This window comes from Tachysurus fulvidraco, chromosome 6, assembly GCF_022655615.1.
Source record: "Tachysurus fulvidraco isolate hzauxx_2018 chromosome 6, HZAU_PFXX_2.0, whole genome shotgun sequence".
Classification (NCBI taxonomy): domain Eukaryota; kingdom Metazoa; phylum Chordata; class Actinopteri; order Siluriformes; family Bagridae; genus Tachysurus; species Tachysurus fulvidraco.
The window spans coordinates 13,961,322-14,105,500 of NC_062523.1; the positions used below are offsets into that span (position 1 = coordinate 13,961,322).

General features: G+C 37.1%; 6 protein-coding genes across 23 annotated transcripts in view; 3 read left to right on the forward strand and 3 right to left on the reverse strand.

Annotated features, from left to right (window-relative positions):
• Positions 1-7,068: 7,068 nt before the first annotated feature.
• Positions 7,069-35,622, forward strand: csrnp3 (cysteine-serine-rich nuclear protein 3). 4 transcript variants are annotated; one of them, XM_047815479.1, is made up of 6 exons: positions 7,069-7,269; positions 8,422-8,453; positions 26,671-26,842; positions 30,450-30,709; positions 30,820-31,116; positions 32,426-35,622. In XM_047815479.1, exons 3-6 carry the CDS (start codon positions 26,695-26,697, stop codon positions 33,584-33,586), a joined length of 1,866 nt encoding a protein of 621 aa, XP_047671435.1. In that variant the 5' UTR covers positions 7,069-7,269; positions 8,422-8,453; positions 26,671-26,694; the 3' UTR covers positions 33,587-35,622. The 4 variants fall into 4 exon arrangements, with proteins under 4 accessions (XP_047671435.1, XP_027019872.1, XP_047671437.1 ...); XM_027164071.2 differs by having other exon boundaries at positions 26,676-26,842; XM_047815481.1 differs by lacking the exons at positions 7,069-7,269; positions 8,422-8,453 and adding an exon at positions 22,396-22,638.
• Positions 35,623-38,043: 2,421 nt separating this feature from the next.
• On the reverse strand, positions 38,044-50,904 carry galnt3 (UDP-N-acetyl-alpha-D-galactosamine:polypeptide N-acetylgalactosaminyltransferase 3 (GalNAc-T3)). Of its 5 annotated transcripts, none has more exons than XM_027164610.2 (12): positions 50,745-50,904; positions 50,536-50,650; positions 47,928-48,527; positions 47,002-47,174; positions 44,968-45,117; positions 44,321-44,555; positions 44,048-44,165; positions 43,055-43,255; positions 41,711-41,842; positions 40,894-40,995; positions 40,560-40,712; positions 39,698-40,112 (listed from the first exon to the last, which is right to left on the reverse strand). In XM_027164610.2, exons 3-12 carry the CDS (start codon positions 48,422-48,424, stop codon positions 39,999-40,001), a joined length of 1,875 nt encoding a protein of 624 aa, XP_027020411.1. In that variant the 5' UTR covers positions 48,425-48,527; positions 50,536-50,650; positions 50,745-50,904; the 3' UTR covers positions 39,698-39,998. The 5 variants fall into 5 exon arrangements, with proteins under 5 accessions (XP_027020413.1, XP_027020411.1, XP_047671440.1 ...); XM_047815484.1 differs by lacking the exons at positions 50,536-50,650; positions 50,745-50,904 and adding an exon at positions 49,375-49,794 and having other exon boundaries at positions 47,002-47,064; positions 47,113-47,174; XM_027164612.2 differs by lacking the exons at positions 39,698-40,112; positions 50,536-50,650; positions 50,745-50,904 and adding exons at positions 38,044-38,602; positions 49,375-49,793.
• A 448-nt stretch (positions 50,905-51,352) lies between these two features.
• Positions 51,353-67,950, reverse strand: ttc21b (tetratricopeptide repeat domain 21B). 2 transcript variants are annotated; one of them, XM_047815415.1, is made up of 30 exons: positions 67,756-67,950; positions 67,099-67,228; positions 65,693-65,803; positions 65,369-65,535; positions 64,841-64,963; positions 64,401-64,558; positions 63,352-63,436; positions 63,165-63,263; positions 62,590-62,782; positions 60,844-60,941; positions 60,152-60,352; positions 58,851-58,980; positions 58,596-58,753; positions 57,938-58,162; positions 57,577-57,815; positions 57,189-57,261; positions 56,843-56,953; positions 55,938-56,076; positions 55,688-55,794; positions 55,353-55,541; positions 54,966-55,076; positions 54,798-54,879; positions 54,480-54,630; positions 53,741-53,902; positions 53,221-53,416; positions 52,603-52,827; positions 52,005-52,125; positions 51,857-51,924; positions 51,684-51,772; positions 51,353-51,633 (listed from the first exon to the last, which is right to left on the reverse strand). In XM_047815415.1, exons 1-29 carry the CDS (start codon positions 67,786-67,788, stop codon positions 51,695-51,697), a joined length of 3,963 nt encoding a protein of 1,320 aa, XP_047671371.1. In that variant the 5' UTR covers positions 67,789-67,950; the 3' UTR covers positions 51,353-51,633; positions 51,684-51,694. The 2 variants fall into 2 exon arrangements, with proteins under 2 accessions (XP_047671371.1, XP_027020409.2); XM_027164608.2 differs by having other exon boundaries at positions 51,353-51,772.
• A 5,860-nt stretch (positions 67,951-73,810) lies between these two features.
• On the reverse strand, positions 73,811-112,380 carry scn1laa (sodium channel, voltage-gated, type I-like, alpha). Its single transcript, XM_047815433.1, has 27 exons — positions 112,121-112,380; positions 107,400-107,722; positions 104,188-104,306; positions 103,862-103,960; positions 103,605-103,733; positions 102,622-102,716; positions 102,091-102,285; positions 101,159-101,222; positions 100,399-100,540; positions 98,032-98,238; positions 96,275-96,511; positions 95,279-95,641; positions 94,880-95,003; positions 92,469-92,707; positions 90,783-90,956; positions 90,316-90,669; positions 89,739-90,173; positions 86,623-86,752; positions 83,608-83,762; positions 83,295-83,468; positions 82,797-82,919; positions 80,292-80,564; positions 80,127-80,180; positions 79,611-79,748; positions 78,496-78,600; positions 77,482-77,752; positions 73,811-77,386 (listed from the first exon to the last, which is right to left on the reverse strand). The coding sequence occupies exons 2-27, from the start codon at positions 107,667-107,669 to the stop codon at positions 76,227-76,229; spliced, it is 5,829 nt and encodes a 1,942-aa protein (XP_047671389.1). The 5' UTR covers positions 107,670-107,722; positions 112,121-112,380; the 3' UTR covers positions 73,811-76,226.
• Positions 112,381-114,840: 2,460 nt separating this feature from the next.
• On the forward strand, positions 114,841-119,271 carry slc38a11 (solute carrier family 38 member 11). The gene is made up of 12 exons (XM_027164776.2): positions 114,841-114,930; positions 115,014-115,131; positions 116,218-116,292; positions 116,403-116,537; positions 117,007-117,072; positions 117,175-117,281; positions 117,419-117,498; positions 117,755-117,825; positions 117,965-118,126; positions 118,249-118,361; positions 118,637-118,768; positions 118,871-119,271. Exons 1-12 carry the CDS (start codon positions 114,889-114,891, stop codon positions 119,162-119,164), a joined length of 1,395 nt encoding a protein of 464 aa, XP_027020577.2. The 5' UTR covers positions 114,841-114,888; the 3' UTR covers positions 119,165-119,271.
• Positions 119,272-121,596: 2,325 nt separating this feature from the next.
• mbnl2 (muscleblind-like splicing regulator 2) overlaps positions 121,597-144,179 on the forward strand; it is a 27,324-nt gene continuing 4,741 nt past the window's right edge. Inside the window, exons 1-9 of one of the 10 annotated variants that reach the window (XM_027164376.2) lie at positions 121,597-121,992; positions 127,556-128,108; positions 138,372-138,536; positions 139,203-139,412; positions 139,604-139,840; positions 140,554-140,646; positions 140,980-141,133; positions 141,450-141,485; positions 143,384-143,472. In XM_027164376.2, the coding sequence (XP_027020177.2) occupies positions 127,935-128,108; positions 138,372-138,536; positions 139,203-139,412; positions 139,604-139,840; positions 140,554-140,646; positions 140,980-141,133; positions 141,450-141,485; positions 143,384-143,472 (1,158 nt within the window). In that variant the 5' untranslated portion in view covers positions 121,597-121,992; positions 127,556-127,934. Of the gene's footprint in view, positions 121,993-127,555; positions 128,109-138,371; positions 138,537-139,202; positions 139,413-139,603; positions 139,841-140,553; positions 140,647-140,979; positions 141,134-141,449; positions 141,486-141,843; positions 142,016-143,383; positions 143,473-144,179 lie in introns of those variants that run through there. The other 9 variants (XM_027164379.2, XM_027164386.2, XM_027164387.2 and 6 more) reach the window with 9 other exon arrangements.

Here is a 144,179-nt window from a genome sequence, read left to right on the forward strand (position 1 = left end):
CACAGTTTTTCCAGAAGAATCTAAATTAGTTCTCATATTAATTTAAGATCCACATGGGAAAAAAGAATCCATGGATTCTAGTGTTAGCAGTAAACATACTCACTGTTCATGAGTTTTCAGGGATTGTTTCTTCCAGTCTCTGAATAGGCCTTTCAGATTTCTAGCAATATCCCTGAATTTCAGACTGTGACCCTGTGTGTGTAAGTGAGAGAGAGTGAGAGCAAGAGAGAGAGAGAGAGAGAGAGAGAGAGAGAGAGAGAGAGAGAGAGAGAGAGAGAGAGCGTGAGAGAGAAAAAGAGAGCAAGAGAGATAGAGATAGAGTGAGAGCAAGATAGAGAGTATTCTGCTATCTAGAGATCGTATATATAGATCTCTCTACTACACTATATATCTTTCTCATATCCTCTCTCTTCTCCGAGAAGAGCGAGAGAGAGATAGAATAAAGAGTTGATTTGGGGCTATTGCAGCTACTCCATTTCTTGATTGAATTTCCATTGTTGGGGAAACTGAATCGCTGTCCCACAGGACACGGCATGAACTATGGAGACATGGTTAAGTATAAAATGGGAAATGTAGATATTGAGAAGGAAGAGATTTACAAAATCTCCTAAATGCATCACATCAATGCATTAAAATTATCATTGTTATATACTTATAAAGCAGAGAAAAATCATTTCATTGCATAATTTTAATTCATTTACTTTCTTGTGCAGTCCCAAATAAGGGCCATAAGATAGCCTTGTCTACCTGACATCTATGCATAATTCAACATCACCTGTGAAATGTGAGGATCGCCTGGTTGTCTCATATTTCTATGTTCTATTCAGGAAAAGCTACAGCTTTTACAGCTAACTGACTCCTAAAAGGACCGAATGAAGCAACTCTACATTCACAGTCAGCCAATGAAAGTAAAGGTGAAAAGACCTCGAATTTGCAGCTGCATAGAGGATGGCTTTCTTATCGGCTGACATGTTATATGTAATACATTTGACGCTTCAGGTTTTCTGAAATGCAAATAGGGTCTGTTGTGTTGCTTCGAGATCGAGCCTGACACCATCATCAGCATACTACAAGCTTCACCTGACAGAGCAAGGACAAACAAGGTCACTTGTATCATAACCATAAATTCCACTCGCACCTAATTACCATAAAGAAAAAAGGCACACAGAGTGGCTTATCTAATGAAAACATGAAATATCTTTCTCACAAATCCTCCGCTATCCCTCACACACACACATACACACACAAATCTTCCTTGCTAAATAAAAAGTCACACAGGTAAATATGTTTAATGCATGCCATTAATACAAATTGCTGCACCCCTGTGGCTGTAAAAAGCAAGCACCGCTCCTGTGAGACACCAATATCATATAATGATTTAAAGTTTTAATGAGCTCCGGGCTTCAGCGATAACACACATTTCCATTTCCATGTCATGCTCTGTGTGCAAATGAGTCATCTAAAAACCAGTTACAGTTCCAAACAGGTATGAGGAGTCATGAAAGCAGCAAGACCCACCCTAGAGAGCTGCCATTTCAGACAGAACAGAGTTCACACTGCTCATTTAGCCAGAATGAGATACAGCTGTGCATGATTAGTGCAGACAGTTTAATGAGTGTGAGGCTGCTATCTGTAGATCAAAAAATGGATCATTTATTTACAAACACACGACTATAAAGTAGGACAGCAGGGTGGCACTGTGGGTACAGATGCCTCCTTCAAACTTAAGGACACTGTTTGAGCGGAGTTTTGTGGGTTTCCATCCATGTAGGTTTTCTTTGTGTTCTGCAGTTTTCTCCCACCTCTATGAGGGCCTTACACCTGTATGAGTAAGAGGGTAAATGTGATTACATGCATAGTGCCCATCTAGGGTTTATTCCCACCTCGTGTCCTGGTTTAATTGTTGTTGTGTTCTTCCGGCTGCTCCCTGTTCAGTGTCACCACAGTGGATCCTGTGGTCCACATATTAGATTTGGTGCATCTTTTTAGCACGGATATGCATTCTAATGCAACCCTTACATTTTATTAGGCTTGGGCTCTTTAGTGGGTAAGCCCCATGCCCAGGAATCAAACTCAGGCCATGGCAATGAGAGTGCAGGATCCTGCCACTGGACCACCATGTCCTGGCTTATTAAAGGAGTCTGACACAATCATAATAATAATAATAAAAACATTTTTAAGGCACACTAGTTCTCCTAATTAATGACTTAGACATTAATTTATTTCAAAACGTTCTTTGAATAGTTCTAGTTCTTAGTTTCCTAATAAGAACATTTTCTAATAGAGAAATCCTCTGGTACACAGGAGCTTTAATGGTTCCCTCAGAGAGACAACTTGAGAATCATTCAGGACTTTTTATTCCCTGCATTTCATTTGTCTTAATCAGACAATAAGGATTATTATCTTTTTTAAGCCACACTATATACACTACAACGACTAAATAAAGCCTATGGTGATTAAATTAAATTGCTGGGCCAGTTATCACGTATTGTACTGTTGTTGCTTTTATAGAAGCCTGTAAATGTATGTATAAACCAGTTTGCAGGAATTGTTGCCAGGCATTATCATGATTACAGGAAGATGGACACAGGTGCAGTTATTTTTCATTGGAATTATTTTTAGCTCCCCTAGTATCAAAGAAAAGAGAGTTACTCGTGCTCGAGTGCTGTAGTAGATTAAGTATGCCAGCTGAATCTCAATGTAAAATGTTTGGAAAATGATATGCTATTCTGTAGTCATTATGTGTTCAGTGGCTTCTTGTTTATGAGACACAGAATGCAAACGTAAATCAAATTGCAACATGCCATCTATCTAGCACTTTGTTTTTGGGACCACAGATGTAGCTGTCTACTAACACTATTAACAGCGGTGTATAGATACAAGTGGTTTTATTACATTCGAGAACACTATTGTATAAAATGCTCAAGAGCCTTTTGTGCTCAAATGTGCACCGTGATGCTGAAATAAATATAATTTTAGTTAAGCAAAAAATCTCTACAAATAATGACTAAATATTTAGACTGGATACAGATTGTGGTGCTTACAGATGAGTTAGAACCAAGGACATTAAAAGGGGTTAACAGTCTCTAATATGTCAGATATGACTGTTAGCCTCACATTAAATGAAGTAACCTAAATTAAAATATAGTTGACTCACTTTTTTTTTTTACATATTAGATGAAATGGCACATCCTTTACATGCGTCTTTATTGGTTCAATTGATTCCAAAAATCCACATAATCTGGTACACATTGATTATCTTTGCTAGATCATAACTTTTAATTATAAATAGCAAAGCCTCAGTGCATGTTTTCATAGGGAAGTGATGCTATTCACATTTAAAATAAAACCAAATTACTGAGTTTATTTATATTTTACAACTAAACAGTGCTGTTACCGACACCCAGTGTTCAGTGGCAGATATTCCACTCAAAGGGATTTCATTTAAATGTTTCCACACACACACACACACACACACACACACACACACACACACACACACACACACACACACACACACACACACACACACACACACACACACACACATTACATTTTTGCGTTCAAACCAGATGAATGAATGAACTTTGACACAGCCATGTATTATTATTCTTGTAATATTCACAACTGAATGACTTATAAAAACAGACAAAATGCTATAAGTAAATCAACAAACCTGCAAGTGTATAAAAACCCAACAACAACCAATAAGCACAAGTGTCATGAAGTATACATGCAAATCTGATACTGTCAAAATGAAATAATCCATCAACACTAAACACATATACTGTACGGAAGCTTGTTTTCGCCTAGATATTAAAAATAATAAAAGATAATTGTGACCTTATATCTTAGAATTGTGACCTTATTTCTCAGAATTTTGACTTTATATTTCAGAATTGCATTATATCTCAGATGTCTGTCTGACTTTAGATCTCAGAATTGCGACTTTATTTCTCAGAATTCTGACATTCTTCCTTGCAATTCTTGTATTTTTCATCAGAAATAAACCATATATTTCATTATTCCGGGGTAATTTCTCAGAGTTACTCATTTTGATCTTGCTGTGTGGCCATGCATAACATTATAGAATATTATTTTAATTATTATTTTATTATTTTTTTATATTTATTTCTCAGATTTAAAGTCAGAATTATCTTTTAAGCATTTACACATTTTAGATGTAATTCTCAGACATTCCATTAAAAAAAATAATTAAATGCTGTGACCAAAAATGTTAACGCACTATAAAATGGGTAAAAAAAAAACAAAAACAAATAAAAATAAATAAATAAAAAACAATGGAAACAACACATGGCTACAAATAAAACGTCCACTGCCTTTGTGTATAGTGTCATTTTTAGCTGTCGCCAGCAGAGGGCAGCATTTAACAGTTTAGCCAAAAGCACAATTTCAATGCTATATTTAGAAATGTAGAAATATGTTTAAAAAATTCAGTACTAATTTTATAGATTTGTCTATATGCAAAACCACAAAGATGAGACAACTTAGGAACGCTACAGCAGTTTTATTGTATGGGGACTAATATACTTTCAGTTGACAATATGTACACACATATATATATATATAAATGCCAGTGGAAATCAACAGAATTGGGGCCCAGGGACTGTTTCATATCCCAGCAGACTTCTCACACTCCCTCTTTCTGACTACAGATTAATATCTGTATTGTACCTGGCCAATGTAAACAGCTTGCAATGTAGATCAGTGTCCAAAAGAGGGCGCACTACACAACTCACTATTTCAGTGGCTAGTGTGCACACTCCATGAACAAACACCACTGTAAAAGACACAGAAGAAGAATGTAATACAGCCAATTACAATGAGTAAATTTTATAAATTAAAAGCAAACACAAGTGCAGTAAGTGATATTCAACATCAGTAAGTGATATTCAACATACAGTTAGATTATCATATATAGAGACTAAACATTTTAACATTATTAATACACAGGTTTTTGAAAAGTTTTTTTTAATATATACAAAGATTAAATATTTTGTATCACTGAAAAGAATAATACTAAGTCTCTTGCTGTTATTTATCAGTACAACCTTCCTTGAAAAAAATCAGACTCAGAATCAGGTTTATTGGCCAAGTGTGTTGACACACACAAGGAATTATGTACACAATGTTGTTATTTGCACTACCATGCACTTCTCACACTTTATGTAATATTTTGTTTTGTGCCATATACAGCAGTGTGATGATGTGATGACTGACAGTTCTGATAATGCAGAACTGTCTTAATAATGCATAAAATTTAATTTCTTTTAAATTCTTAGGTTTGTGCATCACTGATTTTGTGGCTCTTGAAACACTTCTGCATGTTTGGCTCATCCTCTTGTCCAGCATTATGGCCAATTCTAAATCTCCAAGCAGATTTTGGGCTGAAATATCCTGGTATTGTGAATTCCTGGCAGTATTCAGGAAGCTTTGCAAAACGGCAAAACTGATCTACCTTCCAGCAAACTGCCGCAGGACATTAATGATCATTTTTTACAGTGGGTATCAGCTATTTTTACCTTCTAAACAGCTCCTTTGTGACCAGACATGCTGATCGTGTTCATGACCAGAAAGTTTAATAGTTCTGTATGAACACAACACATAATGCCTATTTGTGAATTTTTCTGACCACAAAATTAATTATTATTATAAATGTTATATTATTATTATTATTATTATTATTATTATTATTATTATTATTAGTATTATGTTAAATGTATTCATTTGCATTTATTCAAAACTGTTTATACAGCACATGTTGCAGGGAGACTAAAGCCTATTGTCTGACACCCAATCCCACAATAGCACATTGCACACACATGGGATTTAAACCACCTTCTTTGATAAAATCATTTTTATTTTAAGTAGTTCTACTGTGAATTATTTTACTAGAAACAAATAGTTTTTCCTATTGTATGAATAGGATTTCCTAATGTGTAAACATTATAATTATTACACTCAATAACACACACTCATATTTTGATCGTTTTTCTGAAGTGTGGAAATAATTCTGAAAGGAATTTCTGTTTAAAGGTCCACATTATATAGACCACATAAACCATGTTGTTGAGTTAAAAACCAAAAATGTATAAGCAGAGACAGAAAAACTATTGCATGTTCCCCAAGAATCTTAGAGAAACCTACAAGCCAGTTGCCTTAGAAAAACCTTTAAAAAGTGTAACTAAGCAATTCTATTCCATTTAACTGCAAAGGGGATTTATCTGTAATTATTGTTTACATAATTCTATAATCATAATGTAATATTTAGAAACTTATTTAGGTGTGCATGATGGGCATAATTTGATCCTGAGCTCAAGACTGTCTGCTTGGAATTTTGCATATCCTCACTATGTCCACATCCTCACCATGTCCACATCCTCACCATGACCACATAAGTGTCCTCTGGGTTTTCCAGTTTCCTCCCAGCACCAAGGAACATGTCAGTAGTAGAATGAGCTAAATTTTCCAATTCATGTGAATGAGTGTGTCAATGTGTGTACAGTATGGATCCCTATGATGGGCTAGCATTCCATCTAGCTTGTATTTCCACACTGTTCCCAGTTTTCCAAGGACTCCATCACAACCCCAGGGAATATAAAGTGGTGTATGCTAGAGAATGAAAATAAATAAATAAATAAATGAACATAAGAAATACAAACTTTTCATATTTTTATACATATCTTCCGACAGAACGATGCAACCTCACTCACTCACTCATTTTCTACCGCTTATCCGAACTTCTCGGGTCTCAGGCGTCATCGGGCAGCGAGGCAGGATACACCCTGGACGGAGTGCCAACCCATCACAGGGCACACACACACACACACACACACACTCATTACGATGCAACCTGTAACGAATAAATACCACCCCCAGGGTAAAAAAAAAATTCACCCCAGCTGAGTTGCCAGTTTCGTAACATGTGGGATGGAACTGCAGCAATCTGGCAACATCTCCAGTTCGCTGTTCCAAGCAGGCGACCCCCTAATCCGTGTTGTGATTGGTGGAGCGTGGTCACGTGGCCGGCAGAGCTGTCAGTGCTGCCCTGCCTGCACCATTGTTTCCCCATCAGCCAGAACAGCGCTTGTGTTCCTCAATGCGTCTGTGACCAGGCGCTGAATGCCGGCTGAGTAAAAGCCTCACTGTCACTGAGATCCTTAAACAGCACTCGACACACTTGAAACACGAAGCTTTCTTCATCCGTCGCTGCTGTCAGGTTTATTAAGGATCTGGTCAAAATGAATGGTAAGTGCACGCGCTGGTTTTTATTGTCATGATCATCAATAAATTATGCAATATTGGCCTATTGAGTCTACAAGAAGACTTCATCATCAGCATGTTATCTTGAGATGTAATATCTTGTTAAAGGTGTGTTCTGTATCCATCCCTGCAGCCAGCTATTGTGCATAACTGATGCAATGAACTCTCCAACCCAATGCAGCAAGCTATGGGAAGAAGGTTTAATAGCCCATAGACGTTATTAATTAGACTAGAGGGGTACAGTAATCTTATATAGGTCTGGATTATATTCAAACAATTAAATATAGCATTATGCATGTGCTTCTAAGAAATATATTCTATTTTTATATGCACTAATGACAATTCTGTATATTCTGTTCTTGGGAAGAATACATGTAAGTGTGTGTGTGTGTGTGTGTGTGTGTGTGTGTGTGTGTGTGTGTGTGAGAGAGAGAGAGAGAGAGAGAGAGAGAGAGAGAGAGAGAGAGAGAGAGCTACACTAATCTAAAAATTAAGGAAACACAGACAATAGGTTGATTTAATACATAATAGTGAGTGAATCTCATTGTGAGAACAGGCAGCTGTGTCAGGCAAAGCTCTGCCTCTTTGCCCAATCCCATGGGAATTGCTCTCTCCTGTAATGAGGGAGCATTCACAAGGCCCACGCAGGGTCTCAGGCTGAGACTCTACACATTGCTTTTACCCATCATAGCAGCCCTTAATCATAAATATGTTCTGCTGAGATAATAAAAGATAGTCTGCATTAGATGGTACTGTATGTGCTGACTTTATAAACATGACTATATGAATTGCACCTGGTAGAGAAAACGAAGAAGGAACCAAACTAAAATTAAAAGGATACTATTTTAATATAGATAAAGGGCTTAAATAAATAAATAAATAAATAAATAAATAAATAAATAAAGTATTGAAGAAGGGGACAGTCCCTGAATATTTCCATCCTTGCTGTCATGTTAAACATTATTGAGTGTCTTTCTTTTAAATTGGAGAAGGGTTTGACAGATAGCACAGTGTGTCAAAAACTGTGATGTTGCGCCGGATGTGCATTCATCATGTCATGCGTCATACCTTTTCACTTGCCTTCCAACCTTCATGTTTTATATTTAATAAGCAATTTGTTTCTGTTTGTTTTAACAGAAATTTGAAGTTACTCATATTCTTCTTTTAAGGTAAGTCAAAATCATATTTAATGCATTATCATAATTTGAAATCAATTTGCTCTTGTTCGAGACTGATTTTTGCCTTCACTTTCTGATTAAACTATTCACAACTGTTACAGCTGTAATTAAAGGCCCCCTGGGGTTTCTCAGTGGTGTTTAGTCTTTGAAAAAACGTTTGAAATTTAGTATCTGTTGTTTCACAAATAATATCTCTTTAACTCGTGTTCATCACTCAGCTAAGTGGATTCTCATCTGTCAATACAGATAATTGGCCAGCATCTGAAACCGATGCCTCTTATAGCTGATCATTCTTTTACCAGTCGTTCAGCTTGATACCATGTTTGTCATTAAGAGGAAAGCTGATCTGATGGGTATTAGTGCTTCAGCAGATTGGTTTAGATCCTTAGTGGCTTTCCTTAATGATGGATTGCCATTAATAGGTTTAAAGGGCAGTCCTGGGTATGATACTAGCTTCTGTCATTAGGCTGTCATGCTTTATTTTGAAGTATGTAATGAAGAAGCTTTAGACATTATTTCTATTTAGTCTTTAGGTTTTAACCAGTTCTGTTTTTAACTGCACTTTTTCTCAACATCTTAATTCATCATTTTCTTGTGTGCTATAGTCAAATGTCTTTGAGCACCATCAGATCTGCTCTGTTTGTTTTCCCAAGTGTTTGTACAATGGAACAACTAATACAAATCTATGCTGATGTTGATATAATTATTTTTCTTGCATAATGCTTTAGACATTGTACCTAGACTGTGATTTAATTTACTATCTAATCTACTATCTAACTTTTAGGTTTAATATTATTAGTAATTATATACACTATTACTTATACTCATATATAGCATAGTTGTTTTTTTTTGCAATTCATCAAAGTACATGGTGAAGAATATCATTCTTGAAGAAATTGCATTTTTACTCATTTCAGGTTATAACAATCTACATAATTCAATTCAATTCAAGTTTATTTGTATAGTGCTTTTTACAATTGACATTGTTTCAAAGCAGCTTTACAGAAAATAAACATAGAACAAAAGGTTATTATAAAGAATATTATTTAAAAAAAATCAGTATTAACTGTTTAGTGGTTTAAATATTAGAGTGCAAGAGACATGATCATTCTCAGTGGGCAAAAGGTGTTATACAGTCATGTGGGATTTTGTTGTAGTCCATATTCTGAGGAGAAGTTTTTTGTTTTTTTCTTTGCACTGGTCAGATCAGCATATGATATTTTATGTTACCTAATGTTCTAATATGTTTTGTGGTCAGCCAGAACAGAGCATCTGTAATATATAACTGACAGCAAAATGTGAAATTCTGCTTATTGTGACCATAATTAAATCAAATTCAGAGTAAATGGTTTAACATGGTGCCAGTTGTCTGTAGGAGCGAGGTGAAGTGAGAGGGAGACAGTGGGTCTGAATGTGGCACTGTGCCTCATTATCTGCTTCCATTGTTACTCCTCCGCCAATCCCTTTTTCCCTTCAGCAAGGAATCAGCTGAGTGCGGCAATGCTTCCCAGCATGTACACACATATTCACACACATACACAAATGCTCACACTGTGCAGGAAAAAGGCAGGGATACTAATGCAGAGGTACACATATATTTATCTACAGAGACCCATACTGTACACACTCATGAATAGGTTTATTTCGAAACCTCATATCAATCTTCTGATTTGTATCCTGGACAATATTTCTGTCTCTTTCTTTCTCTTCTTATGACTATATTTATGTGCCATCTGTAAACATGATATAATGTAATTAATAAACCTATATAGTAAAGGTTAATTATAAGTATAAGTAAATTTCATTAACACTGATATATACAGTATGTATGTATATATATATATATATCTTTTTCTTTTGATATGTATTCTTAATTCTAATTCTAAATTCTTCTTCTAAATGCTCCTTTCACATAATGTAAGATGTGCTGTCTTAAGTAAAGTCAGAGAAAGAGATCACTGACTGCTTCTTTGGCAGAAACAGGCAGCTTGCTTTGGAAAAATGCCCTGTGCTGTGCCATACATACAAGCCTTTAGGGGAAAGGGGGTGGGCAAAAACAAAGGATGCAATAATCTGTTTTTAATTTAAGGAACAAAAGACTCTTCTGGGATTAAAAAAAATCTTTTTCCAACCTGACAAGTTCACCATTGTTTTTATGATTGTGATAGCAGCAGGCCAAGAGTGTGTCAATTATATGGACATATTCTTGCTTCATTTTAAGGGAATGCAATATTAATATTGCAGTAACAATTGACTGTATTCACTTGTTTAGAAACATTTGATGTGGTTTCTTTGCAGACTTGTGGTTCAGCATTTTATTTCAGTAACACATCTTCCTTTGTGTAAGTCATTCATATGAAGACGGAAACCTGCTTACCTATGCATATACAGTAGTACAGTGAATAATCGGAGTGGAGTCTTTGTTAATATGATACTGCAGTCAAATCTAGTCTTGATGAAGAAACCCAGGCATTCATTCGTCCTATTTGGTGTGGAACAAAAGGACTCTTAGAGCTCAATTAGAGACTATGGGGGGTTTGATGTGCCCTGTTGGCTTCCTTTCACTGTCTCTGTGTCAGCTCCATATCTCAGAGATTTTCAGCATCTTGCCGGTGGAAGTGGTTGCCATGACGCTTGTTCGGCATGTTTATATGTGCTGCAAGGAGAGCACATGTTATTCAAAGATTCCTGTCTCTAATCCTTTCCCTCTCATATTATTGTAATGTGATTTACATGGTACTACTTTTATGGCATTGTACAATTTAATACCATGTGTTCAGTTGAGTCTTTAGAGCTGTGGTTGCAGTATTAAATACAGGCCGGTTGTTGCATTGAATTACTTTTGCAGTGTTTTGTTATAAAGTGTCGTGCATTTAGTATTTCAGTATAGATGTGACCAAATCACTTCTGCATGGCCCACTGCTCCCCCCCCCACTTCTAATAAGTAACAGAAATCCTCTTTTTTAATTTTCACTGAAATGAGTATAGCAGTAAGTGATTTACTACTGAACAGATGTTTTCATAAACAGGAAACATCTCAGTGCCTCGTCACCTCTCACCCTGTCTGCAGTTAATTACACTACTCTAAATCAACGCATTGAAATTCAATGTTGCTTTGCAGAAGGCCATCATCATTAAAGGTGTGAGAATATGTCTTTAGAAAGCTGGATAATATACCATCACAGAAGCTGTCATAACATAGTCAGGCTTTAGTTTTGAGAAGAACAGTTTCTATTCCTGTAAAGATTACAGAAATGATTACAATGTCAATATATATTGTTCCTTGATATCAGGCCTAGCAGCCCATACAAGAATAGCTTATTTACATTATACACACAAGACTACAATGTTCAGATGTATTCATGCTATTTAATTTGATTTTTTACTTCATTTAATTAATTATAGCCGCATTACTTCCAAGCATACATTAGGTTTATATGACTTATCTGACTTATGTGTTTGCATCTGACATGTCAATATTTGTTGTTCTTTAATGTTTTTCATTGCTCCTCATATTACCATAAACTTTAACTTTAAATTTTAATTTTAATGGTGAAGAATTCTTACATTTTACATTTCAATAGTTTTTCCTTTTAATTAAGATGACGTTTTTATTTAATGGGAGCCATTTTAACATTTAATATTTTACACATGGCTACCAGAAATAAAACACATGCATCTTAACATCTCTCATTTTCAGAACTAGGTATCGTTAATATTAATTTTTTTATTTCTTTAATTTCTTTCTTTCTTTATATGAATAAAGTGGATACTAGGTGTTTAAATGATCAGTTAAGTATATTAGAATATGTAAATATTAAGTGAAATCATGTTGTGAAAGCATACCTACTACATAAATGCTACAGATCAGTGATGTAATACATGACACTATAATAATCAACTGTACTATTTCTGGATACACTTTTATTCCACATTCATATTTTTCAACACAAAACGAACAGAAAGAGAACCACGGGAAGGACATTTCATTCAGCATTGCCTTTCAATATCAGGTTTAAACATGAAGATGAGCAGACGTGTGAACAAAAGGCAACGTGACTTAGGCTTTGAGTATTTTGATCAGGCCACATTTGTACGCAGACATGTTCTTTGAATTTTATGTTTACAAATGAGGGATTTTATACAAAGTCATTACACAAATGGGGACAATTTTCTTAAAATAATGTTGGTCTGTATTGTTCTTTTCAGATTATTCAGCCTGCTTTCTCTCCCTCACTATCTCTTCTCTCTCATATTGCTATGGCAACCAATTTTAATGTGGTTAAAATAACTGCATGGGGAGACAGTTGCCGTATGTTTATATATTCCAGACCACATCAAGATAGACAACCTGAAGTAATATGGTTGTTAGTCATTCGTGAATTACTATGTATCTAATTGGTGCAATCTAGCATAACTCTTCTGATGTGTCACTAATATTAATCTGACAGATCATTTGTTGAATTTCCTAATTGGATGTTCTGCCTTGTTTAATATTAACAATCAAATCAGTATATGAATTACATTCACAATATTTGTTTTTTTTGTGTGTGTGTTTTGCACGAGTGAGTGTATGCAGTGCCAGTAACTGTGTGGGTCTGTCGCTGTGTAGCTGCAGCTCTTAAGTGTTGAGGGTAACTAAAGTTAACTCAGGAATCTAGGGAACATTGGAATACAGAGTTGTGTGTTTTTTTTAATGCAGACATTTCTGTAACAGATAAATGCTAAGGACTTGTTTCAGAATATATATTACGACACTAAAGCACCAATGACCGAACAATAGCAAAGCAGGCTACCAATTAGTAATGCTAACAGAGCTTGCCTGTGAGCTTGCCTGTATGGAAAATATGCTGAATCTAAACAGATTTTAGAAAAGGCATCCTGTGCACAGCTGGAAATGTGTCCTCTCAGCTGGGAAGCCGGCTAATTAATACACCATCATATCAATCGTAAATATATGTCAGATCCTACTATTGTGCCAGCAAACAATACAGCAGTAATCTGATTCTGTCATCATACAACTTGACACAAGGCGTCTGTATAGGAACAATATGTCAGTTACTGTTAGAGATGAGAACTGGGTATTTCTACTCAGACAATAGCATCACTATTAAGTCTACTTAATTAGATTAACATTAGGTGGTTCACATCAAGGTAAATAAAAAGAATATTTTATGCTGTTGAAATTTTCTGCACTGGAAACATGTACTTGTATAATTCTTCTGTCCCACAGTGATTGTTTGGCATGGATGGCAGTTTAGTCATCTTTTGGTGACACACACTCAGTGTCTCAGCCTACACATGCACTCATCTAATTTTAGACTGCACACACACCCTGGCTGTCAGGTAGCTGCCAATCAGTAACGGGTACCACACCTGGCACTGCTTCAGGCATTTACAGCCTTACTCAGCTCCAAATTACAACCACATCATTAGACTCACTTAGACTGCCGCAGTTGATTCAGATGTGATGTTAAGGATTTTAAGATAATTGTCACTTTCAGGATCAGACAAAAAATGAAAAACATCTTTGTCTGATCCTGAAAGTGACAATTTTGAGGCATATGTGGAACAAGTCCTTTCAGAAGTGAAGTATGAAGGATTTTTGTGTGTGTGTGAATATTTGATCCAGTTTACACAATATGTTATTGAATCCAATCCAAAGAGAGGTGTTTAAATAATTGCAATTATTATTTTTACAATTAACACAAACAAGATTAGCTTCATAACTCTTCTCTGACAAAAACTGTCTGCAGTTTAAATATGAAAATGTTATCAGATCTCAGTTAGAAAGTGAATTAATAATGTGTGTGTGCGTGCGTGCACGTGTGTGTGCCTGTGTGTGTGCGCGTGTGTGTGCGCGCGTGTGTGTGTGTGTGTGTGTGTGTGTGTGTGTGTGTGTGTGTGTGTGTGTGTGTGTGTGTGTGTGTAGACCCAGACAATCCCAGCCTCCCAGTGCTTGGATTAAAGATGAAAGCATTGTTCACTATGTGAGATGTTGTGCATCTCTGTCTACCCAAGCTTCAGCTTCTCCTAAGTTTATTTTTTTACTCTTGGCATGGGAAAAATGCCGACATAAATAAAAAATATTTTTATGAATTATTCAGGGGTGTCTTATGATTGACATGAGGGTGAAAGTACCTGATTATGCCATGACGTACGTGAGAGGAATGTCATTTGGAGTGGAATTAATACAGTTGGGATTTACAACTTTGGGAAGAATCTGCAGTTGCTGAGTGTAGGTATGCTATGGGGTTTTTTCTTGCAGTTTAATTTGTGCCCATTGACCTTGGACTTGGTCAGTGCTGAACACAAAGATACATTCAAAATTCTGATCATGTTATACAAAAAAGGCATTTCCTCTTAGCCATTATCTTAAAACAATAAGGATATATTGAATTGTCCAGGTAATAATCCATTTCTCTAGAACATTCCAGTAGTATTGAATCAATATGACATGATGCTTACTCAAATAAGCTGTAAAGAGACTTTCATTTATCAAATGGCAATTTTCTTAATGCTTTATTCCAGTCAAGTCATTAGCATACTAGGACCTGATAACACTCAATGTTTGTGTTTCACTAACGGTGCATATTTTAATGTCCTTCTTAATTTATGCGTTAACACAAGCCATAATGAGAGGAGCAGCCTGGCATTTATTTCTATTAAGAGTTCAAGACTCTGTGTAACACAAGGGAATATAGTCCGCCTTAATAAACACTACCACGAGACGACAGAGTTCAGATTCTGTGTGTCACTGTAAAGCTTAACCTGTGCCCATGCACAAGGCTGGTGGAGGAATGGAGCTTTTTCCCCCCTCCATTGTTCTGGGTGGAGGATGTGAAGATCAATGCTGGGCACTAGCTGCAGCAGTCTGCTCCGTGTGCAGGATACTGAACAGCAGCCAGCTCTGTCTCGCTCTTTTCATGTATGTGTGTTCGTCTGTGTCTGTGTGTCTGTGTGTTGATGACTAATGCCTTGCCTTGGGCAACAGCAAGTTAACAAATGTACAGAGCTGGAATGAAGCCTCATTTCCATAAAGCACTGAATGTAGTACATTTGCTTAAATGGGCTTCTTTGTCTTTAATTGGCTGATATATTTTTGCTTGTTGGTCCGAAAAAGACAAGTTTTGTATAGTCTCCCAGTTTGTGTGTTTTTTTCTTTTGTTTGTTTGTTTTTTGTATTCTAAGTGATTCATTTTGTTTAATGAAGGCAGTGATTAAGAAAAATTTAATGTAGTTTCAGCAGTGTGTGGGCTGTTGTCTTTTTGAACAATGAGTAATAGCATGCACTTTTTGTTTAAATTGGGATGGGTATTGATTTACAGGCCCACAAATTATAGATTGATTTTGCATTCATGGCAAATCTGATAGACTAGAGACTCTGGAGTAATCTGTCATCCTTTATGGCGTCAGTTTATATCACCTGCTTTTTAGACTTTTTATGCTTTAATATTTATTTTATATAAATTTGAGAAAAATAGAACGTGATACATTTTTATAAAATAAATGGTGCAATATGTTTACTTCTCTGGTTAAATAATTTAATACTAATACCTAGTACACGGTCAAATCACTAACCTTAAAGTAAAAAAAAAAACACGATTATTAATACATGCTGAATTCTGGTAAGTTATTTCTACACTGAGAACACTCAGTACTTTACTGATTTTCTGGAGTGTTATGTATTCGCTATTAGTAAAATTGCTCAGTTGTATAAATGAGATAAATATAAGTTGCTCTGGATAAAAAATGTTCTGCCAAAATGCTAGAAACGTAACATAAAGCATTACTTGATCTTATTGGGTAGTTAGCTAATGGGCTGGCTAATTGATCTGTTAAAAAACAGATAGATATACTGTAGATGTACTTTTTTGATTTCTGAGCTAGCTAGCTAGTGATATGAATACATGGGAACATTTCCAAATTTCATTTTTTCAGGATCTGCCGGATTTTAAAAATGACTGATATGTTCCTATACGATTTGAAGTAGTTTTTAACAAAATCTATTTACCCATACTAGTTGTCTCTCACAGAATACAGCACCTGAATACACACTGTACTGAAAGAGTAAGCCATGACCTTTAATAAATTTCCTGCCTTGGTATTTTTCATGAAGCAGGTCCCATGTACAGTACAGTCAACAAATCTAATGTCAAGCATGCCATGTATCAGCAATGCATTTATGCCTTTTGGAGCCCTTTAGTACTGTAAGTTGCAGAAATCACCAGAGATCTTTAGATTTATAATCATTATAGTGTACGTTTTTGTAGGTTGCATAGATCTACACAGAGACATCCCTTTTCCCCGGAAATCTTCAAAGGAGACCTGGATCTCACAAGTTTGCAGTTTAGGGCTGTTTCTGGTGTGTGTGTGTGTGTGTGTGTGTGTGTGTGTGTGTGTGTGTGTGTGTGTGTGTGTGTGTGTGTGTGTGTGTGTGTGTGTGTGTGAGAGAGAGAGAGAGACACAGAGAGAGAGAGAGTGTGTGTGTGTGTGTGTGTGTGTGTGTGTGTGTTACTGTAGTTATGAGGTTAAACTCTTACCACACTTCTCTTGAGGTGTTAGTGGCCTTTTACACTTAAAGCTCCACTTTTCCTGCCTGTCTCTGCTGCATCTACAGTAGGCCAAGACAGCCGCTCCATTGACGTTTGACGCTTCAAAAAAAGTCTTGCACAGCCATATGGGGAGAATAATGTTTGTGTTGTGCCATACAACAGTAAAACACTAACATTGTAGAGATGAGGTGGGCCATATTGAGCTTTAGCTAAAGCTGGCAGTCCAAATGTTCTTCTACTGAGTTCCTTTTTTGCCTGCTGTCTCTGTTCCCTCTGTTGCTCTCTCTCTCTCTCTCTCTCTCTCTCTCTCTCTCTCTCTCTCTCTCTCTCTCTCTCTCTCTCTCTCTCTCTCTCTCTCTCTCTCTCTTTTTGTCTGTCTGGATGCAGTGTGCCTGTGTGCCTGCTGTACTGTGCAGTTGCCTTGGCTTTGCTAGTTTATCAAACCTATTTTAAACTCTCTTCTGCTGTCTGTGACAGAGGTTCTCAAACATTTTACCATCACCCCTTTAATTCTAAAATGAGTTTGATGTATTCTGTTTAAACAATCAAACTTTTCAAATATTAGACTCATTATTTAACTGTGTACTGCATTACATTGGTTATTTATTGCATCCTAAATATTCTTAAATCATCAAATTTCTATATTACAAATATAATAACTCTGATAATTGTGGGTTGTGATTTCTTTATTATATTTCTTTATTATTTTACTATTTTGCTGCAGCTATTTGTCACCAATTTTTAATACATTAATGACTGCCTCACCATGGTTTGCATGGTTTGTATACCGACTACTGTCAGCAATTCTGTTATGGAAAATTAATCAACACTTTCTGAGAATTCAGCAGTGCTGTGATATAAAGACATCATTTCTAAGCATTTGCTTTAGCTACAGCACAGACTGCCTCAAAACTCCATTTACATTTACATTTCTCAGGAAAGAAAATGTCTATGTTCTTGTTATTTTAAAAAAAACATATGTCTAAATCTTTCTGCTAATAGAATAAAATGTTCCAGCTTGAACAGAAAAATGACTTCAATGTACAACTTTAGCAAGTGTAACTTCAGCAACACTGCATTGCATGTGGGCCTCAGCTTGATTCAGTTAATCACAATCATATGACAATATTTTTTGCTGATTGCAAGTAATTTTAAGATCCAAGACTAATATGTTTTCATTTAGCTGTACTGTACTCTAGTCAATAAACACAGCATTAATTGTCTGTTTGTTCATGTCTGGATGTTCCTTAAACACAATCGTATTTTGAACAATGAACTTGTATCTATGTTTTAACACTGAACAACTTGACTTAAAAGGTTTTGTCAATTAAAGATTTATTACATGAATACACAGTTCAATAATTTGGCATTTTGTAAGCTCAATGTTATAGGAATTCTTTTTTTCCCAGTAGCTTACTTGTCTGCTTTAGTAATATTTATTTTTTATATTTTAAGGATCATATCTGCAACGTATTTCGCATATATTTCTTCTTTCATTTCTTTTCGCGGCAGAACTATTTTTAAATTCACTGTTTATAAATTCCTCTGTGTGTGTGTGTGTGTGTGTGTGTGTGTGTGTGTGTGTGTGTGTGTGTGTGTGTGTGTGTGTGTGTGTGTGTGCGCGCAATGGCTGTCTATTATAAAAATAGTATAGTCAGCAGAAAGTAAAATGTTAATTTCAGTTTTGATGACAGTTACTCATCTTTACAGCCAAAATTTCATAATTGTGACAGGGCTGTGTATAACAGAATATGCTTCTCCCACAGAGGGATCCTCTGGTATCTCCAGGTGAATAGAATAATATTAGTCTAGTAGAAGTGGCACGGGAATCTGATTTTAATTTGCACTGTTATTTGAAACAGTGGTCATACACTTATTTGTTTTCAGAAGTGTGAGCCCCGGGGCCAGGAAGTGCACTACTGAACTGACCCATGTGACTCAGTGGAGTGGCTGGGCTCAGCTATTCTCCGGTCCGGGGCCATTCAGGGGTTAGCATGCTGCTAATTAAAGGCCACGGAAAAGCCGTGGTGACGTAGTATGAAACATTTAGGAGGAAGCACAGGCTGGGGATAGAGGCTGAACAGATGGGGAGACAGCAGAAAGCAAAGGGAGTTAAATAGAGGTGACAAAGGAAGCATGCTGCGTGCTGAGGAGGGCTGGCATCACAGCAGCAGGAGTTTTTCTCTACTACTTACTACCTTTCCTGTATTGTGGGAAGATATCAGCATCTTGTAGTTTTAATGGCCCTATTTAAGTAATGCGCTGTTTAAAGTTCCTTACTGGTTAAAGAGTCAGTAGAGAATTTGATCATATAAAACTTCACATCTGTTTAGGGATATGTTGATATATACCGGCCTTGATTTTATTGCTGTTTGGAGACTGAAAATGTCCCTCATTCAATACACTCACTGATGTATTTATCATAATCAGACTGTCAAAAAATGTCTGCTGTTATTTACTGAAAATATAAAAGCATGTGTTTAGTTTCCTTCAAGTGAATTTAAAAGATCCAATTATTACTGTAGACTTTTTCATACCTTTCATAAAAAAAAATACTATGAGGCAATGATATTTGATTTTGAACTAGACTTCTTTTGCAAACGAAGTCCTTCCACTTGAACAATTTCTCACTATGTGAAACTAAATTCACACACATATTCCCAAAATGGGTCATTCTTACTGATGCAGTGACTCCCCAAATCAGTGTAGCAAAACTGCTTCTGCTCGGCCTATGCTCTGCATATGAAATGGAGCAGTGAGTATGATACCCCATAAGGAGGGGAAAGGAAAAGAATACAAATTAGATATCGCTGTTATACAATAGATGGGTTCCTGCGATGGAGGGGAAATGAGGAGAATAATTAAATCTTGTGGGAAAATCAGGTTCCACAATGCTTATTCCCACATATGAGCATTTATCCCTTGCATTTATGGTAAGGGTCATGAGCTTTTCTTCCCATTGATTGGTCTATAGACAAAAACAAAAGCATTTTTATGGAACAATATTAGGCTACACAAGTAATATGAGGAAATTGCTTGCTGCTATTATTCTGAATGATTTTCCATTTAGTCTCAGCTTTAGTGTTCATCCATTCAGAGATCGATATTTTATACCCATGGGCTATACGTAATCAGAAAAAAGGGTAATAAACTGTACCTTTCTTTGTCACTGGAGTGCCACAACAAGGGTACATACTATGTAGTATTTATTATTTTTTGAGAAAGGGCATGTAGTGTACCTTTAAACCTTTAACCTAAAATATCGAGTGCAATTTATAAACCATGTTAAATGTACACTATATAATTTCCAGTTGAAAGATGTACATTAAAACTATACAAAGGGACCCCTTGATGGTGCCACTCCAAAAACAAGGAAATGTACAGTGTAGGGATTTTTTTTTTTTTTTAGTATAACTAGAAAATTGTCCATTTTCATTTTCCAGCATTGGGCTGCTATATTTCTGAGGAATGAGCCCTGGGGTAAAATAAACCTTATAGGCAGATGACTCTCTGATGCTATATAATACACTCATAGCTTTAAAAGCCATCCTATAAGCAGGTATTAATGGCTTTCATGCCATACTGACCATATGCAATGCTTGTAATTATGTCTTTAGTACGAGATTTGAATTGTGCCTATTTAAATAAGTAGCCTAGTGGATGTGGAGGTATATATAATTTATTATATATAGTAAACAATAACAACTGATAACATTTCGGTTAAGCTTGAATTGAAATGATGTTGATGATAAAATGGATTTTGTTCCATTTTATTCCGTTTATTCCATATTCCAAATCATTGAAACATTAAATCACTGTTATATGCCTGACTGATCACACATCAAACAAGTCTTTTAAACCATTGTATTTGTATTGGCAATAAAATAATGAGATAGTCTATTAATCTATGTACATGCAATAATCTAGAGTGTGATTTAGATTGTAAATATATGCACCTTGATTTATCCTGTAGTTTCTGAAGCCAATCTCATGGGTTTAGCTTTGCCACATGACCCTGCAGATTACTGATTGGCAGGTACGTTGCTTAGCAACAGTAGTCCACTACCCATCCTGCCCTAAATGTACAACACTGTCTGAGTTTTAGAGAAGCTTTAGCTCAGTTTGGGTTTGAACAGAAATCCCCCTTCAACCTGGTGTGTACAGTGACAGTGGCCTTGTTTAATGTGTTTAAATTCAACATCTTTTTTATGTCAGAATAGGAAATGTATCAAATCCTCCCCATGCTGATTTCAGGCCAGTATTAGATTGGCTTATCCATATTGGATGTGAAGGTAGCTGTAGGATACATAGGAGACTAAAGTGTATATAAGGTTAAGATTAATCTGAAAATCCAAATAAAACTAGATTTTCATGTACATTAATTTTGTGATGGGTGAAAAGGAGCCAGAAGTCATCATAATTCTGCAAACTTGTGGCATTGATAAACTACAGTATGTGGCAGCTCATATTAGCCGTAGATCTATGAGTTTTTACCACAAAGTGAAACAGTCTCAATGCTGTGTGTGTGTGTGTGTGGCTAATTTGTTAGTGTACCCATTAATCTCTTTAGATTACTTGCTGTGCAGTGTATTGACTTGACTTGTAGCTTCCTCTCCTTTCTACATCACTCTTCATGCAATCTCTGCACATCACTTTCACTCACTTTCTCTCTCTCTCTCTCTCTCTCTCTCTCTCTCTCTCTCTCTCTCTCTCTCTCTCTCTCTCTCTCTCTCTCACCTTCTTTTACCCCCTCCCACCCTTTCGAACACTGGTAAAAATATCTGCAGACAGCAGGAGCACAGAAGTGAGTGCCTCTCTCTCTCTCTCCTCTCTCTCTCTCTCTCTCTCTCTCTCTCTCTCTCTCTCTCTCTCTCTCTCTCAGACATCCCACCCATGTGATCTCGCAGGCTGTGCTCAGTCTCCAGCCCTCAGCTGGCTGCACCTAATGAGTCTTTGTGTGGCTGGAACGAATAAGAGAGAGAGAATCAGAGAGGGAGAGAGAAGCAGAGAGGGAGAGAGAAGCAAAGAGAGGGATAGAGAATCAGGGAGAGGGAATAGGAGAGTTCTTTACTGGAAAGAACAGTAAAGGCTCGGCTGCTGCTGAATGCACAGGTTTCTCTCTCTCTCTGTTTCTCTCTCTCTCTCTCTCTCTCTCTCTCATACACACACACACACTCACACACACACACACACACACACACACACACACACACACACACACACACACACACACACACACACACACACACACGCACAAAACAACACCATCTCCGTTTCTGTCTCTAATCCTACTGAAACTCTCTCTCGTGTACCCTGACATCTCTGGTCTCTCTCTCACCTCTCTTTCTCTCTCTTTCTCTTTCTTTACCACACACACACACACACACACACACACACACACACACACACACACACACACACACACACACACACACACACACACACACACACACACACACACACACACACACACACACACACACACACACACACTGCCCAGTACAGGGAGAGTAAAATGGGAGGCCTTCATTCATCACGACTCATCCAGGCTTGAATCGGTCCATTCACTCTGAATGTGAGTGGAGGGAGTAGCGGGTGGAGCACATCAGTGGTGGAAGCAGGTCAGTTGGCTCCTTTAAAGCCCAGCATACAACCCATTGCTTGGATTTGAACAAATGTGGCAATGCCAGGCTTCGGGCATGGTTTATGTGACTGTATCTTAATGTTTAGGTGATTAGGCTTCTTTTAAATCTATATACAGTAGCTGCTAATGTTGCTTCTGTTTCTCAACTTGTGACACTGTACCTGTGTTGTTGATGCGGTATTGACAGTGCCTATTTGTGTGCAGTATATACGTTTCCATGCATGTGAAATGGTCCTCTTCCTGGGAGTGGCTGAATTTTTTGTGCTGGGTTTTGCTGCAGAATGTATTAGTTGCAACATGGAGTATGTGTGCTGTGGAAAAGTACAGCAGCCTAGCCGGGAGAGAGGAGAGACAAAGGGAGGGAAAGAGAGAGAGAATGAGAGAATGAGGTATGGAGAGGACGAATAACTAGCTGGGAGAGTTACTGCTCTCCTCATCTCTGTCTCCTTCCTACTGCACAGTACGGCAGTCATCTCTTGTTACCTCTGGGCTACCCATGATGTCATGCCAATTCATTGTGTCAAAAAATGAATAGTTGCTACTCCTGCTCTGGTCTCGGTTTGAACCAGATCCAGTGTAGGATCCCTGCTTTAACAAGGAGAGATGACCACTTGGACATAAGCCACAGTCTACTTGAATTTCATGTCCTTTTATTATAGGGCTGTGATAATAGTGTTATTAAGAATAATTATGTTAAAAGAATTTGAAGTTATAATAAAATATGTACATAACCAACTAAAAAAAATCAGTTTGTTAGTGTGCATCAGAATAACCACCGTACATAAAGTGACTGGTCCAAGATTGTCTTTTCTTTATCAATGATTGTATGAATGTCACATGATTATATATTTGCGATGCAGCTTGTGCTTGTATTTATTTCTGGTCCTTGGGGGTGTGTAGTAGATGCCAGAAACACAAAAAAATCAAAATGTCTCTGATATATAAACACTCTTTGTGCAAGTATATTAGTATCTCCATAGCAACCACTTTTGGTATGAAAGAGCAGTGCGGCGTGCGCCGAGGGCTAAGAATGCGAATGGATTTTCAACAAGGGGGAACTAATTAGGATGATTACAAGGAAATAGGCCTACATTGTATCCGAAAAACCTGGACAAGCCATTTTCAGTTATTTTGTTCCCCATCCAGTAAATCCAACAGAGAACAGCAGGCCTTGCATAAATAGACTGGATGAGTTTATTTATTGGAAGATGTCTCAATGTGTTTTTGAATTATGTTAACAATTTGAAGCACAAAATACCACAAAAAAAATTAGAATATTTTTAGTAAGGTCATGAGAAGGTGATGTATGCTTTTCCTGCTAGAGGAAGAAGTTAGATTAGTTCAGCCTGAATGTAGAACAAAAAAAAATTGTAAAAAGTGTGTTTTTTTACTGTAGGGAAAATGCCAGACATTCCTTAGGAGCACTGTATGCTGTGGTTTGGAGCTTCTCCAGTTACTCTCTCTCTCTTTCTCTCTCAATCCCACCCTCACTCCATCAGTGCACACAGAAGAACAATAGGCTTGTGCTAAGAGCCTAGCTGAGCGCCCCCTGCTCCGTCTGGGCTTCTGTAATCAGCCGATAGCGCCGAGAGGTTCTGAGCCTCGCCACATGAAACAATACAGCAGCATGTCCCAGACTGCCTCTCTCCCTCCTTCTCTCCTGGCACACCACTAATCTGTGCTTCCTCCTGCAGCTTTTTCATCATAGTGGCTATTTTAGTTTTGAAAGCAAGAGAGAGTGAGTGTGTAAGAGGTAACTGTTGGGGTGTTCTCAAACCTATGCGGCAGGTTTTTGAAATCAGTGTAGGATCTCGCTCATCTGCATGACAAAAAAAGGTTTTGACAAAACACTCTGGAGAGTTCTGCCTTGATTATTAAAGCCATACTGTGAGCATAATTACAAACTCATTAATACTAGATGCTCCTGTTGATTTACAAGACAGGGTCCTTTAACCTCATCTACTCACCAAGGCTTTTTACAAAACCCCAAATGCTACATGGGTGATTGATTAATGGTTATGCAGAATTCATTTCCCCAAATGGAATACTTTAGCCAACTAAAAGTACAGTAGGTAACTGGCTTTGATTCCTTTGGGAAACACATTAAAGCCAGTTTTAGTGATTAGGTTTATGGACACCTGATAATCACACTCAAATGTGCTTTTTAAACATCTTATTCCAAATTTACTTTCCCTTTGCTGTTTTAATAAGCTTTATTCTTCTGAGAAGGCTTCCCTCTACAATTTGAACTGTGACTGTGGGGATTTGTGTCATTTAGCCAGAAGAGCAATGGTAAGGTCCAGCACTGATGTTTGGTAAGAAGGTTTAGGGCACAGTCAGCATTCTGGTTTATCCCAAAGGTGTTCAGTGGATTTGAGGTCAGGGCCCTATGCATGATACTTGTGTGCTTTTACTTCAGCCTTGGCAAACCATGTATTTATGGACCTCGCTTTATGCACAGGAGCATTGTCATGCTCGAACAGGTACAGTATGGGTTGCTTAGTTCCAACAAAGGACAATTGTAATGTTCAGCATACAAAGCCATCCTATAGAATTGGGTACTTCCAAATTTGTGGGAAGAATCGTATTAGGGTGTGATGGCCAGGTGTCCTTTGGCCATATACTGTCATACTATGACTCATGGATACAATAGATTTGTACCTAGGAACTGCTGATCTAATCATAAAGATTATGATGTTCATACTGAACATCCTTCCAACACATTTAGTACTGTTTTGGATTGTTAATATATGATTATAGAAGAGGAATTTATAAGCAAACTCCCTTTTGTCACCCAGAAGAGGATCTTTGAGACTTTTTTTTATTAACACTGTCATTCTGGTGTAAAGTGTCTAAATGTACACTCACATTTTTATAATGCTTCTTTTTGACAATGTCATCATTAGCGGCTCTATACAAATAAAATCAAGCTGAACTCAAAATATGCTAGAAAGTCTACAATATTACAAATTCTTTTCTTTACATATTGTAGGTTTGTCTAAACCTTGAGCATGAAACCCTTTTTTTGATTGACTGATTGATTGATTGTTTGTACAGGAGCGATCAGGGCCAAGCAATGCAGGCATTACGATATTGATTATGGTATCCCAATGCTGAATTATTCCTAGTTATATGTTACTGACTGGCTGTTTACTAGATGTTTCTTCCTTCTCAGTATTGAATTATTTATGATTATCTAAAATAACTAACAGGTTTTTTGGAATGTGGTATATAGAGAGAAATCTAAACTCGTCTTCAAATACTAAAGAATACTTTTAGTATTTGTCATGTACTGAATAGAAAAAAGTCAGTTACTAATACAACCAGCCATACACATTAAATGTGCAGAGGAAGATTTCATCATATACTGTAGTAATCCCCAGAGCACTGCCTGTGTTAGATTAGTTTTTTGTTGTTGTAAGTGAGCATGCACATTTACATATATGTTTATTATGCCTCAAATGGAGTCACTGTATTTATCTGTTAATGGTTTGTCTACATTATTAACAGCAATATTAATTAAACTTAATTAAGCTTATTTACCACATCTTACATTACATTTCCCGATAATCTGTGTCTAGACAGTATTCTTTAACCCAAAGATAAAGTTTCAAACTTTATTTCACCTCATTTTCAGCTACAATATTATACTCCTGTGATTAATTCATCCTCATAGCAGCCACTTTTTATAACTACATAGAGATTCGGATGAATCTTTTGAATTTCATTTGTGAATTTCTTATGAACTCAAATGCCCTATTTTCTGTGACCACTCAATAAAATAAAGACTGTACACTCTTCCTGGAACTTAGAGGTATTCAATTAGCATTTCTTCCTTCTCCATCTTCCATCTGAGGCCATTTGTGGCAAGGTGATCAGTCGCTCGAGGAAAGGAGGGAGGAGAGTCGGAGAGAGAAAGCTTGTTGCTAATTGAGTGCTTTGAGGATTGTAGCAGACATAAGCTCAGATATTAAAGAACCTTCCTCTTGCTCTGTCTTTTTAACACAAGTGCAGGTGTGGCTCTGAAGCAGTCATGAGTGGAATACTGAAGAGGAAGTTTGAGGAGGTGGAGGGAGCGTCCCCGTGTTCCTCACTGAGGGAGTCAGAAGAGGAGGAGATATCGAGCAGCGAGAGTGGAGACAGCAGCGACAGCGTCAATCCCTCTGCCTCTCACTTCACACGTGAGTCATCACTGCTTCCTTTTGTCGTCATTATCATCATCATCATCATCAACAGTATACATCAATGTCTGCATTTGTATATTACAAGGAAATAGCTCAACAAGCTTAGAGTTTGTACATTTAACAATGATTCACCATTGACATTTACTCTCTATTTGAGAACAGCATGATAAAAATAAAACTATCTACCTGATGAATCATATTTAATGTCCCTTGAAAAGGCAGTTAGTCATGAGTCATAAGCTACATATTTTTCTCAATCACTGCTTTTTTAGTTGGACTGGCAATCTCTTGATTGGACTATAAAGTAGAAACAATGAGAAATATTTCTGCATTTGCAATCTTGGCAATAGGAAATGCCTGTGAGGTCCTTCAACAGCTGAATTTAGCACTGCTATTTAATATTGATTTTCATGTGAGTCTGTAGTGGGTCTATAATAAAATATTCATTATCACAATAAACCTAAAACGACTGCACCTCACAAGTTTCAGCATCAAGTGGCTACACTCCATGTGAGCTTTGTGTTTACTGGTATTTGACTTCATTAAACAAGAGAGAGCTACTGAGTATTTACGAGCATGCAGTCCTAAAAACACAACATGTTATAATGGGGGGGGGGGCACCTCTCTTGAGATTTTTTAAGAGGGACACTTTATCACATTATATCATTTTATATCACAAAAGGGATTTGTGTGGCAATGAGTAGTTTTAGAGATTTTTAGCTGCACCCACTTGGCTCTGCAATAAAACCTAGAGCTTCCTCTTATTTAGAGCTAGTGGGAAAGCCCAGGCCAATGAATCTGTGATTTAAAGCTGCTGCAGGCGAAGCTACACAAATGAATCTGTGATCTTCACCCCTTACAGGGTTCAGTGAAAGAGTGTGTGGGTTTCTAAGAAAAAGGCACAGCTGTGTAAACCTAACCCCTATTGCTCATCACATAGGCTAGCACATGAGCTGCACACTGAGCCTGTGGGTAGCAGCTCCCTTTTCATGGCTCACGCCAGCTAAGTGCCTGATGCTGGTACTCATTAATGATTAATAACACCAAAGGTGCCTACCTCAGTGCTAATAGGGGAGCAGGACTTTTGTTCTGTGCTGCTTCACAGTGGGGAGATGATTTCCTTCCGAGAGAAGGAGCACATCACAGAGGTCTTTCCTTAGTGGCCAGCACAGACAAAGATGTGTGATAGGACTTCAGCATGATTTACACTCAGGGTATACAAGTGTAACACTGGTTTCACTGTGCTGTTAACATAATATAGCTTACTGCAGGATGACATGCTTTTGTTTTCCTGTTTTTAACTCTTAATTTTACATCTGTTAAGGTTAGTAGTTATATTTTCTACTTGTCTGAATGTCCATCCATCCATCCATCTTCTACCGCTTATCCGGGTTGTCTGAATGTCGAGAAGGCAAATAACATAAAAATGAAATACATATAGTGTATTACACAAAATACTTAGGCAGATATATTACTGTGTATTATGTGCAATGTATTATGTAATCGGATATTTAAATATATTGTAAAGAATATCGTACCCTAGTGATGTTTAGTTCTCAAATCTGATTGGTCAGGATGTGTTAAAACTGTGAGATTAAAAAGTGATTTACACTTTTTTAATCCCATGTGGGAAATTAAGTTTTCAGTTGAATGCAAGTTCAGATGTATGTTTATTCATGTTGTGTAACAGCAATTCTGACAGTAGTTCTGACTACAGTGTCTATATTAAGGCACTATAATAAAAAATTATAAAAATCCATCCTCCACTTTGCTTTTCATAGGGGTTTCCTTCAGGTACTCTGGATTTATACAGCCCAAAAACTGTAGGCTGATTAGCATCTTAAATTGTCTGTAATGTATGACTGAGTATGTGAGTGCATTTGTGATTGTGCCCTGCAGTGAGACTTCAGAGACAGAGACTATACACTGTATACTGTGTACTATAAAACTGACATTGTAAAGAGTCTTTTGAAGAAACCTTTAAGGGTTTAGAGCCACTTCATGGAACATGCAACCATGCATTTATCTATCTTGCAGAAAGAGAGCATAAAAATAATATAAAATCTTAGAGCTATGATCACATATTAAATTTTCCTTGTGAGTACAGCACTTGTTAAACATGATTTTATAAAATAAAATAATAAAAAAGGAAGACCTTTTGCTTCTGGCCTGTCAATCACTCAAGCGTCTCACATCCTGAACTCCTCTTTTCACCATCTGGAGAGGCATTTAATTTTAAGAGCTCCATCACACCTCAGTGCTGTTTAATGCTTCATCCTGCTGTCAGTCACTCTGAGAACATGAGATTACAATTCTTAGAAGTTATCAGAAATTTATGATTCCAAATACTGGGAAAATGAAATGTGTCCGCTTCTTTTTTCGAAACACGTTTTATATATATATATATATATATATATATATATATATATATATATATATATATATATATATATATATATATATGTGTGTATATATATATATATATATATATATATATATATATATATATATATATATGCACACACACACACACACGTATATACACGTATATACACGATATATATATGTATATGTATATATATATATGTGTGTGTATATGTATATATATATATATATATATATATATAAATTATACAAAGATTCAATCAACATTTATTGTAAATGAAGCTTGAAGATCCAAAGAAACATTACATGAATAGGAAGTAAATTATCTAATCACATACCTGACTGTCATTTTCCAATTTATTACATTTATGGAAATATAAATTATTATATAGAATTGTTTTTCTGCTTCACACAAATGCTGAAGTTTCTTCTTTCCCACGCCATGAGGATGTAACATGCTTATGCCTGTAAAGAATTATATTGTGCTCATGCTTGTGGGTGGTGGTGCTGCAGAAACAGATGGTTTCTATTTGTCCACTGTGTGTCAGACATGAGAGGGAATCAGGGAGGGGCTATGGGGAAATCCATGGACATTAAAACCAAAATGTGAGACTTTTATTCTGTATATCTTTATCCTGATGGCAATCCTTCTGGCCTTTTTAAATTGCAACCTAGTGGGAATTACAGACCTGCACATTCTTAAAGGACCCAGCGGAGGTCACCACAGGGCTGCACTTAAACAAGCTGTGATGATTTTCAGGTGTAGATGGCTGTTATAATTTATGTGGCTTATTTTATGAGGTAATTTGAAAGAGGCAAAAGGCTGTAAGGGGAAAAGCAGTCCTCTCAAAGCTGCAGTTGAACTGATAAGAGCACATATTTTCCTCATGTACTGATTTAAATGGATAAACAGATACTGTAATTTTAAATATCCTCAATTATGCAAAACTACAGTTGTAAAATCCCTTTGTATTGTATCATTTGAAGAAATATGAGTCTAAAACTATGTATCTTTTGGTATCTAAAGACTGATATTAATATGTAATAATGTTATTAATGTCCATAAAGTATTATCAAACTTGTATCAAAAATTCATTTTAAATGTAACAGAACAGAAAGAGGAACAGATTCTTACAACATTTAACATTACAGGCATTTTTTTGTCCAGACTTTAGATTCTTGTGTTTAATGTGAATATTTCCATTTAACTCTCCTCCAGCTTCCTCCATCCTGAAGCGAGAGAAGCGGATGAGAACACAGAGGGTGCATTTCGAGAAGGTGACAGTGTATTATTTCAGCCGGCGGCAAGGCTTTACCAGCGTGCCCAGTCAGGGAGGCAGCACCTTGGGCATGTCGAGCCGGCACAGCTCTGTACGGCAGTACACACTCGGCGAGTTTGCCAAGGAACAGGAGCGTATACACAGGGACATGCTGAGAGACCACCTGAAAGAGGAAAAACTCAACTCTATCAAGCTAAGGGTAGAAAACAGACTCCATTAGTGAAAACCCTCTGGAGGATGACTTTTATAGGAGCCAGTGAGCTACAACAAATAATAACTTAACTCTGTGAACTGCTTTTCTGTTTCCAGCTGACTAAAAATGGTTCTGTCGAGTCAGAAGAGGCCAATTCTCTCACAGTGGACGATATCTCAGATGATGACCTGGACCTAGACAACACAGAAGTGGATGAATACTTTTTCCTCCAACCACTGACCACCAAGAAGCGCCGGGCCCTGCTTCGTGCATCCGGGGTCAAGAAGATTGATGTGGAGGAGAAGCATGAGCTGAGGGCCATACGAGTCTCCCGTGAGGACTGTGGATGTGACTGCAGACTCTTCTGTGACCCAGAGACTTGCACCTGCAGCCTGGCAGGCATTAAGTGCCAGGTAAACATGTCTGTATATGATAAATCTGTAAAAATGTTTGGCACAAACACATACACACTGCAAAAAAAGATATCATCTTGAATTTTAAAGGGTTTATTGTTTTGTCACTCTAGGGAACTCAAACAATTCAATATAAATCCCTATAAATCCCCATCTAGTATAGAAAATGTTCTAAGCAGAACTCCTGTATAAAGAATCTCTCTTCCTCAGGTGCTTCTGGACAATTAGAAAGCCCCCAAAGCTGCTTAAACATAGATTTTAAGTAATAGAGGTTTCATAAATTATAGGTAGTTAACAAGAACTCTAGCATTTTGAAGAACCTTCCAAACTTTTTGGAGCAGAAAAGAACTTTCATATTATTTAATGTGAAATCACACCTAAGTTTTTAAAGTGTATGTTTACACTAATCCGGTTTCATTTGAAAACAGCGTTTTCATCTAAAAATGTTCCACGTCCACACTACAATTTTCAATCGTTTTCAAAAAGTTTCTCATCCACACTGAAACATCTGCAAACCCTTACAACCCTGTGTGAAACATAAGATGCTTCGACGTATGTAATTTCCACCTGCCGTTTATTTATTATTACCATATTTATCATAATTACTTATTGCTTCTTTATTTATAAGAACAGCAATCTGGAGTAAAGTGCGCAAAGTGGCATTAGTCTTTAACAAGGCTGTCAAAGCGGAGAGTAAACAAAACAAATGCTGTACAGTGTCGCCCGCCATCTTGTCTGAAATGGTCACTGCTTCACATGCTACAATTGTGTCATCATTTCAGAAAGCCTCTGTTTTTGCAGGCCACACTGCAAAGGGAAAACGGCATTTTCAAAAAGCTCCTGTTTCGTTGACAAAAATGCTGTCTCAGTGTGGATGGAAGGCCAAAACAAAGTAAAAAATATGCAGTTTCAAATAAAAATGTATTCATGTGGACATAGCCTAAATAACTAGAACCAATAACTATCCAAAATGCTCTAGAACCCCTTTTTGTAAGTCTAAGTATACACACACTTCTTTCACACAGTTCTTCATTATTATTAGTAGTGGTGGTTTATTGTCACTTTACAGACAAGTCAAACACTGTATTAAAAGGCAGACTGATTAAGTTAAAACAGATTAAGATGTGTTCAAGATCATCTTTATTTGAGATATAGCCAAATTAAGTCATCAAGCACGAAATAGCTGCCACAGATTGAGCTGATAAATTGAGTTAATTTATGGCAAGACAGCTCATGCTTTTATATCTGAAGAGGTTTCATGTTAAGTTGCGGTTAAATCTTAATGCTTGGTTGTGTTCTATTCATGCAGGTAGACCGTATGTCGTTCCCGTGTGGCTGCACTAAAGAGGGCTGTAGTAACGCGGCGGGGCGGATTGAGTTCAACCCCATCCGTGTGCGCACACACTTCCTGCACACCATTATGAAACTGGAGCTGGAGAAGAGCAGGGAGCAGCAGCAGAGCTCAGCCCCTGGTCCGGCCTCTGTTTCTGCCCCTAATGGCAATGGTTACCACAGTGACACCAATGGCCACTGCAGTCCACTGACATCAGGCCAACATGCTCTAGAATATTCTGTCCCTGATCCCATTCAGCAGAGCACCATCATGCACCTGCAAGCTGTGGATGACATGGATGAGGCCTTGGAAGAGGAAGAGGATGAGGAAGAGGAGGAGGAAGAAGAAGATGAAGATGAGGATGAAGATGAAAATGAAGATGACGAAGATGAGAGCAGCAGTTTGTGTAGCCTGTCGGACTCAAGCACACAGAGTCTGGCGAATAGTGACTCAGAGGAGGAGGAAGACGATGTCGACGATGATGAAGACAAGGCAGAGGAGTTTGAGGATGGCCTGACCATCGCTCCTTTGTCACACAGTGAGGTGGTCTCTCCATCCACTGTGATGTGCTACTCGGATAACACGGTCACACAGGAGAACCAAACCAATGGCAATGCTTATTTTATCAACTCCACAGCTGAATACTATCAAATGGAGAATGCCAGCTCGGCATCACTTTTAGCAGCTGCTAACCAGGCTAGTGAGAGCTATGGAGGAGATTCAAGCTCATATCAAGAAAGGGTTAACAACACTAATGGGGTGATGGCACCAGGAGCCTTTAACATGACCACTGAGCATTACACTGACTATTCACAGCCACCTGAGGAACAATATGCCAATCATCATTTCACTCTCACTAATGGATCCTCAGCCACGATTGGCTGCTGTGAACCGGAACAGGACAAAAGCATGCAATCAAAAGGGACCTACCACAGCCAGTCAGGAGATCTGAGTCAGATGGAGTACCAAAACTATCTGAACAATAACACAGAGGAGGGATACACGACTAACGGGAACTGTTTTGTGGTAGAGCAGCCAAAAGAGGTATCTCATAGCCTTTCTGAGGTTACCTCTTTAGCAGATACCACCAATGGACCCCCAATACTGGAGCCTTTCCCTGAGCCCACCCCTGTTTAGATACACACATTAAACACCTGAGGAGGAGACACAAATGGTAAGCTATCAAGTGTTTGATTCAAATGCCACAAAGACTCAAATAATGGTCTTTGTTTCTACACTTGACATAGTTAGTTTGAAGACATTGACATGTATGATATACATAATCATGTATTTTTCAATGAGCCAGAAAAAAAAATCCATAATTCTAAGTGCAAACTGAGATCATATAAACTGTAAGCTTTAGGCCTGTGCAATGTTATCTGGTATTTCAAAAGTCAAAGTTCTAGTTTTGAGCAGATATTGTGGATAGAACTTTTCTATGTCTATGTGTCAGTGGTGCAAAAAATTTGTTGCTGTTCATTAATATATTAAAGAAAATGTGTACACTTAATCATTTTGATAAAACGCATGTTCTTTTGTAGCTTTTGTTGCCAATATATGGTTTTTGTATTGATTGCATTGATGTACTGTTTAAAAAAAAAAGGTTACGTTCTCGTTGTTACATATGTATATCATGCTTTTAAAGCATTTGTAAAAGCATGAAGCCTGATCTTAAAATGTTTGCTGTTTTTGCAATACCAAATCAGATGATTTAAGTTGTGAATATAATACACTTCATGAAGACAATGCACTTTTCCAGAGGCTGATGCCGTGCAAAACGGCAAATAGTCTTTAGCAGCACTGATAAGGTGAACTATCTCTTACCATTATTTTAATCCTCATTACACCACTCTGGTGGTGAAAGGATGAAAGAGTGCTTCATTTTGAACATTTCCAACTAATATCTTTGGGATTATACAGGGACATCTGATCAAATGCACTTTGAAAAGCATCAAATTAATTTGTTCTGAGGCATTGCATATCTTTTGAAATTAAGCTATGTGTTCAAATTATTTAAAAAAAATGTATATGGAAGAAAAGGAAGGGGAAAACAAACATTTCTGAAAATGTAGAAAGTTTATTAAGTTAAACTAATCATAATGTGGAGAATCAGAAATCTAGTGATTAAATAGATCTTGCACAAGCTATAATAAGGCTTGTACATGGTTATTTCCCAGTTTAATGTGGTTCTTAGTACTGTATCTTAAAAAAAGAAATCATATTTAAGATGAATGGCTAAAGAGGCATCACAAATCTGTGGTATTGAATTGACTTCTCTGAGCATCAGATTATGTTGTAAATTCTAAGGTGAACAAAATTATACATTTATAAATAGAACAAATTATTTTAAAGACTAATTAGTCAGTCAAGTGCAATAGTGTAACAGGAGATCAACTAGGGTCATTGCTGGAGGTCAGTCCTTCATTGCCAGATCTCACGATTCGGCTAATTTGCTGACTGATCTTGTGACTGAAATTGTATTACATGCACAATTACAATAGTGTAACATATTCCTCAATAGTGTTTCGATGAAACGTAAGCTATTTTTTAAGCGGATAGTTGTTTTTTCAAGAAGCAGAAAAGAGGACAATCATATTCCTGCAGTGATTTTGCCAGTGTATAGTCGAACTACAGGGCTCACTACAGCCAGCATATTAGAGCAGATGTATACGCCATAAATTAATTTCTCAAACAAAATTTTACATTAAATCATTGAACAATTAAATAAATCTTTCATACAGATAAAAGAAAACGAACAACAAAAATAGTTTGGAAGATAAACCTTTTGTGTGACTTAACACAAAGTGAATGCTTTTCTTTCGTTCGTTTTTTTCCGTTTTATATCTTCTCAAATGTAAAATGGGAAATCTTGTTACCACCCAGACTATGTCCATATAGTTTGGGCTTGCCTTTGATATTCATGTATCATTGTTTCCATACTTTGTTTCTAGCCTTTTTTTTTACCTCTTGACTTAATGGACAGTGCTTGTATTTGACCTCATTCTCTGTTCATCATATGAAGCGATGTCTTGGTCGTGCTGTAGCAGAAAGCAGTACATCCAGCATTGCCACCACACTCTGTTTGCAGTATTTATTCCGAATGATCTATTGAAATGTGTATTTATTGTGATTTCCTGAAATGGTATGTGCTGAATAAAACATTTGTTTGCTAATAATGTCCATCATGTGTTGTGATTTAATAGAGCCAAATCAGCAGTACAGTATATACTGTATGATACATAGTATTCCTTGTAGTAGCACACAACGTGCCATTATTAATTATTATTTCCCTTTGGTATTTTGTGAGTTCAATTCATTTATGAGCACAGCTACTTCTGAATGACCTTGCATCAATTCATTTTTGAGCATAATCACTACTTTGTTAATCAAAAATGTTATTTATTTTGTTATTTTAGTTAAAGCCAAACATGAAGCAATGAGGCTATGAAGAGGAGTTTAAATTGAAATTTAAATACAGTAATCCCCAGTACAATAGCTAATTATTTCTATATTAAGCATTAAGCAGGCACAGCATGTTACAAATTAAAAGTAGCTTTATTTCCATTCATTCAAACTTAGACTAGTCCTTAGAATAAGTGGCTAGTCTTCTTTTTTTAAAACTTCATTCTATAAATATTCAAAATTGAAAATCCCAACTAATCACAAAATATTTACATACTAAAATCATAGTAAGCTAATAATAATGTGTTATAAGTAATATAATAATAATGTGACACAGTAACACTTGGGTTCTATATGAATTGTGGCAGAACCACTAATGTGTACTTTTACATTATCACCATTCTGTTCTGACATAGAAGACAGGCAGATAGATAGATAGATAGATAGATAGATAGATAGATAGATAGATAGATAGATAGATAGATAGATAGATAGATAGATAGATAGATAGATAGATAGATAGATAGATAGATAGAAAAGCCATAGATGTACTGAATACAAAGGTACATAAACTATATTAATATGTATGATTTCACCTCTGAGGAAAAGCTGGATGAGATTGGAAAAGTCAGCTTCCTGTGTTCCAGCTTCATCATATGACTCACAGCATTGATGGGAGCCACATACAGATGAAATTGTTTTGAATGTATTCACTGGCCTACCTGCATCAATGTCTGATGTTCCAGTATTATGGCCATGGCAGTTCCCTTTCACCCAGCTCTGATATGTCATCCTAAGTACTAACTTAGTCCTCTTTCGAATTTGCATATTTGTTTATGTGTAGAAATGAGGAAAATGAAGAAAATGGAGAAAAATGAACAAAAAAGACGTACTTGAAAATACTGCTACAGCAACAAGCAGCTTACACTCTGTAACTGTGTACATACATAATGTACCTGATAAAACAATAATTGTGGCTACAAAGCAGTGATCAAATTGATACAAGATGCTTATGGACACATAAAAACAAGCTTCAGAATGAAAATGACAGAATAAGAAAATTAAATCATGGTGTGATTTCACAGCCTTTTTTTATCTTCATACATTTTGTGTTATACAGTAAAATTTCTCATTCTTAAAGAATAAAATAGTCTATGTAGGTTTATGGATTTATGTTCAATTATTAGCCCAGGGCAACATTTCCTATTCTATTACAAACCTACGCAGTAAATACATACATAATATCCCTCAGTCTTTTAATTTGAAGTGGAAAAAAGTGGCACCAGCATTTCAATCTGGAAATCAGTGAGATGAATCAGACAGATATCTTTCATTTTTTTAAATAATGTCTCATTATTCCATTATGCAGATTATGTAGCCTAAAGATACAAACTTAAACATCTCAGAAACTGAGTTGAAATTCAAATAGGAAGTCAGACTGCGCCCCCTATTGCTAAACACCACAACCTACACAACAATAAAAGCCTGTAATATGCCTGAACAGTAAAATCAACAGCTGGTTGTTTGTCTTTATGGCCTCAATGTAGTTTGTCATATTGAAAAGGTATATATTTGAATGCTACTTGTTTCTAAATAAGATTGGTTGGAGGAAAACACACTTTTAATTTGTAATGCTGTGTTAAACAGTGCAGCAAAAAAAAAAAATCAGGTAGGATGAGCAAAGGCATACAGTGAAAGATACCTGTAATAAATTGAAATATATAAGTTGGTTATTTTATTGACTATCTGGCTTGGTTTAACATATTTTTTCTTAAAAAAAATGTATACATGTATTTTACACTCTCAGATTATTAACAAAATATATTAGCATGGAGGCAAAGGAGCCAAAAGCAACCAACAATTATATCACAAAGTTTGTCAAAGAGTTTGTTTCAGAAAGAAAAAACAAAAAGCACACTTGAAATAAGTGTATTGTGTGTTTTATTTCACAGTAGTTCTCTAGATTTTCCAATAGTTTTAATCCACCGTAATGATGGAGCTGTATAATTGATTTCCCTCACATAGTGATTTGAATCTTTAATGCAAGCTTTCTTTGCATATTTCCTAATGGAAATAGATGCACACACACTCACACACTCACACCACACACACACACACACACACACACACACACACACACACACACACACACATTATATATATATATATATATACACACACACACACACACATACTCACTCACACATACACACACACACACATACAGTATACATACATATACACACACACATACATTTTACAAAACTGATATTTAAATTTCTCATATACATTCCTACTAGACATTAGAATCATCGTTGGCCTTGGTTAGTGTGTAACTAAGTCATTCTGTCTTATCAGGCTTTGGATGCCAGTTTGAGACTAAAAAGATTGCTTATGTTAAATATGGCCTACTTTTTAATCAGTTTCTTTAAGAGATCACACTGTGTTGTGAAATGCACTATATCATGGAGATAGCTCTCGAAACTGGTTCTGATTAATGACGTACTGGAAATATTTTTGCTTTCAGGTGGGGTTCAGAATGTGTTATTTGCCATTATAAACTCAGCCACCTTTTGTATGAAACAATGAGGACTGTACACAAAAAGCCTCCAAAAAGGTAGGGCTGGGGTGGGGTATATCAGGAGTTACTATGTAACTCCCTCACAATATCTTGCTCTGTGTTGTCCAGTGCAAAAATCCTTTGTAGGGTTCAGTTCAATTCTGAGATTTCTTGGCTTCTAAGTAGAAGATCTAGGAGAAAAGAGCAGAAGTATCACTACAGGGGTAATAATTGAACTGACTACCCAGGAGGCCCTGAAATAAAATGCATTTTTAGCAGATTGTAAGGGACACATCCTGCATTTCCGTGGGGAAGAAATCTGTTGAACTGCCCAGTCCATGAGTGTTAAAATAACTGAATAATCCTAAATGGGCTCAGTCAAGAGAATAAATAAGTCAGACAAGAATTTCAAGTTTGCTAAGTTGCAGACATTTGTACTGTATATGTATTCACAAACTCATTCACTCCTAACACTTTCAGTTTGCCTCATGCCATGTGGATATGGACATGTTTCTCACCAAGCTTTTTCATAAGTATATTGATTCTTTCAGCCCTTTTGAATAGCTAAAATAAGTTGCTTTTGTGTCATACTAGTTTTTTTGTTAGAATGTCCATGTTTAAACAAAACAAAACAAAAAAAATACACAACCAGCCAACACCAGCCAACCCGTTCAAGATCTTAAAATGTTTTTGGAATGTTTATTTTAAAAGCATTCATTGCCCTTGCTTATTGATATTTTCTTGTGCTGTTAGGTTACAGTACTATTTTTACGACCATCCCTTTGTAAACGATATTACTTTACAAAATATTCTTTAAACAAGGTGTCATTTGTGAACCAAAACAATGATGCATGCTCTGCTGAGTCATGTGGCCAAAATGGGAAACAGTGTGCAATGTACAGTACATGTAATTGAAAGTTACAAGCAGAAACATTGGATTTGATCAAATTACAATGAACAATTTTGTGGAGGATTTTGATCCATTGACAAGCTCCTTCAATAAATAGACTTAATGCTACTTGTCTGTCAGTTCTGTGTTTTCTAAGTCTGAAACCAGAAGCGAAGGAAAGGAAAGAGTCAGTGGATGGCATTTCAATAGATCATGGTCAGTATTTCATTAATCAAGATCATTCAGGATCAACACATTTGGAATATGGGTGATTTCTAGTGCAAATGAGAAGAACTGCACTTAGTGAATCTGAGCTTACAAATACTCTTTGGTGCATTAAAATGTGCAGGTTATACCAACTTCAGATTAAAACCACAAAAAATATAGAAAGCCTCTGTTTTTGTTCAAATCTTTACTGTGAGACAGTGGTAAAAGCCCTTTCAAAGAGAGAAACATATTAAAAGTTCAGAAGTCTTCACTTGGTTCTTTACTGTACAACGTCAACATACTTCCTGAAGGTGCCTTGTTTTTTTTCTTTACTCTATTGTTCATGTATTTTCTATACATGTACTCTATGCATACCACTTAATGATATTCAAATTGTTCCAGCAGCAGTAATTCCACATATAAAAATAAATTAAAATTCTTTTGTTCAGAAGTTCAGTAACAATAGTGTGCATATTAATTGGCTTGTCCTCTCAGGTGAAAGCCCAAAGCTGGAATCTATCCGCTGAGTTGCAGGGGACCATGGAGGGGTTTTCATAGCGAGCACTCAAGCACAGCTTCCGCCTGCGGTTATAAAACAGCTGATTCTACAAAGCCAAAGAGGAGCACACAGAGAGGCGGTTGACAACACATCACTGCTATCCAATATAAGCAAACACCAAGAAATTTATAGCCAGTAATACAAGGGGAAAAAATTTTCACCATCTCTAAATATCAGAGCAAAAATGCACAAAAAACACTGACCGATTCATGTGTTAAACTCAGGGTAAATTGGTAAGGGATAAATCTTTATTGTTCACTTCTCTGTTACCTTAGACAACCATGAACTGACATGTTTTTAAATTTAACAGATTATTACACTTTTTCCAACCAACATGGTCTGTACAGAGAACTATGCTATATGCTACAGTGCTTTAGGCCATTCAGATCTCATTAAAGCGCTGCTTAAGCACAGATCAAATAGCATGACTAACCACAGGGGAGAAGGATTAGTAAACAGTGTAAAAATGTGTCAGCTCTTAAAGTTTCATTACCTCCTGCAGGTCCCATTTCTGTTCAGGTCCAGTGAAGGAGTTGTGGCCTTTATACTGACAATCCTGGAGTTTCACTGTCCCATCAGTTGCATGCAGACAAAGCTCCTTCTGAATGTTGTGTCGTATTTCATGGTGCGTTGAAAACTCAAAATACTATATAGGTATGATTTTAGGGGGAGAAGGAGGTCATACTTTAATACAAAATCCATTTCATAGGTTGTGGATTTCATACATTGCATTGAATGTATATAGTATAAGATAGGAACTAATTTACATTTTTCTTTTAAAATAATTACTCCAAACAATATTTTTTAGAGATTGTGACAAGTTGTACCTGGTTGCCTCCGAGGCCATGGCATGGATACATTATGAGTGGCTTGCCTCCCTCATTGTTCTCTCCTACATCCAGACACATGTCCTTCCCTGCATTCTTTATCTGGAGAGAAAGTGTGCACCCAGTCAGAAACTAAAAGACATTGAGATGGGATAGATAGAGACGAGGGTTCAATGAAAAAATAAATTGGAGAAGGCCGTCAGGGCAGTAAGATCCAAGCTGTTAAAACATGGAACCAAGCTTTCTCCAAGACCCTCTGCAGGGAGAGATGCATTGTGGGAAACCACAGTGGCCAGACACAACATTCTGTGGTCTGGAGTATTGGAACCAGGGATAAGACAAAGAGAGGAAAAAGACTGAAGGTAGAATATGGAAAGCCAAATGGGGAAGGAGGGGTGTGGAGGAGACGATCAAGAAAAAGAGAGTGTGACAGTGAGTGAGTGAGTGAGTGAGTGAGTGAGTGAGTGAGTGAGTGAGTGAGTGAGTGAGTGTGTGTGTGTGTGTGTGTGTGTGTGTGTGAGAGAGGGTGTGTGATTTTGAGAGAGAGAGAGAGAGAGAGAGAGAGAGAGAGAGAGAGAGAGAGAGAGAGAGAGAAAGAGAGAGAGTGAGAGGGAAAGTGTGTGTAAGAGACAGAGGGAGAGAGGGGGGGGAGTGAGAAGGAGAGAGAGAGAGAGAGAGAGAGAGAGAGAGAGAGAGAGAGAGAGAGAGAGAGAGAGAGAGAGAGAAGGAGCATAAGAGAGAGAATAGAGAGAAGTGGGTAATAAATGGAAATGATGACTGAAAATGAGACCTGTCACACAGACTAAAACACACTCACCGAGCCAAACTGCAATGGGTTGAGATCAGGCATGAAGACCTCAGGGTAGACGTTCTTTAAATACCAGGAGAAGCTCTTACACTGCAGCCTCTCACGGAGTTCCAAGCGCTTAGAGACGTCTCCAAACATTCTCTGTGGAAACAGACCCACACTGCCGTTAATAAATGGGAATAAATGGGAAAGAAAGAGTTCATTTCTGAAACAGCTTGTGAATCAGGAGGAGACCATCCATTCTATTTCCCCCAGGCTGTATAGGAACTGGTTTTAGGCAGTCTTTCCCCCTTGGGTTTAGTCTAGCAGCAGGTCTTGGCTGCATGTTGAAAGTCTGGTGATGGTTTTCAGTGGTTTGGGCCATGAAAGAGCAGCAAGTCTTGGATTCAAGTTGAGAGTCTGGCAAGATGCCTTTAAAATCAACTCAACACTGCAAAATGACCAAGCAATTTTTTTCCCACAGCAAATATGTGGCCATAAATCTTTATAATTTGACAGCACAACCATCTAGCCATTTAAAATGATGAATATATAGAGTACATCTAGTATTGTCTTTATGCTGTGCCCACGTGAGCCATGACTACCTAAAAATTGAATAAATTCTCAGTGGAACGTTCTTAGATATGTAGAAAACATTCATCATTCCAAAGAGGCCTTGCTGTGCAACCACAACACTATGGTGTTAAGTATGATCCAATACACATTACAGGAGGCCCTACATCTGTTCATAGACAGTCTAGACACATGTGGAAGAACACCATTAAGACAATCACAGCCTTTACACTCTTTCAATTCAAAACTTGGTATAATGTGAACATGAGAAACTTGACCCACAAAAAAACAAAGGATAACAAGACCAAGTCAAATGACTTCCTTTGTTCCTCCACTGTTCACTTATCCAGCGCAGACATTATGACCATCTTCTAGACACATGATTAATTTTAGATTTTATTTAATTCAATTATGTTCACAGTGCTTCAATGAAAGTCATTTTCAGTGTCTTGGATTTGTCGTAATCTATGTCTGGAAAATATTAAATCCTCACTTACTTAACTTGGCCTGCATGAGTTAAGTGTCAGGTTACACAAACCAGTTCTTGACAGTCTCAACCAGAGAAGCTGTGTAATTCTGTACTGTATAAGTCTGTAAAACATTGTCAATAGGGTGTCTGCAAAACACCATTGTCAATAAGCACATTCATCCATCTCTCGACCTGGACATTAATAAAATCTCAGTTGGAAACTGTGAAGAAAGTTAAAAAGAGAAGTCACTGCTTCTGGAAGTGGAAGGTGACCCTGTACCACAGTGCCAGACAACTGTAATCAGAACTAAATGCATAAAAACCTGCGTTACCTCTTTAGACATCTGCGCCGCCTGCTGGTTCCTGCGGTAGAAGATCTCCTTGTAGTCATCCATCCAGACCTCAGCCAGCCTCACCTGATTACGAGCAATTACTTGAGTGCCTTTGGGGAAAGTGTGTGGGCTTTTGGTGCGGAACACATGGCCCACAATGGAGCAGGGAATGATTTCCAGCTGACCCCCACACTGCCACACCTGCAGGCATGGAAACAAGTTGGGAAGATATGTGGATTATGCCATATACTGTACTACTGTGAATGTAATTGCAATTTGAATTCTGTTTTGTGGGCCTTAAGAAAATCTATTGAATATATTTAAATTTGAGTATGTAGGTTGATGTTTACAAAATATTACATCCTAAAAATGATCAAAAACAGGGTTTCCAGGGTCATGGTATTTATTCCAAATTGGCATAGTTTTGGTGATTTGATAAAGCAAGTCTACATGTGCTTTTTTTGGCTAATTTAAACAATAGTCTGTAGCTCCTAAGATTCTATTTTAAAGCAAATAACTGGAATTAAATCTACACTTAAATCTAAACAAAGGGAAAGTATAATTTTCTAAAGTCTATGCAATGGATAATGATCAGGCAATGGTTGTGATGAATCTTCAATCCACATTTTTTTGCAATCCAGAAACACATGTTCACCAAGGAGAATAAGATTCCAACCCAAAGACAGAGAAAAACACATTAAAACACAAAAATCTCCCCTTTCCATAGCCTGACATTTTTGGAATAGTTTCAGGTCCTGTTGTGTGGTTTTTTAAAAATAGTTTGGCTAGGGTTTTTGCCCTGACCTGGCAACCTTGTCCAGAACATTGAAATGTTATCCTTTGAGTCATTTTTTAATGAGGACAAAAAGCAATGACTCACTATAGCTCTGTCTTCATTTGTCTTTTTGCACATGATACCCAAGTGAAAAATTCATATATTTATATAAAACACATTAATGAGATATGTTAAGTGTGTGTGTATATATTATATACCCTGAAGGACATTTCAATATTCTCTCCTCCCCAGATCTCCATCTCCTCATCATAGCTCCCAATGTGATAGAAATAATCTCTAGAGATAGAGAACAGTCCTCCAGCAAATGCTGGTGTTCTATACAGTTAGGAAAAAAAACATTTATTCCAAGCATTAGTAAAACATAAATCAGCAGATTTGTATGAAAATCTAAGCAAATAGAATTGAAGTGCAGTTCTTTACAAAGTTTTCCTGCAGTTCAGCTAAAATGTTTTATCTGTGTACTGTCTTACTTGATGGGGTAGGTCTCATCTTTGCGCCGCTTTTTTTCATGATCAGGCAAACTCTCCCAGCCAAAGGACAAGGCCCAGTCAAAGTTGCCCCGGTTGTGGTTCTGCCCATATGGAGAAGGCTTCATGAACTCAAACGTGTTCAGGTCGATAGTTGTAATGTCTGGACTCACCACTGCAGTGTAGTTCTCTGCTATCCTGGCTAACAAAGGCTCCAGCCAGCCATGAAAACATTCACCTGCACAAAAAGAGCATTTAAGAGAATAGTCCTTTACTGCTGTGGCAGAAGTCGGAACTGAGTGTTTCAAGGATGTTCAAGCTTCAAGCACTCGGCAGGGGGTACGAACCAAACTAACAGGCCAAGAATAACAGTGTAGAGCTGCATGCTTCTAAGGCACTGGTGCGTTGGAAAATCTCTATGTAAACAGTGTGTGAAACCACACTGAATAATAACAATTTTTATGAGCTTAACCAGCATGACATAGAGGCACACACTTTCCAGCAAGGGCCATCATTACCATTGCCATCATGAGTGCTTCACTAGATAAAAAGCTCTACAGTGATTGCCCTGCAAGGTACAATGTGGATGTGTACTGTATGAAAACTCATGTGCATGAAATCTCATGATGACTCAGTATTTTTGAACTTACAGTGAGCATCGAGGAAAGTGAGGGTGTCTCCAGTGGCTACTGAGGCTCCCAGCAGTCGAGCAGTGATGAGACCTTTTCTTTCGAATTGTCGCACCACACGCACAATGTGCAGTTGCTTGAGATACTCATCCAGCTCCTCCTTCAGTCGTTCTGTATGGTAGACAACCAATGTGGGTCTGTTACTGCTAAGAACACAGGCACTAAACTAAACTATATGTCATGTTAGATGCTGGAATAAAGTCCATAAGTAATTGTATAGTGACCATTTTTTGCTGATTTGCCAACAACGTGTATCTGAAATAAAATGATATTTTTGAGATCAAAGTGCAAATATCAGAGCTACAACATAGAAGATTTTAAAAGGTGTCAGCAGTGTACACATGAAGAAAACAATCATAAAGTAAAATGTTTCAACACACAAAGACCACTACACACTATGTAGGGATAAATGTGTCAGAGACCAGCAAAAATAGAAGCCTACACCAGAGTGGCCTCAATTACCCTAGGACAAAAATATTATGAGAAAAATTAACCTGTAGCAGAGAAAGGGAAATGAGGAAAGTATGCAAAAAAGAACCTGCTAATAATTCAGAAAAATTGAAAGGCATGAATGGCAGCCAGTAGATCTGACTCACCTCTCTTTACTGATAATGTATTTGGTCTAGAAGCATCTTGACATACGCCACTATTATTTATGGTAAAATTACCACGTCATCAAAGATAATAAAATCTCTGGTTTACTTATAACTTATACACTTCGCTTCCATTTCAACTTATAAACTTAGCTTCCATTTCAAGCCAATCTATAGAAGTTGTTTGGAGCTCACAAGTTTAGTGTTTTCAACATGAATAAAAATAAATAAATAGCATAAACAATGATTTGAATGAAAGCTTGTTTCCACCTTGGTTTAAAAAATAAAAGATAATTGCGATCTCATAATTGTCACTTTAAATCTCAGAATTCTGACTTTAAATCTCAGAATTCTGACTATTTTCCTTGCAATTCTTGTATTTTTCTTAAATTTCTCCCAGTTACTCATTTTGATCTTGCTGTATGGTCATGCATAACATTATAGAGTATTATTTTGGTTGTGGTTTCACAGATAGAAGCTGACTCCGGACTCAAAAGAACATTACAGAGGAATTGGTTGTGGCATAAACGCAACAAAACATATTATGCAGAAGTGGCATATTTCAATTAATGAGACTTTAAATGGACAAAATGTAGCCCACGACTGTTATATATGCGTCGAAGTAGATAACCTTGCAAACGAAGATCCACACTAAAAGTCTCATTAATTGGCAGACAGTTTCTCTGTCTGTAATAATCCCAGACATCCAAAATTTCTGTGCATCCACCAATAACCATGTTGATGTTCTGATGCCTGAAGCTGTTGGTGTATAAAATAAGCCACTTCTACATCATCTGGTTTGTTGTATCTATGCCGCCACCAATTCCTCTGTAACGTTCTTTCAAGATTCCCGAGAAGAAATGCAAGGAAAAAAGTCACAACTCTGAGATATTTATTATTTTTTGAAACGAGGCGGACACAAGCTGCCATAGAATTGTTTATCTATAGGATGAATAGAAAGTCTTAACTGAAAATTACATTGGCTTAAATACCTAAAGATTGCATTCCATAATGGATATTACTTTCTGAGAGGGAATTAGTGAGAGTGAAAAAAGTGATAATAGAACAATCTTTCAGGAATATGATTGACAAGCTAAATCAATATCTGCAAATAAAGTTAAAGATAAAGTCACTGGATGGTCATTTAGGGAGTAGTTTATAACTGAAGCTCAACAGTGGATTGTACATTGTATCTGCAACCTCAAAAGACCCTCAATATATACTCTCCCATCAGACAACAAAGCTTTCTGCTTTACAGCCCATTCCAAGCCACTGGTACAAAGATCCACCTAGGCCATACTGTCCTGCTTTAGCAGTTTGCCTAGAGAGCTCTAAAGTGGGCCATCTGACTGACTTTAGTGCAGTTAAAAACTGTGCCGTATTAAAACTAAGAAGTCGTTACCGTCTATGCTGGCATCATCAACAAGGATGATCTCTTTAAGAAGAAGGGCAGGAGAGGTGTGGAGCACACTGTAGACAGTCCGCAGCAACGTGCTCCACGCCTCGTTGTGGAACACGATGATCACACTTGTGGTCGGCAAGGGTGGGCAGCGCCTAAATGTCTGCTCTATGCATCTGAAGGAAAGAGAGAGAAAAATAGAGTGAAATTGTTGGAATTATGCTTAAAGAGATGGAGCAAGACCGATGAATGCCACTCCCCCACTGCCATAAAACAGGGTGTACAACCAATACATCCATGAAATATCTGTGGTTCACTGGATGACCAACATCCTTAACAACAGAAAAGAACAATAAAATGGGTCTTTTTACAGTTTTAGTTGCCTAGTCAAACAAATAAGAACAAGAGCAGATTTGTGTAATTAACCAGACATAGTTCAACATCTTCCTGCTTTTCCTTTTCCCTCTTCAATCAGCCGCCTCAACTAGTCAGACATGCTGAAGCAATGTCTCAGGAAAATGTCTGTGGTTGTTCAGAGCAGCAGCCAAATATAAATAGTGTGTTTAGAATTTAGCTTAAGCGTGTGCTAGAAATTTAAATAGGTGTTATCATGTAAACATTTGAATTAATTTCTGATTAACAGTGAGACTTCCATGTTTTTTGGACGTTTTCTGGATGTTTTCTTTGGTCATATATCATATATTTCTTAACTTAAGCACTAGATGGCACTATGCTTTCCAGTTAGCAAACACAATTGTAGTGTTGAGCTTATATTATATTAGGTTTTATAATATTTATACAAAAGGCTATAAGAAATGCCCCCTACTAATGATCATAGGAACTGTCTAGTGCCATTTATTTTACTGTCAGGATCACAATAAAGGTCAGTCTAGTGTTGTTATATAATGAAATACAAAGTGCATACATACTCTGGAGGCCTCGTATCAGGGCCGAGGTCTCGGCTTAGTGAGATACGATCACTAGCGTACAGGTTAAAGCAGTGTTTTTCCTCGCCTTTCTCCTTCTCCTTCTGCTCAGCTGGGCCAAGGTTCTCTGTATGGAAGGGTTTCCCCGAGGCACCTGGGGCATTGGGATTTTGTGGGGGCCGTTCCAGCATAGGCCTCAGCTCTGAGGCTGTGTAGTAACCAGGCAGACAGGGCTGACTGCTCCTGCTCTGCTGCTGCCTGACAGGGGCTCGGATCTGCATCTTTGGCATGACATCCCTAAAGTTATTCACGGCCCCCATTACCATGCCCAGCATGGTGTCCCGTTTCTGTGCAATTCCTTTTAGCCAGGGCTCCTCCTGTGGGCTCTGACTGACCACCTCTCTTTGCATAAGGAACAAAAATGTGACAAACACTAGTGCCACAATGGCAACCTTCCATGGGTGTAAACGCCTGCGTAGCAGTCTGCGGATCAAAGTCATTCTTCTGTGGTGGCAATGAATAGTGGGGTGTGTGTCTTTCTGAAGCGTTGCAGACAATGATTCACCTGACGCACGATGTGAGCAACATCACTGACTCTTAAACCTGTGAAAGAAGAAAAGGTTTCAGTGAAATACATTACCTGTATCCACAATTATTAAGGGTAATATATAGATAGGGTTACAAAACAATTGCATTTTAAAGAAAACCTAGTTTAAATATTTATGAGTATATTATTTAAAAAGGAAAAACTTCAAGGTATTTTACTCAGTTTCAACATCTTAAGTTCTATGGCTTCCAAAAGAAACATTTTCATTGACATTTAATATCTTTTTAGGATGACTGGGAAATTATCCTCAATGAGTGAAACTTGTTTTTAAGTCTTTTTATACATTCTCCAGGAAATTGCGGCTGAGGTTTTGATCCTACCAATCTGGCAAACTGAAACATAGAACATTATATATACATATAAATGAGAAGAAAATTGAGAAAAGTTTTCTCTCTATACAGTATATCATAGTGAGAAAACTTTAGTGAGATATATAGTGAGAAATATATAGTGAGAAAACATGTATAGTGTAATATATGTGCAGGTTTATATATATATAAACCTGCACATATATTACACTATACATATGTTTTCTCATGTTTTATATATATATATATATATATATATATATATATATATATATATATATATATATATATATATATATATATATATAATGAGGTTGGATGTCAGCAGTTCCTGTACCATGCAATGGTTTTTCATTCTTTGCAAAAAAAAAAAAAAGAGTAATAAATCAAAATGAACTATAAACATGGGGCAGAATGACGTAAAGTGACAGCCAACATGTTACTATGTCAATTCTGCATGACTCAGTAGTGTCAAAATGCCACTTATATAGACCACACATTCATGGATGCCTTTCACTGAAAATCATAATCTTACCCAGACTATATTGCCATAACATACGGTATGCCAGTAAAAACATACAATCCAAGTCTCATCCAGAAAGGTCAGGATTTATTCCAAGCAGAATTCCAACGCGGGAAACTTCTAATAAAGTTACAATCCAACTAAAATCACTTCAGTATTCGTTAGACAATACACTATAAAGACGAATAAAATAGTCCACTTGCGAAAAGCCTGGTTCGTATTGAGCTGTTCGTGTATAATCAGAGTCTCTGAGGTTCATCCGGAATCGTTTAAAAAAAGGTCTGATTTTATCCCAAACAGAATTCCAACCGTGTCGGACCGTGAGGGAAACAGCCACGTAACTAAATTCAGGACGACTGATTCAGGAATCTCGACACTTTACTTCCGTGTGTTGAATCCAGGTGTGCTTGTCAAGGTAAGAAGTTAGGAGGTGAGGCTGTACCACGCATGCGCAGAGCCCACCTATACAACTACTCCACGCCAAGGCTACATAAAGGTACAAAAGATGCCCCTTCTATGGTACTACCCAAGAGGCATGCAGTGCGGTGTCTTAACACTTGACTAACCAATGCATGTTACTCATTTAATCTCAAAGGTAGGGGAAATATAGTTTATGTATTAAACATACATTAAACATTTTTATGCACCTCAGTGTATTATGATTTGATTAATAAAACAAAAAAACAAACAAACAAACAAAAAGTACTGAATAATATGACCTGTGTATGATTATGCTGTATGCTGTACTACATCTGCATGTAATGTGAGTGTGAGATTTAATGTTAGAAGTGAATACAGGACTGGATTTAAATGTGTTTGAAATAAACACGTGTAAATTACTAAACCCACCCAGAAACTCTGAAAATCACATTTTAAGTCGAGTCAGGTTACGTCCATAAACCGGATGTTACTGTACTTGTTTATGCTTATTTATCGAGTAAGTCTGTAACAGCATGTAGTTTGATACTCTAAAGTTAACGCGCGAGCCCCTTCCCTAAACGGTTGCTGGGATACAGCAGCGGAGGAACGCGCGCGAGCCGCATCAAACTAGACGCAAGACATTACGCAAAACAGCGCAGACTTCTAATAAAGTTACAATCCGACACAAAAGCACTAGGGTATTTATTACAGAGTTATCATTTAACAACAACTGCACAAACTGCGCAAACTTACCCCACGTGCGAAAGCCTGGTTTGTGTTTAACTGCTCGTGTTTGATCGCCGGCGGTCTCACGGAGGTTCATCCGGATTCTTTTAGAGATTATCAAGATCAGTGACAACCCCGGCGTCTGACAGTGACAACAAAGGGATGCAACAAGTAAAGCCCCACTCTTATATGCGATGCCTACTTTTTATTTTGAGGTTTAGGAAGAAAAAACTTACCATCGCCCGCGTAAAAAATGTTGGTTAATCCATGTTGTATCCGCGCGCGCACAGAGTTGAGAGATTGTAAAGGACAGACAGCAGGAATGATGGCCATGCGAGTGTGTCTGTGGCTGTTCAGCTCTATAGACGGACATGCCAAGAAGGGGCACCAGCTTGAGCTTCAGGAAACTTCCCCCTCTATCCTTCCTTACTGGCACCTCACTGAGCAAGCAGAGTGGAGCTAGTGCTATACTGCACAATGATGATTAAAGTTTAATATAACGAATCTGCATATAGGAGCACATCTGTCTTGTTTTATTTATTTTTGCATTTTATAGATTTGCTGGAATAACCCTTAAACTGACATTACTCCTAATAAACTGTAAAATCCCTATACAGGCTGTTCTCAAATACAACAAAGAGTGTTTTTTTTTCACATCGCTTGAATAGGACAGAGTAAAGGATGTCTTGAGAAAGAAAACAAAAGATCCTGACAGTGAAAAGATGGCCAGACTGAAAGTTCAGAGAGCTTCCTATATCCTAATTTAATCCCTACTCACTGGAGATGAAATGAATCTATACAATATAGAAATAATTATGAAATGAAGAGTCATATCAGTTGTATAGACATTTCAACAAGAGTACGGATATCTTTTTAATATAACGTTTTTTTTTTCTGGGCAGATGACTTAATACAGCATCATTGAGAATAATGACTTAACGAAATATTACACATAATGAAAGCAACAATCACACCAAAATATCAAATAATAGTTAACAATTTAATACAAGAATTGTAGAATCAACATTTATAAACATCACTGTTGCTAGGATGCTAACACATTTTTGGTTTGCAGACAAGTAACACCGGTATTCACACACACACACACACACACACACACACACACACACACACACACACACACACACACACACACACAAACACAAACACACACAAACACACACTTTCAAGATCGCAAAGCAGCTCTTGCTTTGTCCAAAATGTCCTTTCTTATCCTCGGATAGTTTGGATGTGCATCCAAGACCTGAAGGAACAAGATTCTCAGTTATTTAGCTTTTGATGTAATCTTTTCTTTTTATTCAGAAAACTCATGAAAAAAATTACTTACTTTGTGACAAACATCTATGGCATCGACATGCCTCTTTGCCTTCAAATAGTTGAAAGCAAGTTTGTACCCTGTAACAAATACTAAAATATCAATATCAACATCTTCAAGGTTCACAGAAATATACAAATAAGAATAACTGAAAACATACCAATGGTTGGATTTGTCTGATTGCCATATTTCCAGGCCAGTTCATAGTTTATGGCTGCATCTCTGAAAGATTGCTCCTTCTCCATGATGTAGCCCATGTATTCATAAGCTTTGCAGCATGACTGGAAAACAGATAATATTCAGAGATTTCTAACAATATTACTTTTAATATTACAGTTATAATATCTTCTCCTGATGTAGGCATGCTGTTGCAGAACTTTAATAAATAATACCTGAAGTAAAAGCTGATGCAATTGCATTTTCAGTGGATAAATATGTTTATAAAAAACACTACATATATTATAAAGTTGATTGATCGGATGGAGGGATTAAGGTATTAGAATGCTTCCATAACCAAAGGTTCTCCTTATGGTACACCAACAAAATAAGAATTCAAAAAACTTAACATTCTATAATACACTGAATTTCTTTAACAGCATGCCTACAAATTATGAGAAGGATAGAAATTTAGTCCATGGCAGAGCCATTTACCACTATTTCCCCAAATGTTCAAAAGAATCTGACAGACAGTGTTCCCTCCAAATATAAGCAAAGATCAAGATCAAGGTATTGTAACCACTTTGCTAGACAATGCTAACCTTATTGTGGCGCAGGCAGCGTTTTAACAGATCTCCTGCCATGTCGTATTTGCCAGACTGGATGTAGATATCTGCCAGAAGCAACCAGCTCTTCTCAAACTCATCGGCATCAATAATGTTCCAGTTCATCTTGGCAATGCGTTTTAGCTGGTTCCTGGCTCGAGGAGTCTGTTTGAGGATCATGTAGGCTGTGGCCATCGCCAGCAGTGAAGGGACATGGTCTTTCTGTGGTTTAGGTGAGTAAGGAAGGAGTCAAAACTACAATGATATAGTCATCATGGGATCCAGTAGGACCCTGATCAAAATAAATCACTGAAGAGAAATAAATGCATGAATGAATAGATGAATGAATAAATAAACGAACAAAAGTAATATTTCACTGTTGTAAACATTGTCTTTTGATTTGTTTCTAAAACAGTAAAATACTTTACACAATGTTTACTAGTCTGTTTTAAAAAACTTTTCTTAGAAGGTGCCTTATCAGTGGAGGTGTGACCCAAGCCCAAGATATTCAAGATATCATAGTTATGTTTACAAAGGTGTGTGGACATAAGTGTGTGTATGCTGACTTATAGACCTTTTTTTACAATCAATCCTGTCTATCAGGATTTTGCACACCTCATTGTTTGCGATCTCGATGAACACTCCAAGAGCTTTTTCCACGTTGGCCTTCTGCTTGGTAGCTAGGTAACAGTAATGCTCAAGAATACGCAGCTGAGTGTGGCCTTGAGGTGTCTGAGGCTTCAGCTCCTTCACAAGTTTCTCTGCTGTTCGCACTGCCAACTGCTCTGACTCCTGCTTCTCTGTGGAGTTCCTGATATGGCAAATTATTAATCAGTACATAAAGAACAGAGTTTATTTAAATTGCCTCCAAACCCTTTAACTAAACAATTGAAGTTGTGGCAATGTTTGCATATATGATGGTTGTTGCCTTGGTTTTACAATGTTTTCTTAAAATAATCTTTATAAAACCTTATGCTTTGACCAATAAATAGTAGGAGCAACTTTTCAAAATATTTGTTCATTAGCCATATACAAAAAATTGGTTGTATTACACAAATCTTGTATAATTTTACTTTCCATTTATCCCACTGAATACTCTACACTTAGGTTGTATAGCACCTCTGTATTTACTCACCCCATGTCTCCATCCAGGTTCTCAAACACCTCACCTCCCATCGTCTCATTATCCGGGTTTAAACATATCTCAATCATGTTGTAGACTGCATTCTGACCCCAGTCATTGTCCTTGCGAGCCTTATTGAAGTGACGCAAACCCTCATTTGGTTCACCAGTGTACCTGACACATACAGTTTAAGGATAATCAAAATTTTTATTTTTCTGTCAGATTCATTTCAGGTTGGACTACGTGTCAAAAAATGTTTGACAAATATTTTTAGCATAATTTCTGAAAGTAGAATGGATATTTATTATTTAAAAAAAAACTGATCCTGATCATCGGTCACAGGCAGTCTAGAGTCTATTCCAGGGGAGTCGGGGCACATGGTGGGGGTGCTCTAGATGGGCTGCCATCCCATTACAAGGCACAATCACAAATGTTTGCACATTAAATTTAGAAATGCCTACAGCACATTCATTCCTTCTTTGGACTAGGACAAAAAACGGCATACCCAGAGCAAACCTGCAACCTGCAGACTCAACATGCAACATGCAGGGTGGTATGAGGCAAGCATGCCACCGTGCACCCAATGTTATAACATTAACCATTTAGAGAAAGTCCCACACAATGGGTAATCAACAATCTGCTGTAAAAATCTAGATAGAAATATTACAGATTTTCACAAATGGAGAAATTGAAATGGAGAAACATCTAGCTTTGAGGTTACTACAAGTAGTAGGATTAGTAGAAACCTTACCACAAGTAAAGGCCTCTGCAGTAGTTGTACCCTGGCTCAAACTTGGCCCTTGGTGAGTGTTTTTCAGCCATATCCAGAAATTTGGGAATCTCTTCCAACTTGCCAGCTCTGCGTAGCAGGTCAATCAGCCGGGACAGTGTTGGATAGTTGTCTAAGGGAGATTAGACATGGGAAAGACCTAAAAAAAATGCCACTGCTGGCCACCAAATAGCTCTGTACTCATGTTTCTCTCATCACTATCTCATTCTGATGGGATCCTGTGTGGACTTGATAAAGCCTGGGAAATGGCCAGGATATGGTAACTAAAAACTGTCACACCTGGTTTTCTCTCCAGCAACTGCTGGAAGTGGAAAACTGCCTGCTCATAGTCCTGTTTCCTGAACATCAGATCAGCCATCATCTAAACAAAGCAGAGAACACAGATGAATTGTGGCTTGCAGACAAAAATATGTTGAGCAAAAAGTGAGGTATTGTTCAGAGACTAACCAGTGTTGCTGCCTCATTGATGGGGTCATTCTTCAAAATGACACTACACTGCTGTTGGCAAGCCTCTACATCATCCAGAGTTAGATACAGCTGTGCTAGCTCCAACATAACCTGGAGAAACAGAAAGACAGGAAAAAGAAACAAGTCAAAGGAGACATTAAACCAATGTCTTACTACATAATACTTAAACCACATATTATGATGCAATATGTATAGAACACAGACTTTAAATTGTAATAATCACCAAATCATTTAATATTTTATAGTAAGCATCCTTCATGACATCCCACACTAAGCCTTATCACACCCAAAGCAGGAACTGAAAGCTCCTGAAACACAGCTGCAGAGAGACGAGCACACTACACACACTGATTTAACCGTGCTGACCTTGCTGTCACTCTCACAATATACAAGCGCTTCTTTGTAGAACTTGACAGCTCTCTCGTAGCCGCGCTGGTGGCTGCAGTGCTTGGCAATTTCAGCACAGATTTCAGAGGCGAGCTGCTTCTGCATGGGCACGGCATCAGGCTGCTCCAGCTGAACACGCTTCAGCACCTTCGCCTGCACATCTCTTGCCTGATCAAACACACCGATTAGTGATAATTACTGAGTAATAATAAATAAATAGATAGATAAATAGAAGATCCTGAAATATGCTGAAATAATACCACACGGACAAAGAACCAATCAGAAAAAATAAAAACAAAAAACAGCAGACTCACACGATGTAAAGAAAGCAAAGCCTCATCATTTTTATTGACTTTGCTTTGAATCTTGGCCAGCAGTATAAGGTGACGGCAGTCCTCTGTTAACAAAGGCAGTTCGTTCACTAAAAAACAGAAAATGATGCACAGAGTAGTTAAGAGATGCTTAGATATCTGCTACAAATGTTTGATTACATTCAAAGCTGATATAATTATCATCCGTGTTTGTGTTAAGCAGGTTTTCACACAATATGCATTAAGGACTCACCAGGATCGTGCGAAAGAGCCTCGTGCAGAACTTTCTCACAGCGTTCATACTGTTTTAGCTTCATGAGCAGTTCAGCCAGATCATAGCGCAGGAAACTCTGCTGACCACTCTTAAGAGCAGCCTCATAATAGTTTATGGCCTGAAAAAAAAAAAAATTGGCACAGCAGGGTAAGACTCACAGGCACAGACACCAATGATTTATAATAGTTAATAATAGTTTTATTTACATAGCAAGGATACTTATGATCCAAGCAAATAGTTTAAAATAAAAAAATAAAAAAATAAATTAATGCACAGGCAAGTGTTAAAAGAGAGAAATTTACAAAGGGCTCACATGACAATTAGACGTATTGAATAACGTCCATAGATATGAAGATGGCAAAACAGGAACAAGTAATAATATAGTGTATGGCATACTGTAACTTTGTTGTGTTTTTGAAATTTGGATCCCATCAGGATCTGATGGGAGAGTCTACCAAATTTTAAAAGCAAGTGCACCAAATAATCCATTTCATTTTTTTAATATTTGTTATGTTATGTTTTATACCCAATTAATTTTTTTCACTTTTTAAAAATATTTTTGTTTATTCTCATAGTTTTCCAGAGCTACTAAATTTATGCCATTTTTTAAAATGACATTTATCTCATTTATAAAACTGAGCATTTGAGGATTAAGGGCCATGCTCAGGGGCCCAGTAGTGGCAGCTTGGTGGTCCCGGGATTTAAACTCACAACCCTCTGATCAGTAGTCCAACATTTATTCTGTATAAATTATATGTAATGGCTGATGTTTTTTTAGAATTACAAATAAAGATTCAAGGATAATTCAAGGCTTGTGTATACAATGTAGGAGAGGATGTTTTGGTGAACAGTAAAAGAGGAATGGTGTATGATTCTATGTTTACCTTAACATAGTTATGGGTCTTGACGAGAGCTTTCCCAATCTTAGTAGCCACAGCACCATCTTCAGGGTTTCTCTTCAAAGCCTGCTCATAAACCTCTATGGCCATCTCAGGCTGAGAGATCACATTTTTATGTTCAGACACAGTAGTAATCCTGATATTCTTGACTGAGCCACTCCTCTTAAATAAACTAATTCGCCAAACCTATTGCACTAATATATAAATATTAGTACAATAGCTTTGAGCAAATATTGCTTAAGAATAATTTCACATGGCCCATTTAATCCTACCTATTTCAAGGAATACAAATAAAGTTTAAGTGTAATACGTAAGATCATTTAAGACCAACCTCTTGGATGTTCATATAGGCATCTCCTAACAATAAGTATGTATGTGAGCTGGGCATCTTTTCAACCAGATCCCTGTAAAAACATAGATATGTTTAGTTTTCCATTGGAATGCAATAAATGTCTGTGTATGTGTGTTTATGGACACAGAGACAGAACTAAAAGAAAGCAAATTTGAGTATTTCAGTGTCAGACAAGGCAGTGGATATGTCTTTTCTCATGTCCATCTGAGCATGTGAGATTTCAGATGGGATGTTTGTCTTTGTCAGGCCACAGTGGATCTGAAGCCAATCCCAGTGCAAAGACCAGGTGAAAGAAGCAAAAATTCACCTTGGATCAAAGTTCAAAGTTGACATTTAAATATCGATATGTAGTACAGTTCCCACTCACCTATAGCAGCTTACATATAGACGTTTCTCCTTCCTGTGGTTCAGGTAGACGTTTGCCATCTTCTCAGTGGCCTGCACAAAGTAGGGCTGCTCCTGTGTAATGTTTCTAAGCATGCTCAGTGCAAGCTCCGTGTCCCCACGCAACAGGGCAAGGTCGGCGTTAGCGATGGTGACACGCAGCTCTTCAGGAGAACCAGTAAACTCGTTTATAGCATCCTGCATTACTTTAGCCGCCTCGTGCTGTTTTGTTAATGCAACAAACATATCGAATGGAGTAGATAATGAATTTAAAATAATAAAATGCTTTATACAGTTACACTAAAAGCCAAGTAACTTTCACCTCTTATTACCCCAAGTGTTACCTGTTCGCCATTGAGCCAGAGTGCTTCTGCCAGCTCCAGATACACAGAAACACAGTCTGCAGTGCTGAGCTCCACTCTCCTGGCTTTGGTTTTGGCAGCGGACCCTACTCTTTTCACTCCTGGCAGACTCCTGGCCAAATGAAGTGTCTGAATGGCCTCCTGCAGCTCACCCATCTTTCTTTGTGTTTGAGCTTTAATTAGATGATACAGAGGGTGCTCCCTTACCTGCTCCACACACACACACAGACACACAGACACATTTTATATACACACACACACACACACACACACGTATATAATGTGTGTTTTTTGGTTGTTGTTTTTTTTGAGAGAGAGAGAGAGAGAGAGAGAGAGAGAGAGAGAGAGAGAGAGAGAGAGAGAGAGAGAGAGAGAGATTTAAGGATTTGCAGAAGCATTCCTTATAGACAATAACAGCACTGAACTGATTCCTGATTCCTGTATTAGAAATAGATTAGTATTTCCCCTCAATATCTAAGCAAATTTGAATGACTGGATGATTAACTTTATCTTATATAATAAATTATAATGTTCTTTCACTTATAGGTTGTCAATTATTGTGGCATTGACATGTTTTTCCATAATGTAAATAAATACATGAATAAATGAATAAACAAACAAATAAATAAATAATAGTCACCTCAAAATTGTGGCTAAGGCAGAGCTCTAGAGACTGAGAAGACAGTTTAAAATTGCCCTGAAGGAGATGGATTTGTGCCATGAGGAGGTGGGCATCTGCAAAGGAGGGTTTCTGTTCCAAACAATGTTGCAGGCTGCTCTGAGCTGCCTCTGTGTTCCCTAAACAGGCCAAAGACCAGTGTCAGCATCAATACTTGCAAGAGTTACAAGACCTCATGAGGAACCTGATGTTTGTTTTAGAAACAGAAACATTCACCTGACAGAAACCTGACTTTTGCCATCAAGAACACAGCCTGCAGGAGTCCAGGGACAATCTTGATGACTGTGTCTAGCACAGCTGCACAATGCTGTAGCTGAAGAGCAGGAGCCTGGCCCTGGGCTGGAGGCTGAGGGACAGAGAATATATGTATATGTATATGTATATGTATATATATATATATATATATATATATATATATATATATATATATATATATATATATATATATATATATAGATAGATAGATAGATAGATAGATAGATAGATAGATAGATAGATAATTAGATAGACAGATAAAAAGAAATGGCTATAGCATGCTACTAAACCTTATAATTATTAAAGCCTGTAATAGTCAGAAACTGTACAAATACAAATAAATCCACTCATAAAACCAAGTTTTCTTAAATTTGTTATTAAATTACAGTAAACATTAATTATAGACAATAACAGCTTTTACAGCTATGGTCTTCCATATTTTTTTAAATTGCTATGCTTCACAATTTCCAGGCCCCACTTTGCGAACTAGGGCTCTAGAGACCTGAGCAAAATTGAAATGTATGCAACCCAAAACATTGTACGTGATTTTGCTTCATGGTCTCATCTGTGACTTAAAACACATCTACATCTAAGATGTTGCTCATCCAGGCTGTGACTTACACATCAGGAGGCACTTAGCATGAGTGTATGTGGAGATATCAATTCCTTCGGATTCACTGGCAGTAGCATAGGCCACATCTGCTCACATAAAAGTGTCTGCTCCTTTTGTAGTGTAGTGTAAATATCCTTTTTTCCGACACTCACTATTTTAGTGTGTTCCAAACAAAGCATTAAACCGTCTTCCTCAGCACCAGCACTGTTGTTCTAGACCAACAGGTACAGTTATTATGCATGCCTTGTTTAGTCAGATAGTTTCTTGAATAACTGCTAATATGATCCAGCTTTTAAATTGTTTAATAATGCGTGTGTGAAAGTCACTAGATAAATGAATGAATCCAAGTGAAATTCAGCAGAATAACCTGGGATACATGTAGGGTGTTATTTGGTATTTGAATTAGTACTAAGTGGTGTTAACTCATGAGAAAACTAAACACACAAATGTTTATCAAAAAGATTGTATATTCTTGTAGTTCCTCTTATTCCTATAGTTATGGCACATATTTAAAAATGAAACACATACAATATTATTTTGCATAATAAAGTTTCAATCAGAAAACAAGGAAAAACTTCTACACTCAACCACATATGATGAAATAGTGTTTGGTGTCAGTGTATCCATCTGTGTGTAGTGTGAGACGGACCTTGGCAGGACAGAGTGCCAGATACTCCTTTGTGATCTCCAGCAGGAAGTCAGGGTTGAGTTTTTCATAGTATTCTACACTGAGTGGCAGGCCCTGTAGAGTGGAGAAGTGTGTGTCCACAGTGACATTCAGCAGGTTGGTTACTTCATGCTGAGACTTCCGTTTCCGAATAGCCAGGACTGCCCGCAAATACAGCAGCTCCTAATACACACAGCAACATACAAAACATCAAACAAGGATATTGGTCCAGGAGTTACAGTATCTACAATAGAAAGTTTCACAAAATTTTACTCTCTATTATGCCTATGACTTATATTACTTCAGTGAGAATTCTTGCTTAACTAGTAGATGGAGACTTTGTGTGTACTCTTCTACAGCTCAGCTGAACACATACTGTGCCGAACTGATGAGCTTCACATATCTGAATGGAAGACGAAATAAACTACAGATGACTCAATCTAAGCAAAACACAAGTAGCTGCATCAGTGAAATACAGTGATGCAGGTACTCCCTGAATATATTGGAACTTTCTAGAGTTCCCTGGTATTGCAAATGGTAGAATTTGATAGTCATACGATCAGGCCAACTATCAATATATAAAAATTTTGATTAATAAATATATTTGAAGATACATCTAGAGAAAGTCAGTGTTATAGTCTGCTGCACTGAAATCTATGTTTTTGGTGACTTACAGCTGATTTGCCAATGGACTGCTGGATTTCAGTGAGAAACTCGAGCTGCTGCTCAGCATCCTGCAGATGACCCTCACTCAGTTGGCAATGAATAATTCCTGCAAAATATAAAAGGTCTTTAAAATAGAGTATCACTCCAGATTGGCACAACAAAGTTCACACAATCTTCAGAAGATCGAATCCTGACAATGACAAAGCCGTCTGTCGCTGAGCCTAGGAAGCAAAACTGGCCATGCTTAGGTCAGAGAGATGGCATACGCGCTCTCCCCTGTTAATACAGTGATGCTAGCCAACTGCAGACATCTGTGACCTTATGCATGCAGAAGAGGCTTGAGAGTGATCTCTACCTAGTGCATGCTGCCAAGCAGAAAATGAGCAGGTTGGCTGGCTTTATGCACATCAGAAGAACCACATGTCCGTTTGTAAACTATTTGCCAAAGAATTTGAGATCTGACCATCTCACTTATATGTGCTTATTGAACATCCAATTCAAGATTTGGTCCCTCTTTGACATTAAAGTAGTAGTAATAATAATAATAATAATAATAATAATAATAATAATAATAATAATAATAATAATAATACACACTAAAGAAGACCAATAGATTTTGGAGCATGGCTGTGGGAATTTCCAGATTCTACAAGAAGAACATTACTGAGATAAGGATGTAGGCTGAGAGACCTGTGAAGCAGTCAGTGTTCTAATATACACCAAAGGTGTTCAGTAAGGTGGAGGTCAAGGCTCTCTGCAGACCACTCAAGATCTTCTATACCATGTTTTTATGGATCTCACATTTTACACAGAATCATTGACATGAAGGAACAGGTTTCAGCCTCTTAGTTTAAATTAAGAACTGTAATTCTAAAACAAATATTCAATACTTTTTTCCAATGTTATAGCAGTGGTTTAGGGAAGAATTACATATAGTTGTGGTGGTGAGATGTCTAGCTGACCTATGTTAGGGTAGACCTTGCTGGTGATTTGGCTGGGAATTGTTAGGTGCCCAAAATGGAGAGAAAAATGGAGGGGCGGGAGGCAGGGTTAGTTACACTCAAGAAATGTTGGATGCCATAACTAGTATGGTTATTGGGTGAGAGAGAAAAAAAATTCTAAGATATTTTCTATTCTATAAGACATTTTCTCAATACACAATTTACACGACAGTATTTGCAGTGCACACAAAATATGGTGCCATAATAAGAGCTTTACAAATAAAATAAAAAATCAATAATTAAAGAATAACCAAGCACAGAGACAAATAAACATTTACTAAGGTTACAAAATTACAAATTACAATTAGAAAAGTAAAGCAATTACAATATTAAAACAAATGAGAAACTACAAATGATTAAAATAAATTTTTCACCTCCAAACAGTTAGTTGTTAGAGTCAATAAAAGTTTCATTAAAACATACTGAAAAATACCCAAGAGACATAGGAAACGTATCACTATGTTAATATATGTTGATATCGATATTATAATGTCATATTCTCCAGCACTACGCTTGACCTTATGTTTAGTCATAAATATCCTGCCAATTGTAATTGGTGTAATTGATGTATAATAAGTGTCAATATTTAACTAATTTTATTTACCTCATCTTAGAAACACAGAATCTTATAAAGTATCTAGTCACGTAAAGAGACCTAAATTCTGCTAAATTTTCACTGATCCTTGTTGACTTTCTTCTGATTTGTCAGAGAGAGCTGAGAAGTAAAAGAAATCCAAATAAATTTATTTTTACCCATTAGAGCAGAGACACTGCTCTCATCCAATGTCATGGCAGTTTTGTACCACTTTATAGCCTCCTTGGCTCTACCCTGAAGGACAAGCTGGTAGCCCAGTTCAGTGGCCAGCTCTGCATCACTCGACGCCAGAGAGAATGCTCTCTCCACCAGTCTATGTGTGAGCTGCAGAATCTTTTCTGCTCTTCCACACTGTAGACAGGATAACATTATCAGTAAGGAGAATATGGTGGAATGCAGTAACTGTAATAATTATAACACATACAGTCTTCAGTCACATCTGGCCATAGATCAATATGGCAAAATGTACAACATCTTGTGATGATGTAGTTTATATTTACAGTATGTATCATCATTTATACAGCACCAAATTTCACATGCAGATCCTCCCACAAGATGTTTATTTAGCAAGATAGTTTATTTAGTCTCTAGTGTCAGCACTTTGTAATGACAACACCAATGTTTTCTCAGAAAAAAAAATAGTTATGCAATTCTGCATTTTTGTTTTTACTTTTATAACAAAATTAAGATGCTTACCCATGACTATGATCAGTGAATTCTGAAGAAACCTTACCCCTCGAGTGAAAGCTAAAGACATTCTGTAAAGAAGTTCTGGGTTGTTTGGCTCTTGTGACTCCAGGGTGCTGATAAGGTTCACCAGCTGTGTCTCTGACTGCAAACACAGAAAACAGCTTTAAATATTATTTTGCCAAATGTAACCGAAAGGGGTTTAATTTTAAGTAAAAGGGTCGGTGTCAGACCTCTCCAATGTCGCCTTCTCGGCACAGCGAGTAGAGTGCTAGCATTCTCAGTCCTTCCAGGTTGCTTCTGTCTTTCTGAAGAAGTCTAAATATAAAAGTTCACAAACACTTACATATTCTTATACACACACATTCGTTTATAATATTTTCATAGTTTTGTATACCCACACCCTTCGCTGCAATTAAAAACATTGCCAGAAACAGGCAAAAAAAAAATCGACAGAAAAATATGCTAAATTCAGTGAATGACGGGAACTTGAAATGGTATTTACAGTATAGTACAGATATAGTATTTTAAGCTACACCACTTATTATTTGTTGTTATTAAGAACAGAACATCTACAATACTCAAGACACTAATTGTTATGTTGAAGTTTCAGGTATGAAGATAATAACAGAATAAATTTCTTGTTTGTTTCTTGTTTCTGTTCTTTTCATTGTCCACTTTATGGTATATCTAACTTTCAGAATTCAAGATTTGCAACATGCACTACAGTAATAGATGATAGCCTATAACTAGCCTAACTAGAATAGAACTAGCCATGAATTGTTCATTCTGTAAATCATTCTCATGGCAAAAATTCTCAAGGAATTTTAATTTTGGAAAGAATGCGTACGATTCTTTGCTTTCATGAGGAGCTGGTACATTGGCACTACCAAACCCCACACCACATACTGAATGGTCTTTCTCCCCCTCACACACCCCCGCAGCAGTGCACTCTTAGAAATGTGTGGCTTTTGGGTTCAGCCTCAAAGGCTCCTTTGATTCTACCTCCCACTGGCCCTCGTCCAACAGGGAGTGGAGAACAGAACAATGACCCAGTCTTTCAGCCTGAATCTGTGGCATCACATTTGATTTTCATTTACACTCAAACACAGACTGACTCCCACGGCCCTGCCTTGGCCTAATGACTTTTCAGTGGTTTTGTTTAGAAATCAGGAACATACAACAGGCTCAGAGTATTTAAACTGCATATGTATTTCAGATCCAGTAGAAGCAACCTGTTGATCTAAGGTCAAAATGCACAAAGCAGTGAGAGAGGTGATACCTCTGAGCAGCATTCACAGTCTGTTCCCAGTCCAGTAGGTTCAACAGTAGCTTCATCTTCTTCACCAGAGCAGGTGTGAAAGATGGGTAACTAACAATGACCTGGTTTACTGTTTCTAAGGCACCAGAGTAATTCTGACGAACCTCATTATACTGCACCTGAAAAAACAAACAAAAAAAAAAACAAAGATAGAATATAATAGAAAGTCTCTGGAAATAACACATCAAAATGAGATAATCATGTGATTATTAATTTCCAGGTATTCATATTTCCATAATATTTTATCTTTTACAGCTCCATGAGAAACTTACAAACAGTAATGAATAATGGGAATGCATTACCTTTATCCCAGCACAACATACTGAGCTGTGTTTCGACAAGTGTAGAAACAGAATACAGGAGAAAAATGCTACAGATCATGTTTTGTTTGTCATAATTACCTTTCCCATCAGAGCAAAAATATTGATTTTCTCTTTCAGAGCTTCGTCAAAGTATTTCCCAGATTTCTTGGTGTAGCCATCTTTACCAGAAGTCAGGTCTATCCATCCTTTCAGTATCAATCCCTAAAACACACACATTCCAAACAGTCTTTAATATATATCTATTGATGATATATTTGATATCAGATTTGATTCAAAGAGCTTAATTTAGTAATTACAGCTGGGTGATTTGTCATTAATTCCTAAACAACTGTATCCCATCTACTGCTATAATGACATCATTCCCCTGTCCACCCTGTCCATCACTGGAAAAAGGATCGCCATACGATGTTATGTGAACAAACTAAATGTCATCAAATGTTCCTAAATTTAATCAGAAACCAAACAATACATCTGTATGGTAAGTGAATGTTTATATTAGGTTAGACTGAACTCTGACAGAGATAATTGCATTTGTGTTACATGATAAGTTATTTGATATTTCATTTAATTATTATATCTTAATACAAATCTTAATTTAGATCTTACTTCTGTGGAGCCATTGGAGATTTTGATCATCCGGTCTACATACTCTCTGGCCTTATCATTCCGCCCCAGGAGCCAGAGAAACATCCCAGCATAATACAGAGCTTTTGGGCTAGCACTCTTACGATTCTCCTTAACCTTCACATCAAGTTCTTGGATGGTGTCTCTGTCTGAAGCCAATAATACAATTACACATTCATTATTACACACAAGAGAATGGCTTATCTACCCAAATTCATAGCTATACAAAGATATTACTGGTTTCAAAACTGACACAGATTGAAAAAATGTGTGATAATGTGAGCATGTTAGATCACTGATGTCTACCTGGATTAGGTCTTTTTTTCTGGGCATAGACCAGAGCCATTAGTGTACACAATGATACATCTTTCTTATCCTTCACCTGTTCCAGCTCCTGAATGGCCTCTTGCACATGATCTACAGAATAAAATATGAGAGAACTTAAAACACAAACACACACATGCGCACACACAATTTAGTTTATCATACCTGCGGCACAACTCTAATTACTCAAAACTGTATGTGTTTAAAAAGAAAACTTTACAACACTCGTTGGTTTATATACACTGATGGATGATATATAAAAGCAAAAAGCTGAATAAATGAGTGGAGTAATGCAACAATGCTGCCTCACAGCTCCAGAGTCCCAATTTCAATCATGAGCTCAGGTTTCTGTCTCTTTTTTCGGTCTCATTCTATGTGGATTTCCTGTGGGGTTTCTGTCATGTCCCAAAAAACAAACATGGTTCTAGGTACACAATGTATGCCAAATAGCCTCAAGGTATGAAGGAGTGTTTAAAGTACATAGTTCACAGTTCCCGGTGATGGACTGGCATCCTATCTAAGATGTATTTGACTCTTTTCTAGAGATTCAGACCCTCCATAACCATGAACAGGATTATGTACTGTATGCATGTATGAATGAATCATAAGTGGATATGCTTCCAGAAGGCTGTACTGAATGATACAATTAATCAATATACATGCCCTGTGTCATGTATAAGCATGCTGAGCAGGACCACTTCAATTTGAAAACAATCAAAATGACCTTAAATGCTGATTTGGCTTCAGTCACACTGTTAACATTTCAATAGGAATGCTGACTGAAATAACATCAGTATTTAGATCTGTGGGAAATATATCAGTAGTATTATAAATTGTATTCAGAAGCACACAGGGAATAACTGTGAAGCTTGTGCATTAGTGCAATATGTAAGAAAAGTAAAAGTAACAGAGAACACAGGTGATTGAGAATGTCAGTGCAGCACATGATCAGACCATCAGCAATAACAGTTCATCTACAACCACACAGAGAGGCCTTTATATTCACTAGAGCTCCAAGTGAGCATCTTCATGCAAACACCAGCTGAGGGAAAACAAATGGTCTTTATCCAACTTTAGAATCAGGTCCAATGTACATAAAAGCTGTTCTGGTGGCTTTCGGTGGCTCTACAGTTTGTTTAAGTTATATTATCATTTGTCAGCCATCTACTTTCATATTCGTTTTATATAAACTGCATTGTATTATATGTAGACTACTCTCAGGATCTTACATTTCAACACTTACATCAGAGCTAACATCAGAAGAAGAAAATCTTTGTCTCGTATTATTAAAGTCAGCACTATTTAGTGCTTTCTTTGTACAGTTCATCCTGATTGAAGACGATAGTATGTTCCTTAGTCTGTCCCACTAGCAGTTCTATTGACTTTACCTTGCATGAGAAGGCCATAGGCGTGGAAAAACGTGTAGATTGGGCTATTGCTGAACTTTCGCTGAGATTCACTTGAAACTTTCAACACATGATTGGAATACTTCTCCTGGCAGTAATAAATGATCAGCACCTGAAAAGATTGGAACCCGTTTATGAAAGAAGTCACGTTTATACTTATCAAACATCATTACACACACACACACAAATAGCTAGACAGACAAACAGACAGACAGACAGACAGACAGACAGACAAACAAACAGACACACACACACACACACACACACACACACACACACACACACACACACACATAGCTAGACAGACAAACAGACAGACAGACAGACAGACAAACAAACAGACACACACACACACACACACACACACAAATAGCTAGACAGACAAACAGACAGACAGACAGACAGACAGACAGACAAACAAACAAACAAACAGACACACACACACACACATTTTTTTATACAACTAGTTTGCCAAATCTCCGAATGTAAGTAACTAAATGTATATTCGTGTCTCCACAAATCTAATAAAGTGTTAGTTATATTGTAGTGTAAATGACAATAAAACGTGTTTAAGACAGACTGCACACCGTTAGGATGAAGTGCAAGTTGTGGGGCAGAAACAATAAAGTAATGACTAACCTGTGTTATTTCTTCGTCCTCAACTTCAGTCATCTTTGTTCCTGTACCATACAGATACCTCCTGTAAACAGATTTAATGTGGCGATTGTAGAATTGCTTTCTGCCTAGTTTTTCGCCATCTTGGAGATCAAGCAAAGCGTCCTAGTAACCAAACAACCAGCGCCATTTTTTGTCTGGAAACAAGGAAGAGGATTAAATAAAAACTCCTAACAATTCGTTACAGGTCCACACGATGGCGCCCTACTCCTGAATAATTGTATGGAGTTAAGCGCTATGGTTGTGTTGTGTGACTTTTCTTCCAACCTTTTTGGAATATTTTGACACACGGTTGCACCTTTTGTTTACATAGTTTGTAACATTTAATTACAATTTGTTTAGTTATTTTATTTGAAATTTTCCCCACTTATATTTATATGTGTGTCTGCGCGCCCGCGTGTGTGTGTGTGTGTGTGTGTGTGTGTGTGTGTGTGTGTGTGTGTGTGTGTGTGTGTGTGTGTGTGTGTGAGAGAGAGAGAGAGAGAGAGAGAGTGCACGCGTGTGTGAGTGTGTGTGTATACCCCAGTACTGTTTTGGTACAAAATTATTTTATTAATTGTGCATTATCAAGTCCATATAAAAACATTTTAGAATTCCAAACATTATTCCTCTAAAAATAATCTTACAGAAGACTGCTTGTATAGAAAGCAACATTACATAAGAGGCCATATATATATATATATATATATATATATATATATATATATATATATATATATATATATATATAATATTTTTTTTTTCTTGGTGTAGCCTTCTTTACCAGGAGTCAGGTCTATCCAGCCTTTCGGTATCAACCCTGAAACACACACATTCCAGACAGTCATTAATATATAATATATATATTAATACACGTGTATATATATATGTGTGTATGTGTCAAATTGGTCAAACTGATAATTATTACTGGTGTCAAAGTGTCTACAATTACTTGCAAAGCTGTGTACATCCAAAGTCAGCAAATATATTGCTTGTATTTGAGACTTCAAGACAACTTTCTTTTTTTCACCTATTCTGTTCGGGTCTTAACACTGATAGAAGGTACAATATTTTGAATGAATGCAAACTTTGTGTTGGGCCGTGACCGCAGTGATCACATGACCCACATCTGAAAGAAAGTCAAATGCTGCACTAATGCCTGGGGCTCCCAATTGACTCTAATGATAGTCATACCTAAAGGGAGTGCTACACAGCCTAATAAAAGGCACTCATTTGTTATATTATGCATAAAAAATAAAACAGTCTAGGCATAGGGCTTGGAGCCAAATTAATTTATTTCACAACTTTTTTATTCATTTATCTTTAGTAACTGCTTTATCTTGGTCAGGATCCTATCATGGTAACATTAGGTGTGACATGTGAGAATTCACCCAGGATAGCATACCAGTTCATTGCACCATGCACACACACACACACACACACACACACACACACACACACACACACACACACACACACACACACACACACACACACACACACACACACACACACACTCACACATGCACACACACACTCACACATGCACACACACACATTCAATGTGAAATAGCCAGTCTGCCTACTGTTGGAGAAAACAAGAGATCCTGGAGAATCCCATCAAACACAGAGAACATGCAAAACTCAAACAAACTGTAATCTGAGCTTGGGCTCAAACCAGGGTCAGCTGTGGGGTGGCATGCAACTATAGAAGTTTAAAACATTTTACTGTTTAAAGGTGAGATGTTTAGCAGTGACTGACTGCTTGTTTGACAAATCTTATTAACTCTACAGTATGTGGAATAGACATGTTGCTTATTCTGATATGTGGTAATGAGTATTACACAACAGATTGACAGTATTGATCGTGAAATCCGAGCTATTGTTGTCTAGAATGGTATGAAACTATACAGTGGTTTGAAGTTCTGACCCCAGTACAAAAAGGGCATTTGCCTGCATGCTGTCTAAGAAGAATTTAACCTCTCAGATATCATTCCATACATGCACATTCAGTGACATACAATAATTAGCCTGGGCACAATTAATCAATGGTGCAAATAATCAGATTGTTATTGATCTCAGACTGTGGGACAAAAACATGGCACTGTGTTCCTATTAGTTATTTTCCCATGTCTTGCCTTATATAGGCTTTTGAACAGTTATAGTTATTTGAAATTCTGGCCTTTATATCTCATGAGCATGATTAAGTTTTCCAAAATCTGAATCTAAAGGATCTGATCAATAACTGTTTGGATTGAGATTACAAGCATTACATATGGTATTCTCTAGAAGATCTGTAAAACCCCAAACACATCTAGTCATCAGTAGCAATCAAATGTCTCTTTTCCGGTACTGTCTGTGGCTTGTTCCATTGTGGTATTTACTTAGAGCATTCATAGACATAGAGTTTACATACTATAATGTGTAAGGATAATTATAATAAAAGCTCCTATGCTCTCAAGTAAGTGTTACTAGGAAATCATATAAGGTCACAGTGTATTCTATTTCTATGTAATATGACTTTTGATGTTAATTCATTCAGACATCTGAGTTCTAAATGGAATAGAAAAGTGGAGTCGTATGTAAACTTACCAGAAAATGTGTTTGTTCTTTTCAACAGAATTTATTGAATTCATTGTTACTAAAGCCATTAACAAAAGATGAACCTTGGTGCATTAGAGGTCAGAACAGGCCTCAAAATAACAAAACAGGATGTTTTAAAGCTTGGGAATGAAGCTTGATGTGGAACTGATTTACACGTCAACTTTCTGAAGGAGAAGGGGAGCTACAGTATTTGTTATAAGAAATACAAACATGGAAATGCTTACTAAGTGACAATATACAACTCACCGGCCACTACTGTATACTGTACTGTTTATGGAACACTATACTAGGTAACCCTTCTGTGTTCTCAAAACAGCCTCAGATTTGCATGGCATGAATTCCACATGGTTTGTAGACATTTTTCGCAGAAATTTGAAACCCCGGGCTGACGGATTACCAAAGCTAATAGCCATCGACGACTTGGCTTGTACCTGTCTGCCAAATGAATACATGAAAATATGTGAACTACCAAAGGATTTGAAATGTGGAAAATTCCTGCCCAATAAGCAAAATCTGTGAAGCCCCTTTGAACTTTATTTACTACTACTGGCCAAAGAAAAACACTTAGCAAATTTCAGTCAGATTATTGTTTTAAATGTTCATACAGTATGTCCGTGCTAAAATCATTCGTATGTCAATGCTCTATTTATTCTATTCATTCCATGTTACAAGTAGATCAACTTCCACATTAGCAGCCTCATCACCCAGTGGTCAGCCAAACAGCACAGGTCACGTTGCCAAGCAACAGCCGAGGAGAATCTGCAGTCTCACTCTTCATTTAAATGATTCTCTGGAAGATGAGCTTCCTGTGTTTGCAAGTCATTCTGTTATAATGGAGGATACTGTCTGTGATATTGCCCTTAACCCTCAACTGCTCTGAATTGTCCTCTCTCAATTGTATGTTGTATTGGCTGAACGCAACACAACAGCCAAATGAGATAAATGTAGATCCAACATATATATATATATATATATATATATATATATATATATATATATATATATATATATATATATATATATATATATAAGCAAGTAACCAGTCAATTTAAAAAAAATGTATTCTATTTGAAAGATACTGAATAAAGTCATGTTTACTGATGTGCTTGCCTTGCTAGATATTACTAGATCATAAGGCAGCAAACGTAATGCCCCATTTATCTTCACAGACATAGTATTGCACCTAGAGGTAAAAAAAATGACAACTGTTATTAGAGGCCAATTGGGGTAGGAATCATGCTGCATCACGTTCATGCTACAAACATTTCTTACAAAGGAGAAACAGAATAAGGACATAAACAAAGTACTGTAGTTAGGCTAAAATACTTTATTATCCATGGTGTCTCCTGAAAACTGCTTAATGTAGGCGCTAGACTGTATGCTGTTTAACTGTATGATGTTGACTTACGACTGCCGATTATGGGGTTACTTTTCTAGAGAGTATAATCCTATAGCATAAGATTCAGTTTGAGGCTTAAGTAAGGAGCTAATTGTAGAATATCAATCTTTCAGTTTCACTTAATGTTTTTAAGACGACTGTCCCTAAGTTAAAGTCAGGGCTAGCCATGAATGGGCTCCTTTGTCTCTGTGTGTTTGGTAGGGCTTATCTTTACTGAATTACATGCAAAAAATAAAAAATAATAAATCAGTCTTTAGTGGGATCTCTCACTGGCAGTTTAGTCTAAAACAGACATCAGATAAACACAAATGCACTGGGGTTTAATAGCATGAAGTGAGTCTAAACAAGACTAAATCTGCTGGGGCAATGACACTCGGATTTGGACCACACTAAATGTGTCCAGTGTGAAAAACACCTAAATTAGCTACTAAATTAATGTTTAGTCAAGTCTAAACCTAATAAATTAAGCCTCACAGTTGTACTTTACTATAAGAAAATTAATTAAAGAAAAAATGTAATAGGATCATTCTAAATGAGCAAGAATTCAACAAACATGGCTTTATTATAATCCTTTATTATATTATATTTTTATAGGTTGTAGTTATTGTATTGTAGTAGGTCCTTGATTTTTTTTTTTTTTGTTCACAGGTAGGATTTGATCAATTAAATAATCACTGCGAAATTAAAGGTTTACAGCAACATGAAAGTAGAATTAGAAATATTAATAATATGAAATGGGCTATATGGTCACCTTCCTTAATTTTGTGTTTTTTTATTATTATTATTATTATTATTATTATTATTATTATTATTATTATTATTATTATTATTATTATTATTATTATTTTCTCTGTTTCCTTAATTCCATTACATTGCAGAGCATCACATCACGTAATCATCTTTGAATGAAATTTGTCTGTGGACTTCATATAAAAGCCTATAGAGAATGTTAATAGTTCTTAAAAGTAGTCACTTGTATTTGCAGACATCATGAATTAATAAAATACTAACAGCATATGTTTTGTGGTCAAGTGTATTAGACTCAAATAAATACTTGTCAGTAAGACTCATTGCACCTCGACCTCTAAATCAAGCGCTTCACAATTAAGGAAACTTTACGATCAGCATCTTAAATACACATACAGTTCATTCTTACTGATAAAAGTATTTTGTTGACTGTTTGATATGTTTGCTGTATGCACACACACACGCACTCTCTCTCTCTCTCTCTCTCTCTCTCTCTCTCTCTCTCTCTCTCTCTCTCTCTCTCTCTCTCTCTCACTGAACCATCTAAGGATGAGGAGATAAAACATTTAAGTGCTCATTAGCTGCAATAGAAGACTGGGACACTAACAAAACGGGTCTTTTCCGGCAATGTGGAAAGCCTAATGCTGATTGTGGTTGAGCTGAAATGAGCATGCTGAAAGTCATAAAAAGGGTGATTGGAAGAGCACAGGGCACTAATGCTTTCCTAATTAGGAGTGGTTAGTCACTTGAGACAGAAGCTTATGGCCATAAAACAATTTCTCTTGCTCAAACAGGTCATATTGCTCATAGGTCTCTTATTGCATGTAACTTGCATCATGGACCATAAAATCTTGTAAACTCATCTTTCATTTGCAGTAGTAGTGAAAAATGTTACTCGCTGGGTGTGCAAAATAACATTTATCAGAATAGTTGTGATAAACATCTGATAAAACAAATGCAATATAATTAACAATTCTATAATTCAATTCGTAAGTCAATTTCACTTCAATCTGCATAGACTGAAAGATTAGTCTTTATATCTCATGTCAAAAACAAATTGTAGCTGGTCCATAGATTTAAACACATGTTAAGAGGAACACCAAAACAACTAAAACAAGGACACAATTATGCATAACAGTGTCATCTTTCTATGGCCTTTATGTTACTGGTTACTGGATATTCATTACTGTCTTACTAACGTAATAAATTAGTGTAAAGTTCTACTACAATTACATTAGAGAATTATACCGTTTTAAATGATGTGAATGAAAAAACAACAATTGAACACAATTTCCCAATTTACATGACATTTTTATTCTTTTGGCTTCCTTAATCAGACTCATGGCAGTATCTGGCATGCAGTATAATAGATTACAAGCTTAATGTATGTATAAAATGTCATCTATTACCTGTGCTTATGTAATCAAAACATTCATTTCATATAAATGTATATTTCACTGTATAACACACTCACAGAACAGGATCATAACAGTGTTTATGTGAGACATATATAACAAGTCTTTAAGGATAAGTAGTTGATTCAAAGCAGAATAGAAATGGACATGAGAAAATTCCATGAACATAATGTAAACAAATGCAAGGATTGTTTGAATGTAGGACACACAATTCCAGGCACAGACAGAATCAACCAAAGATATTCTCTATTTCAGTCATAGATAATATTAGTCAATGCACATGGAGCATGCTCAGTTCCTAAAGACACCTCTTCAAAGTACAAATAAGATTCAAATACACAGTACAGCAATTTAGAGTGCAGTCTTTAGAGGGAGGTAATTAAACTAAAAAAGTGCAACCAAAGTGTGCATGGTGTATTTCTTATCTCAAACCTCTTTACAAACAACAGACACACAGACACACTCTGACACACAAACACACACGCACACACAGTGTATAAACGCAAAGTGATATACAGAATATTTCAGTAATGCAATATAGGCTTATTAAGGAAATAAATTCAACTCGTTAATTCTTCCCAACATCCAGCTGACTAGACACAGAATATATTTTATTAGACATTTTTTTTCTATTTTCAAACATATAAAATATGCTAGACAATTCATATTTCTACATATATCTGTTTTTAATCAAGACTACAAGAAACTTGCGCAATAAAGTTTAAGTTACTTCTTCTGAATTGAATTGTTGAATGGCTTTAATGTGCAATAGATTGGTTTAAAGGTAAGACCTAAGAGTCATCTGTTTATTAAAGAATTTATTTTGTACTGTATGCTCATGATGCAAATAGGCACATATACTGTACTAATGGCTTTCTAACATGGTTAACAGGCACCTGTGAGGCGTAGAGCCATCCTGAAATACTGAATGTGAAACAACACTTCCTTTAGCATAGATGTCTATGGGATATGGACTATTTTCTCATCTTTATAGCTTTATTCCACCAAAATATTTGGATATGTTTATAATATTATTATTATAAGCTAATATTATAAGCTAATATTATTCCTGGAAATGACAATAATACAAGTTTGTGTTCCATGAATATAATTAAATAAATCTTTGAAAGCTAGTATGGTCAAATTTCTGGCAGGATCAAATCTGTGGCACAGCTTGAATGTAAAAGAAAATAAATACCCAGGATGCATAGCAAAACATTTGAAACTTTCAGACAGACTATGTTGAAATGCACGATCTACACTAATGTAATCAAACAGTGTTAATAAGACAAGATTTATATACTTGCTAAATTAAACAGTGTACAGTAGTTACAGCTGGTTATGGCTGATTCTGCCAGTTTATGTATTGTATATGCTCTCGCTCATACACATTCAATTTTTTAGTACATTCATAGGCACATTTACGTACATACATTTTCTCATTTGCTGCAGCACACAGGTCCCTCTTTGGTTGATGTTGGAGGATAAATCCTGCATAAGTATCACCAATTCCCTGAGGATTTCATGAGGAACTGGTTACTTCTGGTTTATGTAGCATTTGAGAGGCTTTATTTCAATCCCATCTCTCTAGAGTCCAACATAACATGGCTCATTTTCTCTGCTGATAAGCAAGCATGAAAAAGGTTTCATCAACTTCTTCAAATGATAAAATTCCCTGAATTGTCCGTTGTAAACAAAGTGATTCACTGGAGCTCAAACAGATTTATGAGTTCTAGCAATATCCATGTTTTAAAATCTCTGCATGATTAAAAGGCATAGAATGGAAGCATGGTTGTTGTCTTACAGCCGAACGATTACATAAAGTACATGGCTTAATCGAACAAGGACAATAATATCTGCATCCATAATGGGAAGTGCTGTTGATCAAACCAAATGACTTCAGAAAAGCTACGAAATTAAGCCTCCATTCAATTTCCGACAAGGTTTAAAAACCAGCGGTAATATACAACAAAAGCACCAAGAGAAGGAAGCATGACAGAAAAAAACGCTGGATGGTATCAGAATGCATCAGAAGATGGCTGGCACTAAAGTAAGTACAGTAAGTAAAATTTCTTCAAAACAGCATAATAAAAGATACTATTAAAGAAGATTGTACGTTCAATAAGATAATAGCAAATGATGCCACTATGGCATATACTGTATAACTACACTTAGGAAAAATGTATATTTGATCCATGGAGATGATTAAAATAAAAAAATAATAATATTGTTAAAAACAACTCCTAAATATTGTTGTTGTTTTGCTTTTTTCATCCTTCATCCTGTCACTTTTACCGCTCAATGTTATCTTTTCCTTTTATTTCCTTTTCCCTCTTGTCTTTCTCATATTTGTTCTTACCAGATTGTGTTACACTGGCATATGATGGTGGGACAATTGTAGAGGATGATGTTTCGGATTTGTCTGAAGCAGAGTGGTTGTTACACTTGTTTGAAACCATTCCATTCTCCTGTACAGCTTCTTTGTATGGTTCTGAGTCCATTTTTACATTCTGTCTCCTAAGATGCATCCTGAAGGCCCGCTGAATGATGATAGCTGACATGAACTCATGCTTGTGGCGTAGAGTTGTAGTGATGGGCTCATAAGACTCCTTAGAAGGGTTAGAAGCCATGAAACGATCCTCCATCTGCCCACGAAGAATATCCATATCACCACTTTCTCCCAGGACACGCTTTGTAAATGCAAACAAGATGTCCAAGCAGTGGATACGCTCCCCGCTTACTATTGGCAAGTCCATGTGAATTAGCTGGATCCTATTGGGCTTAGGTATACGCAGAGGTGGGTCAAGAGTATCGGCAAAGTCAGACAACTGTTTGTATTCTATGAACTGTGTAGCGTCAGGATCGAATTTTTCCCACACCTCATAGAACATTTCAAAGTCATCCTCACTTAATGGCTCAGCACTCTCCTCTGTGGCCACACTGAAGTTTTCAAGGATCACAGCTATGTACATATTCACCACGATCAAGAAGCATATAATAATGTAGCTCACAAAGAAAATGATACCAATAGCTGGGTTGCCACAGTCACCTTTATATTGGCTGCCAGGGTGTTCCTTATTTGGATCGCAATCAGGAGGCTTGTTAAGTATGGGTGACAGGAGTCCATCCCACCCTGCAGAGGTAGTGATCTGAAACAAACATAACATGCTGTTGCCGAAAGTCTCAAAGTTAAACATGTCATCTATTCCAGCCTCCTTCTTGACATAGGCAAATTGTGACATGGCAACAATTGCGTAGATAAACATGACTAAGAAGAGAAGAAGTCCGATGTTGAATAGGGCTGGGAGAGACATCATTAAAGCAAACAAAAGGGTACGTATTCCCTTGGCACTTTTGATGAGGCGCAAAATACGGCCAATCCGAGCAAGTCGAACAACACGGATCAAGGTTGGAGAAAACAGGTACTTAATGATTTCAGAGACAAACGTGCCTGTCAAAAAAAGGAGGGACATTATGAGTACATTGCATGGTATCTCTGCAAAATAAAATACAATTTATGATCACATACAAACTACCAGGTCTTACCAACTATCGAGAGAATGACCACTACAAAGTCAAAGATGTTCCAGCCAAGAGTGAAAAAGTAGTGTCGAAGTGCAATCATCTTTAGTAAACATTCCATTGTGAAGATTACCACAAACACCATGTTGATATTCTTCAGATGCGTGCGTGTGTCTTCTGTCTGAGTTTCTGACTCCACCATCATAGTGAGCATATTTAGGCATATAAGTACCATAATGAAGATGTCGAAAGCTTGATTTGTAACAATGTCAAAAAGAAAAGCCTGGAGCTTGTTCTAAGAAAACAAAAACAAAAGCTTAAGGTGGTTGAAAGACAAACATAAATAGTAATAGTTCCATTTTAGAGCATTTTGTTTCATTATTACTCTATTTTTATTTTATATTATTTTACTTATAAATTCTAATTTGATCTTGAATTTCTCTTTTTTCTTTTACACATACAGTAATAAAAATCATTTCACTACATGGCATACTGTGTATGATCGTGTACATGACAAAATTAATGAATAATATTAAAATCATTTTAAATTAATTAATGAATAAAATTATTGATTATTATTATTAATGAATTTGAATAACAATTATGCCCATGTATGTATTTAATTCTGTTATTTTAAAAAGCATTATTTTATTTTAAAACAAGTAACAATTGCTTACAATTCTATAGTTTTTCTTAAGCAAGAACGTTTAGTTCAGAAATTATAGGACGCAGTGAACAGCTACAGTAGGCAAATTTGGCTAGTTTTACAAAAAAATCATGGATCAAGTTCCATTATGAAGCTGGTTGAGAAGATTCCAAGAGGTGCTAAGAAATACTGTTATTTACAATATCAAATAGTAAAATATAAATTCATTTCATTTTTCTTGGTTACTGCATTATACCATATGTGATATAGTTATTCCATGAAAATTCTATATCATTTTTCATTATTACTACAAAATAGTAAAAATAAAACCCTGATATGACCCAGTTTGTCCAAACATTTGACAGGTAGTATATATCAGTGGAATGTCTTACTGTTGGCCGGGGAATTGGTTTTTGTGGTTTCTTCGAACCAAGTTTCTTCATAGCGTTGTAATATTTCTTCTGTTCCTCTGTCATAAAAATGTCCTGACCTCCAAAGTAATTAGGCAGTGCAAAGTTACATTTCCAACTTAAACTGAAAAATCAGAGAGCTTGTCCTGGTACACTGGCACTCGATTTTCCATTCAAGCAAACATATGGCAAAATACTACACAGGTATTTACTGTATTAATATAACAAATTCATGTACCAATCATGCACCAATCAACAGTCATGGGGGAAAAAGGACACACTTCTTCGTTTCTAGTTTTACAGTGCCTAATTAACAGTGTGTGGTTATCACCATCCTCAATAAACAAACAAATAACCCTTAAGTGACAACAGCTGTCATTTTACCTAAAATGTAAATGAAAATTTTGAAACCAGATGCTAAAATGTACACCCTTCCTACTTCTACAGTCATTAAGAGAAGAATCATAAGCCATGGGTTACAAAAAAATGCAAAGATTATTTAAATCAAGAAGTTTGCCTACCTCTATAAAAGCAGGCTAACAAAGCCCAGCAGATTAAGCTGGGCTGACATTGCATCATGCAACAGAACAATGATCCCAAACACACCAACAAAACATCAACACAACTAAACATTTCAACGGCTAAAGAAGAAATAAATCAAGGTATTGAAATTGCCAAGTCAAAGTCCAGACCACGACCCCACTGATATGATGCGGTAGAATCATCAGAGAGCTGTGTATGAATAATGATAGTCCTCAAACTTTACTGACCAAAAGCAATGTTGCAAAGAAGATGCAAAATAATGTGAGAGACTTTACCCTGAATAATCAAGTGTACTTATTTATTGCCACCTGGTTTCTGAATATTGGTTTACTCTTTGGAAAAACACTGCATACTGAAATCTGTTGTGCCTTTTTGTAGTCAACAAAGCTTATCTATTTATAGAAGTTGGTAAAGGCCACACACTTGTTATTTATGCTCTGATAACTAAATCATAGAATTGAAGCAGGGTGTTCTTTCTTTTTCCTTGTCAATTTATACAAATAAATATAATTTTATACACATATACATTAGCACTAAGCAAAATAGATACTTATCTTTTTCTTCTGCTGATTAAAGTTGTCAATAATGACGCCAATAAAAAGGTTCAATGTGAAGAAGGAGCCAAATATGATGAAGACTACAAAGTAGATGTAGTACAACAGACTTGCTTCATACTGAGGCTGTTGATCCACCTACATAGTTACAACGAGCATTAAATGTCAACAATATGGCATTATAGACTCTCAAGAACTATAGAAGTGCTAAATGCTTATGGTACAACTTTTTCCCCATTTTCTGCCCAATTTTATCATTTCAGCCAATTCCTACCCAACAGGCAGCTTTCCCTTATAACATGACAGCTAAAAATTGGAGAGAGCTAAGGCTAGGATGTGCTTCTTCAGAGACACATGGCAGTAGCCACTGCATCTTTTCAAACTGCTGCACATTCTGTGTCACAGGACAACACACATACATGTGTTCTCACAACCCTCTTCCTCATCCAAAAAGCACAACCTTTGTTGATGCACCACTTAGGAGAAAAAATAATTATTTTTAAAGCATAAACTTACACCACGGTTGTCAACTGCAGCATACATAATATCCATCCAGCCTTTGAAAGTAGCCTGAGAGAACACAGATTGAAACAGATTAAAAGAAACACATTTCAATTGTAGAGCAGTTTATATATTTAAGTATTACTCTGTTCTTTATCTAAGGACAACTGTATTACTTACTACTTGCAGCAAAGCCAGATATCCTGCTCCAACATTATCAAAGGTAATCTTTAAATTTTTCCACCGGGTACTGTTGCCCAGCTGATCACAATCGGTTATGTTCATGACCACGTTCGTAGTCATGCGAGTACCATCAGTTACATTTACACATTCATAAAACTTTCCAGCAAACAAGTTGACACCCATGATGCTAAAGATGAGCCAGAAGATGAGACAGACAAGCAGTACATTCACGATGGAGGGAATGGCACCAAAAAGAGCGTTGACCACCACCTATTGGAGAGCAGTAAACCATTGGAATACAAGATTGTTACACATAGAAAATGCTAATTTAAGTTCATTTTATTTAGCAAGATTTATATTCATACCAATACTTTTTCCTTATCTTTTAATAATTTAATTAATTCAAGCTAAATCCATGGCTGCAGCAGGGAACACAAAGTGAAGTGAGGAAAATAATTATTTTTCTTTTACACTATTATATATAGAAACCTCACTGAGGAATCATCATATCATGAACATTAGCTTATTGCAAATATCAAACAAACAAACCTCTTTTTAAGAGTCGGTTTAATTCCGATAGTGAACTTAATTTCCTCAAGTGCACCATGGCCTACAGACATGGCCACCTCGGGCTACACTTCCCATAACTCACAATCTCGGACACATTGTCAGTCACTAGATTCCTGATTGCACTCCCCTGTTTTCAATCATGCACACCCTTTGTAAATAACATTTGTACACTTCTTTACTGTGAAGTAATGCTCAGGTTACATGCATCAGAACTTATCAAGCCTTTGATTCTGTGACTGTTATTCTGGTTGTGATCCTTATTGTTTCCTGTTTTCATGTTTGTCTTACTCTAGTTCATATGGTTTGCTGATCAACTGTTTCTACCAGTCTTTCAATAAATACTAACTGCAATTGCTTTTGTCTCAGCACATTCTCTCTAACACTACAAATTAAACACATACCTGTGTATGAAAACAATTTAGAAAGTTATACATACAGTACAGATTAAAGTCATTAGATTTCAAAAATAGCAGAAAAGGTCCAGCAAAGTGATCAAAGGTTAATTGTGCAGTTTGCTAGTTACCACTTGAGGAAAGCTATGCAACCAGACTATAATACACAAATGTTTTTTCAATTCTAGCTCTTTCAAGCTCCCCATGATCCCCCTACTGTTATGTGCAGGTGCATATTTAGCAGTTCCTCATTGTTGTGCAGTAGAATCATTAGAAAGACCAAACATAGCACCACACGAAGGTAAAGTCCAGAACTGACTAATGCCTTTTTGTCACCATTTTTACTTACATTAGAGCTCAAATTACAGCCAACAAATTAATATGGGCAACTCTTGTGCAGCTCACTAATCCTTCCTTACAGGATAATGGAGACTAAATCTAATGTTCTGAAACACATTTGGCTTGAAAACCCAGAAAAGGAGGCAAGAAGAGAATCTGTACAGAGTCAATGTAGCCTGCACTGGTCATACACACGCTAAGGGTGTAATGCAATGTTGCTATCTATCTCGGTACCTGTGTGTGTTTAGTTCTCCAAAAATGGTGTTTAGTTTTCCTTTATAGAAGTGGCTAAAACCAGACTGTGAACCCTAATATTATGACCAGAAATAATGTAACATGCTGGAAAAAAAAACATATTTAGAAGTGGCTCTGAAAGTTTCTCAACCTCTCAAACTACATCATTTGAGTTTGTAATGGTCCCATCTATAAATGCTGGGATTGATTTTTGTAATCCTGCTTATGCAGTTGGTTTGTATCTGTCATGTCCAGGCAGTTACTAATGATGGATGTATAATACTTACTATTAAAAATGCATTGCACATTGATACAGTTTTGCATTTTTTGGCTTACATCCATTATACACACTTACTAAGCTTAATGCTTTAGCAGGTATCAGATCCACTATTCTTCTATTTGTCAGCACCATCACCTATCAGCAATCAGTTCTGTCTGACCAACTTGTATACAGATTATATTTGACTGATTCCCATTCGCTTCTGCTCTCTCCAATCCAGACTACACTCGCTCGACTAAAAGGATTATCAATCACAGGCTCCCCTGTTTCAGGAGTCTGTAATCCTCAAGAGCTAAACATGAAAATCCCCAAGGATCTGTGCAAACAATATCCACTGTGGCTCCTTTCTGCTCTTCTGCCACCTAGTAGGCAATACAAAGCAAATGCCACTTGTACATCACACATTACTTTCCAGAAGCCATTCGATTATTGAAATGTGGAACTAGTACACAGCACCTAATATACACCTGCTGCTCACACCCCAGTGGCAATCATCAAAATTACTAACTACACTTTCATATCCCAATTCAATACTGCAAATTACTGTCCATAAAAAAATCTAATTCATTTAGCTAAATCATACAGGCTATTAAAGAGCTTCTGATTATTGTAATTAAAGAAAATTATTATGCTTTTTTTTCAGTTTCATTGCCATTTAAACTGGACAATAATGGATGCACCTCTTACCCTCATGCCTTCAAAGCGTGATAGAGCGCGAAGAGGTCTCAGGGCTCGAAGCGTACGCAGAGATTTGATGGCAGAAAGCTCTGAATAATTGAGAGCGCTGGCCACTAGGCTGACCAGAGAGACCTACACACATATACAGACACAAACATCCACAGACACACACATGCACAATGGTAAATATAAATGATGTAACCAGAAGCCACTTCTCTCATCTGTCTCATCTTGTTTCTCTTTCCTTCCATCAGTTTAGACCCTTGATTAGTGCTCTAAGACCCACAAATGGGCAATCCATTCACTCACTAAATCCCTTTCAAACAGGATCATGCACAGATACACATCAAATGCAGTTGCACTCATCACACTGACATACAAATAAACACACAAAATACATAGGCAAAAATAAAAATTTTCAATAATTGCAGTAAGTAATGAACATCGATCAAATCAGCATCAATAATTTACACAAACTGTTTGTAAATTGTCAAAATTAGTACATACGCCCACTATCAGGAAGTCAAGCCAGCACCAGGCATTGGTGAAATATTTCGCAAATCCATATGCCAGCCATTTCAGAAGCATCTCCAATATGAAGATGTAGGTAAACACTTTATCTGCATATTCCAAAACAGTCTTTACATTCTTCCTTTTCTCAATGTGTATGTCTTCAAAGGCCTAAAATATATCCAAAAATGGCATTACATTGCAACGCATTACCGTAAATAAAAATCTTATTGTTCCTTTCAGTGCCGTATTAACACTGTAATGACCATCTGCATATATTCTTCACTGATAAAAGCATACAACTCCTCACCAGTGCGGCACTGCTCAGCAGGATCATAAAGATGATGAATGACTCAAACCAGTTATGCTCCACTATCCTGTAACTAGTGTGCCTGAGGGTCCACCATGTCTTCCATTTGCCTTTTTCCACATTCACCTGGCAACAAGGAAACCTGTTCACACAGCCTGGGGAAAAGAGAACCTTAGACAGGGGATTTATGAAATTTTTATATACATACATATATGTCTATTTTGTTTATTAATACAGGTTCATATATCTACAATATATGCTTATTTTGCAAGTATGAAAAAATTGTCGACTACAATATTCTGTTATTTTTCCCCTCCCACTATACACCATATATCCATGGAAAGAGCCCAGCATAGAACCCCTGCTGATACTGATATCGGATATCAGTCTGATACAATGCATTTTACTCGTAAAAACTCCTATACCAACATCTGATATGTGATACTATTTGACAAAAATCTAGTGCATGCTCTTGTAGTAATAAAAAGACAATATGCAATAATAACCTGGACAAAAAGAATCTGGACATATTTCACAATGAATAATGGAAAGTGCAAACTGTGCTTCTAGATCAAATACAGAAATGTGTCTATATTGGTTCATCACTCTTGGTGTAATTACATTTTTACCATGCCAGATTATCAAATATCTCACTCATATAATTTTGTTTGTTTATTTAATGCAAACTGTTTTCAGAAGACAAATCAGCCTGCATGAAAATCACAAAATTTAACAAATTGACACAGATAAATGTAATGGGAGCACAGATTAATGTTCCCCAATGAAAGGAAATGTGATTTTGGTCCCCACTGGGACACACAGCTTCATTGGGGGTTTATTGAACAGAGTGCGATTCCCACCCGGATGTATGAAGATATGAATTTTTTATAGTCTAGGTATCTACCTTCCTCAGTGAATTTGAGCTAGCTAGTTAGCAGCTTAGCTGGCACACTACTAATTATGTCTACCTGGTTTTGGAAAAGCGTGTTGGTGTGCTTACATATGCGAAGGGTGTGTGGATTAATCAGTAGATCAAACCAACAAAATAAATAGAAAAAACTGAGGAACTGAAACTTAATTAATTCTAACATCATATTTTGTTTAATCTTGAATAACAGCAGCCAACCTGAACATGCAGAGCAGTATCAGCGAGCTGGGTCATTTTAAAATGAGCAGATAATTGTGCACATACTGTACAAAAACATATTTATATTCAAGGGTACTATAGTGAAGCAAGCATGCAAAGAAAATGTCATAGGTGAAAGCACTGCAAGCGATGAACACTGAAGACTTGTGCATTTCCATTCTACTCAATCGCCAGCTTTTGACTTGCAGGTCGGTGTGCAATCCGTTGTACCTTTCACTTATTTTTAATGAGCACTCTTGCTAATACTGCTGTGTGCACTCAGGCTGGCCTCTATCATACCCTAAGATGGTGTTTAAACACCATTTATATCTTTAAAAAAAACATCATTAACAGTTCATTACTACAGTAGCTTCATTACTAGCAGAAAATGGCAGTAACCAGCATAAAAAGAGATAAATATTATGCCACTGATTGCTTAACTCTTTTTACCAGAAACCAAAAATGGAATTTGCGCCTGTCTAGGGTTCAGCATTGTATTTCTTTGTCCACAGTGGTGTTTAATGATAAATATGAAAGTATTTCTCTCTTTTTACCTAGCCTACTAGAAGCCATATATTCATAGAAATGTACATTAGTAAAAATTTTTGAGACAATTATTTATATCTTCAAAATGATATCAAGCTCATTTCTGCTCTCTGAGTTGACCCAAGTGCTTGGTCATCTAAGCATCTAACATTTGAAGGCATTATATTCAACCACTTAAATTCTCTGTAAGGTTATTTGTTCAGAGGTAAAACTCTCTCACACTGAAAGCCAAGAGTTTACTTAACTTGACTTGACTTAATTTTTGTCAGACTTGCGGTGATAAAAGAAATAATTTTTTTATACTGATTGAAAATGCATGATAAGTCGATTTCTATTCCAAAGGTGTAACTGTAAAAAGTGTTAATATTATTTCAGGTTACTAATTTTAATATCAGTATCCACACTGACCAAATAATATGCACTCATGCTCTGAACAAAATCAATATCAGTGCATCCCTAAAGGGTGGATCATTCTCAGTGACACTGACAGAGTGTGTGGTGGTGTTATGATTGTATGAAGTACAGCAACATTACTGGTGTGTAATTATTGTGTATTATTAGTTAACACAGCTTTACAGCTATCTGTACAGATGAACACAGATGTCTAATTGTCTTCTAGCCCTTGTGTTTCAGAGGTTATATTCCTTCATCAAGCAATGATTAGGGTAATAAGGGGCTTATAATTTTAGCAGATGTACTAGGCAACAATTGTAAACAGTGAGTGTATCTGCAAGTTAGTTATACCTAATGAACTGGCAAGTTAATATATACAGAACATTGAAAATGTCTTATAAATATCTTATATTTAATACAGTCAACTAATCATGTGGCAAAAATACAATACATAAAATCACACAAATGCAGGTACAGTAAAGAGTTTCAGTTAATAATCACTTCAAACCTCCAAGGGGGTAAATTTGGCTTTGACTGTGACATGGCAGTTTGCACCAAATGGGATAGTATGAATATGTCAGAAACTACTGATCTTCTGGGATTTTCACACACAACAACTACTACAGTTTATGTAGAATGGCCCGGAAAAAAAACATTCAGTGAGCAACAGTTCTAATGCGGTTCTATGTGGAAATGCTCACTGATGAGTGGTCATAATGCTTCAAGCTGACAGAAAGGCTACAATAGCTCAAATAACTACTCTTTATAACTGTGATGAGCAGAAAAGCATCCCAGAAAACACTTCATATTGAACCTTGAGGCAGACGTGCTACAACAGCAGAAGACATGACATGATGCTTGTCAGACTTCAGTGGAAAGTGGCTCATAAAAACAGGGCAGCTGAGGGTTGAAAAAACTTCCATAGTTTGTCCCTGCAGTGATTCTCTCACCTTGTGTAAAACAGGCTTCTGGATCATCCGCAGGTAATTCAAGCTCAAAGTCAAGTGATTCTCTTCTCTCCTTCAGGGGTTGAAGGTCCACTGTGCTGCCCTCTGAAGAGCTCATACAGTCTGACAGTTTCTGCAAGAGTAACACATACAGCACATCTCCATGACAACATCTTGGATGGAGCCAATTGTTGTGGCATCACAGAGGAAAGGACAGACACACGGTGCCTCAAAATCCACCAGCTGAGGCAAGACATTGGCTAGCGACCATCATGAGGCCAAGTTCAGCCCATGACTGTTTTTGACATTCCAAAGGCATGCAAATGCAATCAAATGTACCCACAGACTGTTTCAGTATGCAAATGCAACTTAGAATACCTTTAACAGGTGTTCAATAATAAACCAGTTTAACTAGGAAAGGTACGTAAAACCTTGGTTTCAATAAGGAACATTCTGTAGGTAAAGCTGATAACATTTCTTTTCAAAAGCATGCATTAAGAACATGGTTTAAACCTTTGATATCCACAAATAATATGAACATTACATTAGCGACAGTTTTCACATGAACAAATAAACTGACTCCATAATTACATGTTTTCCTTTTTCACATGTAATAATGATATAATTTTAGGCCTCCAAAAGCACCTCTATAGAGATGCATTTTTAGGACTACAAATTAGCAACTGTAAAATTTCATTTATATAAACCTAAAAATATGTTTTACTTTTTATGACATGGGAGTTGTTTTTATGCTAATGCTAAATTAATATTAATGACACGTTATTTTTGTCAGTTATCTCTAGAGACAAAAAATGTGAAAATTAAGCTATTTTTTTAATATGCGTCTCTTTTTAAGCAAATAATGTTCTTTGGGCGGGCAAAAGGCCACCCACTAGTGCCACTTGGAAAACGTAGCAGCCAGCAGCGTTTTGCTTTTACCAAAGCTAGTAAATGAGGTTCTCCTGGGCATGATGTAAGCAGGCCACTATCAAATTCTCAAAAGCAAGTGATCAACCTCCTTGAACATTTCCACATTTTGTAATTTTACAACCTAATGCTACTACTTCCATCTTTCTTATTGCTACCAACTTTTTGTTAATGGCCTCTTCTAGGCAGTTACAGTTGTGCCATTTTCTTTCCATTTAAATAATGGATTTAATAATGCTCAATGGTATCTTTTTTATAACTAAACCCTGATTGCTACTTTTTTCAGAACCACATCCCAAGCTTGTTTTGACAGCTTCTTGATGTTCCTGATGTTTCCAGGTACAGTTGTATTTATACTGAGATCACATGATACTTTAAATGTACACAAATTAACCCCATGCAAGTAATTATGTGACTTCTTATGGCAACTGTTTGCACCGCAACTAATTTAGGTATTTCACAACAAAAACATTTGTGATTTTTTTACCCACTGCAGTATAATGGACTCCACATTAAAAAATATGGAAACTTTCAAGGAGGGTGACACAAGCCTATGCAAGCCACTTTTTAGTCTCTGCCTATTAAATTAACATTGAAAGAAAGTCTATTGTTTATTGGCTTCATATTTTATCTCCTTATAATATTACCAAATTCTGCTTTCATCATTCCAAAATGGAGAATGTGAAATGCCATCAAACATGTTTTGACACTCATTTAATGATTTTAACTGATGAATTTTGACATTATGAGGCAAAACGCGTTCCTTCGGTTTGATGTCATCAGTAAGGGCATTCTGTGACATTTGCGTGAACAACAAGAAAAGTCAAAGCAGTTGAACAGACATCCATCAATGAAATAAGCAATGCTGCTCATCCAAGATGTGATTGTCCCACAGAAACAACACATATACAGTTCAATTTAAAAACACACACAAAATGAATAATGGAGATAACATATTTTCCTGCATATATCAGGAAATATGACAGGAAAACAAATAAATTGAAGTTCAGACACAAAAACAACATGGGACTATACTGTATATCCCTTCTCATGAGTGGTAAATGCAATCTATATGGTAGGCATGGTATGTTTCAGTAAATGAGTCTTACAAGTCTCCTGTCTGAAATCTTGAGAGCATCTCTGAGAGCTGTAATAAAAAACCAGGTTAAGAGTAGTAATCATGAGAAAAAGATATCAGCATGCTCTTCTGGATTCTACTGCAGGAAGAAAGCTTTTTTTTAGTATTACATATGTGTAATTCAGGAAACCTCTTAATATTGTACAATTTTTAAATTTACCACTATAAATAGTTTTGACTGCTACCAGCTTTCCTGAACTGGACCACCCTATTTTCCATTTGCATGTACTTATTTTGCATGTAATTTCTGTCATATGTAAAAACCCATTTTAAGTACTGTTCACACCCCAAAAGAGTATTTAAAGATTCAATACACAAGCATGACATGAACACACTATTCGAAACTGAATTAATTGGTATTATATCCATTGTGCTGTGACACACAATTTTCATGCAACTTTTTCAAAGCCTGACATTTATGTACAAAATTAATATGATAACTTGACAGACTGCATGTTGTCTTGACAGCTGAGACAACGCTATCTGGTTTTCAGTGTTAAAGTATCCTATAGCCATAAAAAAGTTCAGAATTCACTTTTTTGTCCATTTTCCAGTGTACAGTAGCCATAGCAATATCCTCAGATTTTTACTAAGCTGCTAAACATATACCAAAATGTGTAACTTAATGACATTAACTTATTGGGCTTTTTATCAAAAAGGTTATGCTTGATTTTGAGTTTAAAGCACATAGACTGTAAATATTCACCCAGAGTTGCAGAAAACAGTCATCAAGGCTATGTCATCAAGAGGAGACCAAAACATCAAGCATCAGTCTTGCATGCATTCACCTTTAAATGGCATCTAATTTAATCTGGAGGCAGAGTTCCTGCTCCTAAAATGTCAAACTGCTATGGCCTTCTCCTCGGTGTAAGACAGTGAAAGCATATGTGTATGAATATATTACTGTATGTTATACGAAACCAAACTATAACGACTATGGACATCATTGTGCAATCATTGTGCACACAATTTATGTAAATACTTATTTAGTGCACACACTATTTATCTGATTGCCTTAACATATGTAAGTAAGTAATATAGTCAGCCACCATACCTCTTTATCTTCATTTATGTCAGAAGAGTAACTGCTTAAATCATCCATGTTGCACTCAGGGTCAGAGTCAGCAGTGGCTATGGGTACAGAGACAGACAAGGTGGGATCGAAGATGAAATTCTCAGATCCACTGTCGGTACCAAATGGCTCTTTCTCACACTGTGGCTCTTTAATCAGCTCCACTGTGGTATGAGTTGACATATCAGCCAGCTTCTTGCAATCTTTCAGGCCATCTTCCTCCTTTACCTTATTCCGTCTCCTTCTAAAGCAGCTGCTTTGAAAGAAGCTGTGCACACTGGCTTTAGTGAACGTGACACCCTTGTGGATGCGCCCCATAGCAATCTGCAGGTTATTCATTTCGCCGTCATCGTTTGTGGCTGCCAGGTTATCGGCACTAAAAGAGCTAAGCAACAAGGCCAGGAAGAGGTTCAGAACCTAAAAGAATTTAGATAAGATTATCATGTTGTAAGGTGTACTAATAAATAAACGATTAATGCTGCTGTATTATAGATAATGCCTTTTGCTTCTAGACATATACAATTAGCTGGAAATAAAAATTAAGTAAATATATGCCTACCACAAGGTTTCCAATCACCATCACCAGGAGGAAGACAGTTAGGCACTTGCTCTGCTCAGCTACATTCATGCAGTCCCACATGGTCTCTATCCACTCGCCACATAACACACGGAACACTATCAGAAAGGAGTGGAAGAAATCGCTCATGTGCCAGCGAGGGAGGCTGCATTCTACGGTAACGTTACAATGTTTTGTGTAACTCTTCCCAAACAACTGCATGCCTACTACGGCAAAGATGAAGACAATAATGGCCAGGACGAGCGTCAGGTTGCCGAGGGCGCCAACTGAATTGTGAATGATTTTGATCAGCATATTTAAAGTTGGCCAAGACTTGGCAAGCTTAAAGACTCTAAGCTAGAATGAAAAAATAACTGGTTACACACTTTACAATCATTTCAAGTAAAAGTGATAGTGGGTTTAATGTATGTTTCTATTCAATATAAATAATTCCAATTAGCTTTCCTTACCAAACGGAATGACCTAAGGACAGACATTCCAGGTACATTTTCCAACCCAAGCTCTGCAATACTCAGGGTTACAATGACACTATCAAATATATTCCAGCTTTCTTGGAAGTATTTATAAGGATCCAGTGCTATAATCTTGAAGATCATCTCAGCAGTAAAGATCCCTGTGAAAATCTGGACATAAAGTGGTACAGTTAATGTGCAGTTAATTTCAATTCATAATCAGTACAAAACTTTCTACAGTAGGACTAGCCATGGCATCAGCAGACTCGGCAAGCAACATTTTCAGAAATATAACTTCTGAGTTAAAATATGAAAGCTTTCAGAAAAAAAAAACAAAAAAAAACAGAAGAACGCATTCCAATTTTGCTAGAAGCACATCTAACAGGAATGAGCTTGCTAGCTAATTGCCCATAATGCTATAAATTGAATGTTACTTCTTCAGTGTCTATTTCTAATTTCATAATACATTTGGCTAAATTGTGCTATAATACTGATGATAGGCAAAACTGTGATCATGGAAAGTTCACCCTTATTCAATTCAGTGTTATTACTTATATGTCCTAAATAACAATTATGTGGTCCTTACCAAAACAAACAAATGATCCTCAGGTTACAACAACAACAAAGCACAATAGATTTTAGTATGTATTCATTTTACCACAAAAAGTAAATGTAATAAAAATCAGCAGGCACTTCCTCATTAAGAGTGTAATTAGCAGCCAGGTGTTGATAAAAAAAATTCAGAAGATTATTTAAAACGTGTGCCATTTGAATTTCTAAAAAGCTATTGTTGGTGCTCACCCGTCTGGGAAGGGTTATATGGTCATCTCTATACAATTTGAAATTCACCAATGAAAGAACTACAGTAGTTATAAATGGAGAGCCTTCAAGACAGTTGCCAATCTTTTCAGGAGTGAAACAAAATGATTCTAAGGTCAGACCATTTAACGTTCTGAGATATGAAGAAAAAAACAACTACTTAACATGACCTATAGGCCTCCATAAAACATTAAATATTTATGGTCATATCCGTCCACTATCTGAAAAAGTCTGAATGAGTACGGCTTTCAAGGAAAGCTGGTTAGGAAAAGGTCCCTTCTTTCAGAAGTGAATATGGCATTGTTTATAAAAGTGGTTCCAAGTGTGTCCAAGCCTAGTGGTTAAGGTGTTGGGCTACCAATTGGAAGGTTGTGAGTTCGATTCCTACATCCACCAAGCTGCCACTGCTGGGCACCATTGCTGAGCAAGGCCCTTAACCCTCAATTGCTCAGTTGTATAAAAAAATGAGATACAAAATGTAAGTCACTCTGGATAAGGGCATCTGCTAAATGTAAATGTAAATGTCTGAATTATAAGGTGTACATTACCAGGATTCTCAATATTGTTTTATCACCTAAAGGCTATTTGTTTTTGTTTTTTATGGAATTTGGTGACAACCACACAGTTGGTATTTAGACCGTTTTATACTGTATAAAAACTGAAGTGAAGGGTGTACTTTATTTTTCCTATGACTGTAGCTAGGTCATTTACAGCATTATGTTTTGTATAACCACACTTATTATACAGACTGGTTATACAAATGAGTTCCTGTGTGAGGAGCAACTAAAAGAACCCTTAATAAAGGCTTTCTAGTAGTGTACATTCAATGTAGAAAGTAATGTAAAATATAAAAATTGTTCTTACATAGTTTCCCACTTTAAGGGCTACCGCGAAATAATCAGCCTTGTTGTGATGCTCCATGGCCATGAATATGGTATTAATTACAATGCAGATGGTGATGAACAGATCCACAAATGGGTCCATAACAAACAAGTTAACTAGTTTCTTTATTTTCACCCACAGTGGAAAGCAATCCCAGATTAGAAATGTTTTTGCAAACTTATACCAACATGGATGGCACTTCCGCCTCGAATCCTCCAGCTCTGCAACATTAAAAAGATGGAAACAAAACAGTGAATGAATTTTAGTGGGGGTAGATAAAGCAAAAGATTTATATTGTGATGCTTAAATGAGTATTAACCAAGTTCAATTAAATTCTAATGATTTTTCAAATATATTAGCTTAATAGTTTTATTAAAATTTAAACAAAGGTGCATGGACTGCTTTTATCCGACACACAGAAGCAGACGCATTTTTGGTTTGCTGCAGCTGGCAAGTTAAAGTTTTGATGTCATGCAGGGCTGTCAAGTGTCACGCATTGAGAGTGACAGTCATGCATTTTTACACATCATATTTCTCACGTAGAAAAACTTTTTGACTATCACATAGTTAATATGCCGCAGCGCCCAAAATGTATCAGTCCGTACCACTGTCTTTTTTTTTTTAATTAATGCCATAAACCAACAATACAATGAGATGTGTTAAAACTACAAAAAACGGGAGGTGGGGGTGGTGTGTGTGTTGGAGATATCACGCTTGCCTGTCTTCAAAATTTGAGAGCCTTGGTCATGAATACAAAGAGGACTCAATTATACATTGAACATTTTATTTGAAAGTAACCTTCAACCCAGCATCTTTTTTCTTAAGGTTAGTTCAAACTGTTCAAAATATTTTTTTTTGTCTGCAGAAATGAAAGTTCGTTTACTCAGGAGCAGTTCATTGATTTCATAAATGCAACACACTACGGTTTTTTCTCTACTATGCAGTGTTATCTTTATTTTAGATGTGAAAAGGGTTTTGTGGCTCCCTGTGTTTTTTTTTCTGTGAGAAACGGGTCCAAATGGCTCTTTGAGTGTTTAAGGTTGAAGACCCCTGGCTTAAATAAACAAGTCTCAGACACAGGAAAAATGCAACTTGAGACATAATTGCAGGAAACAGATTTCTGCAACCTCTTTCTTAGGCACTGTAGAGTGTAGAGGCATGAGGGCTGGTGGCATTTTAAAACTACAGAACATCCCTCAATAAGTGTTATAACATGGTTGTGTAACTGTAACATAAGTGTATGTCATTGTTATCAGTTTGTGAATCACACATTTACATGTTCTACCACTATTGTTCTGTTATTTGAAACTATATTTATATTTATAAATAAATCATTTTTCTAATAATTTATACTGCAAACACTTTATGGTTTTCAGGGTATTACTCAGTAATTCAGGGTACTGTGTACTGTATGTTGTCTTGTGTTGTCAAGTTAACTCAGGTCCTGGCAAAAAATAAGCGATATATCCCAGAATGCACTACAGCCTATAAACATTTCTTAGACTTCAAATGAAAGACTTCATTTCCATAATATATGCATCTTGTAATGTTAATAATAACTGTTCATAGCCAGCATATTGGACGGGCACACTTACATGTTGCAAAGTATTACCATGTCTGATTTTAACAAACCTTTCTGATCCATGTTGTTAATTTGTTTTTTTCAATGTTTATCAAATGTATTTTTGCTTCTTGGTTTTTGTATCATGTATTACACCTGATCTTGTTTGTTGATTGCCTGACTTTTTCCCAGTTTACTGTTCATATTTAATCGCCTTTTCGATTTGTATAACAATGCCTTATAATAAAAAGCTAAACTGAATTTGCATCCACTTCAGACTCATGGTTTTATATACGCCCATCTACCAATCCATAATTTAAGCACATATTCAGTAGGTGTTTGTTTGTTTTTTTGCTTACTGTGAGGTAAGTAAAAAACTGGCAGACTACAATGGAAAATGATTATTTCCAAAATGTTAAAAAATAATATAGTCAGATACTTGCCACAATTGCCTCATGGGATAAATGATCTTGAATTGAAAGCAGTTGTGGTCTTTCATGAGTGTGATATATAATTATGAGTTAGTAGTTACTTCTAGGTTTTACCTTTCAAGTCTTTTAAATTTGTATATTTACAGATTGCAATCTGATTCAGTTGGTATGTTTTCAGGTTATCCTGTACATTCTGCTACTATGCCTTGTCTCACAGTAAGTAGACTTCAGGTTATAGTTCCTGTCATTAATTGGCACATAAAACAGTACCTTTTTAGTACTTACAGTTTTGCTGAGGAGTCTGAGTTTTTTCTTAACTGGATTTTTTTTTCCTTTTTTTTGTTTTGAAAAGATTCATGTAATTAAAAAACAGCTGATGGTTCGAGCTGGAATGTGCTTACCTTCCATTGTGTTGGTGATAATACTAGCTACACTCAGAGCCCTCTGTCTTGCTGTAGGCTCAGTCAAAAACCCAGGCGAAAGTTGTTCAGCTTCATATCTCTTTCTGTACTCCTCTTTTTTTTTCTGAGGAAGATTCATAATGAAGGCTTTACAATGTGTAATTGGACATTTTGAACACAATATAATAAGCAGACAACAGCATACATAAAAGGTTTAGAAAATATGCTACAATGATTAACAACAAATCCTTCTGCAGTTGGCAGGAGGCACATTCTGTCTCTTCTGATATTCAACAGGTTATGTTGTTAATAACGTTTCCCAGGATATGTTTACTATAAGGCATATTGCTTCAACTGAGTGCATAGTTGAAGTGTCGCAGGACATGCAATTATTCTTACACTGTCATCTGTCATGGCTTTATCTGTGGCCACATCAGGTAGCTGCAGAACATCTGGAGAGCTAGGCAGTGAGTTCCCAGTCACATATGACACTGTGCCATTGCAATCCACAGAACTGCGCACTTTTCCATTTGGGGACAGGAAAACACGTGGGGTCAAGCTTGTCCTGCTTCCAGTACTGTAAAGACGCTCAGAGCAATGTGGCAGAAACAATGAGCCACGGCGGCTGCCTGCATCATCAAACGCACTGTGCTCGTCATCCGCAAATCCAGTCTCTGATCCCAGGCGGCCACGAAAGGTAAAGATGCTAGTCCTACTGTTGCGGCGTGGAGAGAACACCGAGCCCTGAATACTCACAAGTGACTGCAGAAAAAAACAGGCCTGAGGCTCACTTACCATCACACAAGGTGGCCATGAATTGACAGTTAAGATGGTTATGAAGATGGTGCATAAAATGGACATGCATAAAATATGACAAACGATGACAATGAAGATGATGATGATGATGATGATGATGATGATGATGATGATGAGGATGAGGATGATGATAATGATGAAGATGATGATTATGATATAGATGATGATGATATAGATGATGGTGATTATAATAAAGGTCAAACCAATAAAAGAAATAAAATCAAAATTGAGGCTGCATATATTCTAGTGAATTTCCATATTGGTGGCAATGACCAAAAGCAACTAAAAATAGTAAGAGGAAATCAAAGACAACAAGAAGAAAAGTAAACTACTAAATGAAAAACTGAAATAAAGCCAAACTTAATATGAAGTATAAGGATGGCAAATTTTAATGATTGATTATGGCAATTACATGACAAGAAGCTTAGAGACATGATCACGACCATGATATATAATCTCATAAAACCGCAACAAATCTCCAACCGACAATAATATAAAACTCTGACTAGTATCAGATAGATGCATCAATAGCGCATGCAGTAGGGATCAGCACTATTGCAGCTGAGAACCATTCCTGACCTGATGAGGAGATTGATATGGTCTATCATATGACAGTATGTTTCCATCCACAGAATATCTGGTCCTCCCTGTGTCAGAATTTTGGACTTTTTCATTGTCTTCTTTCTCCTCCCCCTCTTTCTGTTTCCTCTTCTTTCTGCGGTTGCATCGTTCTTTGGCACTTTTGGAACTGAGTTTGGAGGCCAAAGAGGAACTGTCTCCACTATGGTTGCCACTCTCAAATACTGCAACTGCTGCCTAGTAGAAATGTACAAAATAGCCCAAAACAAAAAATTCCCATAGGTTTTCATTTGGAAATGTTCATGCTATTATGATGCAAAAATTGCATTGAGTTTTCAGATGTAAATTGGTATCATGGTAAATTGCCATTCATAGTAGATTATTGGTATCTCAGCATTCATTAGAATTTTTTGTGGGCTGTTTTTTGATATAAGGTATTCAGTTTGAGCTTTTGTTGGATTTAATTGGATATAATTTGTTATTTAGTTATACCAAGTAATATACATATGTATTTTATTTTGCTACCTACCTAAAGTTACATAAAGATGCCATATGTTTTAGAATATTATAGGATGTTCTATTATATCCTATTTGTTTTAATAATACTTTGCTTTATGTATCAATTATTACAGTTTAAGTAAGAGTATTAAAATGAAAAAAATTAATATGGCAAAACCATGACTCGGTGACCAGGTATGAACTACATTAGTAAGATAAGCAACCAAGAAGCCAAGGGTAAATTTAAAAATGCTGGAGAGATCTCAGCTGCTGGAGATGCTGTTCACAGAACAACTGATGCCCCAGCTTTTTGGAAAAAATGTGAGAAAAAAAGCTACATGAAATCCCATGTTGGAGACAATATTCGGAAAGAAGGTTTCCTCTAAGTATGAACATCAAACATTTTGGCCATGGCACTAAACGTTACATTTGACAGAAACCCAACTCCGCTCATCATCTTGAGAACTCTATCACTGCAGTAGACTTGAGATGTGGCAGAGATTCAACGCCCAACAGGACAATGATGCTAAATAAAGCTACACCGGAGGAGATTATAACCAGAAGCCTGAATGTGTTGGAAAGGCCAAGTAAAAACACAGACCTCAATCTGAGTGAGAATCTGTATACATGTTTGATATTTGCTTATTACCAATGGTATCCATCCAGTCTGACACAGCAATTTAACAAAAAGGAAAGAAGAGAAATGTCAGGATCCAGATGAGCAAAGCTGATATATCCCAAGATGACATATCCCAAGAAGATTTGGAGCTGTAACTGTAGTAGGTGTTCCACCAAGGAGGGTGAATAGGCAACAACATATGTTTCGGGGTTTATATTTTACATGTGTCTCATTGTAAAATATTTTGCACCTTGAATGTAAGACATATATTCAGTAAATTACATCAACAATTTTAGTTACTGGTAAGACTACAAACATGTGAAACAATTCAAAATATCTATGGCACTGTAGGTCATAGGATTTTTAACCCAAAATAGAAGGACTGGATAAACACATGCATACAAAATGTATTTTTTTGAAAATTATTCAAAATTCAGCTCTGGCTAGAGTGGCTAGGAGGTTTTTGAACAAAACCAACACCATGTCATAAATAACAAGCTAAACGGCAAAGCATCTTAAACATCTCAGCCATTAGCATGCAAGTGTATGCACACTAAATACAGCAGGCATTTTAATGGTCATATCTTTCTACTCCCTGTACAGTACGTCGGATATAATTACATTTCATGCTCTGCAATACCTGGGCCTCTGCTTGTTGCCTCCTGAGCTGTTCCATCATGGCCTGAAATTTTTCCTCTTTTTGCAGGGCCTCTTCCATGGTGGCTTGGTTCTGTTCATCATAGGCCATGGCCACTACAGCTAGGATCAGATTCACCAGGTAGAACGATCCCAGGAATATCACCAATACAAAGAAGATCATATACGTCTTCCCTGAGGCTCGAAGGGTCTGAAAATGTTACCGTTACCCAATGTTAGCCATTATCAAAATGCTACAATTGTTCTTACAATTGAGAAGAAAAGGCATCCTTTTACACATATAAAAGGTAAATTGGCTTCATTTATAAACAGTCATGTAAAAAAATTAGGGCACCCCATTAAATATTAAGTTCATTAAGAATTGTCAACATGTCAATTTTGGAAACTGTTTTCATTTGTAGATGAAAGTGATGTACAGTAAGTGCTTGTAAACAACAAAATGAGTATTTCAACTGAGAAAAAAGTTAGGACACTATGCCATAATAGCTAACGTTTCCCCCTTTGGCTGAAACAACCTCAATGAGACGTTCCTTATAGCCATCTGCCAGTTTCTGACATTGACTGGAAGAAAGTTTCCCTCACTCCTCAATGCAGATTTTTTTTCAGCTGTGTGACGTTTGAGGGGTTTCTTGCATGCACAGTCTGTTTCAGATCACCACACAGGATCTCAATAGGATTTACATCTGGGTTTTGACTTGGACATTCCAGAATTCTCATTTTTTTACTTTTCAGTGAGTCCTTGGTGGATTTACTGCTATGTTTTGTCATGTTGCAAGGTCCAGTTCCACATCAACTTCAGCTAAATTTTATGACTTTTGGTCTCACATGTTCCTCAAGCACCTTCTGACACAATAAATTCATAGTGGATTCTATGATGATGAACTGGCCAGGTCTTACTGCAACAAAGCATCCACAAACCATAACACTTCCTCCTCCATGTTCCATAGTTGGCATGAGTTTCTTTTACTCAAATACTGTATTTGATTTACACCAAATGTTGAATTATTTGGATATATAATTCATAGTATAGTTCTATACTATACTTTTATAGTATCCAAATAATTTAATTTTAGACTCTTTCAAAAGAACATTTGAATGAATTTGTTTGGATCTCCTGACCTGGCCATAGTGGCAGTTGTTTTAAATGTTCTCCACTTGTAAATAATTTTCCAGACAGTAGAATGTCGGCTGATAAATTCTTTTGAGATCATTTTATATATCTTACCAGACTCATAAGCATCAACAATCTTTTTTCTGAAGGCCTCAGAGAGCTCATTGGATCTCACCATGGTGATACGTCTAACTTCAGCAATTAAGAGCAGATCAAGCTAAATATCTGAGGTTTAAATAAGTCAAGCCTCCTTCAAAATGCTCTGTAACAATGTTCTAAAAATTTTACTCACAAGATATTTGATTTTTTTAAATGACATTTTACAGATTATTTAAAAAAGACATCTTTGTTGTTGTTTTTTTCTGTTTTTTTTGTTTGTTTGTTTTTTTGTGTTTTTTGTTGTTGTTTAGTTATATTGCTTGAAACATCCAATATTGGTAAAATAAAGATCAAATGGCCAAATGTTTAACTGTTTAAAAAAAGGTTTTATAGACTAAAAGGTGCTTTAGAACTTTCATTCATTCTTTTTCTACCGCTTTATCCGAACTACCTTGGGTCACGGGGAGCCTGTGCCTATCTCAGGCATCTTTGGGTATCCTGCCTTGATGCCCAAAGACGCCTATCTCAGGCGTCTTTGGGCATCCAGGCAGGATACACCCTGGACGGAGTGCCAACCCATCACAGGGCACACACACACTCTCATTCACTCATGCAATCACACACTACAGACAATTTTCCAGAGATGCCAATCAACCTACCATGCATGTCTTTGGACCGGGGGAGGAAACCGGAGTACCTGGACGAAACCCCTGAGGCACTGGGAGAACATGCAAACTCCGCACACAAACAGTGCAGTAAAACTAAATGTTTTTGTTCCATATTCAAATTATTTAACATTATTTAAACTTCAATCTTCACAATACAAACATCCAACATACCAAATAAATCACAGATGTTTAAGTTCAAATCATCAGGTTATCAGGTGAACAAAGACAGGATCAGGTGCAGAGAACTTCTATGCAAAGAAACCAATTAACTAATAAACCTCTGTTGTGTTAGAAGAAAGGTCCCCTAACACAACACAAACAAGCACATAATCATAGTGCCAGTGATGACTAACAATAACAGATTTCAAAATCTGTCACACGGATCACTGAGTGGCTGAGAAACACTTATTGTGTTTGAGGGATCAGTCACTGAGTGGCTGAGAAACACATATTGTACAGTACTTATGCATACCTGTTGGTAGAGATTTTCCCAGTAGTCTTGAGTCATCAGTCTAAAGAGAGAGAGGAAAGCCCAACCAAAGTTATCATAGCTGGTGAAGCCATGATTTGGATTCTTTCCTCCTTTGTGACAGAAATAACCATCTGGACATTGCCTGGAGAACAATAATATATAAGTATTTTTAGAACAGAAGCCATACGAAACTACAGAATTATGTATGTAAGATTTATTTATGTAGAGATTTTAACAACAGACATTGTAACAAAACAGTCTTTTTGAACATATTTCCAGACATAAAATTTAAGTTAGAAAATTAAAGGAAGTGTATGTATTTTTGCACTTGGTTTGCGATGGATTTTTGTTTTTATACCATTATTTGTTTATTTTCTAGTCATTGATTTGTTACTTGATTGTGTTCACTTGTTTGTTGTTCACCTTGATTACGATTCTTATACCCATTGTGTTTCTAATCTTCACAGCTTTAATTCTAAGCCATGGTTAATGACAACGAATTATCCTATTTTAAACATCTGTTTGTGTTTTATCGCTGATGCTGTTGATTACAGTTATGATTCAGAGATAACCCAGTATAAGCATCCATAATTTCCTTATGCCACATCATCTGGTACAGTACTAGTATACTATAATATCAGGTGGTTTCAGTTGGTATCGGGCAAATTTGATGATTATATGAGCATGATATTAGGCCTATACCTGATACCAGCATGAGAAATTGAAATAATCCAATAATAATCATGATCAATTTACTTACCCTGCATCACTGTTGTTTCCACAGAGCAGAGGATCTTTCTTTTCATCAATTTTATAGTAATTATCTACAGGAAAAAGAGAAAGGTAGTGTTCAGTCCCTTCCTGCATGGAACAACATCTGTATATGATAAATATTTTTTATTAACTGGTTTGTGTGAATTAAATTTTACAGAGTTAGAACTAATGCAAATGTAGTTAAATTAATGTAATAAATGGTTGAATAAATGTGGATGAATAGTGCACTCAGTGGCATCTTGGCTGTGGTATTAGTCCCAGTCAAACTATGTCTCACTATTAGCGTCAATCTGCCATGAAACGTTTGCTGTGTATTGTAATAGAGTACTTTTATATAAGCATCACATTTCCTCCCATTAAGTAACCATGATTGTCTATCTTTCTCATAGTATTCCTATCCTACATCTCATAAGTCTGAATGCTGACAGAATAACCTCGAAAACATATTCTCATTTACCACTATGTTCGATCTTCAGTTCGATCAAACAGTTACACTCCCCTGTGCCACTTATGTCAGTCATTGTTGCTCCTGGACAGCCATGAACTCTCACCTTCTGAATCTAAACTATGCCTCATGGGATCTGAAAACTAAGACTGCTAATGCATGTTAATAGCTGAGAGGTGGAGAGGGCAACAAGTGGATAGTGAGAGATACTTTAAAGGGATACTGACAATTCTCTGTACATTTTAAACAGGAAGAAATGTCCGTGAATTGTAGCTCCTTATCCCGGAAATGAAAAATAGTCCTGCGGTGTCTTTATTGACTTTTCCCTTCTTACATACAGATTGAATTGTACGTTCTTGTATAAAGATTAATTTATTATGCTTTTTGGGTTTTATTTAACTGTCAGTTCAACATTATACTACTAACCTGACCTGTTTTAATCATTTACTTTCAAAAATAGCAACAACACTCACTCATATCATTAATGTACTGGGTAAAGTTGACAACAGTGCCGTTTGTTGGGATCTTTATGCATTTATTCTTCAGGTTTCCCATAAAAAGCTGCATGGCAATCAGTGCAAATACGCTCAAACAAAAGACAGTCAGAATCATCACATCTGAAAGTTTCTTTACTGACTGGAACAGAGCTCCTACAATGGTCTTCAGGCCTGTGAGCAACAGAAAGCCCAACATGACATTTTGGAAAGAATTATTCTGTGAACCGTATTCATACATTTTAAAATAATTGCAGGTGATCAGGGAAAGTAATCTTTCATTTACATAGGAAATATAAAAATACATGTCAAGCTTATAAAAATTTAAAAAACAAACATTTGTTTATTGTACTAAATGTGAAATAAGGTTCATAATTATTATCATCATCCCTTATCCCTAATTGAATCTTTTATATAAAATAAATAGGTTGCATTATACAGTAGAATAGGTGTGGAATTAAGGTGTGTAAAATTCCATAATTTAATGTAAATTAATAAGCATAATCTTACCTGGAATAACTGATATTGTTTTTAGGGCCCGAACAACTCTGAAAGATCTCAAAGCAGAGACATTACCCAAACCGCTGTCGAATTCTGTCACATACCTGATATAAGGCAGTAAGAAGTCAGTGGGTCAGAAAAAATATATAACCAAAAAAATTATACACTACTTATATCTTAGTAGCTAAACAGAAAGCAGGCATTATCTAGATTTATAATGGTACTGATTAAAGAAATGATGCTAGATGTATCTAGATGTATCTTGAATATGAATATACAGATTTTGAAGATTGTCCCGAGCTTGCTTGGTTGCAAAACGATACTGGATACACTCTGGACAGATAAGTGTCTACTTAATGACAGGATTAATCAATAAGATCATGTCTGGCACAGCTTTAAGGTAATTAAAACACATCCATCAAATCAAGCATGCTTTTATAGACTAGCTCAAAGCTGTTGACTGCAGAAAGGGAATTATTCCAAATCGATGAGATTGACTTCTCAAATATCACTCCAATGCTTGTCCAAAGCAAGACTGAGAAAGAAGTAGATATGATTCTGAGTTCTGAGTTCTGAGTTTGCATATATGCATATTGGTGAATCTAGTTTGCAACACTTGTTAACCTTGATTTAAAGTAGTTCAGCCAAACTACCATTTTTATACTAAAATGGTATTGAAAGGGTAATGGACTACGTACATACACTTCAGAATCTAATGGTGAGGCCAGGAAACTTTATATGTATCATGGCAATACTGCATAAAAAACACCACAGTAAACTCTACACACTACTTGGGGATAAAATTAAGGGAAAATCTATATTCTTTGCAAAATAACTCAGCTACTGCCACCCTACAAAAAAATGTAGTTAAGCTAGTAGTGTCTTTACTTGGAACAAACTCCTTATCTACAATGCACAAAAGAATTGAAGTTAAGTGAGCTTATCAAGTCACATTGTACATATTAGACATGTGTGCACTGTCCTGTACTTACGCCAACACAATCACAGTGAAGTCCAGCCAGTTGAATGGGTCTCTGAGGAAGGTAAATTTGCCCATACAGAAGCCCATGGCTATGATTTTTATTAATGAATCAAATGTATATATCGCAGTAAATGTGTACCTGTAAAAACAACGCCATAGAAATCACAACCAAAAGAGCATGGGATGTGCTATATCTGAGGTATGGTGAGTTTGTCTGAGGTATTAATTCATACTCTATATTTAGTAGTAATAATCAGAGAGACTTACTCTATTTTCTTGAACAAGGAACGACTCTCCGCACGTTCAGTGAAAGTCATGAACACACAGTTTGCAAGGATCGTGCACATGATTATTATGTTGAACAATGTGAGAGTTGCAGTCAAGAAAAACAAGGCTTGAAAATTTCTGAATTTGAAAAACCTAAAGGCAGAATAACAACCTAAAATTTGAACTTCTTTTTTATTATTATTATTGACGTTACTTATGCCTAAAACTCATTTTCATTCCCAACTGTTATTACCGCACCATAGAACACAACTGTAGGGAAGAGATAACACTGACATAAATGTTGAACCAGCATATAAAAAGGATATGTATGTACCAAAATCTTAATTGATATTCTTCTTATTGGGTTGAATGGACTGAGCATGTACAAGGCAGAAGTGGCATTAAATCTGAAGATTGACTTCCCTTTGTTCAATACTATAAAGGTCTGAAAGAAAGACAAGACAGAAACAAAGCTATTACTAGTAAACAATTACTTATTATTCTAAATGCTAGGTCAGTGTTGGTGCTTGTTCTTTTCTCTTTTGCATTCAGTACTGACATAAAAACTAAAAAAAAACCTGATGACTAGGTCTGTTAGAATCGATTCTATTAATTTAAATAAAAAATACTATAGGTTTAATCAATATTTCAGTTTAACAAATTCTTTTGCACTCATATTTGACAATATTTAGATCTACAAATTTGGTTCAAATGCTTCTGTGAGGAAGTTGTTTCTTAAGCTCTGTGTGCACACACACACCCATTTAATGGCTCGGGAAGGACATGACGAAGTGATTACATGCCAGCAAGTCCATATAAGTGCATCTATGTCACATTACTCCAGCTTCTATTTGTCTAAAGGAAGCCAGAGAGGATGCCCGGGGTGTGGCCAGTGACTCAAGAGTCTCACTCCCTTCTCAGGGAACTGGGTTACATATGTAACCTGGTGTAGTTAACTTTTAAGGGAACATCAACATCCCTGCAGCACCTGCAACCCTGGAGTGGGGTCCAGGTCCAGGTTATAGAACCTGATAAAGGTGTGCAGAGAGGACCCCTGGCTAAGGCACTAGACAAGGGGATACCCCTAGTGAAGTGAGCACCGATGCCGAGAGGCAAGGCAAGACCATGTGCCTCCACTACCCAGACAAAAAGGGAGGAGGAGTTACATATGATCGATCTAGCCCTGTACCAACCAGGCAGTGAACTGGATCCTGACAGCGTTCATCGCACCAGAGGCAAAAAGGCTCCACTTCAGAGCATACAGCTTCCTAGTGGAGGGAGCCCTGGCATTCAATAGAGTCTCTGTCACCTCAGATGAGAGGCCTGGCTCTAGGAACTGGTCCCCCCTCAGGGGACAGAGCTTTCACATCTTGGGTAGACTAGATTTGTGAACCAAGCTCCAGACGGCCAATGAGGAGCAACTAGGAGAAGGTTGACTCTGTCATGGCACACTCTGTCATGGCACACTCTGGCTAGGACTTGCGGGAGCAGTGCTACCAGTGGAAAGGCATACAGATGGAGCCTCATCCATGTCCTTACCAAGGCATCTAGGCCCAGAGGGGCCGGATGAGGGACAACACCACAGCAGGCAGTGGATCCACTCCTAGGAGGCGAACAGATCCACTTCTGCCCAGCTAAAAATCTGCCAAATTCCTTTTCTCCCTTTTTTCTGCCCTTTCTTCAGGAGTGAGAGAAGTTCCTCTTGGAGGAACACTGCCTGGTCATGATCTTGGGCAACACACCATGAAAACATGAAGGACGGGAGGTAAACTGGATCCTGTACCCTTATTTACCCACTGATACACGCCTGGCAGAGGTTCTCACACTGCCCAGTTGTCTGAGAGTGGTGTCAACCTAACGCACATCTCCTGGGTTTCCTAAAACAGCACACTGGTGGGTGCTAACCCAGGGTACAGATCTGTGCAAGGAAGAGCAAAGACCCTACTGCTCCACAAAGTGCCAGAGGCAGCGGGACGGACATTAGGGGAGGCCTTCCTTAAAAGGATGCTCCTAGGAACACCAGCCCTCGGGCGTCAGGATTCCTTCTTAGCCCGCCTGGCCGAGATGACAAACCCAAGGGCCCCGCTCGCCTGACAGGTCTGGGCCTGGGCACACCGACCGGCCTCCCTAGTCTTAGACTAGGTCCACACTTGTCCTTTTCACAGCTCTGAGTGAGCTAGGAGGAGAAAGGACTTTTCCCTGTCTTTAATTTCCGTTAAGTTGAGCCACTAGTGCTTCTCGGTGGCAACCAGTGGAGCTAATGAATAGCCTATGGAGCCGACCACCTGAGGGTCTAACCTCTCGCCACCATTGAGCTCTTTCAGCAGGTCAGCCTGGTAGGCCTGCAAAACTGCCATGGGTTGCAGGGCCGCACCCGCTTAGGCCTTACCCACAAGAGCTGAAGTAGCTCTACAAGGCTTGGATGGAAGCGCAGGCTTCCTTCATGTGGGCAATGTAGAACAGTAGCATCTCTTCAATCCTGGGCATCACCCCATACTCATGACTTTCAAGCCCTTTAATGGCTGAAAAGTCAGACATGGCCAGGGAGTGCTGAAAAGGGATTTCCCCAAGACTTCGACACCTCGGTATGGAGGTCTGGGGAAAACAACAGCCGCCTGCGTGGAGGTGGCTTGTGGCCTGAAGTCAGAAAGCGGTCATCTAGCCTTCAACAGATGACACTAACTTCCTCTTCAGGCCAATCTAAATTCAATTGAGTCACAGTGCAGGTCACCACCTTGAGGAGCTCCTCAAATGCCTCTGATTGCGGCCGCAGAACAGAGGTGTAAAGCCCCTCCCCACCTGCATCGAGCTCCTCAGAAATCGTTATATATATTTTTGTCTTGTTTTTTTGTTTTTTGTTTTTTTCCCAGCACTAGACAGACAGGACATACAATCAACAATCACTTTGTCATGTGTCCTTCCCAAGCCACTAAATTGGCGTGTCTGCACACAGAGTTTCAGACACTCCTCACAGAAGCATTCCCATAGCATTCCCATAGCATCAGCGCTGACGCAGCATCGAGTTCCTTCAAAAGGGAACATGCAGATCATATTTTACAGAAAGTTGTGAATCTACATATTTAAATATGTGTAGCTTGTTTAGATTCTGTGGGTAAAAATTATAATATCTCGTGATTCCAATAAATACATATGATGGTGCATGGTTGCCCAGTGTGTCTGATACATTAACAGTTTAATTATACTCATGATAATAATGTTGGTTCATGGATCATTTTAACTGAAAGGGGAATTAGGGGATCTGCTCTAGATCAAAAACCTCACATCTAGGTTGGTTTAAAAAAAGTGAGCAGTAATTTCATCATTAGTAATCTTGTAAATCACCTAAACGCCATTCATTATGCAAATAAACCACCACTGAAACCTTTTAGAAATTACTGCATGAATAACCATTCACACATTAACAATGTAACAGCAGAAGCCTTCCACCCACATCAGCACTCAAATTCTACTAAAAGCCCATTAGGCAGAGCACACCCAAATGCATTTCCAGACAGAGTGAAAACAAATCAAAACTTACTTTCTCATTGCAATAAAATGGGTCCAGATCTTCCAGAGGTGTGGACACCATTCCTTTGGGAATGTCCCCGTATATAAACGGCAATTTCTGCCCTGCCGCCAAGTCACTGCTAGGTTGTGGCTGATCCTCATCATTTGCATTTCCCCCTTGCTCTCCTTTTTTAGGCTTTTTACTTTTTTCCTCTGCAATTCGCTTTTCAATGGCCTTGAGCGACTCCCGGGTGAACGGACGGAAGCTGTGTGGTCCCGGCGGTGCAAGAACCTCTGCCATCTTTGCATCCTGTACCTTCTGAGTGTTCTGCTAGCCCACTATATGAGTAGCAGCTACAGTTATAAAAATACAAACAGTCAGTGTTATACAGAAACACCAGTGCTAATTTATTCAGTCGCTTGCCTATTTCTTTTAAAGTAAGTACAAATTGTTATTTTGCTATTTGTCTTAGAAGTTCTGATGTTTTTATTTTATGAGTTGCAATAGTAGTTTTTTTACTTCTGATTTGTAGACAGTAAATATTGTAAAATACAGTAAAAAACAGTAAATATTGCAGTGGATCCTAGGAAAGGTTTGAGTGCCAGCCCATTGAATGGCACCCCAAACATACTCATACTCATCCATACCTAGTGGCAATGTAAACATGACCATCTAACTACTGTTATGTTGTTTTGAAGGTGAGAGGAAACTGAAAACCCCACATGGACACAGAGAGAAAATGCAAACTCCATAAACACTGTAATACAGGGTCAGGGTCAAACAGGGGACACTTGTGCTGTGCTGTGCTACTGTGCCACCCAGAAACAGTGAATTAAAAATGATCTGGGTATCAGTTAGACAGCTTTCTGAAACACCATCTGGAAATAATGCTCTGCCAGTGCAAAATATGGAGAAAGCATTCTGAAAATGGAAAATATACTGTGATACATCTTATAATGTGATTTCTTTATTTATTTTTTAATTTTACCTATCTTAGTTTTCATAGTCCGGGATCCAGAGAAGTAAGAAACAAAGACTGGACAAATAACAGAGTTATGACACAGTGTCACCATTTTCTTCTAATTAGGTTGTTGTAGTGTAGACATGACTTAGAAAAGAAACAATGTCAGTCAAAAAGCCCTTGTTAATCATAACAATAATAAAACAAAACAAAACAAAAAACTCTACCATATATCCAGAGTAATCAAATAGTAATCAAGTTACACAAAGAATTGTAAATGGAAATAAAAACTAGGTACTTTACAGAATATTTGTATGTAGCTCAAATATAATTTAACATGACCATTCACTCTAAACTGGAATAATGAGGGCAATACTGCATATAAAGCTGTGGATGTTGATACAGATACTGTAATAGTACAAGTAATATTTACATTAGCTCACATTTGGCTTTGATTACATAAAGCAAATTAAATTGTTTTTATATAGGTGGCACAGTGGTACAGTGAATTTGGCACAGTTCATCTCAGGCTACTGTTTGTGTAGAGGTTTGTATATTCTTCCCATGTCTGTGTGGGTTTCATCAGGTCTCTCTGGTTACCTCATAAAAACTTGGATTGAAAAATTTTGACTGGTTATGCCCCTTGGTGTGAAAGAACCTGTGTGTGTGGTGTGTGTGTGTGTGTGTGTGTGTGTGTGTGTGTGTGTGTGTGTGTGTGTGTGTGTGTGTGTGTGTGTGTGTGTGTGTGTGTGTGTGTGTGTGCACTGCCCATGGACTAGCGTCTCATTCAGAGTGTATTGTATTTTTCATGTCTCCTGCCCACTGTTCCTAGAATAGGCTCTGGAACCCTGATACACATGAATGATAAAAGATTATTATTTTTGTAATAATAATTTTCTGCATGGTTTTGTAACAATAGTTTTATAATCATTGCAAATCATGAAAAAAAATATATACATATAATAGCAAGGCAATAAAATAACGGGATATATACCGTAACTAGACAAATAAATAGGTTGACTATTATTTGTTGAAGATTAATTGATTTATTCATCTTCAGTGTTTAATCCTGAACAGGGACATGGCAGATTTGAAACCAGATCCCGATATTGAATATTGGTCTATCTATCATGTACACATTTATTCACACACTCACACACACATTGAGGAAATCTAGCCTTTGGAAAGAAATCAGAGAATCCAGAGGAAACCCGGGCAAACTAAAGAACATAAAATTCTTCACAGTAACCCAAGCTCAGGATTGAAAAGCTCAAAACTGTAAGGTGTCAATGGTACATGTATTTCAGTATTTTAAGTATAATATCTTAAGCACTAATAGAAAGTACTAAAAATATAATAAATATTGTATGTACAAGTGAGTTCATTAGCAATGACAAAATTGAGAAGTTCATGAGCATTGACAGTAGACTGTCTGTCACCAAAAAGCTGTTCTTTTAAGACATTTAAAATGTCTAGCGCTAGTCCAGAATGTAATATAGCATATTAGTAATGTTCTGTAATGCTAATCTCAGTTAATTCCCCATACTATGCCACAGTCTCTGAAATATTGTATTATCCCAACAACCTCCAATCTCTCCAGATTTCCCCTTTTTCATGTTTCTACCTCATTACACAAGTGTAACTATAAAGAAGGACAGATTTGGCACCATGCAAAGGCAAAACAAAACAAAAAGGGCATCATAAAAAAAGAGCGTGCTGTGTTACTTATTAAGGAGTGACAATTGTGTTGTAATGTGCACGCCTTGGAACGTAAATGGTAATGAAAGATAGTAATGTATATATCATTGTCTATCTCTACACACACTCTCACAAACACTCTCACACACTATATATATATGCAAATAAACAACAAACAGAAATCCCAGACTTGGTGCATGCAAGACTATGAGTGATGTTGTCCGTGGTCCTGAAATCTCAACCACAATAGGTTTCTCGGCATAAATCAAATGTAAAATACATATTGTGAAACAAGAAGCCTTGCGTAAGTGTGGAGACATTTCCTGGAGTGAAACTGAAAACCACTAATAGAGCACTTGGCAGCAAATCCCTGAAACACTCACTGGATTTGATAATGGGTCCAACCGCGTACACACTCATATGTGATCTAACATAAAACAACTAGCTCCTCTTGAAAGATGTGGTGGTGAGAATAGAATAGAATACAATACAACGAGGTAAAGTTATACAGAATTTCCAGTTAGATATGAACAATTGATGCTGAAATAGAAGTTACATTGGCTAAATAGACAATAATAGGCTGTACTAGAATCTTTTAGAGCTAAGCTCTAAATGATGCTACAATTTGGTGTCCATGTTTCTAAGACATGGAGCTGCGATTGGGACATCTTATTATTGCCATATAACAAATAAACCCAAATGTGTCGATTAGGTCAAGCTAAATGTAATGTGCTGTTTCTTGGCACTATGGCAATGACATAGTTTAATTTATAAAGATTGCTATTTCTATTTTATAGGTCACTACATCTGTAATGTTACAGGACCTGTGTGGCTGTCCAAAAAGTGAAGCCTGATTTTAGAGCTAAAAATAAAATGTATATATACAGAGTGCAGTACATGCAAATGGACAATGCAAAAGCAATGCCATAATGCCATAAGTGTTAACACTAGGTCAGTCAGGGTCACTGCACATATATTAGCTAAAGTGCAGATTATTACAAAGCCTGCTGATCACTTGAAAATATTATTTTTTCAGTCACAATTTCACACAAAGCTATTAGCAATTTCTGAACATCCAGAGGATTTGAAAATAACTTGAGGCAAGACCTGTTACATATATGCCAAAAAACAAGAAGTATGCTCAAATGCTTGCGAATCTGGAACATGCCAATCCCACCCTGTTCAGCACTTGATATTGTTTTGTTGCCAGATTGATTGTACACCACCTAATTAATCTATTTATAATCCTATTGGGATCGGAAATAGTCGCTCGGGTGATAGACACAATCTAGTTTAGCTATAATTTTGTTGACAGATACAATTTATAATTAGGTAAATATAATTTCATTTGGGCTGCATTATGGTGCATTAAGTGGCCTTCAGTCTGTCCAATCTGGCAACCCAGCTACAGTCTATGTTTTCTCTGCCGCTTTCTACACAAAAAAATGTTTATAGACTATAAAATAATCAATATCTGGGAAAAATATATAACCTGTAGGGCTTATGGTTAGGATTAGCCAGCGGCACATTGCTTGAATTATTGTCCATAGTGTGTATATAATATATATGATGTTAATTAAATTATGTATAAATAATGATAGATAGATAGATAGATAGATAGATAGATAGATAGATAGATAGATAGATAGATAGATAGATAGATAGATAGATAGATAGATTTTTCAATATTGTTTTATATGCTACTATTATAACAACACATATAATACTTTTAAATGAACTTTTAAATATTTTCAATTAAATGTTTTTACGCATGAAATCAACAGGATCTGGTCAGCTTCGCTTCGCATAAAGAGACAGCAAATAAACAAAACAAGTAAAATAAACATTTCTATTTGCTTTATCTATGCCAAGTCAGCTGTTAGATTCAGTCATAAGCTATTACATGTGGACTTCAGTCATACTGTTAGATTCTGTTAGATTACATGTCTATCATCTGCAGCATCTTTAGCATCAAATCAGCAAAGTGCTTTAACCTTAAAAGTAGGTAACTGAACTCAGTAGTATAGTTGCATAAAATGACATGTTTACTATTTCTTTTTAGAAAACACCAAGCCACACTTTTGACACTCACCATCATCACTCAGTAAGGAACAGGCTCGGAGGGAAAACGCCTTAAAAGTCGTATTTTACATTCAAAATCCAAGGCAAATCGACGCAGCAGGGAAAAGAAAAGGAGAGATAAATATGCAGAACTCGCACTATATTTTAAAGAACAAAAAAATTACAAATAAGAAGTTAGATCTGTGTGTTTTCGAGCAAAACAAAGAAATGACATTGGACCCGAGCGAGATAAATTCCTAACTACACTGAGACGCGCCTGAGCGCAGAGCGAACAACACTTCCGGTTCTTCATTAGTGAGAGACACAGAGCTGACGCCACTGTCTACAGGTCACGTCCAAAAAACCCACAATGTGATGTTTGGGAAGTGTGACACATCACCTCTGCTTTGGCATCCTATTTAGTGCGGTAATTTGTACTTTTAGACATACTTTACGCACCTGGGTCTCCGTGGAGAGGCTGAGCGCGAGAAGATTGAAGTTTTGCAGTGATAAACTACTGTATAATGTAGTGACATGAAATACATTAGTCTGTCTTATCATTGTAAATATGTAGCTATTCCTTCAGTGTCGTGATTTGTTCTACAGAACATGTCTTGGAAACAGCTTTTCGGCATAATTTGGAATTTGTGTGAACTAGCTGTTGGTTAAAGTTTTATATTTTGGATGTATGGTGAGCAGTGCATAGTATTCACTTGTGGGAATCTCGTAAAAGCAGATTTGGCTTCATCAGACTCCAAATACTAGACTCACCTCATTATGGTAACGTATAGTAGTAATCTTATTACGTGTGAAGTGTTACAACGACATCTTGTGGACTAATATAGACACCATACACTAGGCTATACTGGTAAAGATTATGGAATAAGAAATTTTTAGCCACCAGCTAATGAATGGTTAATCAAGTTTAGTCATGAAAATAGATGTTGATTTTTTTATTATTTAATAATAAATTAATTAATTCATTTATTGCTTGATTTATTCACATTGCACCATGTACATACATTCACACCTTCAGTGTAGCTTGTCTAAATGCAGGCAGTAATAAACCAACGTTTACACACTTTTTGCAAAGGAGACTATGGGACTATGGCAAAGGAGACTATATTTACTCGATGAAATTTTTAAACATCTTTATAGCGATATAATAACAATTTAGTATTAGATGTAGAAGTAAAAATGAAAACATTGACCGCTGCATGAATGATTCCTAAAATTTAATAAATATGTCATAAAATAAAGATTAATTCATTCTTATTAATATACGCTTAATTAATAGTGTAAATAGTGTGATGATTTTTTTATGTTTTGATCTCAAATCCTAGCTATCAAACAATTTATTCTTGTCAGTTTAGTAGTGTTTTCTGTTCCTTTTGCTATTTTTTGTATTTATTATTTGATTCATGTTTTGTTTTTTGTTTTGTTTTGTTTTGTTTTGTTTTGTTTTGTTTTGTTTTGTTTTGTTTTGTTTTGTTTTGTTTTGTTTTGAAGGTATGTAAGTCTGGCCAATCAGTGTGATGGAACCTGCAAATCTCCAAGGAATTTTCCGATAGATCAGTCAGAAGTCACATGACAGTTGCTTAGCAGCAGCCGAGAGCAGCAGTACCAGTCAAAGCTTAAAAGACCCAACATTAAAGAAGAGAGTGCAAAGAGAAATGAACAAAAGAAGGGCCAGCTTTCTCTTTTTATCTACCTTCTCTATTAGGTTTTAGAAAGCTTTTCCTTAATTAGAAATAGATGATTATTTGACAGGCTAATGCTGATAGACAATTGTTAATATTATATGATAGATAGATAGATAGATAGATAGATAGATAGATAGATAGATAGATAGATAGATAGATAGATAGATAGATAGATAGATAGATAGATAAAATGATAGACAAATGCAGAATAATGTTAGAAGAAGTAAACAGTAACTACAGTAGTAGGACAAAATAAAACCAAGAACACTAATTCTGGAATATAATAACAGGAGGCTCAAATACTAAAATTGTTTTTAAAGCTACAAATAAAAGGGTTGCCATGGTTGTATGACGCTTACAGCTAATTTTACCTTTCATTAACAATTTAGAAGGAAGCACCATTGGTGAGGAAATAATATGTGGAGTATTTTTTTATTATGTATATTTTACGTGTTAGTAAAATACTTTGCTATCCTAATTATATTGTTTGTCAAAAACTCAGTGGAAATGCCAACTCCATATGGTCTTTGAGGACAACAACCTCCTCATCAATACAACATTTGTCAGACTGTATATTTATAATCACATCCTCCAGTGTCACCCACATGAGGATGAGGCTCCCGTTTGAGTCTGGTTCCTCTCAAGGTTTCTTCCTTTACCATCCAAGGGAGTTTTCCCTCCCCACATTCACCTCAGTCACCTCAGACTTGCTCATTGGGGATAAATACATACACATTTTAATATATCTAATATTCATCTTGATTTTTTTGTATTATATAAATCTTTATAATAATATAATTGTATTATATTCTTCATAATAACCTTTTGTTTTATGTTTATATCCTAAAAAATCAATAAATAAATTTGAATTGAATTGAAAAATTATAAAATCAAAAATATAATATTTGACTATATTAAGTTTTAAGTCAATACAATAAATCCATAAAGCGGATTCGTGTGCGGAGTGATGATATGTTTCCAGCTGGAGCCGTCATCAGCTTCATCATCTTCGTCATCTTCGTCATCAATCGCGATCCGAGCTGAAGCACAGCGCCCCCTGTCTGGTGTTGCGCTTGAAACTTTTTCATGTGTTGATATGGAGAAAAAACCGAATGCCAGGAGTAGACTTATTCACAAGGTATGGCATAAAAATACAAGAAGAAGAACGTTCATCATAGCAAGATGTGTGGTGAAGACTAATGTTTGTGACCCTTTGTTTAGCTGGATGAGGAGAAGGTGTTGCTTTCGACGCATATGGAGCATACTAATGGAGGAACAAGTTCCAAGTCGTCTGCCTCGTTCAATTTCATTAACTCCATCATTGGATCCGGACTTATTGGTAGGCACCAATTCACCAGTCAATATCCACGGTTTGTTTTGCATTCTGTATTTAGATTTGATCTGAACTATAAGATCAATGCAAGACCACATCAGAGATTAAATGTCTGTAATGTAGTTTGATCCCATTGTAAAGAGTAATGGCCTGTATTCAGATCAATATTATTTAATTATTGTTATATAGTCAAATGCTTCCTGTAATGGTATTTCATAAGTTTTTATTTATACCCCAGTAAAAGCTTTCATTTTGGTAATCGTGTATTAAATGTCTTAAATATTGTGCTATGTTAAGAAAAGCACATGTACATCTAATAATGTAACCAGGGCTGACACCAATTTATATTTTTTATTTATATTTTTTAAATTTTTAGGTGGTTTTCAAGAAGAGATCTAATGTGTATGTTTTTTTTTTCTTTATTTTTTTTTCTGGACAACAGAAAATCTGACTGAGCCCCTGGTGCAAGATCATATGACACAGCACGAGGGTTGTTCATTAGTTCACCATTAGTTCACAAGAGAAAACGTGAATTTATGAATGAAAAAGCATCTTACTGTATCTGCTTAACTATGAGCACTGGAACCTGTGTTTGTGTGTGTGTGTGTGTGTGTGTGTGTGTGTGTGTGTGTGTGTGTGTGTGTGTGTGTGTGTGTGTGTGTGATAAACCTGATCACATTTTACAATTGGCTTACCAGCAAAGTAATCACAATAAACAATGAACAATGTTCCACTTTCCCCCAGGGCAGCTTGTTGTGAAATTTTTTGAAATTGTCCTTTACTCTAAATCTGGTCCTAGAGTTACTGAACTACAGCATCACAGAAACTCTCACAAGACTGCAAAACTGAACAGCTAGGTCAGGGGACGATCATTTAATATTCATTCATTCATTCATTCATTCATTCATACATTCCCAACCTCCTGGTCAGGACCACAGTGGATCCAGAGACTGATCAGATGTTATAGACAAGAACCTATAAGATACTAATGCAACCTATTTGAGCCGCAAATTCCAGTTAATTAAAATGAAGAAAAAAAGTTTTTTTTTTTTTTTTCAAATGCATTTTACAGTGTAATTTTTATTTGATTAGGCCTTCCATTTGCAATGGCTCAGGCGGGCCTACCTCTGGGACTGCTGCTGCTTTTTCTGGTTGCAATCATTACAGGTATATGGCTATATTTTATAATTATAAAAATAAAGTATACATTATTCAGTATTGAGATATGATACTGTTTGGTACCATATCCTGTAATAGTGTGTGTCTTTCCTCTACAGACTACTCAATCATCTTGTTAATAAAAGGGGGAAACTTGTCAGGGACACACAGTTACCAGTCTCTTGTACACAGCACATTTGGCTTTGTTGGATATCTTATTTTGTCAGTCCTGCAGTTCCTCTATCCATTTATCGGTAATTACTCCCCATTTATCATCATTTATAGGCAAAAAAGTACATGCCAAAAAGTCATTAATTGATATTCATTTATCTTGTACATTGTGTTTTTGGTTTATTTATACAGACACATTTTGTAGGTATACATTCACTGACTATAGCCCATCTGTTGCTATGTGTAATATGCTATGCACTGTTTGCTGTGCTTTGCTCCTTTTTCCAGTTTGTCTTACTAGCACATGTTTAGTGGTCAATTTCCGACCACAGGGCTGCTGTTGGCTGGGCATTTTTGATCTGTGGCTTATTCTAATCCACCAGAGACATGTTATACAATGCTTTACCATCCAAGATATGCAGGTTAATGGAGCCCTTGTTGTGGTCCATTTTAACTGAACTCTCTATCTTCATTACCTGATATAAAATGGCCAACACTCACATAAGTTGTGTGAGAAATTAGATGTATCACTCTTTTCATTATTACTTCCAGCAATGATAAGTTACAACATCATCACTGGAGATACTATGACCAAAGTGTTTCAGAGAATACCAGGAGGTATGCTACTTTATATCATTATAATGACATAGTAATATGATGTGTCAATAGCCACTTTAATTGAGCTTTGCTATATGCTACTGCTCCTGGTGTTTCTTTCAGTTGGTCTTGGTCATATTCTGGCAGAGAGGCAATTTGTCATTTTGGCATCTACCATCCTCTTCACAATTCCACTCTCCTTGTTCAGAGATATGGCTAAATTGGGAAAGGTAGATGCATGCAGATTTTCTTGCAAACATTGATTTCAGTAAATTGAGTATACTCAGATTCATTAGTTTCCTTATTTTCACAAAAAGAATATTTGTGTTTGTGTGGAATGAAAAATTAAATTGGCCCTCTCTTTCAGGTCTCATTAGTGTCCATGCTGTTAACCTTGGTCATCATTGTCATAGTAGCTGTGAGGGCTGTAACACTGGGACCACAAATGTACCGTGCTCAGCACAACACTGCAACACATGCTCTTTAACTTTTTTGAACCCCTTAAAGTAGTAACGGCTATCATTTATTTAAATAACTACAGTGAAACTAATAATAAATGTAGCATATTTATTATATTTATGTTTACTTATTCACGTTAGATGTTCATTAACTAAAATGTCTTGGCCTTCATATAAAAAATAATAGCATATCAAAAATTCTGCATGGGTCATGTTAATGATAAAAACTGCACTTTTTTAAACAGCTCCCCCTCTGAGGATGCATGGGTGTTTGCAAAATGGAACGCAGTTCAAGCAGTCGGTGTTATGTCTTTTGGTGAGGTAGCTCTGAACTTAAAATGATTATCTAAGAGTCAATATGCTCATTTACTGTGTGTAGTATTTAACATTAGCATCTTTTACGTTTAATCACACATGCTGATAATTAGTCTCTGAAATGCTTCATTGTTTTGCAGCCTTCATCTGCCACCACAACACCTTCATGATCTATGGGTCACTCAAGGAGCCCACTTTAACTAACTGGTCCTGGATCACACATGTGTCTGTGGGCTCAGCTGCTCTAGTCAGTGCACTATTTGCTGCTACAGGCTATGCTACTTTCACTGGGTACACACAAGGTACAGCCAATTATGACACAAAAAACTGCAATATTTATTGTTATATGCTGTTTTCATATGCAAACGGTCTATATAACCTTGAATTAAATTGTACATGTTTGTCTCTTATTCTCTCATGCTAGGTGATATTTTTGAGAACTACTGCAAATATGATAACTTGGCCACATTTGGTCGGTTCTGCTATAGTCTCAGTATAATCACCACCTTTCCTTTGGAGTGCTTTGTGACAAGAGAGGTACACCACTAATTTGATGTTTTTTATCTATCTATCTATCTATCTATCTATCTATCTATCTATCTATCTATCTATCTATCTATCTATCTATCTATCTATCTATCTATCTATCTAAATATATATATATATATTAGTCTGAAATTGTTTCTTCCTGCATGCTTTTCCACTCAATGTGCAATGTCATGGCTTTGTTTTAAAGTGCTTTAGCCATCTGACTTAGAGTACACTGAAATTGTTGCTGTTTTATAAGGTCTCTCCCATTTTCTGTCTTTCAGGTGGTGTCAAATGTCTTTTTTAATGGACTACTTAGCAACACAGCCCACATTTTGGTTACCTTGGTGATAATATTAGTGGTTACAGCAATATCCCTCTCGTACGACTGTCTTGGTGTTGTGCTGGAGTTGAATGTAAGTGCTGACATTTTACAATGATATAAAAAAATCATTGTTTAAAAAAATCAGTTTTTACAGTAAATTTTGTAAAACCGTGTGTATATCTGTGTCTTTTAGGGTGTTCTGAGTGCCACGCCTCTGATCTTCATCATTCCTTCTGCCTGTTTCCTGAAACTCTCCAGTGGCCGCTGGTTTCATATGAAAAAACTAATGCCAGCACTTATTATCGTGACTGGAGTTTTTATAATGATCATCGGATTGATTATGACAGGACTGTCTCCTAAGGACTGTTCACATGGAGTGGAAATGTTTTACTGTACAAACATAAATTCTTCTGCTTCGTTATCTGTGACTCCTGTTAATAGTGTGGTTCCGATTATAAATTCTACTCAGAACACTAGCAATTTCTAATTTCAAATAGGAAATGTCATTTTGAATATATTTGTATGATTTTCAAGCTATAGTAGACCTACATTGTGACTATGTTATAAGAACTCAGTGACAAGTCTTTTAACTATCTGTTTGTTAATAGACCAGTTTGTTTTCCCTTAAAACTTTGTGTGAAATATTTATTACAAATTCAAATGTGTCACAAAAAATTACAGTACATCGACATCCTGTTGAATAACCAGATGTGCTATTATTTATGCCACAAGATGTCACCAAATAGGTGAAATTATATTACTTGGGTTTGCTGTTGTGACGTTAGAGTAATAATGCCAAATTTGTACAGAAAAAAAGATCTAAGTCTAAGTTTAATGTGCTTTACACGTTTCAGTGCAGCATACCTCCACTATATACCATAATGCATTTGGAAATTCTTAGTCTGTTTGCCTTTCCTGGACCGGTAGTTCGACAAACTCACAAAGTACACATAGTGTTACACAAATTTACAGTCTTTCATTGTTATTGACATAAGTCCATTCTAAGGAAAAGGTGGTAGATTAGGCAGGATGGGCCTGACTCAAGATCATACAACTCTTTTCATGCTTCCTCTTGTCACTAAACAGTCAAAATTCAATTGCACCATTCCATGCATACCCCTCTTGTTAATCAGCAGGAATGGACCTGTGATCATGAGGCCACTGTAATCCAGCAAGTCTGGCATCCCGGAAGCTACTCTGATCGCATGGATTAGCGGAAAAGAGAGAGCATTGCCCAAGGCAGAGAGTGTGAGAATAGCAATCAAAGGGCTCAAAAAAGCAAGCTAAAAAGTAGGGCATAGTGTGTAAATACACACCAGGACTCAGTGGTTATTCAGTACACCACAATAGGTAGCCTTGATCTTTTAATTAGTCTAGTATTTGTTTTAGTGGTGGTGGGATTGTGTTGGTTATAGTTTATGGTAGGAAACAAAGAATAGATCACAGATGTATTCAACTTGTAAACTTGTATCTCCCTTTATGATCTGTGTCTTTTAAGCATGTGACACAAACAGCAAGTTATGCATGTCACATGCTTAACTTGCTGCTGTCTAATGCACACAACCGTGAGGTGGTTCTGAACAATCCTATCATTCTCTCTTCTTAATGCTAACCTCAGCCATGCAGGTTTTGTCGTTACAACATCAAAGGATTCAGCTCACTCCATGGAAGCAAATCTAGGATTTTTTCAGTCCCTTGCTATCTTCAGTTTGGACTACTGCAATTTACTCTTGGCAATTATTCCCCTGCATGCCATTTGACCCAGATGCAGATGCAGCTGCAAAGTTTTTCACACGTTACCACATTACCCAAGTGCAGTGTTCATTCTCAGTCCTTCTTTAGCTGCCTGCATCAGATATAAAATACTGATGTTTGCCTACAAGACCACAAAACAAGGCAGCCCCACTTAACTAAAGACACTTATCAAGTCCTGCTTTATGTCACATTCACTCTGATGAGCCTTTGAGCACAGCGCCACTGGTGCACCATTCATAACGATAAACGGAGGATATAGTGGAATGACTTTCTGCTTACATCCCAAACAGTTAAGGCACTGGCTGTTTTCAGAAGACAGTGTACTAACTCCTTGACATAGCACTTAAATGAGCGCTAACTAACTAACTAAATAGAAAGAAAGAAAGAAAGAAAGAAAGAAAGAAAGAAAGAAAGAAAGAAAGAAAGAAAGAAAGAAAGAAAGAAAGAAAGAAAGTGTAGCATTGATGCCTGACAAATCCTGGTCCCTGGTTTAATTCATAAGATCTGGTTATTCTGTGTGGAGTTCTCTCTGTGTCTGTTCCCTCTGGGTTCTCTAGTTTCTTTCAACCTCCTAAAAACATACTTGTTGTTGCCATAACAGTATTATCAGGATACACTGAGGCTGTGATCATGATCAAGCAGTTACTGAGGTGAATGAATGAATGAATGAATGAATCGATGAATCAATGAATCAATGAATCAAATAATTAATTAATCAATCAAATGATTTGGACTGTACAGTATTTGTTGCTAAACCAAGCTTCTCTAATAAATCCTCTGAAACAGTATTCTCAGCCACTGCTCTATTTGTACTAGCATGAACATGTGATTTATGACAGTATGATGATGGACACAATCAGGCACTTCTACAAGGCAGATTGGTTAAGTAATAAATCAGCCGTCGAAGCAGTGGAAATGACTGCGACACACACTTGTTAATGAATATCTGTCCGATCCCTTCAGAAGCAGCACTTTTAACGTGATGACTGTATCTGCTTACGTGTACTCTACAGCATCACTGTTACCCTGGCAACAAGGAGGCCGTTCTCACGACGGCTGACATTCGCTTGGATCGTACCAAATATGAGCCCCCGGGGTGTCCAGAAGAGTCGGATGAAAAAAAATCGTTTTTTGTTCATACAGCGTGAGACAAACGGCGAGCAAACATCTGCTCCGTGTGTGGTTTTTTGACACAGCCTAAAGTTTTTATTGATTATTTTCTCCGAGTCTCCGGTTAAAACGATACTCGGTTGTGGCCCCCTCCTCTTTTTTTTTTTTACTTGGGAGCCCTTCCTGAAAAACAGAATCAAGCTGTCAAATGCTTGTTGCTCGAAGGAAAAGTCGGCGCTAGTGTTTGAAAAAAAAGTAACGTATTAACCGTAAAGGACGCGGTCTCCTTTACAATTCTGTTTGAACGATAAGATGTTAAATAGCGCGTCGAGTTTTTATGTTTAATTTTAAACACGAGCTCGTTAGTGTTTTGTTTGGCTGTATCGGGTGGGTTGCGGTGTCGGTTCGTGACTCGGTCTCTGGCTAGCAGCGAGATTTGGTGGCGATGAGGTAAGCAGGTGTTAAACTGGGGAGTTATTCCCGCTAACTAACTTACTAAATCTTTGTTTAAACATAAAACTTTATGAGCTATGTGTTGCACAAGTAACGTGAACGTATTGACGCTTATCGTTTACGAAAAGCACAAGTATGGACGGAAAACGCCAATGAACTGGAGTGAGCGCCGGCCGGCGACATCTAGCTGGCTAGCGCCTGTATTATTAGCCGTAGTTGCTAGCTAGCAAACTCCCGTAAGTTTAGCTCGCAAATTAGAATCTGGTTAATCAGCTAACTATCGGTGTTTGTACCTGTGCTAGTTAGCTGTCTGTATGGGACATCAACAAACGAATTGAGCAACTTTTCTGGACTTTGGAGAACAACATAACATTTAGCACAAAGTCTTCAGATTTGCCCAGTCATTATTCGTTATGTCAGTTCCAGTTAAAACAGTCACAACCGTGTAATAATAATATAACAAGGGGTGAAAACTTTACTCATTAACTCGCTTAGGGTTTGAAAGTATATTTCCGGGACCTTCTGTGTTCAGTAGCAGGCCATAATGTAGCCATCGAGCCGTGTTTTTGTTGATGAAGATTTTTTTTCTTGACGGACAGATATGGATTTTAGACGCAAATGTTTTCTGCAACGTTCAACAACAGGAAGTGCTTTTCAGGAAACGTGAGCAAAAGGAAGGGAGAGGTCAGATAAGTGTTGGATAAGGAGGTAGACTTTCGTTTTCACCTTAAGAGAATTTTTTTTGTAGGACAGAAGAAGAGATTGTGGTGTTTATAGTCAGATTAGTAGTGTAGTGATAGTCAGGTTTTTATTTTTAATGTGTAAACAATGTCACTGGGCTTATTTATTTATTCTTGGGAATGATTCATGAGTATCTGGGTTATATCCAGATGAACAGGATTTATGAGCAGAACAGTGAAAGTGTAAATGCACCAAATGCATGATTTAAATCTGATCAATCAGATCTACTCTATAAAATACATACAAATATGTCCTTGACACATTTGACAAGTAGAAAATAATACTATGACACGATAGCATTCTAATTGCACACGTCCTGCGAAAATGAGGGATAATAAATAAATAAATAAATAAATAAAAGAGTATTTTGCCAAGTGTGAAAATAACCTCTCATATGAGAGACTTAATATTAAATACAAGTAAAAACGCATGTGGATGACATCTTTTTCAATTTCAATTCAGATACAAGATGCATGAAACAACCAGATTGTAAACTGGGTCTGGACCAGATCATGATAATAATTGTGTCTTTTTATATTTACTGAATTAACTAACTGGCAGATAACTCTATAACCAGAACCAGTGTGTGTCCCACAGCAGATACCGCAAGTTCAGCCATTTTCATCTGTGCAGATCAGTACTGGCCTAATTTAGACACAACGCCTCTGGCTCAGAAAACTCAATTACAGCATCATTTGACCATTTCAACATAACCAGAGATCATGCATTTGGGCTTTTAGCATGATCCATAATTTCTATTTTAAGCCACATTTTTGGGAACCTTAAGCAAGAAGTACCAGCTCTTTTCCACATGAGAATATTGATAGTGTTATATTTCAAGGTTAAAGGGATATTATATCTGTCTCATATCATATGTATACTTACTGTACACAGTATATACAAGCAAAATAAACTGCATGGCATCATTCAGTTGTAAAAAATGAAATAAATAAAAAATATAGGCAGTAATAAGTGTATATAAGGTTCGTCTAGTAATCTAGTAACAATATATATCTACCTGTGTATAATTATGTACATTATTTGGCCAAAGTAGGTGGACACTTAAACATCACACCTATATGGGGATCTTACCCAAACTGTTGGAAGCACATCATTCTATAGAATGTATTTGGTTGCTATGGCATTAAGATTTTGCTTCACTGGAAATGCCAAATAAGAACTGCGTATAGAAAGAAACGCCAGTGACCAACTATGAGATGACCTGGAAAAAGTTGTGGAAAACCTAAAGAGAGGAGAAGGGTGGAGATTATTATAACAGCAAATGAAAACAAAATATAAAACATGATGTTTAAGAAGCACACACATAGGTGGTGCAGTCAGGTAATAACAAACCTTTTTCCATATAGTGTACATCATGAATTTGATTTCAGTACAGTTTCAATTATGGTAATACTGGCCTAGCTACTAAGAAAGGAACTGAGGGGTGATTCTCAGAATAAACCAGGCATGATTTAGGCCAGGGTTTCTCCTGGGGAGCTACTACCCAGCACAATTTCAGATTTTCTCTTCTTCGCAATAATCTTCATCTAACTGATGAAGGGCTTAATAATTAACTCAACTCCCAAGATACATTGGTAGGTCCAGACTTACCTTCCTACTCTTGTAACTATATACCTTTTTCTATTAACATCACTGTAGTTACTGAATAATAGCTGAATAGTATATACTTTAAAAGAATAACTAAATTAAAAGCTGGAAATCTTATTAGTTGGATCAAGTGTAATAGAGGAGAGAACAGTTCATATTTATTTAAAAAAACAAACAAAAAAAAAAACATGTCCTTGTCCTTTGAACACCATTAGACTGATAATATAGCTTATAAAACAGTAACATAGTATCATGGTCATGAGTTGCTTTTATAGATTTTAATTTTGTATAGATCTAAAGTTATAAAGCAACAAATTGCATGCTACTGTCTGGCCAAGTGGTTGATAAGGAAAACACTTCGGGATGTATATGTAGACATCTGCTTTGGTTTTTCCTCCTTTCCTGAGTGTCTCGGTATCACAAAACTCTTCATTTCACATCTCTTCCACAAGGTCAAAATACTCACACATCAGAGCTAATTAGTATAGCACAAAACCCTGGCACACTCACTGGTTTAGGTATTGCAGTCCCAGTGATGCTGTGAAACAGCAGCAGGAAAAAATGCTGGAACGCCTACACAGAGCCAAAGGTCAGAATACTGAGCAGCAGAATGTAAAACAGTATCTCTGCCCACCATCAGCCAGTCAGATATCCTGTTTACATACACCTACACAGTAACTATGCCCATCTTAACTTTTGCTAATGATGCTGATTAGTAGGCTGCCTTGTTTTTTGACATTAAACACATAAATACATAATTTGTCTGGTGATAAATGTTTTTTTCCCCTTTAAACTGAGCTTGTAAATATTATTTTGTTCTGTCACCAAGTATGAGTATTAAAACCACAATTGCCCCAATTATGTTTTAATCCTTTGGGGGGGGGGGGGGGGGGGGAAGGGGTGAGGTTCATTAAAATGAGTGAGTTGATGCCCATCTCACACAGGGTAATGTGTGTGGCCTACTTACCATGCTGCTTTAAACTAGCTATTGTTCTTCTAGTATTAAACTGAATAAAAATCGCTACAAGCAAAGTATTCAAGGAAACAGTATTCTACTGATAAGTTGCCTGGTTTTGATTGTTTACAGAGCAGATATTGTTTTTGGTGGTGGTTTATGACTGAGTGGGGCAATACTGAAATAAAGCATCAGGGATACCTACTCTATTTTCTACAGAAAAAAATATCACGTTTTTTTAAAATGTTGTGCAATATCTCAGACATTATCTATGTCATGGTAGAGAAATTACCCTGAAAAAGCAACAATAACATTTCTTTAAGATTTATATCAGTTATAAAAATACATTGGAGGTTCTAGTTACTGAATATGTAGCCAGCCATATTTGACTGATACAGGCCACATCCTTGCTTGTATACTTTCACTCTTTAGGCTGAGCTTCAGAAAAATAGTGGCCATACTCATAGTAGCTAAACAATCCAGGGGTTACAAGCCAGTGACTTCTGTGTCCCATTATCCCAAGCACAGATAAATAGAGAGGGTTGTGTCAGGGAGGGCATCCGGTGTAAAACATACCAATATAAACATGCAAATCATCAGTAGGAGATATAGTGATGTGTTGAAAGAGGACATGAAGTTAATTGGTGCGAGAGTAGAGGATGCCGAGGATATAGTTACGTGGAAAGAGATGATTTGCTGTGGCGACCCATTACAGGAAAAGCCAAAAGTGGAAGAAGACTTATAGTAACTAAACAAACTGAAAGAATAAGGCTAAAGGCCAGCATTTGCCAACTGGATCTAGCTTGTGCATAGCTAACTTGCAAAGATCAGTATTAAAAGTCACTCTTGGCTGAAAATTTTGGATTCATGGTTTTAACTGTGCCGAATAACTCCATTCATGTTGACAGGGCTACCACTAAATTACTACAAGCAAGAGTATTTCTGTATGCCTGCACTAAAATTAAGATGAACTACCTCATAGTACTAAATTAACTAATCAGTAAACATTTTTATGTGCTAGATTTTTCTATCTTTATACATTAGTTTGTTTTGAATAGTGCTGTAGTTATTAAAGTAGGATGTATGCCTCATGTCACTTTAGATATGCCAAAAATTGGAAGAGCTAGTTTGGAATTAAAGTTTTAAAGCAGAAATGGGTCACCAGTGTTTATTATGTGAGATTTATCCTTCCAATTAGTAAGGCTGGTATATGCTGAGTGAGAGTTTGCTTAAACATATAAGTTTAAAAGCAGATTTATTATCAATAAGTTACCCAACTCTAAACAGTCAAAACACTAAAGGATTTGTGTGTTTGAACGTTGGCACATCATTCCCCTCATCAAAAACTGACTAGAGCCATGTACTGGATGGGAATTGATGGTAGCTGACAAAAATTTGGGCGTTGGTAGTCCCCCAAAATAAACCCTTGCCCTTTAGCTGAGGTTGTCAGTTGTTCGCAGTGCTTCCTTCCTCAGACAATGTGATTGGATATAATTGACCTGCTCTGCTATCCTGCCATTAGGAGCTCAGATTGCTCAGAACTACTAAGGACTGCACTTTTATCTCATGCACCAGGCTGAGTGATCTGAACCAGGCTCAAATAGCCTTTAAAAGGTTATAGTCACTTAGTAACAAGTGTTTGCCTAGAATTGCTAGAGTCCACAGTTTGTGTTCTGAGGTTTATGCAAAAGAAGCTTTGTCTATACATAATTTGTGGTTTGTATTCTCATTTGCATGAGCAAAACTTGGCCAAGATATTACATCTGTTCCAAGTCCTGATCCACATGAGATGTTAGGGCATGTAGGCCTTTATTGAACATTTTTTTGTGAAATGATGAAGCTGCAATGCATTTAGGAAACAGAGTCCAGTTTTGATAGCATCATTGTCAGTGCTATGTGTTTCTGTGTTTGGCTGTTGCCGGGCAGTCTTAGCCTGATTTCTCTGAAGTGAGCTCTTACTCTGTCTATTCACCAAATCCCCTTAGAGTATGTGATATAATAGGATTTATGCTGTGCCCTGATCCGATACAGGTCCGTCAGGCTGCCGTTTAAGTAGAGATCTCAGCCAGGAGGATCTGTGGAGGCCTTATTTCAAGCCTTAGATTGTAGCAAGAAAAATTATACTAAAATCAACCTAAAATTTGTGTGCTTCCTCATGGTTCATCACTGGGACTGGACTGCCTTTCCAGGAGGTTTGACACCATGAATAATCTTATATTTATAATATCTTTTGTTTTTCTTTATATTTCCTAACAGACCGTTATCAAGAAGTGCCTTTCAGATGACTCCCTGTGTCGCTGATCTCTGGTCGCTGCCTGCCTGTACCACCCACACTCCTCTCTCTCCACCTCAGTCAGAGTACTAATCCTCCCACCTCAAACCGTTCCTTTCTCTACCTGACTGCAGCATTCAGTCCCACCCACAGCCACAGGAAAGCATAAACTGTGCCTGCTGTCAAAGTAGTGTGCAGATCATGCTATGCAGGAATATTACATTTCTTGAATAAAAACAGACGTGTGATTCACAATCCACCAACCTATTACAGTAAACAACTACGCCATACTCAGTCTTCTGAACGTAGTGGATAAGTGCCCATATATCTCATTTAGTGAGTTTCACTGTGGCTGTCAGCAAAATGTCTGTGGCATTGCCAGCTGTGCGCGACACTAAGTGGCTGACTCTGGAGGTGTGTCGTCAGTTCCAGAGAGGCACGTGCTCTCGCAGTGACGAAGAATGCAAATTTGCTCACCCACCCAAGAGCTGTCAGGTGGACAATGGCCGAGTTATCGCCTGCTTTGACTCCCTAAAGGTAAGAAGCACTGGAAAAGAAAATCTGAGCCTTGACACTGCTGTCATAAGCATTCATCTTAATTGTTCAATTCTATAATACATTTCAGCTTTTGTTCATATAAAATGATAAACATTTTGTAAAATTGTTAATGGCAGGAAGGCCATTTCAGAGCATCTGCTGTGAAGTGCTTTCTCCACCGCATGGTTTTATCTGAGGGTTACGAGTAACAATTAAAAAAGGCAAGTCGTTCAGTTTCAATAAGGTTTCATTCCAAACCACATTCTACATTAAAATATAATAAAATGTGAAAGGCAATTACCCCATTAGTTTATAACAAACTATAGTTATTATACAGCTTGATATGCAGCCCAAGTATTCGATACTCAGAGGGTGTAATTATCCGTTTTTTGGTTTTGTCTTCTCTTTAGATTTGCAGAAGTGTTATTAGAATAAAAAATTTATTGTGACTGTAACTGAGTGATTGGATAATGAGCAAATGATCTGTTTTAAAGTGTTGGCCTCAAGGTGAACCAGCTAGCTCAATGCCATTGGTTGTTTGTGCACTGTTGTTATTCTACAGTGTTGTGTTTGTTGAGTCATTGGCACACTCTAACTATACTAGATCAATACAGAGCTAGTTAGTTAAACGGTTAAACCTTTTTTCTGTTATGATTCATCAGCGAGCTGCTCTGGCAGTGAGAGATTACATGCCCTCTGTGATGCTTTGAGACAAATGTTGCCAAGCTTGTTGGCTACATTTTGCCAGCTATACACCGAAAAGACATTTTTCAGGTGGTTTCTGTGTATTCGATTATCTGATTAGTGTGTTTAGTTATCCACTCTTATCTGGAATTTGTGGTAATGTTACAGGGAGGGACCTTTTCCCGTACTGCTTAGGGCGTGATGATGTAGGATATCTGATCTGCCATATCTGAGTAATGACCGAATTACTGTGAGTTAGCATTACAGGATTCCCAGGACAACTCACGGCACCTCTGGAACATCATATTTCATAGTAATTTTGTATTAATCTTGGCATCTAAATTATTTTGGAGACAAGTGTTTCTAGTTTGTACCACCCAGTATAAAGTATTCTCCTTGTAGTATGCCCTTACATGCTCTTATGCCCTTACCTCATTTTCTATAATGGTAAAGGTGACAGAAGTACTGAGAAACAGGAGGGGATGTGGTCATCTGCTTCAGGTCCTCCACAGTAGCAGAGGAGAGATCACCCAGGTGTGCTCAGTATGCCTTACTTATCATGACTCATGTCATTTTAGGTTACTTAGCACATATCTTAGAGACTAATGGTGCAAATGCCTGGGTGAAGTGCAGGGTAGGATTCAGAAATACACAGGCATGCACAGCCCACACACAGCCCTCAGTTAGAGGGACAGTATACTTACTACCTTTCACAATTTAATTGTGTTCAGCTGTTATATCTCCTGTCTTCTCTTCTCTCTTTCCTCCCTATGAACCCCCCACACCTCCATTTGCTTTGTCATAATGTTATTTGCCTCTGTTATACTGGCTGTCAGTCACTCTCTGTTCAAAAACCATTTTTGTCAGAGAATGTGAAATTGTGAAGATGACAGACTTTGCATGCAAGAATATGTGTGGCCTGTATGCTTAGACTGTTAGACTTTTAACAGTTGAAATGTTTGCACCATTATAACAATTTAGTGTTTTCTTTTCATTAATCAGTCCATCTTATTACTCAGACACACTACCTCTCATAGCAAACCAACAGCTGGATCTTGATATTGTAGGATGCGTAATTAAAAATTGACTGTGTGGGTGTAGGCCTGTCACGATTAGTATGGCATTTGGCTGAGGACTGATCGTCATACACACACTTTATGTTGCTGTTAAACGACAAGCACAACAGCAGACAAATATTGCAAATATATAGCTATTTGTCAAAAATGAACTGCTTGGTAAATTAAATTTACTCTGTAAATTATTCATAACATTAGAAACATTAAAGGGGAAAAAGAGCATAAATAATGTCTTAAAAATATGAAACCTATTACCAAAATTAACTACCTGTTCAATAAAGCTACCTGTTTATAAACAGTCTTATACCTGATTATAAATGCTAATGATTATCTGCAGGCATGTGAAAGGATAGTGACAGTAATAACTGTGACAGACATAAGTGGGTGTACAGCTGAATACTCAATCGTATTTATGTGAAAATTAGATTGCTGACTCAACTTTAAATCCTTCCTTATTGATTGGTGTCTGAGCATGAAATCCCTTTAATCTGATTCTAAAACATTTGACCCTTTATTATTACATTTAAAGTGCAAGAGTCAAGCTATTTTAAAGTTTGTATTGTTGGTTTTTGTATTGTTTTTTTGCATTTGCATCATATTTTACATTAATATTAATGTTGAGCAGATGTATTCTCTCAAAAAGAATGTATCGTGTATGTTCTCCGTGTTTAGAGCAGTGTCTCTTCCAGTGGAATGATCTGATTCTCTCAGTGATACTATATACATTCAGGGAGGCAGGGTCAATAGATTTTACAGGCTACAAGCTTCTGCTTCTGCTTTTATTGGCATATAGTGTTGAAGGTAAAATGTATTTTGAGGTGTTTGGGGTTTTTTCAGCTAGATGATTTGACCTTTATTTGTCTTGTTGTGCTTCAGGCAGTTACCTGTTTATAAGTTGTTGGGTGGTTTTATTTTTATTTTTTTTTCACTTTCATGCAAGCTAAGAAATTCTTTTCATCAGATCATGTGGCATGTGGCAGTATTATAAAGTGTCAGAAGAACAGCAGATGGCTGCTGTTGGTTCAGGTGCTGCATGTCTACGTCGTGTAATGGTCAAATAATATTCAGCTTTCTGCTCACCACAACACACAGCATTCAGTGTGCTGTCATTCCCTTTCACTCATGACATATGCCATCGCTACACACATCTCTCTTGTTTTCCATCCCCCACCCAGTTCGGTTGCACTGATGTTTATTTAAAAGCATGTGTAAACCATGTCTCACACCTGCATTCTGTTAGGTCTCAGACTAGAATAATTAAAATAAAAGCTGTACACGTTTCATGACTGTGACCCATGTGTCATGGAATAGCAATTTTGGAATAAAATTAAAAATGATAAACCACTTACTGTAGTGTGCAAGAGGTTATTCAACAGTGAACTACTGAGAAACATTTTGTACAGCAATTTCATTATACAGAAGAACCTTGTGTTTATAGGCTTGTACTGTTAGACTGACTACATATAGGTTAAACTAGGGTTCAGAAAATTCATTCATTTTCTACCGCTTATCCGAACTACATCGGGTCACAGGGAGCCTGTGCCTATCTCAGGCGTCATCGGGCATCAAGGCAGGATACACCCTGGACGGAGTGCCAACCCATCACAGGGCACACACACACTCTCATTCACTCATGCAATCACACACTACGGACAATTTTCCAGAGAGGCCAATCAACCTACCATGCATGTCTTTGGACCGGGGGAGGAAACCGGAGTACCCGGAGGAAACCCCCGAGGCACGGGGAGAACATGCAAACTCCACACACACAAGGCGGAGGCGGGAATCGAACCCCCAACCTTGGAAGTGTGAGGCTGATTTGTTAAAACTGTTCCATTTGCATTACGCCACATAAATGTGTCTTGGCGAATCGGATTTCAATCCAATCTTTCTACTCCGGCCCAAAATGCAAACATATTTTACCTCATTTCCAGGGTAATTGAAATGGAACACGCTTTGGTGTATGCAGTTTTCAGAATGCAATTAAAAAGAAGACGAAAAAACTTGTTACGACGGTTATGCTACAAAAAAACAGCTTTTACTGTTTGCAGTGCATTTTAAGACCCAAGGAGACACCTGGGTGAAAGATCACTTGCGAGTGACTTACTTCCGTTTGGGAAGAGTATAGCGCTGACATATGTGGCGTGACAACCACATTCATTTGCACCTGTCCAGTTTCATCTGTAATGTGTCCCAGACCACCTCCTGAAGTGGTTTGAACGATCGGATTTATATCCGTCTCGAAAACGTTTCGGAGGGCGTTTACACCTGGTCTTTTTACGATCAGATAGCTAACCGATCACAGAAAACGCATGAAGTGACCAGGTGTAAAAAGCCCCTAAAAAGAATTTAGTATGATACAGTTAAAGTAAAAATTGGATTTCTACCCATAATCCACTTTTATTTCCTTCTCAAGTTGTGTCAAAACCTGCAGATGCTCATGGATGATCACTTTTCTACACTGATTTTTTATTCAGCATTCACAATTTTGTCAAGCACCTGTGGAAATTACCATCATTCTATATTGTTCTTTTTTGTAAGGAAGCTTCTGAAGTATAAAACATTTCGGGTGGCATTTTTGCTCTTATTTCATTTGGAAAAAATAACATTTTTCTGTTTTCCAAGTTACCTTATTTGCCCATACTCATTTAATACATTTCCTATGTCAGCTCTGTATCACAACAGAAAATCCTTGTCACCTAAAAACTGCTAGTTTGAATCCCAACAACCTGACAGCCATCTTTGGCTGAGACAAAACATAATTAGCCCTGCTCTCTGGGTGGGAACCGAATTACTCTCTCCCCCTGTCGATTAAGGTGACACAAGCCAATTGTGGGCGTCTGTGAGCTGTTAGTGGGCAGTTAGCATCTCCTCCAACATGTCCGGCTGCCTGGCAGCAGTTTGAAAAGCAGTGTTAGAGCAGAACATATCTCTGAGGAAGTCCGTATTCAAACTCATCCTCCCCAGATTTTTCTTAACCTGTTTTATTTTGATCAAATCTCTTATATTTTCCCAAATATTTGCAAGCATATAAAATGCGAAATAAACATAGCATTTTATTGTCACCAGGTAATCTGTTAATTACCACATTTCTTCAACTATAGCAAGTATGAAAATGTAAGCATGTGTTTCTATATTGCGTATGCAGGGAGTCAGAACAGTTTGGTAAGTTATATAAAATAGCTCAACTGCATCGTTTGTGATTTGTCTCACACTGAACTGAACATTACATTACACCATGAATAGACTGATTGTGCCTATAGAAAAATCCAGTAATTGCTAAAGAAACCCAGTTTAACTTGGAGTGTGTTCCAGAGTCCTGCCATTGAGCTCTGAGTTTATGTGGTTTGCCCTTTTTCAGTGTGATTGTTGCTGCTTCAGCAGTCATTACTGTTATTGTAGTCTCAGAGTATTCTTCACAAATACATTATAATTAGCACCACACCTATGCAGAAATCACCGCCCATACTCTCTTCTTGTTCTGTACCCAATTCCTTTACTTGCTTTCCAAGAACAAGACATTCCCGTTATGCTCCCATTGTTTATTTCTTTCAGGAGCTGATCTCCTTAACTGCCCTTAAAGGGAAACTCCACCCTAAAAGGCTTGAGTATCAATATTTTTGTGTATTAACCTGGGTGGTGTATTTTGTTTTGTTTTTATTCTGAATGCCATCTAGCCTTACAATTTTGAATCAGCCAATGCCAGTTGTGCATCCTTTTATGACCTGTAGGTCTTTGGACAGCTATACACAATCTCCTGGTTCATAATTAGGTGTTTCTCCACATTGTCTGTCTACAGCTTTCTTGGTGACTTGGGCTATATGCTCTAGGGGTTGGTGTGTTTGTTTCCACACCTGCTCACTCCGTGGGAACTGGAGTGGATGAGTCAGTGGGATTGCTATTCCATAGGCACAGAGGTGGCTGGTAAAACAAGCACTGGAAAGGTCTGAGATTTTTTGCCAAATACTCAGTCCTCTTGGTTGTTTGCTTATAAAACCAATAGGAAACCCCTAATCTGTGTTGACACTTTCAACTTGCCTGTAAAGTTTGTACCGCTGTTGAAGGCTTGATGAGGATGGCGAACATGCGGTGAAGCTTTATAGAGGGTCAGGAGGGACATCTGATGTTGAGCTCTTGGGCAGTAAATGCATAGTTTCTCTCTTTAATGCCACTGGTGTACCACATTGTCAGGATATATCTGCCCATGGTGAATGGGTCCAGTGGCTTAGCGTTTGAAAGATTGAATGGCAGTCAACTTCACAACTGGTCTGTTCTGGATAAGAGTCTTAGAGCAAATTGACATGTTGTTCAAGGAATTGAGGGTAGCATCTTTTTAGAATTGAGCCCAGTTTGGTGAGTAGCTCTTTGAGGGCTTGAAAAATCAAGCACATATTCAACATTACAGTAAACAAACAATGTTAAACAGACTAGTCAAAGGCAAAAACATGAATTCCAGTAGCTAGATCAAAATACCAGAAAGACGATTGGTGAATAAAGGGCTTGAGATAGACAGAAATACAAAAGACACATGTGTGCACTCGGCTGAGTGTATTCTTCACAAAGAGTAAGTGGAATGAGAGTCTGTGATTATGGCTGTGATAGTAATGAGGTCCAGGTGTATGTGATCAGTGACAGGGTTTTCCCTACAATAGAAAGGCTGCTGTGCCTAAGTGTTTTTCAGTTCTTTAATATAAAAACAATGGTGAGAGTTCTATGCACCAGGCAACAGGAATGACCTGTTCAACAATCAGAAATCAGTATTTGGATAAATGTTTGTGTGATTCGTGCATATCAGATGCCCATTAGCCAAGCCAGTCATACAGCTGTTGGATATTTATTTGTACCATCAACTCTGGATGATAGTTACTGTTCTCAAATAAGCAAGTTGTAAGCCATCAATAAGATGAGCCTCAACCGAGAATAAATGAAGTATAAACTTTTTTTTTCATGAATTTTAAATAAAGATGAAAACCATTGGAACTCAAGAACAGAAAGACTAGAATAGACATTGCTAGAAACCATCTTAAAAAGCCTGATCAGTTAATGAACAATATTCTTTGGACAGATGAAACCAAGATTAACCAAAATGATGGGAAGAGAGAGAGTATGGAGAAATAAAGGAAAGCTTCATGATCCAAAGCATACAACTTCATCTGTCAAACATGGTGAAGGCAGGTTTATGGCATGGGCATGTATAGCTGCCAGTGTAACTGGGTCACTCCATTTATTGATGTTGTGACTGTTGATAGAAGTAGGAGGAATTTTGAAGGGTATAGAGCTATATTTTCTGCTCAGATTCTGTCAAATGCTGCAAAACCTTTAGGATGGCTAAAACATGCTGCTAAACCAACCCAAGAGCTTCTTAAGGCAAAAAAATGGAATGTTCTTAAATGGCTGAGTCAGTCACTTGACCTCAGTAAAAATTGAGCGTATTTTTCACTTACTGAACGCAGAAAGACCCACACACAAGTGCTGAATTAAGGGCAGCCTCAGTAAATACCTGGGCAGTCATCTCAACGAAGGAAACTCAACTGATGTCAGGGATACCAGGCTAGAAGCACTCATTATTTTGCAAAGGATTTGCATCCAATTAGTACAAATATTCATTATATTTAGAATTATCTTTGAGTTTGTCCATTTGTCCAACTTTTGAAATGGAGGGACTGTGTAAAAAAGTCTGCAATTCCTAAATAGTTAATGCAGTATTTTCTCTCAGCCTCTTGAATTAAGGCTGAAAATCTCCACTTTAGTTACATCTTGAATGCTTAATTCAAATTCATTGTGGTGCTGTGCAGAGGCAAAATTATTACGTCACTATTTAAATACTTGTGAGTTGGAGAAATCTATTTTACAACTTTAGAAATTGCTAACTTACATAGATATTTGCAGGAGACTTAAATTATTTTAGATTCAATTTTTCTTATTATTATGTGGCATTATGTGGTTATATATGACTGAGTCATATATAACCACATAATGCCATATATACTTTTTATCCTATTACCAGACAGTTGCATAAAGCATTTCACTGCATGTCATACCCTGTATGTATGTGTATGTGACAAATAAAATTTGATTTGATTTGATTTGATTTGAAATTATCTAGTGAAGCTAGTTAGTTAGATACCTTGACAAGCATTAGTATCTAACATGGATTGGTAGCTTAACAAAGTTAGTAGTTGGTTAGATAGGCTGATGAACCACTGGTTAAAGCTTCATAACATCCCAGAAGCGCTGTGCATTTTTCAATACACAGTCTACTACTTAGATTTGTTATGTAAAACCGGTGCTGACTGCTTCAGTAAGGACATTATTTGAGAACACGGCATTGGATAGCTTCTTCTCCAAACTCTTGAGGGTTGTGCAGCATTTTCCACAACTGTGCTTGACAGAAATAGTTTTCTTTCTTGTTAGGGTAGTGTGAGAAACAGTAGCAGACAGTGATGCAAGTCATCATCTAGACAGTCATGTAGTACGAGTTGCATATTTTATTTTTGGGAATAAGTTGTACCATATTTTGACATAACTTTTGAATGATTTATGACTTATTTGTCAGTATATATAATTTGGTCGAAACATTATTTAAAGGTGATTTTTAATTGCTCCGTTTATATTTACATTAAGTCACTTTTTTTTGTTGAATACAATTTTCACTTTAAGCACAATAAATGTTGCTCACTTTCTTTCACAAATGTGGTAAGATTTGTGGTCAAAAACAATTTGAATTATATATAAAATAATGTAAAATGTTCTTTGAATCATTTCAAACACCCTCAACCACCAACACCACCTCTTAGAACCCTCAGAGCCCCTAAGCCCTCTGTAGTCCTCTGTGGCCATGTTTGTGTGCCGGACTATATTCTTGGAATTATAGCTGGATGCCAATTCTTGCATAGGCATGACTGGAGCTGTTAATCATTTCTTTATGGTACCTTATTTGTTTTATTACATAATAGAAGGTCGTTTATGTTTCTCTCATATCTGTCGCTTTAGCTATCTTTGCAACACATTTTTAAAATTCAGGTAAAATTCTTCCACTGAAACTTAATTTGCTTAAATGTACTTACTGATCAAATCCATTTATTAAATGTTTTTCATCAACAGATAAACTCTGTGAACCATTTAAGAGAGTCTTGAGCAAAGGAAATTTTCCATGAACCAATAAAGGGCATGCTGCCAAAAATGACTTTCTCCCAAGTTGTTTAGCAAGTTTTGTTGGAGGATGAACATACTGCCAGCGATGTTGTGAGATGTGGGTGATTTATTGAAGTTGAAGTGAATTTGATGTGGATGTAATGGAAATGTGAGCTACAGGTTGTGTGGGATCAAAGCAACTTATAGATATTATTTTTCATTTCTCGTGGTCCAGTAGTATTTATGGAAACTTTTTTGAAAATGAAATTTCTCTCCAGTCACTGCACTTCTGTTCTGGATAAACACGGCATGATGTACAGTATGTTCTATGATTTTGTTATTACTTAGTTATTACTTAGAGCTGTGTACTGCATTTCTCAGTAACATGCACATAGCTAAACATAGATGTTCACACACACACACACACACCTACTTAAAAGTAATTGCATGATTGAGGCTCTCACAAGGAGCTGTATTGTGATCCCCTTTATTATTTTGATGAGTCCTGTATATTCCTAATAATAGACTGCTTAAGCTATACCACAGTTTAGTGTAATACAATACAGACTGGCCTGCCTATGTGTCTGAGGAGAAACATTTATCTCCACAAACAGTGATAACTACCATATTAGGTGAGTCAACACACACACAGCCAACCAGTTGTCTATATATAAGAGAAAGCCAGGATGACATTTCTTTAGATTGACAAAATACATGTTGAGATGCTCATTTTTCAGCACAAATTTATTTTGCAGATTTCCTACTTTTTAAATCGCAGCAGATCCATCTCACAATTATTGAGGTTATCTGATAGCAACCCGACTTCTGATTGCTTAGTGGAGGTGGACCCTTGCCAAAGAGCATACAATATGAGTTCACAAACACACACACACCACTTCAGCCCCTCCTTTCATGTTCTCTCTGTAGTCCTTTTCAAAGCGGCTGACTGGTGCGACAGCATATGAATGCCCAGCCTCGGCTACCAGTTAATGAACTATACTTACTTTTGACCGCTTATCTGTATTGTGCCTGATTTCTGGTCACTAAAACCTCAGTACAAACACATACTCCTGATTTATATTCAATGGTCATACAGTAGGATCAAACTCATTTTATGAAATCTTCACATACAGGGATATACAGATAATATGTTTAAAGTTATTTCCATTTTTTTCCCTGAGACCAGCTGTCATGTCGGGAAACAGATGCTTTATAAATAGAAGAAATGATTCCAGAAAAAATGAATTACTTGCGTCTCCATTCTGCCCCGTTTGTGTGTTATCAAATTAAATTATTGACTCTAGATGGAATTTCTTTCATTTAAGAAATTTCCATACAGTTTTAGCTGATTTCATGGCTTGCATTCCAGGGTCGGTGTTCAAGGGATAACTGTAAATATCTGCACCCTCCATCTCACCTGAAGAGTCAGCTGGAAATCAATGGAAGGAACAACCTGATCCAACAGAAGACGGCTGCAGCCATGCTGGCCCAGCAGATGCAGTTCATGCTGCCAGGATCCAGCTTGCCTGCTGTGGTACGGCCCACCCCTATCATTCTTTTCATATTGGAAAGCCCCCAGTGTCTGAGTCTTTTTAAGCTGTGTGTGTGTGTGTGTGTGTGTGTGTCTGGGTGGCATAAGCACAAATAAAATTTGTCTGATTGCACTTGTACATCAAGTGTCTTGCTGTCACATCCACGAAGAGCACTTCATTTATATTAATGTCAGGATCAGTGTAATCTACATGAAAATATAGTTCTACCACAAATGCTATGTACACTGTTGTTCCAAATTAATCACTTGAACATCTTTGTTTGGCACAATTACTGAGGCATCTTGGCTTATCTCCTCACAGTCAGTCTGTCAGAGTACGTAAAAGAAGCAGCCATCTTGCACATTCATATTGTAAGCTTGCCAGGATCTAGGTGAAGTGCAGAATCCTGGGGAGTGAGTTTAGCTCAGCTTGAGCCCTGGAGTTCTTTGGCAGTCTATTGCTGTTTAGTTTGATTGTAGATGCATTTGGATATTTAGGATTTTGCATATTAATCTTGTGTGAAACAAGGCATATAGTATTATCCACATTATTTATTTCAACAGCTAACACTAAAAAATATATTTAAAAAATAAAAATAAATAAATAAAGTAATTCATTAATTAATAGTAATAATCATGTTTTGGACTCTTATGTTTTTGCTTTTGCAGTCTTCTTTTCCTGTTGGTCAGAGTCTGGGGCCAGGACCTGGGATCAGTTACTCCCCCTACCTCTCTCCTGTCACTCATGGGATGGGACTGGTTGCTACGGAGATGCTCCCGAGCAACCCTGTGATTGTCTCTGGCAGCCCTGCAATAGCAGTGCAGAGCTCGAACTCCGCTTCCTCATCCCAGAAAACACTGCGCTCTGACAAGCTGGAGGTACAGAAAACATTTACACAATGATAATTAAGCGGTTTCACTCCCTCTGTTGCATGCAGACAGTATTGAGCGTTATGCTAAAGGCACACTAGCATTCACACAGATGCACAAATATACCCAGGCTTCAGTCCTTACATTGCATCGGATCTGAAAGTTGCTATTTTTGTTGTTGGCTGATGCTGTATGTGTAGGTGTGTAGAGAGTTTCAGCGGGGGAACTGCTCCCGAGGAGAGACAGACTGTCGGTTTGCCCACCCTAGTGACAGCCCCATGATTGACAGCACTGATAACACAGTGACAGTGTGCATGGACTATGTGAAGAGCCGCTGCTCCAGAGAAAAGTGCAAATACTTTCACCCTCCTGCTCATTTGCAGGCACGCCTCAAAAGCTCTCAGAGCACACAGAGCACTGCTGCAACTGCTGCTATGGTGAGGATCAGTGAACACACATGCTTCCACGCATATTACGTCTTATACATTGGACTCAAAACCTCTCATTGCTTTTTTGTGTGACATTGTGCACACCCACATACATAAACATATGCTGATACACAAAGATTCAAAACCAGCACTCAAAACACTGCTACTATTAATGATCTAGTAAGCATACAATCACCCCCTCAAACGTACTGCATCAAACCCTCCCACACACACTCACACGTACAAACCCAGACTGCTTCCTTTTTACAGCTAAATGTAAACTATCGAATGGCAACTGCTGTCAGACCACTGATCATGCTTCATTAGTTTATCTTTACTATTCCAATAGCTAAAGAATTAAACCATGGAAGGTATTGTGTGTGGGTGTGTTTTTTTTTTTTTTCAAAAAGGGAATTAACATCCTGAATTTTCATCAAGTTATTGTGGTTTTGTTGAGCAACTAATGAAGCATCATGCAATTTCGTGCCATAGTAGTGTTTTCTGCAGCTTCTTTTTTTAACAGAACTGTTCGTAGGACTTAACGAAGATAACACTGATTAAACTTGTTTTGTTTGTGTGCATGCATATTGTTTAAGTAGTAAACAGCATTCCGGTTATTTCATTTTTTTTGTGTTTTTTTTTCCTCTCACCTCTCCACAATGCAATGCTGTTCCCATGATGCACCTGTGCTTGCTGTTTGTTAATACGCTTGACTCCCATTGGCCCACTGCCATCATGTGTTGGCTGCGTGCTGTGTGCAGACTCAGTCAAGTGCCAAAGTGCTGAAGCGACCCCTCGAGGCAACTGTTGACATGGTACTTCACCTTTCACCTCTGGCTTTGCATGGTCTTAAATCACTGTTATTGTACTGTGGCTATTTTCAGATTTGATTTTGCTTCCTCGTTTAAAATTCTCGAATTGCTCATCCTGTGTTTGTGGACATCCTGTGCTCTATGCTAAAAATTTACCCTCAAATCCTCTGGTCTGTCAGGTTATATTTTATCTCTCTAAACTATTTCTTAGCGGTCATGATTTAATTAACACATTTCGATGTTAGCCCTCAGCGTAGACATGTTAGATGTTTATTTAATGATTTCATACATTCATTTTCTTATTCTGTTTTGCTCTCTTGCTCCCTTTTCTCTTAGGCGTTTCCTCACAGCATGTTGCAGCCACTGGCTAAGCGAGTGGCTCTAGAGAAGAGTGCAGGGCATGGTGGTCTTTTAAACCCCAGTGTTTTTCACTACCAGCAAGCTCTTGCCAACACACCTCTGCAACATTCTACTGCACTGTTCCCTACAGGTACACACAAAAACCTGAATGCTCACAAACACACACACATACACATGGGTTTCTTTAATGTGTTGGCCACAGCATCATCTCTTAGAGTGGGTCCACCTGATGTCAGCCACGGCTCACATTTTTAAATCTTCCTACTTTATTTTGGCCTAAAGCCTTTCATTACTCTGTGCCTGTATTTGGGCTTTCCTATGTCTCATTACCAAGATCTCTATTATGTCTGTGCAGTGAGCTTTGGCATCTATAAAGGAGATGCATGTGAAATACTCTATAACTGGGTGCTTACATTAACTCTGTTTCCTCTCTGCTGCTGCTACAGGCTCAGTCTTGTGCATGTCTCCTGGACCTGGCATTGGTATGTTTCATTCTGCTAATTCCCTTATGACCTTTTCCCATCATTTCTGTCTCTTTTGCTCTGATTCTCTGTTTTGATCAAATAAGTATGACTGTTCTTCTCAGCTGGGCTATTTATTTAAAAAGCCTTCTGTGCCTTATAGTTTAAGATTTATTCATTACAAGCATAACAATATAACAATATAGTTTAATATGAGAAATGTTGTTGTACAGTGTAAAAATAATGCTGTTTTTCTGGTTTGGAACTTAAGTCCATTACTAGATCATTGCAATCATGTTCTTCTGCATGCTGTTTACATCATGAATGGATCATCTAGCTTGAAACAGCCAAAATACAATATTCCTCATATATTTTGCAGTGTATCTTCATAATCTTCCCCAATTATAGAACGGTAGTCTTTCCAGCTGGAGAGATGACATACAGTGGTAGTACATACTTTAATCAATAATTTATGTGTTTACATGTGTAATGAATAGCAATGGTTTGAGGCTTACTAGTAATAATAATAATAATAATAATAATAATAATAATAATAATAATAACTTGAGGATTAAAAGAAACATTGGGTGGAGAATTTTGGGCAGTTATAATGGGGTCACTAGACAAAAAGGTTGATGGATGGAAAAAAGGATGGAAAACACATAGTTTTGCTTATCTAAAACATTCATCCTGTCTTTTTTTGTTTAGAATTTGCATCTGTGACAAAGTGCCATTCTCACTCAATGCGTCAAGTTTAGAATCATTTGCAAATATGCAAACCTCAGTCAGTTCCGTGGCAGCACTCCTTTTATTATGCACAACAAGCTTCAACCGCTGAGTGCGTTTCCCAGACCTCACAGAAGTTAGCACATTAGCTGCATTCCCAGTGTTGAAACTCTTTCACTATGCTACTCAAAGTACAAGATTTGACATTGCTTTAAACCATGAGGTCTCTCAGATTGATTTTTTGAATGAATCTTCAATGCAAATGAGCATTGATCTGCTGCTTTCAAACAGTTCAGTTGACGTTTATATTTTAGCAGACCATTTGTGTGCAAACAGTAATTTTATAGCAAGTTCCAGTTACATCAAACACTCAATTATTATATCAGTTATTTCTAATCATTTAGCAAATTAAACATGTTTAAAATATATAGATATACTACATGAGCTGATTATTATTCAGTCGCAGCCTTAAACGTATACGTGCTTACACAAAGCTGAGCAAAATACCTGTCTTATAACTGAAATGTTATGATAGGGAAAGTAATATGTCATTTATTTGTTGCATGTTTGCCTCCATGACACTCATTTTATATAAATATTGCTATTGACTGTCAAAGATTAACATGTAGTTAAATAATTACAGTACAGTTACTGTTAGTAGTGGCTGTATGAAATGAAAATGATCTGCCTTTTGACTTGAACATGGGGTCTGTGGTTGCTTTATAAAATCAGGTGCAAGTTTACAAACCTGAGTGCGTGCTTGCATTTGGTTACCTGTACGCTTGTGCTTTTATGTGTCTGTTTCTGGCCTTGTACCATTTTTCATAGTGATTGTACTTGTGCACTGTTTGGTTTGTAAATTTCAATTTAATTCCCAAGCATAAACTTTAGTTTTATTCATTTTCCTCTTTTGATTTTTTATTTTGAACCAATCTAGTGCCTTCATGAATTGTACCTACTTGATATTATACAGCATTGATTACATCTGATAGACATGTTGACTCATTTTCTCCCTTTCTCTTCTGCTTTGCTTGTTGTCTGCATGCCATCTGCTGGTCTGACTTATACTAGTGGCTTTACCATTTATTAGATCCAAACACACACATATACAGATATATCCCACACAGTTCTATGGTTACCGTAACGCTGCTCCTCCTTGTTCATTGCTTTCATGGTTCCCTTCCTGAAAAAAGTTCCCATGATGCTCAGTGCCCCGCCTGCTACCGCCTCCGCTCCTGCTGCAAGCCCCTACGCTGCTGCCGCCGCGGCAACCGCCAATCAGGTTTGCTCCTTTACAAGCTCTCTCTCACTGTTCCCACCCTCTAGTTCAGGAACAGAAAATACTCTTTTACAGGAAATACCACATTTTTCGCAGATCAGGCATCTCTGTTAGCTCTCTATTAGCTTAAATGCACTTAAACATAAGCTATCAAGAAATATTTCCTGATAGCTTATTGGCTGCTTTTCTAACACAGGTTGCATTCTGCAAACAGACATTAGAGCTAATTAAATGATTGTAAGAAAGACATGCATGTATATGGTTAGAGAATCAGGTGTGCAGAGTAACCCTGTTTTCTGAGCTTTGTTGGTTTGGCTCTTGCTGGCTCGATATTGCTGTTAGTAGTCTGGATCCATAAGCAGCTCCTGTCACATCAACCACTCACAGCAGCTGTTTGGAGCTCCCCCTACATGCAGTGTGTAGTTACTTTTTTGCTGCTTCATTGCTATCATTGTTTTGCATGTTTGTCTTTATTAAGCTGCCCTTGTCATTGGCACACAGAACAGTTTCTCTGGTTGACAGAACAAGAGAATAACAACCAAAGTGATCAAACTGACAATTTGTCAATAACAAAAGCACAATGAATAAAATTTTATCTGCCCGTCAATTCAGTTTTAAAGTGTGAGCGAGCAAATTCACAATCCATAATGTATTACTGCCCTCTGCTGTTCACTTCACAGACTCAACACATAAGCTTAAAACCTAGAAGG

Bases quoted from the DNA above. Each gene is read 5' to 3' on its own strand.
- scn1laa (XM_047815433.1), bottom strand. From the start codon at position 107,669: ATGGCAGAGGTTCTTGCACCGCCGGGACCACACAGCTTCCGTCCGTTC. The intron at 103,734-103,861 runs GTAAGTCTCTCT...TTGTTTTTACAG, and splicing joins TCCTTGTTCAAGAAAATAGA to GTACACATTTACTGCGATAT. The intron at 82,920-83,294 runs GTATGTACTAAT...ATATGTGTGTAG, and splicing joins TTGACTTCCTGATAGTGGGC to GTCTCTCTGGTCAGCCTAGT.
- slc38a11 (XM_027164776.2), top strand. From the start codon at position 114,889: ATGGAGAAAAAACCGAATGCCAGGAGTAGACTTATTCACAAG. The intron at 117,826-117,964 runs GTGAGGTAGCTC...ATTGTTTTGCAG, and splicing joins AGTCGGTGTTATGTCTTTTG to CCTTCATCTGCCACCACAAC. The intron at 118,769-118,870 runs GTAAGTGCTGAC...TGTGTCTTTTAG, and splicing joins GTGTTGTGCTGGAGTTGAAT to GGTGTTCTGAGTGCCACGCC.
- galnt3 (XM_027164610.2), bottom strand. From the start codon at position 48,424: ATGACTTTGATCCGCAGACTGCTACGCAGGCGTTTACACCCATGGAAG. The intron at 45,118-47,001 runs GTAACGACTTCT...TCTACCATACAG, and splicing joins TGATGATGCCAGCATAGACG to AACGACTGAAGGAGGAGCTG. The intron at 40,113-40,559 runs GTAATGAAACTT...TTGGCTTTGTAG, and splicing joins AGAAATGGGACCTGCAGGAG to AATCAGCTGTTTTATAACCG.
- csrnp3 (XM_027164071.2), top strand. The intron at 8,454-26,675 runs GTAAGTCAAAAT...ACACAAGTGCAG, and splicing joins ACTCATATTCTTCTTTTAAG to GTGTGGCTCTGAAGCAGTCA. The intron at 26,843-30,449 runs GTGAGTCATCAC...ACTCTCCTCCAG, and splicing joins CTCTGCCTCTCACTTCACAC to CTTCCTCCATCCTGAAGCGA.
- ttc21b (XM_047815415.1), bottom strand. From the start codon at position 67,788: ATGACTGAAGTTGAGGACGAAGAAATAACACAG. The intron at 64,964-65,368 runs GTAAGATCTAAA...TGTGTGTTTTAG, and splicing joins TCTCCAATGGCTCCACAGAA to GGATTGATACTGAAAGGATG. The intron at 63,264-63,351 runs GTCTGACACCGA...CTGTGTTTGCAG, and splicing joins GAGAAGGCGACATTGGAGAG to TCAGAGACACAGCTGGTGAA.